This window comes from Pseudorasbora parva, chromosome 13 (assembly GCF_024679245.1).
Source record: "Pseudorasbora parva isolate DD20220531a chromosome 13, ASM2467924v1, whole genome shotgun sequence".
Taxonomy (NCBI): domain Eukaryota; kingdom Metazoa; phylum Chordata; class Actinopteri; order Cypriniformes; family Gobionidae; genus Pseudorasbora; species Pseudorasbora parva.
In genome coordinates this window covers 32,238,287-32,382,465 of record NC_090184.1, presented here as the reverse complement: position 1 = coordinate 32,382,465, position 144,179 = coordinate 32,238,287, and the positions used below count along the sequence as shown (strand labels likewise).

At 38.3% G+C, this 144,179-nt stretch overlaps 1 protein-coding gene and 1 long non-coding RNA gene across 2 annotated transcripts; one reads left to right on the top strand and one right to left on the bottom strand.

Moving 5' to 3' along the window:
• Positions 1–64,042: 64,042 nt before the first annotated feature.
• LOC137038243 (uncharacterized) lies at positions 64,043–85,540 on the top strand. Its single transcript, XR_010897434.1, has 3 exons — positions 64,043–64,273; positions 84,729–84,773; positions 84,906–85,540. It is a non-coding gene; the product is annotated as an uncharacterized lncRNA (long non-coding RNA).
• trabd2b (TraB domain containing 2B) lies at positions 81,409–143,876 on the bottom strand. Its single transcript, XM_067412710.1, has 7 exons — positions 143,405–143,876; positions 140,030–140,599; positions 100,027–100,173; positions 95,186–95,360; positions 85,889–85,979; positions 82,376–82,624; positions 81,409–82,272 (listed from the first exon to the last, which is right to left on the bottom strand). Exons 1-7 carry the CDS (start codon positions 143,513–143,515, stop codon positions 82,047–82,049), a joined length of 1,569 nt encoding a protein of 522 aa, XP_067268811.1. The 5' UTR covers positions 143,516–143,876; the 3' UTR covers positions 81,409–82,046.
• Between the last annotated feature and the right edge of the window lie 303 nt (positions 143,877–144,179).

Sequence of the window (144,179 nt, the reverse complement as noted above, 5' to 3'; positions counted from 1 at the left end):
CTTCCTTCTCTAATATAACCCTTCCCTTATTTTTCTTCCATCTCACGTTCGTTTATTTCTGGGCCATGTTTTGGAGTAGGGCAGGAAGTTTTTCCTGGGTATTTATGTACAGAGAGGATGTGCCGTGGAGCACGAGGGAGGCCGACAGGGTGGCAGACCCCTGTGTGAGTAGCATGATGGGAGGGAAGAGGAAGTGAGCTGTGTGTCCACCACTGTTTGTCTTCCCCTGCGGTTCTGCCCGGCTCTGTCACAGACCATTGTGGCCTGGGTAGATTGATGGGCAGCAGTGGCAGGAAGCTGAGAGCTGGGAAAGAAAAACTCTGAAGCAGGTAAAAAGCATGCTTCTCCATCCTCATGACATTTTCTTTCACGTCTTTCTCTTGTCATACATTTCTGATTTCCTGTACCGCTCTCAAGATTCAAGGTTTATTAGTTAATAAGCAGCTTTATGTTGCCAAATTGAAATTTACATAAACTGTAAAACTTTCGACTCAAAAAAAAAAAAAAAAAAAAAAAAAGAAGTTTAGTTGCTGGCTTGAAATTGAACTTTAATTATATTTAACTGACTTATAAAAAAGTTGAAATTGCTTAAATCATTTTGATGAGTTAATGTGAAAACACAAGTTGCCATGTCTTGATCATATCATTTATACTGTGTAAAATCACATTGACTAAATATACACAGATATAAAAAGGTATGCAAATGGAAATAGTGAGCATTTTATGCATGTTGATCATGTTTCAGCAATTCTCTTGTTGTGGCCTTGATCTCCTGGTTTGTCATTTTGTTGCAGGACTTAATTTACCTCGCATGAGTTGCTGGGCTTTTTCCAGGTTATGTCTTTTTTGCCTTAATCTTTGTGGTGGTGAACTGGAGACTGCTATATTTATCTCATAAATACAGTACAGTTCAAAAGATAGGGGTTGGTAAAATTCCTTAAAATGTTTTTGAAAGAGGTCGCTTATGTTCACGAAGGCTACATTTATTTGATCAAAAATACAATAAAAAATAGAACAAAAATAGTAAAATTGTGAAATATTGTAACTTCAAATAAAAGATACGATACAAATAAAATAATTGTGAAACATGACAACTTCATTATTTTAGTATTTTTCAAATGTAATGTATTCCTTTGATAGCAAATTATTATCACTCCAGTCTTCAGTGTCACATGATCATTCAGAAATCTTTCTAATATGCTGATTTGTTACTCAAATTATTATAATCATAAATTAATCATAAAATATTATAAAAAATGTTGGAAAAATTCCTGTTGCTTAATATATTTGTAGAGACTATCATACAAATATTTTGTGACATTATAAATGTCTTTACTGTCCCATTTGATCAATTTAACGCATCCTTGCAGAATAAAAGTATAGTAAAGAAAAATTATTTTTTAAAGAAAATGATCCGTAGTGTATGTGCACCTTGGTGGTTTTACAATGAAATGTCATTATAAATATAAATGTATTTACTGAATGAAAATGAATTGAAACGGTATGCAGACCACATAAGGTTCCATATTCAATAAGAATTGATCAGTTCCTGCTTACTGCCAGCCATGATGCCCAACCTCAAAGTAAAAGCAGCATGAATGACTCGCTTATATTTCACAAGACTCTGACAGCACAAATTTAAAAGTGAATTTGCACTTATTCCGTGTTGTTTTCAAGCTGCATGAATTTAAATGTGGTTCTGGCTGACAAGAGAGGAGAAAACGCATTTCAATTTAAAAGGAAATAGTTGGGTTGTCCCGACTGCTCTTATTTCCTATATTGTTTCCATATTTCCTCATTGTTTTACTTCTCAACCTCACTCTCAGAAAAAAAGGTACAGTGCTGTCACTGGGGCGGTATCCCAAGGTACAAAAGTTAAAAGGTACATCTTTGTAACTTACTCACCCTTAAAAGGTACATATCAATACTTTAAGAGTGTGTATTAGTACCTTTTCGGTTTTGTACTGTACCCTTTTTTTCTAAAAGTGTTTCATGCTCATTCTTTTTTTTAAACCTTCAGAACTGACTGTAGTTTTCCCGTTTAACCTGTGTTGGAGTTTCACAGGTCAGGAGCGCTGAACTGGAATCAGCTTTGAGAACCAGGAGCAGCGTAGGATGAAAATGAATCTGATCCCAGACGAGTCCTTCTGTTCTGAGCTGCGTTATGAACACCGGTCCATATGGCAGGGAATGGGTATGTGCTCATACCAAGCCAACTCTCTCACCCTCTGCTGTTCTTCTTCCTGTGCTCTGTCAATCTTATTGTCCTAATTCATTTCAACATGCTTTTCTTGGCATTGACGTGTCAGGCCCATGCCGTTCTCTCTCTCGTTTTCCACCTTGTTTTAGTGAGTCACCATATTCTAGCTCATAATACTTATGGTTTAATTTTTGTAGATACCTTCCCTTGCTCCTTTTCTTTCTCAGTCATTCTGTTTATACTCTCTATATAAAAAAGAGCTTGAGACGAGAGAAAGCAAGAGGGAGAAAGGTCACTCTCGGGTGAGTGATATCACCCCTCCCAAGGTCTATACCATATGCTCACAGTACAGGCACTCTTTTGCCATGCATACTTGCAAATTAGTAGATATAGTATTATTTTTTTAAAGATAACAAAAGAAGTAGAAATTTATTTTCACAGCACATTTATGTAAAAATACGTATGATTGGTTATATTCCTATGTCTGGCATCTACTGTACATGTGTACCTGCATATACTGTAGCATATGTGGGAGTGTATGTGAGTGTCAGCTCTTTGTGTTGACACAGCAGTAATTTAAAGAACCAGTCTGGCGAATGAATGAATGAGAGTGTGTGTGTGTGTGTACGTGTGAAGGGGATCCTGTTGAGAGTATTTGTGTACACAGATGCAGATCGAGGAGAAAGAGGGGAGCGTAAGAGAGAGAAAGAGAAAGAAAAAGAGAGAGAGGAGATTGGCCAATGTGTTAGTGTGGAGAGGGCAATCGAGGGGATCGTCTTCCCCGCTGGCCCTTGCCTGGCCCCAGCCGTGGTTCTCCAGGGGTCCCTCAGTTCCTTAGGAAAAACATTTCAGCCCCTCTCACCTCTGAACCCAGCCCTCGGCCTGTTTATCTTGGCTGTGCTGCCTGACAGCTTTACTGATGTTACATATAGCCACACAGGGATTGAAGGAAAGGGAGATAGATAGATAGATAGATAGAGAGAGAGAGAGAGAGAGAGAGAGAGAGAGAGAGAGAGAGAGAGAGAGAGAGAGAGAGAGAGAGAGAGAGAGAGAGAGAGAGAGAGAGAGAGAGAGAGAGAGAGAGAGAAGAAGAAGAAGAAGGGAGGAAAGTAGGAGGCAGAGTATACCCAGATCCTAATCGCCACATTTTGGATCCTTTTTGGAGGTCTCGTTCAGCGTAATTCATTAGTGATACTGGAGTACAATTGGGGAAAAAAGTGGGAAGAGGAGGGGGGAGTTGAGAATAAAAGTGGGATTCACCCTTTGCTAAATGCTATGCAAATGCAAAATTGCATAGAATTAAGATCAAACGATACCATGTTTAGTAATACGTTTATAAGCAATACAAATTCTTGATATTTGTATCATCAATGATTTTCTGTCACTAGGGTTAAAGACATTGATCACAGGTTAGAGAAGGAGGTATCTGGTCATTTAGACTGTTCCATTTTCATCTGCTGTTCTGGGGCCTGCGCAAGCATGAAATGGAAACTCACCATTGTATCTATTATCTAAACACATTTTAATGATCTTATTGTGAACAATTCAGCCATGCTGTCACTTTATAAAAAAAATGTACCATGTCATTTTTAATCAAAATGCCTTCTCGAGACTTCAGCTCTGATGACATATGCAGGACTTCTCCAATCACTTCTCTACAGTCTACTTAAACACCACTTTTTTAAACAATCAACTGCTGCCGGTACATTGTGACTTTAATACTTTTAAACACTGACTGTGTTTGTAGCAGGTAGTAGGTGTAGCATTTAAAATAAAACATTTTTTTAAAAGATAAATGGTCCCACTTTATATTAGGTGGCCTTAACTACTATGTACTTACATTAAATATGTGTTCATATTGTACTATATTGACAGTTGTGATAATAACCCCCCCAAAAAGTAGGTGCCCCCCTTTTAAAATAAATTCATTTTTGAAAGTGTGTAACTCAGGCCCTGTGTGCTCTAGGTTCATGCAGACAGTTTGGGCTGTTTCCACTAAATTCCAGAAAATAGTGGAAAAAAGATGTTTGTCTGTGTTGTGTTGTATGCAAGATCTTCAAATGGATAACCCCCTAACACCCCCCCCCCCCCCCCGCTGCAAACATCCCAAACTGTCTGCAGAGTCCCAGAGTCCTAGAGTTACGCACTAAAAAGTGTATTTATAAAAATAAAATCAAAAAGCGCCTACGTTTTGGGGGGGTTATGACAGCTTAGACAACATTATATACTTTACTATACTTTATGTTTGTCATGTTTTATGTAACTTCAAAGGGTTTCCTGTAAAATGACACCAACATTTTGAACCTAGACCACTGTATGTGTGTATGGGAGGCTTTTCGATTTGGGTAGGCCAAATGCAGGCGGAAATGGCACCAGAGTAATTTAGTGTAAATACATTACTTTGTGTAAAACAAATGTCAAAGTGATGCATATCTCCAGAAAGTAGAGACTCTAAGCTTTCAAATGGTACCACATATGACATCATAGCTCCTCCACAGACATTTCAATTTGAAAGTATATACATGAGGATGTCATTCTGGAGTCCACGGGGTCCACAGAGTTTAAGTGGTTAATATAAGTACAATGTGAAAACATGTATGTACACAATAAGTGCATTGTATCAAATGATTCATTTAAATATTAGTACACAGTAGTTAAAGCTATCTAATATAAAGTGGGACCAGATAAACTTTTAATGTTGGTGTAACAAGTCCTTGTTTGAAAGTTTTGGATAGATACGTTTTTGCAGTCATTCAACGTAATTCAACTTCCTGTGGAGTGTGGCCAAAGCAAATACTTAAATTCAGAATTTTGCTTAACCCAAATTTGCAGCCTGGATTTGAGAACTTTTGACTCAATCAAAAGGAAAGCATTTAGAATATTTCCATTTTTTGTTCCAAAATACAAAATAGATGTGTTTTCATAGAGAAAGACCTTGTTCTTGTGCCAAGAACTGAATATTTCCTAAACAATCTGTAATTTGTCTACCCAGCAAAATATTTTTTTGGTTTGCTTGTGTTTGAAATGGGTATTTCGAGTGGATTTAATGGTAGTTTTGATGTGGTTTGGTATGATAATGTTTATGATAATGTTTGATTATACTCTCATTTGTTTGGTATGATTATGTTATGTTTGAAGGTGCTTAGATCAGTCTGGTATGGTGGTGTTTAATTTGGCGGTTTATGGTGGTTTGATGGTGTAACGTGATGTTGTGCGGCTTGGATTTGTCTCAGGGTGTGTTCAGTTCTTAAGGCATTGTTGCTTATGCAGCTGGACAAGCTGTAATAACACAAACACAACTTAGCACAGCACTGCAGGTTGTATTATCCCAGATCATGTTTCCCACATGCAGCACACAACCTGACTTGTTGGTGGGGAGACTACACCACAATTACTACGGTGATTAATCACCTGAGACAGTGCCTTAACAGATGTGTTTGTTTGTAAAAATGTTTGCTTGTCTTATTAGCCCCGGTGGTCACCCATGCAAATCTCACCCCAGTGTGTCTCTTGTCTAAATGATTGTAGCTCTTGCATGCTTGTGATAATACCATGTGGCATTATTGTTTGGGCTGTTGCTCAGTGAATGTTAAAATCCTGTGGGTTAGCAGATTAGAGCAGCCATAAGGGACGGTAAGGGTGTAAAAACATCCAGTGCACATATGTGACAAAATCCAGACCGTATTTTCATCCCCTGCGCAAAAAATTCCCAACCAGAAAAACATGCTGGTATTTCTACCACAGAGTATATTAGCACTGACATAAGCAGTTTTCTCAGTTCAGTCGAACTTTAAGACATTATCCATGCTACTATAAAACATTCTGTATTATTCTTTATGACATCAACTATTTTTCTCAGTAAATTTTATAGCATACTTTCTGACATCATTCACACGTTTCCATTCTTTTCAACAACATTCTGCAGCAAATCTGTGCAACTCTGGCCCTCAATGTTAACTGTCCTGCAGAGTTTAGCTCCAACCCTCTATCTATCTATCTATCTATCTATCTATCTATCTATCTATCTATCTATCTATCTATCTATCTATCTATCTATCTATCTATCTATCTATCTATCTATCTATCTATCTGTCTGTCTGTCTGTCTGTCTGTCTGTCTGTCTGTCTGTCTGTCTGTCTGTCTGTCTGTCTGTCTGTCTGTCTGTCTGTCTGTCTGTCTGTCTGCCTGCCTGCCTGCCTGCCTGCCTGCCTGCCTGCCTGCCTGCCTGCCTGCCTGCCTGTCTGTCTGTCTGTCTGTCTGTCTGTCTCTCTGTCTATCTGTCTCTGTCATGTAGTTACTTAAATCCTAACCCATAACCCTAGGTACACATAGTTAATTATAATTACTCAGCGCTTATTACAATGAAACAAGGACACCTTCAAATGAAGTGTAAACCTTTTGTCTTTAGGTTTAGTAACTTGCCATTTTGGGACATTTGCAGTTAATTGTTATCTTAAAATGTGTTCCACCTAATGCTACCGTCACTGTGTATTGTGAACCAAGCATTGAGGTCTCTGTGTTACTATTCTATGTAAAATACTATTACATAGATATGATGTACACAAAGTGTATTACGTAATTGTATTGTCAGAGTATTTCAAAGGAAACTTCAACCAAGAAGAAATTACTCAACCTTTTACTGGTCAAGTTAAAATTACTTATTTTCTCTGTTAATTTTACCTTAGATAAGTAGAGTTTACTTCATTCCACATTTGAAATGTACTTAAAGGGTTAGTTCACCCAAAAATGAAATTGATGTCATTAATGACGCATACACTTTACTCATATAATCTACACTGATGCAACAGTTATTTTTGCAAATCATAAATTGTTACACTAAAAAAATATTAACACATGAGATGATGGAAAGCATTGTGGTGTGCCACGAAGATGTGAAAAAATAGGCATAAATCTAGCTTACAAATTATTCAGGCTAATAGTAATTAAGGATCAGACCTGTTTGCCCAATAGTGGCAAGACATATATGTATATAAGGACATCTGACAAATTGGTTTGTCCATCAAGAACCAGGAAAAAAAATCGACTGAAAAACTGAAAAAACTGTTTAACCGACGCTATTTTGGGTGGGTTTCTCCCATCCCCATACTGCTCTTACAAGAACATCAGTCTCCTCGGCTGTGAACCGCTCCTGGCGTGCGCCTGGTAAATACGCCATAATAATAGCAATCCATAATGGAACTTGCGCACCTGCTTTTAAAGGGAATGTTGGATGACGCTCTGATTGGTTTATTCACGTTGTGCCCAAACCACACCTATGAATAATGAAGCTACTTCAGACCAACCCATTTTAGATTTGCGCTGAGAAAATAGCAACAGCGTCGAGACCCGCCCACAAAGTTACTTGCGCTTCGCGCTTTGACACTTGCGTTTCAGATCGTTAAAATAGGGCCCCATATGTGACATCAATTAGTTAATATTGGTCCAAAAATAACGAAAACTACATCTTTATTCAGCATTGTCTTCTCTTCCGCGTTTGTTTTCAATCCTCAAAAAAAGATTCAAATGGTTATGAATCAGCGGATTGATTCATGATTCGGATCGCTTATCAAACTGCCAAACTGCAGAAATCACGTGACATTGACTCGATCCTTCTAGCTAACGTCACCTTCTCCACCATTTAAGTTGACATGGTAGTAATTTGACAAGGCATCTAAAGTTAGTCAATTTGTAAAAAAAAAAAAAAAAAAAAAAAAAAAAACTTTACTGTACTATACAAACAACATATTTATGCACTAAATTATGTCACCCAGTTTGCTGTTTAGAGTTTGTGACTCAAAGTGAAGAAACTATCATTGTCAAATCATACGGTGGTGCATTACAATGATGGAAAAGTTTTTATGCTAAAAAAACAAAGTTGTGACTGTTGACGTAACATGTAAAGTTAATATTATATGCTACTTCACATGTACTAGTACTTGTATACTAGTACACATAGTACTTGCAAGTCTTACTGAAAATAAAGACTAAACTTAAAAGTGTCCATTTCACATCTTAAAACAATTGGTTGTTCCTTAAAATATTTATCTTTGTCAGAAACAGGATCAAACATAAGGATGGATGCATAATCTCTCCATTGCTATGGACAGTATAACATAGGCTAGATGTGTTTGCTGTCACTGCACAGTGAAACAGCCAATCAGAGCCAAACTCTACATTAATATTCATAACTCTTTCAAATAAGGCAAAAACAGACCATTTAATCAGGGACAATTTCTGGGGTTGTACCCGTAAAACCATATCTGGACAATGTTTTCCCTTAAATAAGTCACACCCTTTTTGTAGATATCAGAGAACAATTTCAAATATTGTTTCAACTCTTTCTAGGGCACCTTTAAATACAAAAAATATTACCTTTTTTAATGTAGTCTATTGTTTTATATATTATAAGTTTACTTTTCTGTTCTTTCCCTCTTTCTTTCAGTTTATGACAAGTTTAGTCTTACAATCATTAAGGGATAGATCATTTCTAACATTTCTCTCTTATTTTATAAGTTATGGGTACTCAGAAACCGTTTGTAGAAATGCATACTTTAAGGTACTGCTATGAACCTTTAAGAGTTAAAAAAGATATAAAGATGTCCTTTTAAGGGTACTGCCAGAGTGACAAGTCGTTGTACTTGTTAAGGGGTAGGGACGGGTTTAAGATTACATTTTCGGACAGTAAAATGTTGTTCCACAATCAGGCATTCCAAAATCCCGGTGACCCTTTCTCACATAAAATTACGTATATTTTCCATGACCATGAGTTCATCATCCTCTCAGGAAAATTCCAGGCATACCTTAGCACAGCACTTTTTACATTCATTGTGCAAAATCTTACACAATACATTGTATTTTTTATTACATAATCCGTTTCATCTCCCCTTTAAACGCATGCATACAAATTATGTACCCTTTTTTGACACCACTCACATAATTATCACACAGTGTAGTGGATTTAGTGAAAGCATCAACCCCGTAACACAACATTCGGCATAAATTATAGCATCATCCATCCTCTCCTTCTGTTCTGTCTGCCATCTCTGTGGAAACAGTGCTCTACAGTACGACAGCTGTGAGAACAGAGGTTGTAAGGGTCAGTCACAGGCTGAGAGAAAGATCTGTGTAGGCCTGTCAGTAGTTACATAGATTTTAACATCTGGCATGGCCCTAGAGAGAGAGAGAGGGCAGAGAGAGAGAGTTAAAGCGCTCTATGTCATGCATTGACAGCCTAACCCTGACTGACCTTTGACTACTGCTGTCCTTCACTCTCTACCAAACCAGGACATTAGTCAGCCGTGGAATCTCCCTTTCACCTTTACTCTCTCTAGATCTGTTCTCAGAAGAAGTGTTAGTTATTTTAAAGCTATGCTTAAATATTATGGGGAATCTGAGTGTAAATTATATGTTTAGTTTAGCCGCCACTGCCATATATACCTTATTTGTTTTAGACTTTGGACACATGATGAATTATTTAGCTTTGTTGGGCACGGTTTTGGAACATTAGTAATGACTTTGAGGGTTTTAATAATGTCATAGAAGAAAGTGCTCAGCTCACAAAACATAACAAAGAATATTACCAGGGTGTAGGAACCGATTCCATTAAAAAATACCAGAGCCGAATGATGTTCAATTTTTATAACGGTTTTCGCATGTGTATTCTTCTGTTGATGCAGACGTAATAACTTTTTTTAAACTGTTTGTTTTAGTGAATCACTTTTACAACGCGGCCAGTTTAATCAGATTGCCGAATGAATGACTCTTGTGAGCGATTCTATTTAGTCAAGCGCACAGCGTGACCAATGTTGTCCAGTTCCTGATCAAATTACTTTCTTGATCCGGTTCTCTTTACTAAATCAAAAACATATAGCGCAGTAGTCTGATTCTTGAACATTATTGTGTCATTCCTTGTAGTAAATTAGTGAAATATGAGACATTTTTGTAATAGTCTTTTATAAAGATGATTTGTTTTTGTTCTCTACTATATAATTCCAATTACGGTAGGTCAATTATTGGATTGCATTTTTCATTAAAATGTCTTTGTAAACACATTATTTTAAATGTATTTAAAATTGAAACTATCTAATAATTTGACAAATAAATTGCATTTGTTTTCCTTGTTTTTATTCCTTTCAGGCAGGGCCGTTTCTAACCATTTTGACGCCCTTAGCTAAATACATATTGGTGCCCCCTGTCAAATTTTAAAAAGCAACATTGGTATTACTGTTATTAATTAATAAACACATAGCCCTATATTCCAAACTATATTTGTATATATTTGTTATATACAATAAGGATTCAAATTAATACCATTAATACCACCCATTGTGTAGCCAGAAGCCCGTGTAGCCTATCTATCTATCTATCTATCTATCTATCTATCTATCTATCTATCTATCTATCTATCTATCTATCTATCTATCTATCTATCTATCTATCTATCTATCTATCTATCTATCTATCCATCTATCTATCTATCTATCTATCTATCTATCTATCTATCTATCTATCTATCTATCTATCTATCTATCTATCTATCTATCTATATATATATATATATATATATATATATATATATATATATATATATATATATACACACACACTTCCCCTTTAAATAACACAACTTGCAATGAATCGTTTCAGCATACAACACCATCCGTAAAAATGCATTAAATTCGACAAAGTGATTTAATAAAGGATGTATTAATGTTGTGAATTAGCAAATTTTATTAAAACATTTTAAAATGTGCCATTAAAGTTTTATATGGGACAATTACACTGAATCTTTTAACATTGCATTGGTGGTGCAAGTAAGAGAAGAAAGCTTTATAGAGTCAAAATATAACACGCTAACTTTATAATGAAATGCTGAAGTGAGTGTGTAGTTATATTTTGCCTCTAACATACACACCGAGCAATGCTATCTGCCCATTTCACAGCGTGCTCTAACAAAACACAGATTTGTGCAGTTTTTTCTGTACCTGTTTTTTTTTTTTAAACTGGATTTTAGTTAGTTAATTTAGCTTTACTGTATGGTTAAAAAAGAGTTACCGTTGACCAAGCTCTTTGATCTAATGGTTTTGTTGCGGGCGATTGTGCCTCTGCTTACAGGTTGGCCTATTAAAAGAATTGTTAATGCCACCGTTAAGGAACTGCAACTGTTATGATAGTAAAAAGCTGAACCATTACATTCAAAATCCTACAAAAGATGCAAATTCTTCTGTACATTCTTCAAGAAATCAGTTGTTAGCTACCGAAGCTTCATGTCATCACCCTAACTTGGTTTGGTTGTACTAGATATTCATTTAAGTGATTTATTTATTTGCTGTCTCCAAAACAGTGCTATGCTAATACGGATTCCCACAGGCCTTCATACGCACACAAATAGACTATAGTTAAATAAATATGAGCTTTTTTCTAATTTGCCATTTAGCTGATGCTTTACAGAACACAGCATCACTGGAGCAGTAGGCGACATGGGGGATCCCTTGCATGGTTTGAACCTACAATATTTTGGTTTCCCTCAGTTCTTTACCATAGACTGAGCCACTCCATTTATTAGATGAGATGAGCTGTCTTGTGGTGTTCTGCATTGGTGTTTTGTCTCAGGGGTGTTAGAGTGACAGCAGGCAAACCCGCCCTGGACCAACCTGTCTCGATACCTCCTATCCCATGAGCACCAATGCTGTTTGTTTGGTTTATGTCAAGTTTAAACTAAACTGCATCCGATCTGGCATAATAACGCGTGTTCCACATTAGGCATGGGAGTTGGGACTCCACAGAGAGAAAAGGAGGATGGAAAGAGCTAGTGTGAACAAGGCAGGAACCTTAGGAAAATGTGGGGGAAAACAGAGGTAAAATAATCTGATCAGAAAACTGATTACGAGTTAAATAAAGAATATGAGATAATGGTGAGGAATCTTTTTCCTGAAGCATGCTGAGCATGGACACCCTGCTTAGAAACGCCAACTGGCCTAGAAGTGATAGATGAGCTGAAGGAATTGAAGGGAAGTGAGGAGGGTGGTAGGGCACAAGAAAGGGTATAGTAGCTACAAGCGAAGAGAGGGAGCCCAAGAAAGTGTGAGAGAGCATTCATGACTAGACAGAGAGATAGAGAGGGGGATGAAAAAAGCGCAAAATTAAAAATTTGATAAAGGATTTCTCAATAGGGGCCATATTGAGAAAAGGACTATCTGGACCGGCACATCTGCAGAATCCATTACAGGGTGTGCAGTGCATTCGTGTGTTTTTTCTGCCTGGCTGGCCCAAGACCGTGCAGCAAAGCTGAGCTCAGGTTTCGCCTGTGTGCGGCGGGGGGCCGTCTCCTGTTGACGCGTGATGATTTAGTCAGGTGTGAGCGTGCACTTTCCAATTTGGGGGGAAATAAATTAGAAGTGATTTTTTATGAGGACTGTGTCCCAGTTCCCTGCCTTGCAGTCCACCCCTACTGTGCACTGTCAACCCAACTGATGTGTTTATAAAGAGCGTTGAGGCCGGACCTCCGGGCCATTGCTAGCGCGCGCGCACATGCACGCACGCACACACACACACAAACAAACTCACAGGCTCCGTGCAAACATGTACACAAACACACATTTAATGTTAAATACATTTGTATAAAAATAGCAGGGTCCAAAAGTGTGAGATCACATTGAAACGTTTTAAAATCTAAGTAAAATCTGGAAAGAAACTATTTAAAAATGTTACACGTGTACACTATTTATAGGTCATTAATTAAATATGCAAATTTGTGAAGTTTTAACTATTTAGTGCAAATTATTAATGCCAAAGGGGGGCATGGGCAAATATTAGAGATTGTCAAATGAATGTACATTTTTTTAATCAGCCTTTCATATGCCGATTATGCTGATTACATTTTTTAAAAATATTTTTTTTTAAAGTTGCATTAGTGGTCTCAAATTTCCACTGTATACAGGTGAATCTCTCAAAGCCTGTGAAGAAAATGTCTGGAACAGATTTTACCCTGAAATCATAAGACAAATATTATAAACAAAATTCTACATAAATAAAATAAAAATCAAGCCTAAGACATTTAAAATGTTCCCCACATTGTTATAATACATTAATAATGATTAAGCATATTTCCTCCTAAAATTGTAATCACAATATGGAGAAAAATATAATTGTCATTATCTTAATGTTAAAAAATTATAATAAAATTTAAGTGTTTCTATTCATATATAGTGGTGGTATTTGTTTGTTGTTTTGACTTTTTATTTATTTATTTATGCTGATTTTAAAAACTACAAAACAAATTGACTTGACATGGAAACTAACTGATTTGAAATCTCAGACACAATGGTTGAATGTGTTGATATATGTGTGTGTGTATATATGTGTGTGTGTGTGTGTGTGTGTGTGTGTGTGTGTTTGTGTGTATATATATATATATATATATATATATATATATATATATATATATATATATATATATATATATATATATATATATATATATATATATATATATATATTGTGTATATGCTTGTGTGAGATTTTTTTTTGAGTTGAAGCCATGAATGTACCATCAAAGCTGGCAAAGAAAAAGAATATTTTCCCTCGCTCTTCTTTTTCCCCTGTGCTGCTTGAAGACTAATATTTTTGCAGAGGAGGCTGCAGTGAGTGGGCTGTGCTGAAGGAAGCGCCCTGACTGAGCTCTACAGGAGGCTGTGCTCAGGAAACCCAAACCCTCAGTGACCTCTGACCTTTGCTACCGCTGCAACATCTGCACCAGAGAGAGAAAGAGAGCGGAAAGGAGGAAGGGACAAAGAAAGAGAGGAACAGACACTGAGGATGGAGAGGGAAAATTAGAAAAAAGCAAGTCCCACCAGAGATGCTAAGGTTTGGTTTGTGTGGTTAGATTGTGAGAAATGGTAATCTGTGTTATTACTGTAATCCTCTGACAGCAGTGGTGTTAATGACAAAGCCAGATCACAACAGCAGCGGCTGGAAACAAGCTCTCCTAACCATCAAGAGAACAGCAGTCTCACCCTTCTCAGGGTTTGCAGGACTTCAAGACGTGTGGCTGGTAAGGGTGGAAACACTGAATAGCCTTTCATAAAAGACTGCATACAAAAAATATATTCCCTTTCTCCTCAAATCCTGAATGAATACATCTTCTACCTGAGGTTTAATAGACATGTAATAGGCACCCCATAGCGTTCATCAGGGGAGGGGATAGAGAGCAGGGTTCAAAGTCTCACCTTTACGAGCTGATACAGCATGACTGGGAGTGGCAGATAAAGTGGGAGGAATAGATTGAGTGGAAGAAGAGGAAGTGGGCAGTGTAGGTTTCTAGTTCATGCTCAGGGTTAAGGGCAGTAGATGTGGTGGGCTGTTTGGTCAAAAGAACTGTGTGTAACTGTAGAAAATCTCATAGGCGTAATCACAGGACTCTCAGATTTCTCTTACTCCAGCTTTATCTTTATTTCGATCACTTTTCCTCGTATTTATACACGCCTCCATGTTTACATTTACGCAACCTAAGGTGGTGGTCTCTGTTTGGGTTTTTACTTTGTGAGGTCCCAAGAGAACAGTAGTCTGAGGGAAATGTTTCAGAAATCATGTGCTTTAACACGTCCCAAAATACCCAACAGCCCTTTGAGCCAATTTCAGTGTGATATTTACTAAGCACACATAATGTTGTTTTTCTTGTCCAGTGCTCAATTTAAGCCCAATTCAATTTGACAATATCAAGCCTAGAGATGCACAGCACTGTTTTGGAACTGTGCGGGTGTTGAAATCTGCTGAGTGGTATTGTTAACAGAGCTCACAGGTCAGTCTGTTGCTCGGCCTGACTCTGGGGCCCACTTGAAATGTCAAATCTGATTGGCATGATTGGCTATGGCGCTGTGGGAAGCGTCCTGCCTCGATCCAACGGAGAAAGCTGTCAGCAGATAGGGAGAAACCCAAACACAGCCGGCCACAAAGCTCGGCCGTACCTCCAAACCCAACACTCACCGTAAAAAAGGTTTAGATGGGTTCTCTTTAGCTTGCTCCTGTGGCTTTCGCTCCATTTTCTTTCTGCTTCTTTCTGTCCAGCGCTCTTGCTCTTTCCTGAACACTTACTATTCTTGATTTCTAAAAACAAATCCATACAGCACGTTTGAATTAGCAACATCTATTCAATAACAATGATGTAATCCATTTATACTCAGGAATCCGGCTTTAATGCGGCAATGGAACGCTGGAATGCTGCAGAAAAACAAACGCGGCGTAGGAAAATAGACAAACCGGGATAATGGTAGGCAGAGAGGAAGAAAGCACATGAGAGAAAAAGAGACCCTCAGAGAACATTCATCTTAGATGGAATGGTGAGAGAATGAAAGAATTGCTAATGCGTGTTGTTTTCTATCACTGCCAGATCTCATGAGGTTTTTTGGTCTGTTTTGGCACTTTTATCCATGAGAGAGAAGACAGAAAGGATAGGAAATTATGGGGAAGATGGGTGGAATCCAGAACAGGACCATATCCTGAACCGAATTTGACCTCAAGTGTCCTGTATTAGACTCCATCTTAATGTGTCTGAAACCAGTAGGCCATAAAAGATTTGTTTAATGGGGGCTATGAAGGTTAAGGGGGTTTGGCAGAGGGTAGTCTCACACTGTAAACCTGAATAAGTTGGGCTAACTCAAACCCTTTAAGGTAATCAGTTACATATATTTTGTCAGTTATGATTTTCCCAATTTTAAATAAGCAGAATTATCAAGTGTTGAGTTTATATACTTGTGTGTCTTAATTTCTCCACTGAGGCACTGAGTTAGCTAACTCATACTTTTATAGCAATTAACATAAAATTACCTTTTTATTTTGAGTTTTTGCTAATCAAATTAATTATTTACTTTACTATATCCACTTAAACTCTGTGGACCCTGTACAAGGTCCAGAATGACATTGTCATGTATATGCTTTCCATTTTAAATGTCTGTGGAGGAGCTATGATGTCGTACCATTTGAAAGCTTAGAGTCTCTTTACTTTCTGGAGATATGCATCACTTTGACATTTGTTTTACACAAAGTAATGTATTTACACTAAATTACTCTGGTAACATTTCAGCATGGATTTGGCCTACCCAAATTGAAAAGCCTCCCATACACACATACAGTGGTCTAGGTTCAAAATGTTGGTGTCATTTTACAGGAAACCCTTTAAAGTTACATGAAACAAAAGGCAACCTTCCACCAACCACCAAAAAATGGTCCTGGAGTTTAAACGGTTAAACCCTAATAAGTTGTCAGAACAGAATGTTCAACTTTTAGTCAATCTCATGTCAATCTTGAGTACCTATAGAGTAGTATTGCATCCTTCATATCTTACGAAAAGTCTTTAGTTGTATTATATTTATAAAAGAAATATGGGCTGTACCGAGTCTTTCCGGAAAAAAACGAGTGCCTGGAGGCGTATCGTGTGGGCGGAGCTAAAGAATGATGAGCGCGCAAAGCGGTGACGTCCTCAAGCGTGGAGAAACTCATGGCTATCACAGATAATGATCCAGAATCATTCGGAGGCTGAAATAAATTGAACAGGAGAAACGGCAACAGCAGGACGTCCGTCTCTGTGGTATGTACTGTATTTAGTGGCCTGTCAACATTTGTGTGTGTTTACTCGCAGTTTATGAGGACATGATTCGGTTTATGGACTGTTGTATGCGACTAAACCTTAGCAGTAGCAAGCAAAACGGTTTTGCACGTCAGACTAGTGTAACGTTATACATAGAACAACAATAGAGTCCGTTAGCGCATTTGAATGACGAAGCACGCGATCGTGTCGTTTACTAATGTTTACTCACGTGACGATAGCCAACAGCACAGACATTTGAAGCAGTTTTACTCACCGGCTGCTTCCAAAGCAGGACCGAACCTTTATCGCTGGGACCGCTCCGTCAAAAACACACTTCTTTGGTATGATTTGGTGAAGTCCTGACAACAGTGACTTGCTGTGCTGAAGCGTTGAAGTCGCTTGATGTCTTCCATAGGAATAAAGTAGAGCGTGGCGGGAGTGTTTATGGGCGTGTATTTCCTCTCTCGCTCTAGTTAAACGCGCGCGCACCCTACCGGGAGAAGAGCCCGTACGGCCCATACAAGGACCTTCCGCTCTTATTAACGTCAAGCCGAGCCATACTCGAAAAAAACTCTACAAAACTTGTGAGAAACCGGAAGGAGTATTTTTGACACAGAAATACTCCATCAAACGACCAACATTAGTTTTTGAAACTTTGTCTGTTTAGGATGGGAATCCAAGTCTTTAACAGTGTAAACCCCCCCCCCCCTTAAGTAAGATTTATATTTTGTTCTTAATTTGAAATTTTGGAGTACACTAATTTATACATTTGACTTAAAATGATCAGGTTATCTCAACATACTCTTCTAAATTAGCATAACAAAACATTAATTAATACTAAATCTCCCTTACCATTAATATTGCACAAAAAACGTAATTTTTAGCATTTGCTCTCCCTTTCGAGTGCCGTGTGCCATACTATAGGAAATAAAAGACCCCAGCCCAGTTTCAGTTAAACCTATGTCTAATTTAATTTAGTTCCAACATCTCAAAACAATGAAACATTTCAGTAATTGACATATGCCAGTGTTGTGAACTCAAAAGAAAAATAAAGTTCTAAATACCCATAACAGTTAATAACTCAACTAATTTGTTTTATACTACTCAAACCAATTAAATATTTTGAGCATTAGGGTTTACAATGCACTCAACTCCTGATCCTCCCTTCAGAGAGAAAAAAAGAAAAGCAAAAGTGTTGACAATGCTGATTTATGTAACATAATGCTAATACTGAATACATAATTTTTCCATGCCCACAGTCATTTCTCTGTTCCCTGACTTAGTCCAGCTGCTGCTTCTCATTGTCCATGGGACTGGCTCACTCGCAAAACCTTAAAGGCAAGAAGTCAAAGCTCAAATCATAAATGAGCATAAGATAATATTTTCATTCTTTGGGAGGAGGTTTGAGAGGAAAATTCAGGCTCCTGTTATCTTCTCTTTGCTGTGCCGTAGTATGTTTGCCTTATTAATGGGATGGAAAGGACAGAGGTGACAAAATCATTCATGATGCCAAAGAAGGGAAATATAAACGGTTGCTATGGAGAGTGTACACTTCCATGGCCAAAAAATTGACATTCTACTCATGATCTACGATAATCCCTAAAAATATAATCAGAGGAATAATAACAGACCCGACAATCTGATTAATCTGCATTTAATCCAGGCAAAATATCTTCAGTGGATCCAGTTCCAATGATAAACAGATGTTTTTATTCTAGTAGTTGTGAAAGTTGCATGTAGTGATGAATGGTTGTTGTATTATACTGTTACAAGAATGTGTTTGAGGAGTTTTGATGGTGTCAGCGGTCAGGGTTATCTATTGTCAAATTGCACATACATCACATGTACGTATTGAGCCACCTGGTGGACCTCATTACTAAAGCTTTACACAGAGAGGTGGGGAAGAGAATATGAGCAGGTATTTACAACCTCCAGAGTGACGTGCTAGCATTTTAACAAGAGAACAGGAGTTAATGTTTAATTCCAAGTTGGTCAAATGGATGCTCAATTTTCTGTATTCTGATGTGATGACATTGTCATGAAACTCACGCTAGCCAAGCAAACACAATAAACGAGAAAAAACAATCAGCTTATTCTATAGATATAACAGATTTAATTTCAGGATTTAATCAGAAATCTAAGGTTTATCAGTTGAAACCTATTTTGATATTTCTCTCTCTCTCTCTCTCTCTCTCTCTCTCTCTCTCTCTCTCTCTCTCTCTCTCTCTCTCTTTATATATATATATATATATATATATATATATATATATATATATATATATATATATATATATATATATATATATATATATATATACTGTAAAAAATGTGGTTGTTTTTTGTTGGTTTAACTTAAAAAAGTAAGTAACCTGGTTGCCTTAAAATTTTGAGTTTATTGAAATTAAAAATTTGAGTTGATACAATGAAGGAAATTTGTTTAATAAATAGAAACTCAAAATATTTTTGTATCTGAACCACATAAATAGCACTATTTGGCATGTCTCACTGCATCATCAGAAATAAAACACACACAATTACCCAATATGCTTAGAAAATCTTTTAATAATATTTTAATAAAGGTTGTCGATTTCTCAAAAAAATTTCATTGTATTAACTCAAAATTTCAATTTCAATGAACTCAAAATTTTAAGGCAACCAGGTAACTTTTTTTCTAAATGACGCAGTCTTATTTAAATTTTATGTTAAAAAAACCTTTGTCAAGAAAAAAGAGGCAAAGTAATAATAATAACAATAATAATAATAATAATAATAATACATTTTATTTGTAATACACATTCATATTGCTTAATTAATATTAATCAGCATTAATATTGCTTCATCCCATTGGAAATGGAAGTTTAAGTGTGCTGCATTATGGTATATGGTATTCCTCTATATGCTTTATATTGCACATTTTGGCAAATGTAGTAAAGGTATCCATTTATACTGAAAGTAGTTATTAAACTATGTTTATACGGCAACATAGTTTTGTGTTGTATGCTAGTTACTCCGAACATAGCCATAGCTCTGAGCAGCCTCTCTGGAGAGTTCCTCATATTCAAGTCAGCTATACACTTCTAATGAGCAGATCGTTGTCCTCTAACGAGCCTGTAGAAGAGAAAAATGACAGCCCTGAAGATGCCTCTTCACAATGCTATCAGGATCACTCAGCTCATCTCATAAGTTAGCGCTTTGATTAGCTAATGAGGCAGCAATAATATTAGCTGACTTGACACAGCACTCAAGAACACAGTGATGTTAAACGTCTGGACAGTCGCAGTGGAGTTTCTACAGATAAAACTGATGGAGAGACTGTTGAAGAGCCACCATGAGATATGTTGTTTGACTTTGGGTTTCTCTACATTTGCCTCTTCAGTGATGAAACATGGGTGTATACTCTCTTTAAATTGACCTCTTTCTACCTCTTATTCTACACTTGTTCATTCTGTACGACTTCTTCTCACACTTCATTTACAGCTTGTCTTTTCGTTACCACCACATAAGCAGTAACATTTCAGGCCTGGAAAAACATGGTGTGTGCGTGCATTCATGTGCCAGGCCAAGGGAAGTTAAAGCACATATTACACACTCTCGCAATCTCAAGTAGCCTTGACCTTCTGCCCAGAGTGTGGCTTCCCCGCAGCTCAGCTCATACATCTTCAGACACACATACATGATCACACACCACAGTACAGTTACAGAACAAGGTAATTGCCCATAGCCGGGTAGGTCTGAGGGCAAGAACAAGGTTTTACAGCACAGATGAAAATAAAATATAAGGACTTTGTGGTTCACAGTACAGTTGGAAAGACAAATATTATTTTTTACGAGGGAGCGAGAAGGCCGAGGCTAGATGTATAAAACACCTTAATGATTGAATAGCTTAAGTATTAAATCTTCCGACCTGAGCTCTGTCAGGGAGCCTATAACATTAAATCGGACAGGATGAGGTTGAAGTGAGAGACCAACCACGTGAGTGTGACAATGTGGCCAGAGGGAGAATAAACCCTCCCAACACTTTACCTTCTGGCAGGGACACCCTCTCCGTAAATCTTTGTGTTGGACAGCTTTTGGTGGTTTAATAATTACCTGCGAATGAATAAGCTTCACTTTTTGAAGTGAACTCCGAGACTAGGGTGAAGGATGCATTTTTGAATGGTGCGCTGTGTTGCTCCTTCCTTGAAATTGAACACTTTTTAAGATTTAAAAAATGAAAATATTCTACATGCTACTACATTCTACTATATTCTTTTAAACCACATAACCACTAGAAAGTCAATTATAAAATAAAATAATTAGTTATGCCTCCGTAATCTTCACAAGGATAAAAATCTTCAGTAACCATTTAAGTCCATCATATTACGTATCAGTTCTTTTATTATGTAATAACTCCTTTATATATATATATATATATATACTGACAATTTCTCCCATGATTTTTTAACATGTGGCACGTTACATATGGGGCTACATTTCTTTTTTCTAATGCTTAACATATGGTTTAAGTTAAATAAAATTTATATTCTGTTGTTCTTTTTTAAATTTTTTAATTCATAGTACATTAAGGTTAAATAATGGAACTTGAAATATATTTGTATATTGTAATTTTGTGCGTATATATATATATATATATATATATATATATATATATATATATATATATATATATATATATATATATATATATATATATATATATATATATATATTTGTTGGTTTAGTTCATAAGATAAAATCCATTAATAATATTAGCATTATTGTATGTGGTTTTAACAGATTTAAAAAAAAAATGTTTTAATTTATTTTTTATAAATTTCATACCTTCGGCAACCCTGCTGGACAGAATGAGAAAGTGTGTGAGCGTGACGAATTCTAAATAGCATACTTTGACAATGTATGCCAAATAAAGATATTTTTTCACATCAAGATATTTTTCATATAAATAGTTTTTCAGCCAGCATAGTCAAAGGCTTGACTTAGACCGGATCCACCCTTGTCTGTTATATTTGGATGAGGTAACAGAGTCTATGGTAACAAATGAGCCCCGCCCAAACATCTACCGTCTTTCTCATCTCTAACTTGACCTTGAGAACAAATTTCCGCCCTCACCTTGGCTATACTTTTCTTCCATGACTCCCGCCGAGGAATCACGTTATTTAGTCAAACATTCTTGTGGTTTGAAGACAGCGACGGTGCGCATGTTTGGACGGTACAATATACAAGTCAGATGGAGAAGATCAAAGACAATTGAAGAAAGGATCTCAGAAGTCCGAGCCAAGGCTCATTACCGGTATACACATCCTGCTCTGGAATGTTAACACGCAGGGTGGCTGTGTCAAATTCTCCACATATGCTTGTCGCGGTTCAGTTACTTTTGAAAGCAAGATACCGTTATTAAAAACTTTGGTTACGTTACCTAAGGCGATGGTGATGAATATGCTAATATACCGGCATACCAGAGAAATGATTCGTCTCGAATATGTATTTTACCCCTCGGGTGGCAGACGATAACCGTCAGAAAACAGGCGGGAGGGTCGATTCACTGAGGCGCGCGTGCGCATTTCTCGAAGCGCTCAGATTCCGCGCGTATTTTCTCCGGCGCGGCTTGTGGTGCAAGCACGCGAGCTATTTCAACCTGCGTCTCCTCAGCAACAGTGTGTGCAAAACCAAGATTGGCAAAGGCAGTAGGGGAAGGCTTGATTTGACTGCGACGGAGAGCGAAAAAAGAAAGAAAATCAAAGAAGAGCCATGTTCACAAGTGGCAAAACCTCAGCGGTTCGCCTCTTTAATTCTTTTATCTATCCCTCTTTCTCCGTCTGCCTCATCCACATTCTCTTTCAGTCTCAGTCTCTTTTCTCTCCAGCTGCAGCCCTGATGGCAGGACTTCCTCCTGGTAGCCATTATAATATGCGTGTCTCTGGGTGGTCCGGCCTCAGTTCCACAGCTCTAATAGTTTTCTACTGGTGTAGCCCTTGCAAGGCCCAAGGGCGGAGAGAGAGAGAGAGAGAGAGAGAGAGAGAGAGAGAGAGAGAGAGAGAGAGAGAGAGAGAGAGAGAGAGAGAGAGAGAGAGAGAGAGAGGGCAGTTTGTCTAATAAAACCCTTGTCCAGACCGCTGTATGTCCCTCTTAGCACTTCCTGGACACTGCCCCCTGCCAACCCCAACCACCTCCTGTGCTCCACCTCTAATGGGACACAGCTGGAATGCCCTATTACTTTCTTTCTTTGTATCCATTTTGCTCTACCCATCCTTCCTCCATCACTCCTTTCCTCTTTTTATCTGGCATGCTGCCGTGCGGCCGCTGCGTCTGCTTCTCTCTTATGCTCTCCACTCTGTTTGTCTTTTTCAGTCCCCTCAGTGCTCGGGGACAGATGTGTATGGCTGGATGAGCGTGGACTGGCTGGGTCTGGTTCTGTGATGTGGCGTGAGTCAGGATGTGAGGGGCTGCAGAGAGGATAATGCTCATTTACACACACCCCACGGCCCTCGGGCCCTGCCTTACTGTGTGTGTGTGTGTGTGTGTGTGTGTGTGTGTGTGTGTGTGTGTGTGTGTGTGTGTGTGTGTGTGTGTGTGTGTGTGCAACCCGATCACACATCAGTCCGTTTCAGCACCACACAAGCACACACTCTCTCCCTCGTTCTCCTCCTCCACCGTGTGGTCAGTAACAGCTCCAGTGTGGGGAACATTTGTTCTGCAGAAGTTCTGCAGATACCACTCAATGGAAGAGGGCGGTGCTGAGAATCGCTTTTGGATTTTACAGTACGAAGGCTGCAAAACAAACAAAGCCGTGAGTTTTATGCAGCCTGGCTGCCTATTAAAACCCACACCCCAACATGTGATCCCAGGACGGCTCTGTCGGCCAGATCTCAGGGTCACGCGGTGACGTTCTTACATGCTTTTGGCAGAACGCGATGTCTTTACATCTTCGACAGCTTGTTCTGTGTGATGTGCAGCACGTGGGTGGGCAGATACACAGTTTCTAATCACAGATGTCACTGTTAACGGGAAGATCGTGACTCTCAGAAGATCAAACTGTTGGAGTGGGGAGGGGGCGAATGGCAATTGAGAGATTCTGTGAAAATGGCGGTCTAGGGTTTAACTCTAGTGTTTGACTTTTTAGAGGGTGGCAGACATCAGTTGAAAGAGCAGAAGAATTTAAAAGGGGAGTAAATTAAAGAGCAAAGACAGAAAGCAAGAGTTAGAAATACCGATTTGGTCCAAAACAAGTCAAGAAAAGAGGATGAGGTAGAAATATCACAGAGCTGTTTTTTTCTGTTTTATTTTTGGATTTACATTCACCATGTATATATCCATTTTTTTTTATTTTTTTTTTATTATACATTCACCATGTATACTTAAATGCAAACATCAAACATCAGTGACTTAGCAGTTCAGTTTATTCAATAATAATACTTTATATATAGTTATTCAATTAACTATGTAAGTTATTGTTAATATGTATTATTTACCCTTTTCTTCGTCTTCTTCTTCATAATAAAAACCATTGATTATTATTTCAGAGTAACAAAAATGTTAAAACATTAATTTTTTTGAACATTTTACATTCAATTGGCTTTTTGCTTGGCTTATAGGTTTTGCTGATATATTTAAAGAATGAAATGAGTTTGCAGAGAGTGAATATACAGGAAAGGTTGTGTGTCGATAGTCCTTATATAGTTTGTTGGTGTGTTATGTTAATGATTTTCTCCCTCATTTGAAATAATTAGAATGTTTACATTACTTTTTTTACATTTTAAAGATACAATTCAGGACTATTTTAAATATTAATAATTAATAATTGTATCAGAGTAAGACTTCATTTAAGGTCATGGTGAGTTTTTTAGTGGAAGTGTCTGATTAGCCTTGTGTTTTCTACCAAAATGAAAACCATCCCGCATCTCTCTAAGCGTGCCAGAGTGGTTACGCAGCCCTCTTTTGTTTACTGCCCACAGACGCCCAGCAGACGCCCAGGCTAAACAGGAAAGGACAAAATGTAGAAAGGGGACACACAAAATACAAATGGCAATTGTTGAAGCAGTGTCACATTTACCATTTGATCCAGACCTGATGTGACCGTGTATGAGAATGTGCTTTCAGGGCTTCAGTGCGATTGTACTGAGGTGGATATGTTGAGTATGTTAGTGTGTGCCTTATGTTTGTGGGATGTTTTCTTTTGTAATCTAGTTGACTTATAATCCTGGCATTGTATATTACAATTGATTTTGTTCCTTTTTTTGTAAGTCGCTTTGGACTAAATGTATGTAATAGTGTGGGCTACTCCATACATAGAGTAGAATAAACACTGAGAGAAAGAAGGAATGTTTTCTTTGCATGAGAGACCGTGTAAATCATTGTGTGTGTTTTGAGTGGTTGGCAGTGGCGCTTTTCATGAACAAAGTACTTTTTTTATTTACGGACAACAATCACACTTTTTTTAAATTGTGCGATCTGATATGTCAAGTAAAACATTATCATCATAAAATTAAATTAGCATTCGTTTTGTTAGTTAACAATTAGTTAAATACATAAAATGTTTTATTGCCCTTAACAACAGTGATTTCACATTAAAACATGTTGAATTGATATTTAATTTAGTCCCCAAATAGGTACTAATGAATCTTACAAATGGTCTATTTTTATAAATATTTATTGCTTGAAAATTACAAAATGCGACAAATTAGGATTTTTAATTGCATCCGATATGCTCAAAAAATGCTAAAAATTGTAGTCTTAATATAAAATGAATAGAAAATAAAATCATTCTGAGGTTGATGATTAGCATTTTCTTCCACTGACCATTTCATGAAAAAGAAAAATATTGTTATTCTAAAGTTTCAGATGCTATTTTGTACCCTATTCGTGGAAAATGCCTGGTAGACACTATGTTTGTGTATTTAAAGAATAAGACGGTGCCCACACACACACTACTTATGATGTCAGATTAACATTAAATTTCAGCTCTACTTGTGTGTATGTTCATTTGCATGACCTCTGGCATTGACTTTGTTTTCCAGCCGGTAACCATCGGATATGAGTGTGTGCGTGAAAGAGAAAGTCCTCTTAGGACAGCCTGAACTTCAATAGCAAGGCTGTGAGGGGTGACGTGACGAGCGCTGGTCGGGGTGAGGGCTGGTGTTTGTCAGGACAGCTCCATGACTGTGGCTCCAGTGACAGGACAGGCGGAGACTGGCGGGGCTCGAGTCAGTGCAGTCTGGGTGCAGGAAGCTTAGTAAGTTTACCTAAGAGGCTCGGTTTACGTTCTGGGTCACCAAAGTTAGACCCGTACACTGTTTAGCTTTAGACCACAACATGGCGAGGTTGTTTGTCAGGAGGGTGAGTAAATGATTCATTGTATATGACGTTACAGGACAGGTTTAACTAACCTGTGTTGCAGGCTTAATGTTTAAAGCTCATTATTGGTGAGACAATCTCACAGACTTTTACAGTATTCACTTTCTGGTAAATGCAAAGATGACACCTATAAACACCTTGGATTGTTGTTACACTAAAAAGGTTTATAAGCATACTTCAGTGTTTTTTATAGCAAGTTAATTTGATTATCTGATTTGAATTACTCTGTCCTGGACGATGTACCGTGACTCTGCTGAAGGATCTGGCATTATGCCAGGGGAAAGGCACAGTGTCAGCTGCTGTCTGCAGAGGTGCGGAAATGCCCAGCTGTTGCTGTCCCCCAAGAGAAATCAGTAAAGACACTGTAGTGATGACCGCCCTGTTTCATGCATATTTGTCTCCATTCCATAGATAGATAGATGGATGGATGGATGGATGGACGGATGGATGGATGGATGGATGGATGGATGGATGGACGGACGGACGGACTGATAGATAGATAGATAGATAGATAGATAGATAGATAGATAGATAGATAGATAGATAGATATATAGATAGATAGATAGATAGATAGATAGATAGATAGATAGATAGATAGATAGATAGATAGATAGATAGATAGATAGAATTGTCAGGAATTCGCAGCTCCTTCAAACTAGTCCAAATGAGGTGCAAAACATACAAAAACATTCCAAATAGTAAAACCTTTCAAAAGAGTCTGCACACCCTACCAAAGAAGAAGTCTTCAAATGCGTGATAAAACAATCCTTTACTGAAAAAAGGGTGCATTTTTCGGTCACATGTAAGCTCGGAGAGAAACATTTGGCCATTTTTTTTCAGTACAGGATTGATTTGATCTCGCGTTTGAAGACTTCTTCTTTGGCAGAGTGTGCAGACTCTCTTGAAAGGTTTTACATATCCCAGGATGACAATGTAACATCACAACATTTATTTCGATCAAGAGGTGCATCAATTGTTGGTCAAGATCTTGTATTGATAGTGTAAGAGTTGAGCACTCTGTAAAGTCTCTTCCAGCACATCTCAAAGACTTTCAGTGAATTTAAGGTCAGGGCTCAGAGTTGCCAGTTCATGTGTGAAAATGATTCTTCATGCCTCCCAACCATTCTTTCACGGTTTGAGTCTGATAAATCTTGAGACCTACTCCATCAATTATGGTTAGAAGAACTGTTGCCAAATAACATACTAGAAGCATAATAATCCAATTATAGACTCGTTTAAATCCAAACAGCAACTTTTGTTTTCTGCCGGCAGTGTGTGTGTGTGTGTGTGTGTGTGTGTGTGTATATATATATATATATATATATATATACAGTGCCTTCGGCCCCCTTGAACTTTGCGACCTTTTGTCACATTTCCGGCTTCAAACATAAAGATATAAAACTGTATTTTTTTGTGAAGAATCAACAACAAGTGGGACACAATCATGGAGTGGAATGAAATTTATTGGATATTTCAAACTTTTTTAACAAATCAAAAACTGAAAATTTGGGTGTGCAAAATTATTCGGCCCCTTTACTTTCAGTGCAGCAAACTCTCTCCAGAAGTTCAGTGAGGATCTCTGAATGATCCAATGTTGCCCTAAATGACTAATGATGATAAAGAGAATCCACCTGTGTGTTATCAAGTCTCCATATAAATGCACCTGCACTGTGATAGTCTCAGAGGTCTGTTTAAAGTGCAGAGAGCATCATGAAGAACAAGGAACATACCAGGCAGGTCCGAGATACTGTTGTGGAGAAGTTTAAAGCCGGATTTGGATACAAACAGATTTCCCAAGCTTTAAACATCCCAAGGAGCACTGTGCAAGTGATAATATTGAAATGGAAGGAGTATCAGACCACTGCAAATCTAGCAAGACCTGGCCGTCCCTCTAAACTTTCAGCTCATACAAGGAGAAGACTGATCAGAGATGCAGCCAAGAGGCCCACGATCACTCCGGATGAACTGCAGAGATCTACAGCTGAGGTGGGAGACTCTGTCCATAGAACAACAATCAGTCGTATACTGCACAAATCTGGCCTTTATGGAAGAGTGGCAAGAAGAAAAAAGTGTTGTTTAAAGTTTGACACAAACCACCTGGGAGACACACCAAACATGAGGAAGAAGGTGCTCTGGTCAGATGAAACCAAAATTGAACTTTTTGGCAACAATGCAAAACGTTATGTTTGGCGTAAAAGCAACACAGCTCATCACCCTGAACACACCATCCCCACTGTCAAACATGGGGGTGGCAGCATCATGGTTTGGGCCTGCTTTTCTTCAGCAGGGACAGGGGAGATGGTTAAAATTGATGGGAAGATGGATGGAGCCAAATACAGGACCATTCTGGAAGAAAACCTGATTGAGTCTGCAAAAGACCTGAGACTGGGATGGAGATTTGTCTTCCAACAAGACAATGATCCAAAACATAAAGCAAAATCTACAATGGAATGGTTCAAAATAAACATATCCAGGTGTTAGAATGGCCAAGTCAAAGTCCAGACCTGAATCCAATCGATAATCTGTGGAAAGAACTGAAAACTGCTGTTCACAAACGCTCTCCATCAAACCTCACTGAGCTCGAGCTGTTCTGCAAGGAGGAATGGGCAAAAATTTCAGTCTCTCGATGTGCAAAACTGATAGAGACATACCCCAAGCGACCTACAGCTGTAATCGCAGCAAAAGGTGGCGCTACAAAGTATTAACCTAAGGGGGCCAAATAATTTTGCACTTATATATATATATATATATATATATATATATATATATATATATATATATATATATATATATATATATATATATATATATATATATATATATTATATAACCATTACAAATTTGTATGTCGTTAAGATTTTGAAATAGGTATCTTATGCTCTATCTAGGCAGCATTTATTTGATCTGAAATACAGTAAAATTAGTGTTTCTATAATATATTTAAAAAGTTTTAAAAATGTATTCCTCTGATGGCAAAGCTGAATTTTTAGCATCATTACTCCAGTCTTCAATGTCACATGATCTTCAGAAAGGATCCTAATGATTTGGTGCTCAAGAAAACAGAAAACCGCGATACATTTTCTTTTAGAATTCTTTGATGAATAGAAAGTTCAAAAGAACAGTATTTATTTGAAATTTCTATATAGTCCACGTTTCACCTTCTGTGTGTAGACATTCATTGCACACACTTGAATTATTTGAGTGTTGTCAGATTGTTCTCTCAATACTGCAGGACATTATTCACCTCCTTTGCTGCAGCATTAGATCCCTCAGGTATGGTTGGGCATCCAGGCCTCTCTTTTTCTCTTTCTATCTATGATTCATCTATCTCAAAGCTACAAAAGCCCCATAACAAATGAACCCGCAGTCACAGACCTTTCATGAGGCCAAGCGTCAGCGTATGTCAGACCGACTGTGTTTTCACCCTCCACGGAGGTCCAGGATGCTCTGTGTTGTGGTCCTCACCCCCAGATAGACCCATTCAGCCGCGGGACCTAATGAACACTCCTGGCCTCATTCACTCCTACAATGGGCTTCTCCACTACCATTGAGTGTGAGCACAATAGGGAACATCGCTCCAATTAAACCCCAGGAGACAATGCATGTGCAAGGGGGCCAGCGCTTGGGTGTTGGGGGTAGAAGATGTTGGAGGTCCCTCTCCGGGTGCTAGAGTGGGGGGTCACAGGGGTAACGAACGTCTCCGACCGGGTGCTTCTGAACGGAGGGCGGCTGAAGTGGCGGTGTCTGTGATGTGCTATTAGGATCAGCAAGGAGTAATTATGTGACCAGAGGCCCTCAGTGGCCCAGTGGAGGGGGCTGTTGGCTTCACAAGAGGGGTGAGGTGAAGAGAGGGGAGGAGTAAGAGGAATGATATACGTGACATATTATCATATTGCTTTTGCTGCTGTTTTATAAATGCAGTAAGCCACTTCAGACCGTGTCCGTGTGTTACAGGGGTTTTTACAGTTAAGGGGGTTTTAGGCACTCAGACTTTCTGGCATGCCTTGGTCTATAAAAAAAGCACAACAATTGCTTTAGTTTCAAATTTTTTAGCTTGTTCTTTTACATTTATTTATTTGGCAGGCAATTTTATCCAAAGTGACTTGAAAGAAGTCTCACCAAGGCTGCCTTTATTTATTAAAAATTACAGTAAAAACAATAATATTGTGAAATACTTTTACTATTTAAAATTACTGTTTTCTATTTTAAGTATATTTAAAAATGTAATATTCTTTTGATGCAAAGCTGATTTTTTAGCAGCCTAACTCCTAAATTACTAAATAATTCTAATTTTGTACAAAAGAAACTGTGTAATTTTTATAATCAAGAAGGTTAAAAGCTATATATATATATATATATATATATATATATATATATATATATATATATATATATATATATATATATATATATATATATATATATATATATATAGCCAAAAGTTTGGACACATTACTATTTGAAATGTTTTTGAAAGAAGTTTCTTCTGCTCATCAAGCCTGCATTTATTTCATCAAAAATACAGAAAAAAAAATTATATTGTGATATATTATTAAATACAAAATAATTGGTTTTCAATTTATTATACTTTAAATGACCATTTATTTCTGTGATCTAAAGCTGAATTTTCAGTATTATTCCTCCAGTCTTCAGCGTCACATGATCCTTCAGAAATTCTGATGACGCAGTGAAACATGCCTAATAGTGCTATTTTCATGATTTATCAATTTTTTTTATGTGGTTCAGATACAAAAATATTTTGAGTTTCTATTTATTAAACAAATTTCCTTCATTGTATCAACTCAAATTTTTTATTTCAATAAACTCAAAATTTTAAGGCAACCAGGTTACTTACTTTTTTAAGTTAAATTAACAAAAAACAACAAAATTTTTTTACAGTGTAGTAGTCCATTATAACGATCCTCAACCCCCCCCCCCTAGATTGTTACATTTTATTAGGATGTAACCTATAGAATTATTCATAAATGGCTGAATAAACACCAATGTCCGTAAATATAAATATAAATCCCAATGTCCAGACCAAAACATCTTCATTCAAGTGTTTGAGGTGCAGGCCACTGTGCCTGTGAGTGCAGACGGTCTGAGTTTTCTTTGTGGCCAAGGTATGTAATTGAAACGGGCAGTACTCTGGACAGCTTTGTTCCTCTCCTGTCCCTAGCGGTCCTGGCAGCCACACAGGAAGACGCGTGTCAAACACTGAGACAAGGGAGCTCTCTCTGCATAGCCCACACAGAGAGAGAGAGAGAGAGAGAGAGGGAGAGAGGGAGAGAGGGAGAGAGAGAGAGGGAGAGAGGGAGAGAGAGGGAGAGAGAGAGAGAGAGAGAGAGGGAGAGCGGGAGAGAGTGGAATTAATGCTGTAAGAATAAACACAGAAAAGAAACACAGGAGAAGCGGTTAGTTAAATAACAGAGGGGGGAAAAGCTGCTCTGGGGGAACATTGAAGACATACCCGAATTTTTTAAAGTAAAGTCGCAGCATTGAAAAAAGGTTACAAAACCCCTGTGCAAAGAATCCTCTGCCATATTGTGGTTGTATAACTCATTATTGACATTTATACACAAAATAGATGGAGGCCTTTGGAGAGGTGACATTTCACTGGGCACGACAGCCAAGAATACCAACAAACTGAAGGCGCAAGATGATAGAAGCACCTGAATTTGACCTTTCCTCGATGCTCAGGCAGAGGCTAAATCAGGGTAACTGCTGACCAAATGGGTGTCCCACACATAATTGGATTGCATTGCCCCCATCCCCACCAATAATAATAGTAAGTTTCAGGATATGTGATTATATTATATAGATAAATATTTATAGTTAATATATACACCGATCAGGCATAACATTATGACCTACACTCACCTAAAGGATTATTAGGAACACCATACTAATACTGTTTGACCCCCTTTCGCCTTCAGAACTGCCTGCAGAACAATTCTACGTGGCATTGATTCAACAAGATGCTGAAAGCATTCTTTATAAATGTTGGCCATTATTGATAGGATAGCATCTTGCAGTTGATGGAGATTTGTGGGATGCACATCCAGGGCACGAAGCTCCTGTTCCACCACATCCCAAAGATGCTCTATTGGGTTGAGATCTGGGGACTGTGGGGGCCATTTTAGTACAGTGAACTCATTGTCATGTTCAAGAAACCAATTTGAAATGATTTCAGCTTTGTGACATGGTGCATTATCCTGCTGGAAGTAGCAACCAGAGGATAAGTACATGGTGGTCATAAAGGGATGGACTGGAAAATTGCTTAAATCGCCTTTCTTTGCCCTTCTGACATTGAGTTTGGAGTTCAGGAGATTGTCTTGACCAGGACCACACCCCTAAATGCATTGAAGCAACTGCCATGTGATTGGTTGATTAGATAATTGCATTAATGAGAAATTGAACAGGTGTTCCTAATAATCCTTTAGGTGAGTTTATAATTCCTAATATTGTGTTGGTCCCCCTTTTACTGCCAAAGCAGCCCTGACCTGTCAAGGCATGGACTCCACTAGACCCCTGAAGGTGTTCTGTGGTATCTGGCACCAAGATGTAACAGGAGATCCTTTAATTCCTGTAAGTTGCGAGTTGGGTCCTACATGGATGGGACTTGTTTATGCTTAGGTAGGTGGTAAAGTAACAGCCACATGGATGGCAGGACCCAAGGTTTCCCAGCAGAACATTGCTCAAAGCATCACACTGCCTCGGATGCTTGCCTTCATCCCATAGTGCATGCTGGTGCCATGTATTCCCCAAGTAAATTATGCACCTGGCCATCCACGTGATGTGAAAGAAAACGTGATTCATCAGACCAGTTCACCTTCTTCCATTACTCTGTGGCCCAATTCTGATGCTCATGTGCCCACTTTTGGCACATTCGATGGTGGACAGGGGTCAGCATGGGCACCCTGACTGGTCTGTGGCTATGCAGCCCTGTACACAGCAAACTGCGATGCACTGTGTGTTCTGACAACTTTCTATCAGAACCAGCATTAACTTCTTGAGCAATCTGAACAATAGTAGCTTGTCTGTTTAATCGGTCCACATGGGCCAGCCTTTGCTCCCCACATGCATCAATGAGCCTTGGCCGCCCATGACCCTGTTGCCGGTTCACCACTGTTCCTTCCTTGGACCATTTTTTGATAGATACTGACCACTGCAGACCAGAAACACCCCACAAGAGCTGCAGTTTTGGAGATGCTCTGACGTCTAAGCCATCACAATTTGGCCCTTGTCAAACACTCAAATCCGTACGCTTGCCCATTTTTCCTGCTTCTAACACATAAACTTTGAGGACAAAATGTTCACTTGCTACCTAATATATCCCACCCACTAACAGGTGCTGTGAAGAAGAGATAATCGGTGTCATTTCACCTGTCAGTGGTCATAATGGATAATACTATTATTTATTTATATGATTGTATGATTATTATAATAATAATTATTATTATCATTATTATATATTATCTCTTGTATTAGGAGGATATTTGAACCCACAGATCATTACATTTTATTAGGATATGACCAATATAATTATTTATAAACGGCTGAACCAGGCATAAAAGCCATATAAAATCTAACCTATATATACCTGTATATTTATTTGTGTATATTATTTTAAAATAAATGAATGTTAGGCAGTTTTAACACATTTGTATAAATATTTAAAAATAATAAATACTGGGCAATTTTCATGGTCCCCCTACCTAAGGAACTTTGTGATCTGAGTGGTAGCACAGCCCTGGGTTAGAGTGTTAGGGTTGATGTCTGAATGGGATGAGGTGGCTCTCTATCCCAGCAGGCTGCCAGAAGAATGCCGTAGGTGATCCGGTTGTCTGTCAGGGCTGGAGGTTGTTGTGTTCTGTCCATGGGATCAATCTTCCTGTCTGCCCCGGCACACTGAGATCTCTTAAGGATGAGGAAAGAGAGAGAGAGAGACAGCATAATCCCTACTTGTTCCCTGTCAGCCAAACAGCTGAGGACTGTCCTGTGTGTGTGTGTGTGTGTGTGTGTGTGTGTGTCTGTAAGAACGAAGTGGATGATGAGAGTCTGTATATGAGAATGTGTGACCGTGTGTGTGTGTGTTATCAATGCACTGGTAAATAGTTTCTCAGGTACAATAGGCATGCTCTCATTGAAGTGGTCAGCCATAAGATGGATAAACTGATGTCATTTAGCTCAGCGATGCTAAGAGCCCTCCAGCTCTTACGACTGGTTCCTTATTCTGCACTCAGGGCAAGCCAAACATCTCTGCATCTTGTCTGCTCTCCTCCGCACGGCTCCATTCACAAACAATACTCTCTTTTAGGCCTCATCTGCCCTCAATTTACTCCTAACGTGACCTCTGACCTGTCAGTACAGCATTCCTTTCTTTATTACACAAAACACCATATTGTTTTCCAATGAAAGGGGGAATAAATAGTCTAGAATATTTGCCAGTCTACTCGAGTGGAACTAAGCCTTGTTATTGTAAATCAAAGGCATGCAGAGCGGAAAGTTGCTGGATTGCAAGTGTGTGTATTGTGTTTAGGGGATTGCATTTGCGTTAGTATGTGAGCCGTAGCAGTGATTTAAAGCGGTAGTTATGGATTTTTAGTGTGTTTGTGTCTCAGCATACGTCTTCTGTGTATTTAACATACATGTGTATATTAAAAGGTAGGGGGCACTATATACTTCTCTACCTAATTTAAGACTCCCCGTGCACCTTTCAACTTGGGCACAGCTTATTCAGATTCCTTCTGTCTTCCTCTGCTTCCTCTGGCTGATGGAGGTGAGGAGAGTGCTGGGATGGGGAGCTAGGTGTGTGTGTGTGTGTTAGGGGTATATCGTGTTCTCCCCGCTCGCTCCCACAACAGATTTATGGGGGCTTGGGCCTTCTCTAAATATTTGGCTTTCCCTCTGTACTGGGAGAGATTGATGGCCTTTGATGTGGGGGTTGGTGGGGGTTAAGGGAAAGCTGGCAGACCCAATTCAAGAACATGGCTCATGGTGTTTGTATGTGTGTGTTTGCACAGACTCATGTAAACACTATACACTCTCAACTTTGATTAAAAGATCATTCCGAATCCTTTAAGAATCCTTCTCAGTATTATAAGACTGAAGAGATAGAAGAGAGAGAGAGAGAAAATTCTGTCATTAATTACTCATGTTGTTCCAAACCTGTATGACTTTTTGGTTACACAAGGGATGTAGTTATATTGTAATTATACTTACTCAAATAAGTACTGAGTTATTATATTAATTGACTGCTTAGGGTTAGGATTAGGGTTTGGTTTAGGGTTAGTTATGTTATGTATGATTAAATATTATTACAGTAGTAATGTGTAACTGTCAACTTTTTTAACCTTTTACCATATGTTTTGTGAGTAGCGCAATAATATTGTAACGTGTGTTTAGTATCGTGATATGTATCGAATCGTGACATGAGGGAATTGTTAAACCCCTATTTAACACACAATACTGGTGCAAGGAATTAATTGATCTACATTATTATTATTATTTAAAAAATATTATTTTTACTAACTTCCACTGCATGGATAAAAATACCAGTTTTTGTTCCACAGAATAATAATAATAATAATATATATTTTAAAATTTGTATTGTTTTCCATATATAATGTTGGATATAAATGTATAATAATTGAATAAAGAAATATTTGTGGGTCCTGATAATGACGAATGCCTTGTGTTACCAGTAAAAAATGGCGTTTAATTATTTTAATTATATCTAGTCAGTGACAGAGTCCCATACCATATGTTTTTTGAGTATTGCAATAATATCGTACACTGTAAAAAAAAAGGCAAATTTTTAACTATTGCAGTACAATCGACTTGGACGTTTAAGTTATTTCAACTTAAATTATGTTAAACTGACTTTAAAAAATAAGTTACATCTTGTATAACTAATAAAAAAAGTTTAACATGTCTTAACTTATTTTGATAAGTTAAAACAATGTAAAAAAACATGTTGTCATAACTTATTGAACATATAATTTTTTACAGTGTATAATTTTCTACTGACAAAAATCTGTAAACTTTATTTTTTCTCATTTAGCAATTTTCATTTTGGGTTTATTATACACAATATATATTGTCAATGTCCACAATACATATTGTCGCATATTTTTATTGCAATATATTGTGACACTATATATTGTTACACCCCTGTGTCAGATTGATGCAAGCTGTAAACAAAGCGTTTAGGTCTAGAAGTAGACTTTTCTTTCAAAAATCAATTTTAATCACAACTCATAATTATTTTAAATAAATACATAAAATGTTGTATCTTCTAATCTTGTTAGAAAATACTATTATTATTTTAATTAAATAATTATCTTTTTTTGCCAATTGAACATTTTGTGGAAAGGGGTATTTTTAATGCTTTTGCTGTGGACACAGGGCCTTGTTTTCAGTAAAATGATCATCGAAGAAAGGCGAGCGTTGGTTAATGTTATAGGTGTTGTCTACAAAATATTCAGGCACAGATTCTGTTGATTCTGTTGAGAGAAAGTTGATTCTGGCCTTCCTTTCTTTACAGATGTGGGTCAGTTTGCAGTGTAATACTGAGTCTGGGTAGCACATGATAAAGCAATGGGAGGCTGCTGAGGAAATGCACTCCAGAGTTACAACACTATGTTTTGAAATGCTGTCTGTGAAAAATCAGGGGCATATCTCCAAAAGCTTTTCCAGTGGCAATAAATATTGCATAATTCAGGGTTTGGATTTGAGCCTTTGTTCTGTGCTTTTCTGTTTTGATCTGTAGCTTCTTGCTTCGGAGATGACAAAGAATGTCATGACACGCGAAATAAGGAAAAACATCTCTTGTTTTCATGTTCAATTTCTCTCCCACACACTCAATTTGTCTCACTCAAACAAGTTGAAGCAGTGAACTGTGTAAGTAACTGTATTGTCCAAGCAAATAATTACAGTGGTTATTTAAACATAAACATGAATCCAGCAACTCTGATGATAATGTAAACTAACTCTCTCTCTATCTCTCTCTCTCTCTCTCTCTGTTTAACTGTGGGGTGTAAGGGAGTAATTGTGAAGGCTCTACCCTTTAGCTATTGTGAGCGGAAACACGCTGTCATATTACTACGCTTTTCTCTGTCTCTCAACTTGTGGTGCGGAGGGAGTGCGTCCTCAAAAATAAGGATCGTTCAAATCGCTAATGATAGGAAAACCCTCACTACTACTTCATTATATCAAACTACTTGTTTTAAATGGGCTCGAAGGGAGAGAAGGAAAAGCTCATCCCATTTTTTTTGGCACATTTAGTCTTATTCTTTGTCCTAATTACTTGTTCAATTTCTTTATTTTTTAAATGCACGTTCTTAGTTCATGCTGCATATTACACTTAAACATTTTTGGCCTTAATATTACATGTTTATTTGCGGTTGTTATTTTGCAGTGCATCATTTATCCTTGTACACAGCCAGTTGTGTGTGTGGGAGAGCAGTACTAAACCCACAGCAGCAAAGAGAGAAAGGAACTTGTAGCAGTTTGGACTCCTGTTCTCCTGCTGGAATGCACAGCAGTGGCATTTACACGTTCATGGCGATTTATGGATGCTGGCTTCCTCCTTCATTCTCTCTCTGCAATGTCTAAGCCAGTGGAGACAAGGGATTGCAATAGTATTCTCTCCCCCCTTGCCCTTCCACACCTGTTGTGTCAATATGGCATTGAAAGCGAATGTGTGTGAGAGAAAGAGACTGAACGTTTGTATGCGTGACAGTGACAGTGACAATCTGTTAATGTATGTGGGTCTTAATGTGCATTAAGGCAGCTGTAGTGATGGTCCTCCTGTTATTTAATATGAAAGAAAGAGAGACCATGAAGATTTACCTCCCTTTCCTGCCTCCCTTCTGCCCCACTATTGCCTGGGTGAGTAATGGAACCAATTTATTACACAATAATTTAGCCATAACGTGATATCAAACCATCCAAATTGGTATTATAACTCAATGTGGCTATGACAGTGTATTCCCTACAGCTCAATGAAAGTCTGCTGGAATCTCAGTGCTTGGCAGTTCAATCAGGAGTATGAGAAGAAGAGAAAGACTCCGATGTAGATGAGACTTACTGCAAGCTCGTCTGAGGTACATGGGGATCGAGCGGAATGGAGCGAGGGATTGTATTCTTTCACTCAGCTGTGATATAAGAGGGCAGAGGATGAGAGGAAAGAAAGAAAGAGCGGGAGTTATTCATGTTCTCTGTCACTGATGGGTCGGAAGGCTGTAACCGCCAGTGTTCATTTTATTATAGTATTTATAATTGTTTTGTCATTTTTATTATTATTTTTGTTTTGTTTTTACGATTGTTTTTATTTTATTTTTTTATTTTATTGTTTTTATTTTATTTCAGTTTTAGTTTTATTCATTTAAGTTCTGTAATGAAAAGCAATATATATGTTATTTTAAATTAGGTTTTGAATTATTTTGATTTCATAATAATAGCAAACAACAGGTGTAACAGTTTTATGAACCGTACAGAAAAAATATTGATCTAAATCTGAGTTTTTCCAAATGAGGATTCACAAACATTCGATTATGATTAAAATATTATGCTAAATTATATAAACAATATATTTTAAAAATGTATTATGTAATAGTGTTATGTAATTATTCATGATAAAATATAATAAGAATAGATTTTATTTTAGATGCAAAGTAGCTATACTCAAAAATTGCATTAAGCCTTTTGTTAAGCTATTAAATTAATAGTTAAATTACATCAAATTCAATTGAGTAATTCTTTCATAATTTAATTGAATAAATTGAACAATTAATTTAACCTTGAACAATCGATTAAATTTTACCACAATCAATAATTCAATTAAACAACCAAAGCTGTAGTTCGTAGTTTGTCCTCTTTGTCGCCATCTCTTTTCGAAATCTGCAATTGCAGTTATTCGCGGAATTATCAACTTTACGTGAGCTGTGCCTCGGCACGGCACACTGCGGAGGAATCTAATGTTTTGAGGAGAATATTCGCCGATGTGGATATTTGAAATCACAGACTCTACTGTTTGAAAGTATGAACGACATAAGAATGCCATCTGAAAAAGTAAGTTGCTAACATCCACTTTTGTTCTCACGGTTCCATTTCTGTGCAGTTTAATTTCTAATTGTCTTATACCAACAAATTAATGTGGAGTAGATGTGAATTGCTCCCTCACATAGCTAACGTTAGCACATTGATGTTTACCATAATGCACATAGCAAAATGAGAAAGGCACAGCAAAGAAAACTACGTAACTGTGTGTATTAAGCGAACAAGAGTCTGTTACATAGCCTATTCAACTACTGAAATGTCTTACCTGTCCAGCTGAAAAAAAACCTTCAAAGCACGGAGTTCACGCCACCTTTAAAAGCTCTCTTTAGCCTAGTTTTTCTTCACATTGGCCCGCTTGAAGTAGGCCTATATTTTCTGTAGCCAATCCGAAATCCGAAGACTTTTGCATTTTACAATGGCTGAATCTCCAGTTGTCACTGGTGATTGTCGTTTGAACCTTTTAGGATCCGCCCTCAAATTAATAACTTTTATCATATCAAGTGATTTGGAAAAAAAAGAGAGACATAGAGAGACAAGAGAAATTTGAGGGAAAAAAAACATCCACTTCTCTGCTAACCGGGACACCTTCTTTATATGTACAGATATGACGGAATGACGCAAAGATATGCTCGAATTTCCCGCGGAAATCCACCAGTACCACTGTAATAAAAAACATTATTACCTTTGTAAATCGAGCTACAGCAGATAGTTTTGAACACTGGCTGGTTATGTAGGCCTACTTGCTCAAATATATTAATAATTTTGAACCCCAAATAGTTACGGATAGCAGCTTTAAATTATGTAAGGATTATTCAATTCAATTTGATGATGCAAAGAGAAAAAAAAAAATATAACATCAACCTTAATATATTCGAGTATTTTTACTTTGCATGTGTGAGTGCAGTATCAGTGATTCAGGCAGAACTTCTGCAAAACCAAGTTTATAAATTGAGAGGCTTATAAAATGTTTGTGAACCTCTGATCTATTAAATTAAAGCAGTTGTTTTTCCTCTCAGTGCCCTTTCCTGATGGCAAACTGATTCAGGACCTTTGTAAATCTGTGCATCTAACTGTGCCCTCTCGACCATCAGTGGACACAGAATTAGCCTGTTTCTACACTTGTTTACATGTTTAAAATTAAAACCCACAATTAAACAAAATAATGTGTTGTTTTTGATGTTCTTTTTGTGTTGCGGTTATGTTTGACTGGGGTTAATGAGCAGGAGACGGGGCACTCATCACTGTAAACCCCCTCCCTGAACCCAGCGTGTTCTCACCCACCCCGAACACAGATCTAATTGGGGGCAATCACTCAGATAAAAAGGCTCAGGAACAGCACGGATAGGCTCTGCACACACACTCTCTCTATCACTCTCCCTCTCTCTTACTCTCCCTTCTCCTCTTGTCTGTTAGCCCTCCCATTAAAATGCCATGTCCTTCTTTCATTTCTCCACTGAGTGATCCAACCAGCTGGCTTTTGTGTGGGAGAAGGAGAAGAGGCAGAGAGAAAGAGGAAGAGATGGAGAGAGAGAGGGCAGCCCCGTTGTTGACTGGTGCCATTGTCTCGGACCCCTATGAATTCCCCTCCTTGAAAGTGCAGACCCCACAGGTTTTCAATAGATGTTCTCTGTCTCTTTTTCTTTCTAGTTTTTATTTTATTATTATGGTTGAAATGTGTAATTTTTGTATGTTAAAATACTTTGTGAAACTATAAGCAAGTCATAAGTGTAAACACGTGAGTGCTTTCTAAACATTACTATGCTTGTTTAAAGGAACACTCCACTTAAAATAAAAGATAAAAAAATAAAATAGGCTTGTTTTCCTAAAATAGGCTTGTTTAAACAATTAAGTTTTACCGTTCTCAAATCCATTTATCCAATCTTCGGGTCTGGCGGTTGCACTTTTAGCATAACTTAGCATAGATTATTGAATCTAATAGACATTAGTATCTCGCTCAAAAATAACTAAAGACTTTCAATATTTTTCATATTTAAAACTGGACTTGTCTGTAGTTACATTGTGTACTAAGACCGACAAAATATGAAAAGTTGCAGTTTTCTAGACCAATATGGCTATGGACTATACTCTCATTCCTGTGTAATAATTTACTGTTGTACCATGTGTGCAGCGGCGCAACGATATTACACAGCGCCTGAAAATAGGCTAACTTCCGTCAACATAACCAACGTGACAACCTGCTATACTTGGCTTACACTGGGAGCGTGGGAGTGTGTGTATGTATGTATATATATATATTGGGTTGAGATCTGGTGACTGTGGGGCCCATTTTAGTACAATGAACTCATTGTCATGTGCAAGAAATCAATTTGAAATTATTCAAGCTTTGTGACATGGAGCATTATCCTGCTATATATAGTAGCCATCAGAGGATGGGTACATGGTGGTCATAAAGGGTGGACATGGTCAGAAACAATGCTCAGGTGGGCCGTGGCATTTAAACAATGCCCAATTGGCACTAAGGGGCCTAGAGTGTGCCAAGAAAACATCCCCCACACCATTACACCACCACCACCAGCCTGCACAGTGGTAACAAGGCAATGTCGATCCATGTTCTCATTCTGTTTACGCCAAATTCTGACTCTACTATCTGAATGTCTCAACAGAAATTGAGACTCATCAGACCAGGCAACATTTTTCCAGTCTTCAACTGTCCAATTTTGGTGAGGTCGTGCAAATTGTAGCCTCTTTTTCCTATCTGTAGTGGAGATGAGTGGTACCCGGTGGGGTCTTCTGCTGTTGTATCCCATCCGCCTCAAGGTACTGCATGTTGTTGCTCATCTATCAGCTTGAATCTGATAGATGAACTTCGGCCTATTCTCCTCTGACCTCTAGCATCAACAAGGCGTTTTATATATATCCCTTATACTGCACCTGGCAATATATAACCTGTACATTATGCAATATGTAAATTTAGCACCATCAGTAGCCCCTTATGGAATTCCAATGTGTTGTTTTAACACTGATCTGCAATGGTAGACAGATGGTTTGATGTCGCTATAGGGTCTTAAAAAAATGCACGCCGTATTTTAAACACAGCAATTTTTACAAAAATAAGAACACAGCAGACGTGTAGAACTGGTGCATGTTGTTCCAGTGGAAGTAGACTGCAGTGAAGAGGACTGCTCGTGATTGCCACATGGGCTTCAGAACAGAGAGAAACTGTTGATTTGGAAATGGTGCAAAATGAAATATGCACAATGATTGCAAAGCTCTTTAACTGAAGAGCCAGAGCCCCCCGCTTTTTCTCTCTGCATCTTTCAGAGGGTGATAGTGGTTGGAGTCAGCGTTGAGTTGCGGATGGTGCTGTTGGATGAAGAGGATGGTTGGAGGCTAATAGGGTGGAGCAGGCTGACTATTGAGAGAGCCAACCCCACTTAGCTCCTTCACTCCTCTTTTTCTCTCTCTCTCTCCCCCTCTCTTTGAATCCTCTTCTGTTTCTATGTTCTCTTGCCACTCTCAGGCTTGGGTAGTCTTTTAAAAGTTGTTAAACTGAGCATTTGATAAATGTTAGATTCCATTCTAAAAAATCTTTTGCCAGTGTTTTTTTTTTACCTTTAAAAAATGTAATCATATAAAAGGGTATTAATATTGTTAAATTGTATTATTTCTTTTAGCTATATTTTATTTTATTAATAATAATAATAATATTTAGTTTGTATTACTTAAAAATACTAATCAGTGTCAATTAAGTACTATATTGTATTTATTGATATTTTGAATGTGCTTTATTTTTATAGTTTGTTTAGTAGTAATAGTAAGTTTAATTTGTTTAATTTCAATAATTTCACAGTATTTAAAAAATAATTATGTATATATATATATATATATATATATATATATATATATATATATATATATATATATATATAGGTTTTTATTAATTAAAAAAATGTTATACCATTTTTATTTTAGTTTTAGTTGCCAAAGCAGAATTTTGCTTCTCATTTTTTAAGTTGTTAAAAAATATTTATATTTTATTTCAGCTTTAATTAAGTTTTTAATAGTTTTATTTAACAATAACTACAACAACACTGATAATAATGTACAATTTAAAAATCTGATTTTTTTTTCCTGCCTTCTTAGTGTGCATGGACAACTGTATTAATTAGCCAGCTATTGAGAAACCTGTTTGAAAGCAGTAATTATTATTATTATTTTACATACACACAGACAGAAAAAACGCAAATACTGGAAAGAAAATGCGGAAAACCACTAAATACTGCAGAGATTTTTCCTTGCTCAGCCACCGTTCAATAAAAACAGCTGATCAAATATTGCAGGGAGGTTATGAATCCAAGTCAAAGTGTTCTGTATTATCACATTACATTAAACATGAGAGCTGTACCCACAGCACTCAGTTTGAGTACGTGTGTGTGTGTGTGCGCGCGTTAGTGAGCGCAGTGGCGCTCCAGTGTCCTCTACAGAGCAATCATGTTGCACCTCTCCAGTATCAATTAAAACCAACAGTCCACTCTGTACTCATCTTCTGCTTCTGTTTATCCATAACTCTCTCTCCCTTTCTCTCTCTCTCTCCCACAGCCAGTGAAAACATTAACATAAGTAAGCTCTCTCCACGTCAGGCCTCTCTATAGCCATGTGTGGCTGCAGAGACACAAGGGAAAACATCCTAGTCCAGGAGAGCAGCTAATGAGGGAGCGTCGGTGAGCCAGGGGCTGATGGGTAAAGCCACACGGCGCTGCCGATGGGAGAGGACTAGTGTAATTGTTCAGGCCCTTGTCTCTGTTGATACAGGCTCTTCAGAAAGCATGTGATTTAGCTAAAAGCCATCTCTAGGCCAAGTAATTAGAGACACCATTTAGGACTGGCATTAGCCAGATCCACAGTTATTGACTCGCACAAAGGACACACATGCGCGCACACACTTTACTACCAATTTAACACCACGCGGTGGGTGTTATTCAAGCTATTTGTGGTGAGATTAGTCACCCGGTGTGACAGAGAGAGTAAGTGAGTGGACAAGTGTGAGTATATGTGTGTGTGCTCATGGGTATGTGTTTCTTAATATGTTTTCTCTCTCTGAGCAGGGTGTGCATTGATGTGTTTAAATACTGAGATCACTGTATGTCCTCAGACAGAAGCAGTACACTTGATGGGCTGAAGTATTTAGTGTGTGAGTAAGAGCTGTTTGTCTGTGTGTTTCTCTGGGTTCACTCTCTAACAGTGGTGGGTCAGTGTGGCAATTAAACCCATCCAAAGTGTTACTCAACTGCCAAGAGGACACACACACACACACACACACACACACACACACACACACACACACACACACACACACACACACACACACACACACACACACACACACACACACACACACACACACACACACACACACACATTTACACAAACACATAGAAATGTGTTTCCAGTCACTCAGAATGACTTTTCTTTTAATATTTATTTGATGTATGTGTGTGTGTGTGTATGTATAGATGTATACATACATACAGTATTCAGTACCTGTCAAAAGTTTGGACTTTTTTTAATGTTTGCTTTTTATCTTCGAAAAGATCTTTCTTCCTCCCCGTATTGCATGAGAACTGTGACTTAATTAATAATGTAGTTCACTTCAGAATTAAAATTTCCTGATAATTTACTCACCCCCACGGCATCCAAGACATTTATGTCTTTCTTTCTAGAGTCGAAAAGAAATTTAAGGTTTTTTAGGAAAACATTCCAGGATTTTTCTCCATATAGTGGACTTCAATGGGAACCAACTGGTTGAAGGTCCAAATTGCAGGGCTCTACACAATCCCAGCTGAGGAGTAAGGGTTTTATCTAGAGAAATGATTGGGCATTTTCTTTAAAAAAAAATGATATACATTTTAACCGCTAATGCTTGTCTAGCACTTTCTCTGCGATGTAATAATCACATTGGAAAGGTCACGCGTGAACTAGGCGGGTAGAGCAAAAAAAACTCCATCTCATTTTGTCCTACAACTTTCAAACTGTCTGACATCATTGTTTTACCTTTTTTTTTGTAAATGGTGTTTGACTTAATCTTTGCACGTTCTCTTTGTGAACACTTCTGCACGGTCTGCACTTCTGTCTACACACACGCGTGACCTTTCCAATGTGATTATGTAATGCGTTGCTCATCGCAGAGCCTGTGCAAGACACACAAGAGCATTTGTAGTTAAAAAGTATATAATTTTTTATATTTTTTATAAAATGGCCGATTGTTTCGCTAGATAAGACCCATATTCCTCAGCTGGAATCGTGTTGAGCCCTTTGAAGCCGCATTGAAACTGCAACTTGGACCTTCAACCCATTGAAGTCCACTATATGGAGAAAAATCCTGGAATGTTTTCCTCAAAAACTTTAATTTATTTTTGACTGATGAAATATAAAGACATAAACATCCTAGATGACATGAGGGTGAGTAAATTATCAGGACATTTTTATTCTGCAGTGAACTAATTCTTTAAGTAGGCTTTCCATTTACCTAAGAAGACCTGGCAAACTACTTAAACCTAAGATTGATACCAGTTATCTAAAAAGATATGAGGAACAAAACAAAAATCTGAAATATTTATTACTGAAATCCTAAAGTGTCACTTGCACTTTAATAATCAGGAACAAAGTGTATAAATACATTCTAAGAAAAATAGGGCACAATGTGCTGTCTAAATATGAGGACATTTTCCATATTGATTTTTCATAGGTATTTTATCTGTATTTTAAATTACACATAGCACTGTTATGTTTTAGGTTTAAAAAAAATATTTGTATTTAACAGATGGGCAGAAAATTGCCAGTACCATTTCTGTTTTTTATTAATTCTTTCGTAGTGTATAATATATATTACCCATTTAAAAGGTTGGGGGTCAGTAGGAATTTCTTTTATTAATACTTTATTTAGCAAGAATGTATTAAATGGATCAAAAGTGACACTACAGACATTTATTATGTAAGAAAATCTTACGTTATGTAAGATTTCTCTTGGATATAAATAAGGTTCTTTTGAACTGTTTAATCATCAACAAATCCTGAAAAATGCATCCAAAAACGGTTTCCACAAAGTTAAGGATGGTTCTTTCCTTCCACGTCAAGTATTAAAATCATTTTATGCACAGCCAGCCATGGATTATCCAGTATATGGCTGATAAATGATCTAACAGTTAGTGAGCATTTCATCAACAAAGGTAATGTAAATGTAAGTGTCTAAAAGTTGCTAAAAGTACAGCCAGATTTGAACTCTCACATAAGCACCACAACTCATTGTGTCAGGCAAGCATTCTAACCTCTAGGTCACATTTCCGACAGAACGAGTCTTAATGCGTTTGTCATTCCCAGAAGTCCATCTGAACGTGTACCTGTGACACAAAACAGGAAAGTCTGACGGCTACCTTGAGGGAAAAGTCAAAATCTAACGCTTAGCGGGTCTTTAACGGTTAATAAAATCAACCTCCAAGAATAGCGTTCCCTGGGTGGGCTCTGGCGAGATGAAAAAGCGAAATGTGATAGAATTTACTGGAATGGAGTGATAGGCTGAAGAAGGAACAAACAGAAAGAAACGGAGAGAGGAGCGTCTGTGGAGAGGTGAAGTTAAAAAGATCAGGGAGCCCCTCGTGGCACCTCGCTCCCTCTCTGCCGTTCTCTTTATGGGTTACCCGATTCCCTGACAGTTTGTTTTAAATTTGACCATGCAGATGTTTCTTTGGGTGACTGACTTTTATAGTTTAGAAAAGATTATATCAGTTTCCCGCAGATTGTGTTACTGTATTTAAAAAAGAACCGACCGTAGAGGGAGAAAGCAAGCGAGAGGGAGGAAGGAGAGAGAGGCCAAGGGGCCTGGGGGAGCAGGGGTGCGGGACTGTAAGGAGAACGCTGTAGGTCTTTAAATCCTGGGGTCTCAGTGGCACAAAGAAAGCATAAGAGTGTGAGGGAGCGAGAGAGAGAGAGTCAGCGAGACTGTGCTGGAAGTGGAGCGAAGTTCAGGGGAGCCAGGTTTGGCTTATAGCATTAGACACAGATTCTTTCTAATTTCAAAGGACAACATAAGCGTCAAATTTGAGGATATTAGTTTTTGATAGGCAGCTGGGGCAAAGAACTTGGAGGGGGAAAACACACTGTTCCCATTACTGACTTCAACTTCCACTCTAGCCTGCCAGAGAACAACACACACACACACACACACACACACACACACACACACAGAGAGAGAGACAGCGATCTCCCTTTGCACTCGCTCTCTTTCATAACAGTATCTTTAGATCTCAAACTTTGTTTCTTAGACTTTCTATCTCCTAATCTCTGTCCTGTTAATTCATTATTTCTATCTTTATCTGTCTTTAATGCGAGACTGTGTTTTTGTGTGTAATCTTTACATGGTGTGTGTACTGTTGCACTTAAGCCGCCTACCCTGATAGTGGAACGATTACACAGTCCATAGGCACGGGCCTCTGAAATTTCATAAACATTTTGAGCGTTCACATTCTATTTCCTCAATAACGTCTGATGCCATTTGGCAGGGGCATTAAGGGCTCTAAAGGACACAGGATTAAGGAAGTGGGTCGAGTGGGCTAAACAACGTATGATAGGTGGATGGTAATGGAGAATTGAAAGGGGTAGTTAGGGAAAATGAAGAAAAACTTCACTGCTGCCCGTGTCGGAAAGCATTTACCGCTGCTACTCTGTCAGGATGAATTTAAAAGGTCATCCGTCCTCGGCCTGGAACTTAATCAAACCCCATCAACACCAAATCTTACTTTTCCTTACAAAAACATGTAAAAACCGACAGAACACAACTGACAAGATTAAAGAAATGGATAGCACTAACTTCAGGGATGAAGCCAGAGTATCAGCTATATGTAGATGTCTAAATAAAATAAAAAAGTACTTTTTGGAATCTGGGACTGATGTTGAACTTTTCACATTGGTGTGTAAAATTCAGAATTTATCAGAGATCAGTGTTCTGCCATGCACCGTACAGTCAGACTAAACCGTCTGGGAATGACTCAGGAGTTTTCCCAGACCACTGAGGGTGACTAACCCATCCTGTACTGTATGTCTCAGACCACTAACAGCCTGAACCTGCTTCACACTGATGAAGATGCTTGTGCCACAATGAAAACCGTGTAATCTGACCTCGTGTCTGACAGTCAGCTCAAATAAACTCCTCGAAAGTGAGCCACACCTTGTAACGGTCAAGGACAGCATGCTGCCTTTGTCAGGCTTTTAGCCTTTCAGTTTGGGGTGACTTTGTAAACATTATTCCAAGATATCTCGCCCTCTGAATTTTCTGAACAAATTGAGTTTCACTCTGTTGCAGATTTGGTGCAGATACATGAAAATTGAGTTAAAGAAAATTAGATTACGTTCAGTTACATCATACGTTAAGTTAATGTTTTAAAGAGCTTAGTTACAGACTTTCTTTTCCATGTCTTACCCTTGTCTTGCCGTGAAATATAACAACTGCTAAGAGCTTTACTTAACCGGAGAGGCTGCAGATATCTGATCTGTTTCTAACACTATGGATCTGCACAACCCACTGATATTACTCTAGGAACCACTTTCCCACAGTTAGTATTATACCTAGAACTGGGCAGAATAAGACTATCAATAGAGAGATTCTCCATTTAGATTTCAGTTTGAAAAGCAATCAGTGTTGTAAACTCTCACAACAGGGTTGGGCAAAATTCTCTCTTTAAATAATCTTGAATTAGCCACCAGTGGTGTGGGTAACGCATTACAAGTAACTTGAGTTACATAATCAGATTACAGATATCAAATAGATTTTTTTCAGGTAACTAGAGTGATGCATTACTTTGTCCATTTATTGACTGACAGCTCTCCTGTCCCTATGTTAGGAGAATCATAAGTGTAGAGGTGTTGTGTGTGCTGTGAAGTGTGAACATGATGTTTATTGTAGTTTTAGAATAAATCACTTGCAAAGCCTGATTCAGTTTTACTCAAAATTAATAAAAACAGTGAAACGCAATGTCAGAATATTAAAGAAACCTGTAATAATTATTAAATTACACAAATATACTTTATGTATTTAATCTCACTTTATCAACTAATGTCTTTGCTACTGACCTTAGATGATCAACTTCAACCTTAAGCAAATATGACTTTAGATCTGCTTACCCCCAGTGCATCCAACATGTAGGTGTCTTTGTTTCTTCAGTAGAACACACATTTTTAACTCTAAATGTTGCCGTACAATGCATGTCATGTTTTTTTTAATATGAGAGCCACTGTGAGAGTAAAAAACACGTACATACGAATCCAAACTAAACCCTGTGGCTCGTCTTAAAACACGAAATGATCATTTTCTGCGAGAAACCAAATTTTTTATCTCATAGCAGACAAATAATATCTAGTGTTACCATTCGTCAGTACTTCCGACGAAGGTCGAAACCCGGCGTGATCATATATATATATATATATATATATATATATATATATATATATATATATATATATATATATATATATATATATATGATCACGCCGGGTTTCGACCTTCGGCATATATATATATGCCTCATTAGTGCATGCGCAGATCGGTCGAATGAGGAATCTATATACACATTTCAATGATTGCACCGGGTTTTGATCTTCTTTGACACTAGATAACACTAGGTAATGTTTGTCTTCAATGAGGTAAAAAAAATAACAAATACTGTTCATTTTCTCACAGAAACCGATCGTTTCGTGATTTAAGACATCAATGTATCATCACGAGCCACAGGGTTTAATATGGATTTGTATGTCTGTGTTTTTTACTCTCATAGTGGCTCTAATATAAAAAAAACCTATGACATGTATTATACGGCAACGGTTGGAGTTAAAAATCTTAATTTGTGTTCTACTGAAGAAACAAAGACATCTACATGTTGGATGCACTGGGGTAAGCAGATAAGCATCACATTTTCATTGTTGGGTGAACTATCCCTTTAAATTTGTAGTGCTGAAGTAAGAGCATTGAACTTTCTTCTGCTTCCTATTCTTCTTCAATCCAGAACAGCTGAATTTATTTATTTATTTTTTACTGCGCCCTCTACTGTATGGGCATATATTTGCCTGAGGCTTATTCATTTCACTTTTGGTGTGAAAGGGCCTTTAAATTAGCCACAAATTAGCTTTTTTTGTCGTCATTAAAAAACAAGCAATGCAAAAGTAATGTTACACATTACTTTGCATTAAGAAAGTAACTAGCACAATTATTATGCAATATTGTACTGCATTACTTTTAAAAGTAACTTTTCCCAACACTGTTAGCCACAATTTGTTGATAATGCATTCTAAGTTAAATTCTGAATGGCTCAAACTTGCCTCACAATGGTTTATTCTGCATCTTCTTTGAAGTTAGACTATATTAATTTGTAATTTCAGTTTACCTCAATCAAAATCACTCCACTGGCCCTCCCTCTCTCTGCTTACAGCTTGCTCAAATAACGTCTTGTACTTTAATGTTTGTGTCCCCTGGCCTGAAATTTAGGGGCTTGTTGGTTTGAAGCGAGGCAGTTGTTGACTTGATTTTCTTGAATCAAGATGAAAGACCAATCTTGCTTTCTATTGCATTTGATCAGTGAGTTCCAGTGACTTCTTCGTGTTCAGGTTCATCATGGTCAACCTCTGATCCACTTATGACAACATGATAGAGGTGACAGCAGAAGTGTCTGAGAGCCCCTGACTCTGGCCCCTCTCTCTCAGTGTCATCAATGACTTTGATTATTATGGGCTCAGTGATAGAATGGAAGTGCTGTGATTTGCCTGTAATAGCAGCACAATCAGGCTCTAACACTCAGTCTGCTGCGGAGGGGCCAAACATTTACCTCAGTGTGCGCCAGCACATTTCTGCTTTACATGCTGTTTACACTAAGTGACGTCCCTGATGCCGTGTGCACTGCTCGCTTCCATCTCTTTCCCTATGATTGGCTTTTTAACTGTACATTAGATAGTATAGAGAAAATATACGTACTTAAGGTTTCAATTGTAAAGCTCTTGGGTTGATAAGCTCTTATGTAGGTGTTCCTTTAATCTGCCTCTTCATTATAGCAATGTTAAGAAGGGATGGGGGGAGGTGATCAAAGAGAGAAAAAAGGAAAACAGAGCAAGTAGAGAAATGTAGAGGAGGGAGAACTGAGCTAGTTAGGGGCATCTGTGCCTCTCCCTCAAGTGTTTTTACCTCACCTTTACTCTATGGAAATGTGTGTATCAGATGAGAAGTAATTGTAAAGTGGAGTTTGACCATTAAAATGTCTGGAGAGCATGCTTGATCAGCCGTCCAATGATAGAGCTGAGATAATCGCAGTCACCTCGCAGGACACTGATGATGGGGACGGAATTAATTTGTGGCAGAGGAAAACAAATTAAGGCACTCGCCGCAGAGCTCTCCATTAGACAATAGCATATATAAATATTTGATCTTGTGCGATACGGGTTTGCAAAGGTTTAGCACATGATGAGAGCTCACACTTCAAACGCTCGGCTCTCCTTAACCTGCAGCCACCTCTCTTCCTTCCATTGCTCTCCTTTTTTCCTTTCTATCCTTCTCATCCCAGTCCCCCTCTCTCTATTCTCTATTCTATTCTACAACTTTTTTTTTTGCTCAAACGAATGATTCTCCATCCCTAAAACTAAAGCAGCAGCATCCACACTGTTTAATGTGAATGGTTAAAAAAGCATTAACCCCTCATAAAGAATATAGTATGAAACGTGCTTAATAAGATTCAGCTGGCACTATTCTAGATGTCACAATGGTTTATGAATATTGCTATACATTTTAATGGACTCTATAATTGAGCGTTAGAGTTACAGCCTGACTGACTCCTACATGTTAGTTTCTGGATGGATTGCATTTACACTATTATAGGATTAAAATAAATTGCCTTGATTTATTTACAGCTTCACAATGCCATTTTCATCTTCTATGAATCTAAGAAAAATGGTTCTAAAAAGTACCAAATTACGGGTTCTTTGGCCTGTTGAGCGGAATCCTTTTTAAAAGGTTCCATAAAGAACCATGATTTGAAAGGGTTATAGGACCTCAACCACCTGGTCTCACAGAATTCCGTGAAATGAACACGGACACTTAACTCAAAAATCTGTGGTAGTTTCACGGAATCGCCGAAAATTCCGTGATGGGTCCACGGAAGTGATGCCTATGTAAGTCAATGACAGGCAGCATCCGTGGTCCACACACGGATTCCCAACACACATTTATTTGCATTTGTAAAAGTAGACATGATTTTATGAATATTTATAGCCTACTTTTATATTTCAGAGCAACTAACTCCACTCCTACCCTAAACCTACGCACTCAACAATATAAAACACATAACAGGCAGATAAATTTAGACTACAGTCACAGACAGTTATTTATTGCAAAAACGGACCAAAAACAGTATAGAAGTATTAACTCATGTTACATTCCAAGTCTTCTGAAGTCATACTTCATGTGAAGAACAGAGGTTGATCTTAATGTTTTAATCCTTGAAATGATGATCGCGCTCCAATGATACAAACGACTCTTCAGCATGACGCGATCGGTCACGAGACACACGAGAGCCAATGGCGTTTTACAATCAAAGCTGACGTAATGACGCAATTGGTCACGCGACATACAACAGCCAATGCTGTCAAACCTGATATTATGTTTCTTCTGGCAGCAATATTTGAAATGTTTTAATATTCAGCGGATGGACTCGACGTTACTGATCGCTTTTGGGGATTTTCTTCAGAAAAATCTATCATTTGGCCTCAGAACACTTGGAATATTTGTAGTTTCTTAATAAATTCTGCCTGCTGTATCTGCCTGTTATATCCTGTTTTTTATAATACACAAATGGGTAGGTTTAGGGAAGGGATTGAGTTAAGTGTTCAAAACGTGTCTGAATAAAAAGAAAATAAAAGTAAATAAAATGATACTGACTGAATCAAACTGACGAATATAAGGTGTTGGAACAGGGAATCCGTGACAGGGAATCCTGTCATTGACATAACATAGGCATCACTTCCATGAACCCATCACGGAATTTTCGGCGAATCCGTGAAACTACCACAGATTTCGAGTTAAGGGTCCGTGTTCATTTACGGAATTCTGTGAGATCAGATTGACCTCAGTGGTGTTATAATTTTTTATAGGCCTGTCTGGCTGGTCTTATATCTTGTTGCCTCTATTTAGGCTTTATGTCAAAAAACACAATGTTGTGTCAATTAGATATTTTTTATTGTCATGGCAAATTGTATAAAAAAATAGTGTTCTAAAAAGAGTGCTCTAACAACAGTTGTTAGCTGAATACATTAACAAACAACAATTTACATTGAACATGATGCAATGAAGACCAAGTTCTAGTGAAATATCTTCTCAATCTTCTATGATGTCTTTATGTCCATCATTAGGCTATGTGTATTCTGGGTAGCAGTTTCTCTCTGCAAATCTATCTATCTATCTATCAATCAATCATTTCTATCATTTTCCATTTCCATCATATTCTAGTGCTTTTCCTAGTGCCCCCAATAGGGTCCAAAGTTTAAAAATATCTTCTCAATCATGAAGGTTTCCATTGGCCCTTTAACAATGCTCGGTGAATCATGACTGATGAACAGGCTACGTCTAAATCCTGTCTATATTCGTGTTTTTCTTGAGAAAGTTGTAATGATTGGCGGATATAAATCGCCGTGTATATTGTTCAGTTTAGTCGCCACAGTAGCGTAACCAAAGAGCGTCGGTGGGGCTGATTAGCTAACAACAGGCAGCGGTAATTATCTCAGCTTGCTTTAATGACTGTGCCGGTGCGCATGCAGAGACTTACTCACGCGCTGCTCCTCCCTCTCTCGCTCGGACTTAATGAGCCTAGTGCTCTAATGAGCGGGATTTAATGGATTTATTGCCGTTTAGGGCTCCGGGGTACGAGCCTCGCTGATGTCATTTGGCTTTAATTGGCGTATGGAGTTCGCCCAAAACTCCATTCTATTGTCTATCTAGTAGTCGCTCACCTGACGCGAATGTGCAGTCAAGAAGCTTAACCGGACCTCTTTTCTATAGGTACATTGCCTATAGAATATATTATCGGTAGGGCCTACCCTATTGTGTTTTTTATTTTAGATACTATTTGTAAAATATTACAATATGTAGACTACACAAGACACTATAGGCCAAAAGAAACTATTCAAAAATTCAAGGTTGTTTTAATATTACCTTCCAATCCTTTAAACAGAGTTTGACATTTGGGTTTATATCTGGATCTTCAGTTAATTCAGCTTCTTCTTTGTTCAATCTATCACACATGTTGTCTGTATCCCACATCAGTTGAAAGTCATTTGGGTACTTTCGGTGTTTGCTCTGGCCAGCTGTCAGAGGAGCTTCGTCCTCCAGCTTGGTGATCAATACTAATTTAGTGTTAATAGATGTCAATTGATCAGATATCCTCAGGGTGTGTGGCATGACCACACGCAGAGTTTGACATCTAGCCTGTAAAGAAGCTGTTAATCCAGGGAATTGGAAGCCACACAATTTGCTGCTGAGACGCATTGCAACACTATCTTCATAAGATAAGACTAATGCTCAGCGTTGAAGAAAAACAAAATGGCACGAGATATTTGCTAAAGATATGGAGTGTTTTGATTATCAAGATTATTGTTTACATTAATTTATTTGTTCTAAGGTACAATGTCTCAGAAGGCACTATTCAAAATTGAACTTAGAATAGAGAAATTTGAATTGAGGTAGCAAACAAGATCCAAAATTGCTTAAATGTAAGTAAATGTATTTCAAATGAATTGACATACTGTATTTTTAACTTTAAAAAAAGTTAATTTTGTCAAGACAATCCTATTTGAAAGCTTTGGAAATTGAAGGTTTATGAAAAATAGACAGACAGATAAACCAGAGTGCAAGAACACTTTTGTTTCCCAAAATGCCTTACTTGTTGCATTTTTATTTTATTTTTAAATTTGTTCAGTTTAGTAAATTATAGTTATTATCATGTCAATCCACCTTCCTGTGTATTGTGTGTCAATTCAAATTCACACTCATTGAAATGGAGCCAGTTGTTCACTTCTGATTTTTGATAGACCCTGATGCTGAGGAGCAGAAACGGGTAACATTTAATTTCTTAGTTTATTTCAGATAAAGCCCCACATGCATGTATTGCCCCGTTACTTCTCTGGTCCTCATAAAATGCCTATGATGCTAAGCTCGCCCTAGAGACAATTTGTATTGGCTGATGCGTAACATTCAACAAGCCCTTCTCTTCAAGGAAGGAATTTACCATTTATAAACATAATCACATAAAACAACTTTTGCGAAATAGGAAACAGAAAATTTATAGTTGAGCTAAAACATGTTTAATCCCCTGTTTGTCCCACCCCTGTGGATCTGGCTCACAGTTAGAGAGGATCTGGAGCATGCGGATTTGGAGAAGAAAGGAAGAGGAACTTCGAAAGTCTCCTTGTTTATTCCTGTCTTCTACCCATATTTACTTCTTAACTGTCACTCATCTTTTTTTCCCTCCCTTGTTCGCTCTGCCCTGCGGCTTTTCTCTCACACACAGGCTGTGTGACGGCGCTGTTGCAAGCGGAGAAATCTGGGGAACCATCTGAAACCAATTAGGGTGGTGCAACAGCCACCCAAAGACTCGGTGACGGATGGGGCTCTTGTATTTATAGCCAGGGTAATTGGCAACACACACACACACACACACACACACACACTCTCATACACACAGATTGTGGTGCATGAATGCACTTTTCTCAAGACGTGTGAGGGAGAGCCAGGCCAAGTCCCTCCAAGTTATGAATTATGTTACATCACAGTTTGATAGCACAGATGTGTATGAGATTACACGATCCTCCCTCTCTAAGAGCGAAGATGCTTTGAAGTTGTTTAGGCTGCGTACGCTCGCCATGCCTGCCAAAGAAAATCTTTCCAGTGTCCACGGACCCAATGGTCTGGAATGAACATATTAATACGATCATCAGTCATTGTGGAGGGGACGAGGTGGAAATCACGGTGGCTATGTGCAGCTGATACGGAAGTCAGGGCCGAGGCCGTACATCTCAGCTATCTGTCCGGGGCTGTCAGCGCGTCAAACCTGCATGTGAAAATATACACACGGCACATCTGCCTCTCATTAGCCGCCATAAATGGCTGCCATGTGGTCTGCTGATAAATAGGCCAGTCTATTTATTGGAACACAACAAATTGGCTACAAACACTGACATGGAATCGAAGCACTATAAATACTAGACGCGATGAAAGTTTTAAAACGTGCTGCAGGTATTTTATGAGGGTCCTCGTTTTTCCTCCTTTCTTTTTATGTACTTTCAGCCATTCCTCTCCCTCCTTTCTTCTTGCTCTGCCAAACAGGAGTGGACTCTCTCTCTCGCGCTCACTCTCTCCTTGGCTGTAAGTGTTCAAGCATAGAATGTAGATCAGGCAGCGACTCCATCACGCAGCAGAGTCTCTGTACACTAAAAGCCATAAGATTCCTGAATGAATTGTCAACAGACAAGCCCTAAACCCCGTGTAATTACATATTTGGAGTTTATCTGGGTTTATGCGAAAATGCACAAGTTTCCCTTCCTTGGTGGTCCTTAAACACATCCATATGTCTTGAGTGTTTCCCTTTTCACTCCTCCCTGTCTCTCGCTCTCTTTCTCTCTCTTCCCTCCCTAGTCTTTGGAAACATTATCCTTTTGCATGAGTAGATTAGTAGACCTGTTGGTGTGGTGTTTTTCTATTGTTAAGTTTGTTGTGGCATTAGACACTTTCACTGGTCCAGATGAGGTTTCGGAGTGTGGAAGATCTGGGTGGGACGGTTTGCAAACAGAATCAAGCCGCAAAGCACATCCCTGCAGAACCAAACAGGAACACAGTTAATGTGGGGAGGCCTGGGATCGTGTGTGGGCCTGTTTTTCCTTTTTTTTCCTCCCTGCTTGAGAAAACCGATCTGTTTTAGAACACGTGCTAAATATTACCATATTTACATTTTCCTGTTTGAAAAAGGCCAAGCCAGGAGGGAGGGTGGTGGGGTTTGCAGTGGAAAGGTCTCGAGCCGGGTTAGGCTCTGTTTGAAACTCTAAACCCTTTTCATGCTTATTTGTTTTATGATTCTGCAGGGTACTGTGTTTACACTCAAAGTGCAACATCTGGATTAGATAATTTGTTGAGAATTAACCGAGGCTGGATGCTTATCGACCTCTTCTGATTAAATCTGTTTGATGTTTTGCTATTTCGCTTCACAAAGATTTTTTTTGTCGGTCTGTCAGCTTGTATCTCGCATGATATATTTTGTTCTAATAACTTTGTGGGGAAAAAAACAGGTGAAGGCGAGGATTATTGTACAGGAATGGCCCTTTAAACATACAGACAGAGGGAGAGACAGAGAAAGAGAGTGTCCATGCTCTAATCACATTCATGGCCTTTGATCTATAATGGCTTATTTGAAAGTTAAGCATGTGGTGACTGTTTGTCTAAAGGCCACTCCTGCAGACTACACAGTGGAGGACCAGAGAATGATTAAATCCCGCTTACTTCAGTAATATTTCTGTTGTCATTCACCAGCTTTTGTGGAAACTGTGTATTACAAACGTGGTTGTGTTTACTTTGACAGGAGCAGAATCAATGGATTATCAAGTGAAAGCACATATGCACATCAGAGGCGATTTATGAATAAAGGAATTCAAGAATGAATCAATCCATTTGATTTATGTTTCACACTGAATAAGAACACACCTAGTGTATGTTTGCAGGTGGATCTGCTACACTGTAAAAAATTTTTGTTGGTTTAACTTAAAAACAGTAAGGAACCTGGTTGCCTTAAAATTTTGAGTTTATTGAAATTAAAAATTGAGTTGATAAGATGAAGAAAATTGGTTTAATAATTAGACAATCAAAACTGTCCCGATCAAAATATAATTGTATTTAGCAATTTTCACAAGTTTTACTGCGTCTTCACAAATAAAAAAATTACCCAATATGCTTAAAAAATCTTTGAATAATATTTGAATAAAGGTTGTCGAAGTTTTAAAAATGTTAATTGTATCAACTCAAATTTTTAATTTAAATGAACTCAAAATTTTAAGGCAACCAGTTAACTTATTTTTAAAATATGTTTTACAGTGTATAAATGCAATCTGCAATAAAATAAATATAAAGTACAGATAAAATATATTACAATATTAGATAATAATATGAATATAATTAAATATATAAAATAAAAAGGATACACTATAAACTAAAGTTAACCAAGCTTAATATTTTAAGTCAAGCACAAACACGTACTTTTTTTTAAAGTTGAAACAGCACATTATTTCTTATTCCAATGTGGAATTTTAAGTTGTGATAAATAATTACAGCAATATTTTTTACAGTGTAGAAATACAGTATAAAGTACTTAATAGTTTTTATAATTAAAAAAATATATATTAATGCTTTAGTATGTTTTTTATTTTAGTTTATATTTATATTAATATTACATTATATTTTATTATAGTATTTTTATTTTATTTTTATTAACTTAGCAGATACACCTACACACCTGCACCGACACTATATGATCAATAAGTTATGACAACGTACGATAACAACTCATCAAAATACGTTTAAAAAAAAAGTTATATAAGATTCAACATTTTTTGTCATTTAGTTTAATGTAATTTAAGTTGAAATTACTTAAAATATCCAAGTTAATTTTACTTTTTTTTGTGAACAGTGAAGTGTTTTCTTTTTGTATCTGCATATTCTGGACTTGAACATCCAGAATAACACTCTCCTATATTGTTATAAATATTATAGGACATTTGGGCAAAATAGTGAAATTTTGCTAGTTCTTGGTCAAAACAATGGGGTGTACAAATTCAGCTTGTTTGTTTTGCGCCTTTTCCAAAGACAGCATGAACTTTTACCAGCATGGTACCACCAGTGCTTTGAGATCATGTCCCGATGAGGTTTATTAATATACATTTAATAGCACAAAGGTTTTCAGTAGAAAAGCCAGTAATGACTCACAGGACCAAAGAGAGCTGCAGTAATTTGATGGGAGCGTTTGAATCATGGGAAATTCCTTGCTTTGAGCCGCTCTTCCATGCAGGGTTCCAGTATGGATTGTAAGCTAACTGTGTTGCTGAGGTCAGCCATAGTTCCAGTTCAGCTGCTGGTGTGGGGTCTGTGTCACATTAATGTCTTTACTGTCAGAGTGAGTGTAGTGTAAGAGAACAATACGTGTTTTACGGAGTTTGTGTCTTGTGTTACTTATTGTGTTGTTTTAGCTTAAAATGGACACAAAGCATCTGGGGTGACATGCTATGAAATAGGACCTTAATTAATAAAACAAAGCCCTGTGCCAAATGTGTCATAAAAAAATGACGAAGGAGACTTTCTATGTGTCCAGAACAACCCCCTTCAACAATGGAGGGCCGGTTGTGATCATGCAAATGATGCCCGTTCATCAAGAACGTCCAAGGGGGATTAGTCAAGTTACTTACTCCCACTGAAAGATGAGAGGTCTCAGGGGCGAGCCCAAAGCCCCCCCCCCCCCCCTCCTCCATTCCATCACTGCTGTCCCAGGTCTCCTCAGCGAGGAAATTACTCTAATGCTGGGGAACAGATGTGTCGGAGACACAATTTTTGTGTTTTATTGACTCTACCCATCTGTTAATACAGTTGCTTGTTTCTTGCAGGATTTTTTTCTGATTCAGAGAAAAGCATATGAGACTTCCATGAAGAAACATATAGGAAAGACTGATGATGAGTTGAAGGAAGGGAATATGGGTAATGTCTTGAAATTGTACAGTAATATTTATTTTATAGATAACATTTAATTTGAATTACCTATCAGTATGTGTTCCTTGTTTGATGCATTCCAGTAAAGCGGTTTATGCTAGCAATTTAAAAAAAAACATATAGTGAAGAGGAAAAAACTTCACATCTGTTGTAATGATTAATAACCTCACAAAATGACCGCACACAGTGAGGAATATTGCATATCTGTCAATGGAACAACACAAATTAGCCCTGTAGAATATTATTTTATTTTAGACATGATCATCCAATGCTAAGTCTTGGATATTTGGGCATTAGTGTAATATAGAGAAGGTTCAGGTGACATACCTGCTCTCAGAATCATGTGACCAATGAGCTACAGGTCCTTCTCAAAAAATTACCATATGTGATAGAAGTTCATTATTTTCCATAATGTAATTTTAAAAATTAAACTTTCACATATTTTAGATTCATTGCACACCAACTGAAATATTTCAGGTCTTTTATTGTTTTAATACTGATGATTTAGGCATATAGCTTATGAAAACTAAAAAAAAAATCTCAAAATCTCAAAAAATTAGCCTATCATGAAAAGGTTCTCTAAACGAGCTATTAACCTAATCATCTGAATCAACTAATTAACTCTAAACACCTGCAAAAGATTCCTGAGGCTTTTAAAAACTCCCAGCCTGGTTCATTACTCAAAACCGCAATCATGGGTAAGACTGCCGACCCGACCCTGTCCAGAAGGCCATCATTGACACCCTCAAGTGAGAGGGTAAGACACAGAAACAAATTTCTGAACGAATAGGCTGTTCCCAGAGTGCTGTATCAAGGCACCTCAGTGGGAAGTCTGTGGGAAGGAAAAAGTGTGGCAAAAAAACACTGCACAACGAGAAGAGGTGACCGGACCCTGAGGAAGATTGTGGAGAAGGACCGATTCCAGACCTTGGGGGACCTGCGGAAGCAGTGGACTGAGTCTGGAGTAGAAACAACCAAAACCACCGTGCACAGGCGTGTGCAGGAAATGGGCTACAGGTGCCGCATTCCCCAGGTCAAGCCACTTTTGGACTACAGAGAAGCAGCACTGGACTGTTGCTCAGTGATCCAAAGTAATTTTTTGGATGAAAGCAAATTTTGCATGTCATTCGGAAATCAAGGTGCCAGAGTCTGGAGGAAGACTGGGGAGAAGGAAATGCCAAAATGCCTGAAGTCCAGTGTCAAGTACCCGCAGTCAGTGATGGTCTGGGGTGCCATGTCAGCTGCTGGTGTTGGTCCACTGTGTTTTATCAAGGGCAGGGTCAATGCAGCTAGCTATCAGGAGATTTTGGAGCACTTCATGCTTCCATCTGTTTAAAAGCTTTATGGAGATGAAGATTTTGTTTTTCAGCACGACCTGGCACCTGCTCACAGTGCCAAAACCACTGGTAAATGGTTTACTGACCATGGTATTACTGTGCTCAATTGGCCTGCCAACTCTCCTGAGCTGAACCCCATAGAGAATCTCTGGGATGTTGTGAAGAGAAAGTTGAGAGACGCAAGACCCAACACTCTGGATGAGCTTAAGGCCGCTATCGAAGCATTCTGGGCCTCTATAACACCTCAGCAGTGCCACAGGCTGATCGCCTCCATGCCACGCCGCATTGAAGCAGTCATTTCTGCAAAAGGATTCCTGACCAAGTATTGAGTACATAACTGAACATAATTATTTGAAGGTTGACTTTTTTTGTATTAAAAACACTTTTCTTTTATTGGTCGGATGAAATATGCAAATTTTTGAGATTTTTTGGGTTTCATGAGCTGTATGCCAAAATCATCAGTATTAAAACAATATAAGACCTGAAATATTTCAGTTGGTGTGCAATGAATCTAAAATATATGAAAGTTTAATTTGTATCATTACATTATGGAAAATAATGAACTTTTATCACATATGCTAATTATTTTAGAAGGACCTGTATTTTATGATTGGCCTCTGTGAGTCAGTGTAGGCCCTGCTAGCAAACATTTTCTGTGCTCTTTTTAGCTACTTTGTGAACACACAGATTGTGAAAAACGAACATTTCTTTGAGCCACTAATATTTGGTTTGCACTTTCTTATAATAATGTTAATTTTGAGCTTAATTGGCTTAACTAAAAGCTATTTATTTTATTGGAGTTCACTGTGTTTAAAAATGCTTAAACATTGTATCAGATAATCACAATATACTTCAAATATTGTTCTCCTTGCTGTGATAGAATTTCAGATTATTTTATCTTCTATACTGTTCGATTCCAAGCTGTTTCATCAGCACAGTAGAATGTGCGGTAAATGCCATTGGACTGTGTCGGTGTGTGTGTGTCTGTGTGTGTTTATGTGGAGAGATAGTTTAGAACATCTGATATATCTACCCATGAGATATGTTAGTAAATTTATAGATGCTGTTACCATTCCCTGTGCTCGGGGAAAGCGCATTACATTCTTCCGCGTCACAGGCCTCGCATTTCATCTCCCACTTTCCATCTTTTTCCATCTCCACGTTTTTTTATCCATCTCCCTTTCTCCCATTAGCAGTATATCTCACAGTTTTACACTGTTTTACTGATGTATTTGCTGTGAACTGACTGTCCCGATGCTGTCTGCTCGATTTACAGGACTCAGAGGTTGTAGATGTCATGTGATCCAGTCCAAACGCGGCTTCTGGTCTCCTATCAGCCGTGAAGCTTTTTGAGTGCTGACTGTATTACAGCTTTTGAATACCTTGAAATCACATCACTGCATAACATTCAGCCAGCGTGGCTATGCTCCACAGTACTTTGTTTTGTTATCTGTAATGTCTCTCTCAACACTTAAATCAGGAGACAGACTTAATGAGACAATGACGGGGTGTGTGGTCATAACCATTGTTAGGGAGAAGCTACTTTGAAATTGTAGCTTGTCAAGCTACAAACTAACCATCCTTTATTCATGCAATATCTCTTCAGTCAGTACAGTAGCCTTCACTATAGTAATGTTTCTGTTTAACGTTAAATAAAATGAGGCATGGTATGCTAACTGTATCTTACATAGCTTGCATACAACTTTATCTCACGGCTCAACAATTTTACCTACTACAGACCAAAATCCAAAGTACTTCCAGACATGGCTTTAGATTTTGGAGGGTTAAAATCGCTTTCTCTGCTGCGGTCCAGTTGGGCTCTGCACTTTCTGCCATCTTCCATGCAAGACGCATCAACTTTCAGCATTGACTACTGTGCCTGACAGTGCAACTCCTGTGACCTGTCCCTGAACCCCCTCAGGCGCGCTAGCGTGCCTCTATTAACGCAGGCGTTTTTAAAATAAAAAACTTTTTTCATTCGAATATTAAATTTCACCTGCGAAATTAGTTTTTTTTTAAACTATCCGAAAATATATTCGAATTTAGAATTTTCGTTGACAGCCCTAACACATACACACACGTGCGCGCCCAGATCAAGAAAAAATTTCTGCCGACGAGCATACATTTTGGTAGCCCGTCTGGTACAGCCCCGGGACTAGTACTATTACATATAAAAAATATGTTTTACTCGCATAAGTTTGTTGCACCATTCGGCACAACATTGTGTCTGCATATCCAGCACTTGGGACTTGTTTACAAATGATTCCGCAGTTAAATGAAGCGAACACACGTACACAGTCTTCCCCACGTCAGCTGGAACTTCTTTAAAAATAAATGTATCACACATTCCTAATATTAAGATCCGAAGGAAGCTTAATGTTCCACATGTTTATTGCTACTGGCTAGCGAGCCGATCAGCTCCATGAGTCGGTGGGCGGAGCTAATTAGACCTGCTGTAGATGTGTTTCATAGCTATGATGTAAGAATGAAGCAAGCTCATGATTGTTTTCTGGGCCTTGTGTCTAAAAAAGCTTTTCTTTGACTAAAAAGGAAGTTTTTAGATCTGAAACTTACAGGATAATCTTATATTATCATGACCTTTTATATATCAAAAGTGGGAAATTTGATTTCTCAGTTCATCACCCCTTTAAAGGAAATGTATGTAAGATTGTGGCCAAAACTGGTGCTGCAATCACTATCCCCTCTCCCCCTACAGTTAAACTCCCCCTGACTCGAGGTTGCCAGATTGGCTGCAGGATCCAGCAGGAACGTTTGAAGCTGCAGCTGTGGTAACTAAAGCAGATCTGGCAACCCGGATACTGAAACACTACTGACTTCGTGATTGTCGATAGGTGGAGGGTGGAGCTTAAGGCCAAAACATCAACATCAGTTGAGGGCTGCAACAACAACTTTTAAATGACAATATCCTGGCCGGACTACTGTTGTCAGTGATGTAAGTATTTGAAATTAACATGATTTCTTAATGTCTAGTGACATATCAGAGCCATTTTATGATTAATTAAAATACATTTCTTACATACACTTTCTTTTAAGTAAACAGAACTTGCAGATTTTTATTTTGTAATCATATTTTTTTAATTGCGCTGAACTTGAAATATTTGAGTAAGCTTATTCATATATTTAACTTAAAAAGAATAATGTAATCTCAAATTTATATGGAAACTTGACTATCTTTCTCATTCAGTAAATGCCACCTTGCTAATCGGTTACACAATGCTTTGGTAGCTTTAGCATAGCACTTGCAGAATGAGGACAGCAGTAATCTGTTCTCAAACCAAGCTCGTGCTCCACTCGTCACCGAGATGGTAACCCTACAAAAAGGCCAACATAACAGAAACTCTTCTAAACTAGCATAACAAAACATTAAGTACTACTAAATCTCCCACTTAACGTTAATCTTGCACAATTTTCTTTTCTTTTTTAAGTTAGTGTAAATTAAAAGAAACAAGTTCATAAAACTCAAAACAATGAAACAATTCAGATTACTTCAACTGTGTCAGTTTCAGGACCTCAAAAGAAAAAAGAAAGTTCCAAATAATAATGAATGTTAATTAGTTTGAACTAATTTGTCTAATTTAAGTTGGCTCTAATCAAACCAATTAATTATTTTGAGCATTATGGTTTATGTTGCCTGTGAAAATAGTTTTACTACTATCCCACTATTAAAAACATGTTGCTACTTTTAGTTAGTTACCCAACACTAGCCAGTTTAGCTCCAACTTGCCTCAACACACCTGCAAAGAAGTTTCTAGTATCCCTAATTAGACTATTAGCTGATTCAGGAGTGTTTCGGGTGGATTGGACACTCATTGGACACCATCCATTCAGGTGGATTGGACACCCCTGTAATGGAGTCATTTTTGCTTTGTATTTCTACTTTTACTTCAGTATGATTTTCAGGTACCTTTGAACCTATAGGTTAGTTTTAAAAGTACAGCATTACAATATTGTGTTACTTCCTAAAAATAGTAATAATTGCATTACTTTTTCTCACCTGGGCTGGGCTTGCTTGTTTTGTTTTTCAATAACCAAAAAATATATTTTTGGCAAATATAAAGCTCATTTCACACCAAAAGTGCAAATGCAAAAGGAATTCACATTTGTGAAGTAGAAGGTGCAGCTCAAACAAACCTTTGAGCTGTGCTGCTGTTCTGGATTGAAGAAGAATAAATCAAAAGAAAGTTCATTGTTAAAAAAGAATTACACAAATGTGATGTTTGTCTAAAGTAATTTTTGCTTATTTGTATGGTTGAATTGGATCGTTAAATGTGAGAAATTCTCTCAACTTGGGGATAGGAGAGCTATCAGTCAACAAAAGGGACAACAAAGCAACTTGCATTACTAATTTGAAAAAGTCAATCAGATATTTTATTGATAAATGAAACGTAATGTGTTATTTTACTAATAATTTACTCTGATTAACTCACATTACTTGTAATGCGTTACCCCCCCAACACCGCTCTTTACACCTCAATATGAACTTGTTGAAACGGAGGTGGAAACTGACCTGAGCAAAAGCCAAACACGCAGCAATTGTGGTGGCTATATTCACTGAACTACAGTCAAACCTTAGCCTAGAAATCTAGACGCACCCTAGCGGCAGCAAATCTACTCTGCCTGCGAGTGTCATCTAGCAACTCTCAATAGCCTTCTGAGCTGTATTCGCCTAACTCTTGCTGGGCCAATCACATCGTGTATAGAGTCGGTGGGCGGGGCCATAATGACGATGGCCGAGTTGCGTTTGGGTGCTTCTAGTAAACACAGAAACTGGCGAACGGCGGTCTTTAGAAACAGCGTTGACCGCGACTCTGGAAGACTTGGAGTTAAGATTTTCTCTGAGAAAAGGGAAGAAGTGTTCGGAGTTTTGCTGACCGGATACGGCGAATGTTTAATCTATCAACAAGCTCTGTTTCACCTTCGTTGCTCTGGTTGGTTGTAGCGCTATCCTATCGCGTGCAGAGGGAGTTTGAAAGACAGCCGTTTATCCCGCCCCTCGGATTGAGCCCTGTCTATGGTGAGTTTCCAGACCAAACATCTTGATGTGGGTCTGGCTTGTCAGGCTAGTCAAGCTTAACTTTATTCAGACATTATCACAATTTATTTGTTATTGTTTAGAAAAAGGGAATAAAATATGACAAGTACTTAAACAGTTTCAGAACAAATTTATCTTGATAATGTCAGATACCTTTGATAGAAAAGTATGATTACAATCAACCAATCAGCTGTCAGCTATTCAATTTAAGTGCACAATTATATAATACCAAATTAGGTCAGACAATCACCAAGCAATGCTTGATTTAGTTAAATCTGTGGTGTAAAAGGGCGCATTAGCAATTAAAGAAATAACACTTAAGCAAAACATGGTCAGGTCAAAGTGTCGGAATAATTTAGGTCCCAAATTCATTATCAATTTTACTGGTAGTCTACTGTATGAATATTTTTTGGGTATATAATATGTCACAATTTACTTTATTTTGCTATCCTCACTTACATAAATGAACTTGTCCTGTACCCACCCACTAGTGAAAAAATTATAATTTTTAGTTTGACTGTATCACACTTTATTTCCTACTAATTGTGGAGCAGAAAAAAAAAACTTGCTACAGATGCTATATTGTGTGGTAATTAACAAATAAATACAATTGATGTGGTTTTATTTATAGTATCATCAGACATTACAAAATGAGGAGCATTTCAATATAGTAGCAAAATAGCAAAAAGCTGAATAAAATATCTTAGAATTTGTTTAGCTTCTTTTCCTCTTCCATCCCTCTCATATAAACACATGGCCACACAAACACACTCATTCTCAGAACAGCTGAATAGTTTTTGGCCTCTCCACAGGTTGAACCAAAAATAAGAGGCTGTTTAACAGCACTGGCAGGAGCTTACATAAACAGGCAGGGGGATTAGAGTTTCATGAGTTTCTGTCTCTCTGTCTGGTATCAGCACTTGAAGAGAGTCAGGAGAACCAGATGAAACATTTGGAAGGAATGAGCAACCAGCTAACATCACATCATGCATTATGGATGAATACGCTTTCCATCTTCGTGGAAAAGGCTCACATTGTAGGCTACTGTGTGTTATTGTTTATATGCAAATGCTTGGTAGTGAATTAAAATAACACGCTTTGCACGTTTTATTACCTTGACTATGGTCTAAGAATAGAAAGGTGGTTAGGTAAACCCTCTGTGTCAGATTTATTGATGTGCAATAATTTTGTAAGTGCTATTAACAGTGCTTATTAGTTTTGCCGTAGTTTAGACGGGATTTAAGACCCTGTGATTGTTCAACATTTTGCTTTAAATGGAAAGAAAAATGTTGATTATTTTATTTGTAAAAGAGGCAAAACAGCTGAAGGCTATTTCGTGTGAGTCTTGTTTCATTGAAAACATCTGAGAGGCACAAAGATGATGCCTAAAAACCAACACAGCCAGTTTTGTGGAATTCTTCTATCCTGCGCAACTACTATTGTGGCAAAACACATGGCGTTTGTGGAAATCAGGCCTGTGTGAGGAATCTCATTGGAATACGGCATGTTGTATATTGGAGAGGGTGCAGACATGACTGACCATGTGTCATTCCTCTCTCGTCTTTTTCTCTGATGATTGTCTTTCAGCTTTGTCTGCCCCTGGGCAGTTTTCTGGATGCCCTGCTTTGATCTCAACCATAAGTGAGCTGTGACAACAACCTTAAGATGTAAAGAAAATAGCCATGTTTTTATGACAGGCTCAGGATTTTTTTGTTGTATACTGTATGGACCACTGATGCTTTTTCATGGCTGTTTGAATCATAATGTATCATTATTATCGTGTCCAACTTTTTATTCCATTATTTTTGTCTTTTCTGTTTTTTACATAATTTATCTCAGCGAGCCTCTAATATCCAAGAGTTGAAATCACAGAAATCCTCTAAATTGAATAAAACGTTAGACATGATAATTATAGAATGTGAGACCTATGGGAACTATTTCATGATATAATTTGATGATATAGTTGATATATAACATGATATAGTTTCTACAGGCTGAGGAGAGAAAAATGCTTCAGAAAGGCTATAAGAATTTTAAAGGAATATTATTAATAATTTTATTAAATTAAAGGAAATATTATTATAATATTTTATTTATTCATTGAATATAAAAAGCATTATAACAATTATAACAAACAGTATATTTTAATGTATACGCTGAATGTTAAGATTTTTTTGCCATGTGTCTTTAAAACCTATTGAAGTTAGCAATTATCATTCTTCCAACAAGCATGCTTAATGTAGCAGTGAAACAGTTACAATGTCAGTTCAAGTGAAATACCAGTGCCGATCCAGAACAATAAGCACACACAGGTGTCACCATGTCTATACATTTCACATATGTTTACTGACAGCGAGTTTGTAGGCTTTCATTTGTGGTCTTGTCTGTTTGTGTGTAAAAAAGGTCTGCCTAAACATCTGAAAGTCTGTGTGCTTAATCATGTACACAAAACAACAGTAAACTCTCTCTCCCTCAGAGTCTCTCTCTCTCTCTCTCTCTCTCTCTCTCTCTCTCTCTCTCTCTCTCTCTCTCTCTCTCTCTCTCTCTCTCTCTTTCTCCCTCTCCCTCCCTCTCTTTCATAAGGACTCCTTTGCTTTCAGTCTGTTGTTGCTACCAGCACTAACACACTCTTGCACACACAAGCTCTTTGGCGATCTCTCTCTCTCTCTTTCAATCCATTGCACCCTACTGCACAAACACAGCTATCCCACCCAGAGGACTCTCTGGGGGTGATCTGAGGAGTTTTGGGGGGAGTGAGGCAGAAGCTCACACATGGGCAGCTGTGTGTGTGTGGGAGGGCTTTGATCAAAGACAGGGGGAACAGCCAAGTGGAGGTGGCTGCAGAATGCGGGCTGTGATCATTGAGGAAGGGGTGGGATTGGGGGCCTCACTACTGAGACACACACTAGCACTGCAAAGAACAAACACCTGCTTATCTCCTCACCACCTCCTCCACATCCAAACCACTGCCTGCTGCCTCTATATGGACTCACCAAGACAACCAGGAATAGAGGCTATAGGAATATGGGAATAGTGTTCACTGCAGTAGATGAAAAAAAGGCCTTTTATTTAGCCCTTTTTTTCTGTGATTGCATGCATTAGCATGTTTGCAGAGCTCTTTATTGAATGAAGTCAAGGTGCAAATTATGGCGGAACCGGGAAGTGTGACCTCCCTAATTAAGGCTTGAACCCATCCAAAGGAGGTCAAAACAAGGTTGCTGGGGTCTTATATATATCTTTTCACACAAAGTTTTAGCAATCATAAATATTTGTGCATTATCACTTTATTATAGATTTACAAGTGTCAAAATAAGATGCAATACAACAATCATTAGCTTTGTGTTTGGTCTATTTAAAATAGTCTATTTAAAATTTAAAAACGGGGCTCAAGAGACTGAACATTTAGGCTGCAGAAACCACTTTAAAATTCGACCTAAAGTCATTGAATAGCACGAATAAATCGAGATAGAACAAATGATAGCTCATAATTTCGAATTAAATCATTTGACTCGGGCCAGTGGCTTGCTTATTGGGTTCATACTGTTAGGCTGAGTGTGTGGAAAGACTGATCAAAAAGGCCCAAACGAAGTGCATGTGTGCGCGTGGCGGTCAAAATGCATTTATTCTGATGCAGGTTTATATTTGAGCTCAGAGCTGCACATTCTCCCTCTAATGTGAGCGAGGAACATATTCCTAATCTGACAATAGAATTTAACCCAACCCAGCTGTTCACAGGACGTTTTTAAAAAAATGTCTGAAAGTGTGGGATTTTAATGTGTGTTTGGCTAACAACCAAACGTATTGGAATATAATCGGGACTGGTGAGTTTTTTTCTTTCTTTCTTCGTTTTCAGGATTTCCTTCAGTTTCTGACACGCGTGAAACGTTATGTCTTAACTCAAAACACACCCAGAACAGCTTTCTTCAAAGAGTCTGTGTTTTCTGTGTCCCCAAACCTGATTTATTTTCAATAAAGCAGCTGTGAGTTGTCCGTTTGGACAGAAACATAATAGTTCTCAGCTAGACTTTTTTTGCAGACTGTCTGTGGAAGAAAAATTAATTATGGATAAAATAAATGGACAAATAAAGCCTTTGAAACTAAAGAAAGTCAGATCGTGAAAAGCTCCACAATCCTTTGCCAAGCACAACTAACAAACACGCTCCTGAAAACCCAAGGTTTATTAGAGTTGACGCATAAAGACGAAAAATTAAATTTGACAAAGATAAATTAATAACAGAAGGCAGTATGGGCAGATTTTAGTTAGGTTTTAAAGACAAATTTCCTATATCTGCGCTGGTTAGGCTTTTGCATGTTACTTTCACATAATAATAATAATGATAATGTAATTCAAAATTATTGTATTGAAAAGGTTTTAATGTGTAACTATAAATCATATCTATATATAGAAACCAATTGTTAAATAATTAAAGTAAATGTAAATTGATGGACCATTATTATTATTATTATTGGCTGTAGTGATTTGCATATAAGGCCACACATCAGGTTGGTTCCTTCTCTTTACATTAAATTTGCTCTTGTATCTTTGTATGTCGAGTTTGCTGACTGGGAATTTAATGAGTATTTTAGGCTACATTTAATTTTTTCATCAGCTGTGCTTTTCTATAATCCTAGCCTATAGCCTATTTTTAATAGCACATATCCTATACATAGCCTGCTATAGGCTGCACTTTCCAAGTCCAGAAATTAATTTAATAAACTTAAGTCAACCATCATTTTGCTGCTCACAGTCCGTTTAAAAACGTCAGAACGATCCATAAGTGCTCTGATGAAGAAACCCCACAAACGAACATATGTTTTAACTTTAGTTCCAAGCCGACTAACACACCGAGCTGAGCTGGAGATGCCGCCGACGTTTCATCGGTTCCCTGCTCCCTAAATGATGTCATGTAATGAAATCACTACAGAAAATGACATTTCAGTGTGAGGAAGGAAACGCACAATTAAAATCAGAGTGAATCGGCATTACACAAATCCTGCTGCTCAGTCTGTATAGCCCCCGTGTGCGGTGTGTCTTATTTCAGAAGCAGCAGAGTTGCGTGCGTTTGAGAGTCTGTAGTTATTCACTAACATCTAAATAATAATTCAGGCTTTCCGTTTAGCAGCAGTACAGAAGACCGTTTAACCGAGGTTTGGCAGTGAGACAGCGTTTGAACGAAATCTGATCCTTGCCATTTATATTACAGTCCTGACGCTTCATTAGTTTATACTGTAATATCCACATAATTGCTGCTTCCTTGCCAAAATAAGACGTAACCTTATTGAGATTAAAGTGGGATTTCGCTATTGGAAATAATCAAATAATTCCATTAGGCGGATGCCAGGCTATTTGTATTATTTAGCCTATAGCTACTGGTTATGTTTATACTGGTTATTTTTGCCTATAAATCATGAAGGCCTATTTATTGTGGATAGGCCTATAGAACAGGCCTGTTGTTGTTGTTTTTATTTTATTTGCAGTCTGTTTGTCTTTGTACAAAGGACCGAGTATAGGCTAATGCCCCATTTTACCTGGAAAAGGGAACATGGAAAACGCGAGAATTAAATCAATGTGTGTTTCCAAACAAAACGAATGGAATCAAAGCCGTGTTTGGTTGTTCTGTGGTTCTCTCCGCGGGCGATCTCTCTCTTCTTCAGATGACCCCTCAATGGAGTCTTGGATTGTGCGACACAAAGGCGAGCAGATGGGCTCTAGTCTCCTCTTTTCTCTTTCTCTCTCTGCACTAACAGCCTTGCACGCAAAACTAACACAAGTCTCAGCGCCGTTTCTTGAGGACGTGCTCTTGCCAATGCCACCATTACCGGTTTAAATACACAGGTCAATTTGTCTGAACAGTAATGCGTTTCCTTACCAATAAACAACTTTGCTGGCTTGATGTCAATGTCTGTCTAATCTGTTCCAAATGGCTAATATAAATATTAAATAATTTTTAAAAGTAGGCTAATTAAATATTTCAGCTCGCGCATTCTCCACAGAAGTGCAGCCAGGCCTGAGAATCCGCAGAATCCATTGCCCTACCAGCCCACCTCGAGAAGTGGTTTAGTCCTCAGAAGTGTATTTGGCATGAATAGCTCGGGGTCTCAACAAAGCGGCTGAGCTCTGGGCTCCTCATCGGTGTTTGGAAACCACTGGTTCGTGTGATGAGACCGAGGGGAGAGCTGGTTCTGGAGGCTCTCTCTCGCTGCATTAGGCCGTAATAGGTTTGGGATGACCTAAACGATTTGTTGACTGGGACAATAAATCTGTTGTGTGTTTCTTGGCATGCTGAGGGGAGGATTACAAGTTGTCGTACAAAGGAATGCAAATTGCTGGCCAAACTGTTGAAGAGGGCTTGGAGGAGGCGAGCAATTCGCACCATTTGTGCGGATCCCTTCTTCTTTTCTTCCCTTTATTTTATGTTTTTCTATTAGGCCTAATAACTGTGAAGGGGTTGAAAGTAGTCACTGTATTCATCCCAAATCAATGGATCACCCATAGCAAGCCCTGTAGACCCCGAGATTTGCATTCCATTGAAATATCGACGCTGAGAGGTGACCAGGACAATGTCCTTCACTGGTGTTTCTATAGGGAACCGCATTAAAAGTCTTGAATCACTTGGATTTCTTCACACTCTTCGATCTCCTCTTACCCTCCCCGTAATTATTTCACACGAGTCTGAGTTATGGATTTTGGTCAACCGTCACACTAAGTCCAAAATATTGACTTAAACTTGTTCACCTGCTATTGTTTCCACAACATTTGATTGCACTTGCTAAAAGCTAGTAGGCTAAATGGAATAGAATAATCGACGTAGCGTAGGCTACGCTATTTTTTCTTTTTTTAAAATAACGTTATTTTATTAGCCTACTTTCAGTTTTAACTTAGGCTATTTTAAGTGTATAGGCTATTCTTAATTTGTGGTCCAGGTCATAACATCTTACGTTTGGTTCTCATGTCTGTGATGAACTGTAAAAACAGCTTAGTTCAGAACTAAACTGGTTTAAATAACTAATTTCAACACTTTCAGCAAAGTGCACTGGAGCTAGTAGGCCTATCAATCACGTAGGTCTGTGTGTAGGCTATTATAAGCACAAATTAATGTCTCTCTGTAAATAATTTTTCAGGTTTAGAGTACGTTGGGTGTCTAATTTGTAATATTTTATTCAAGCCACTGTAAAGCATTTCATCCATCTTGGCTGCTCTCTAATCGCCGTGGATAAATTGCCTGTCCTGCAGACGATTTCAGTTTCGGTGTTGAAGACTGAGAGGGACTAAGCCGTGTTCAACAGCGCCTCCTAGTGACCAGTGGATACAGTGCAACGACCGGCTAGTTTCCCGGACACACCTCGAATCCTTGTAAAGTTAATTAGAACATAAGAAAATAAGACCTGTGACTATGCGCCACAGATTAAGGCCTGTAGTCCTTAGATTCGTTATAGGCCTAGCCTATATTTAGTGTCATCGATCAATGTCAGTGGTGCTAAAAGTTAAATAAGCACATTTTCATATTCTATCTATCTATCTATCTATCTATCTATCTATCTATCTATCTATCTATCTATCTATCTATCTATCTATCTATCTATCTATCTATCTATCTATCTATCTATCTATCTATTGTAGGCTAAGCCTATTTGTCAATAGCTGATAGTTGATATTTAATTGGCATGATCATTCCACCACATTTTAAATGTAGGTTATCTTTACTGTCATCCAATGATCACACATGTCTTATAAAACATTATTCATTTAATTTAAAATCGTTGTGTATTCAGCCTACGTGTGCGTGCTTGGAGGGGTTGCTGGAAAATATTAGCTGACTCCAGCACATTGTCAAATCGCTAAACCTTCTTGAATTCTCTCTCCTTTACTCCCTATCTCTTGGTCAATGGGGAGGGATCCGTCGTTTTAATTAAAACACAACAACAACAACGTTCTAGTTCTAAACTCTCAGGAGACTTCAGACTCCTCCCCGTTAACAGGTTTAATGGCGCTGCGCTAAAGCACCTGTCATAGGCCATCATGTGAGAGTAGGCAAAGTTGCAATGATATTTTACGATCGCCAGCTTCTAGGGACGAGCCATAATTGCGATCCTCATAACTTTTTAACGGACTTTTTGTTAGTACGATGTTGCATAACAGTAAAACCAAAGACAATCTTTTTTTTTTTTTAAAGACAACTTGTGGGAGCGCGAGTCTGCGTACGTATCTTGATTTACCTCATAAAACTACACTTTGCACAAGGACGCCGAAATTATGGCAAGATTTTTACGTGTGTTCATTAAAATTAACTAGTATCTAAACTAACAGAAAATTTCGTTAAAAGGTTTGCCGATTGAGTGAAACAGGTGAATTCGAGGCGAATCCTGGGGTGTCGGAGACCGTCACCGGGAGTCTGCTCATCCTAACGACTCACGCGCATCTCTTTATGCAAACCTAGGCTCGCCCCTCAATTAATCTCATTGTCTTTGATCAGCACTCATCGCTACATTTAGACCCATTGGCACTCGGCTACCCATATGTGGTGCACCGCGTGAGTGGCCGTGCGACCACGATTGGTTTGATAAATACAATAATGACACGGCACAAAAGACCTGAATATCCATTTCTAAGGAGTGGCGCGAGTGGTTTTCCCGCCACATACAGTACGTCGCCCTGGTAACGGCGCCTCTAGAATGCAGATCAGGCGCTCGGCTCTTGTGTTCTTCTCAGCAATCGAGTTTGATAGCTGTCACTTTTGTTCACAGGAAAAGGGGGCAGGTGGAAATTACAATGTGCTCCGAAACCATCGCCCAGATCTTTTTCCTCTCTCCAGTTCTGAATTGATCAATTTGCCTCTTTTTTTTCTTTTTTGCCCTTCCACTTACGAGCGCCAGAGTCCTATAAAACCGCTCACTTAGGCGCGCGCGGCGGCAGCGGGAGAGAGGTCAGTGTTATCCAAACAGTGCCATCGGGCCATTTGCTATAGCACCCTCCAGCCAGCAAGCCGGAGGAATCAGAGCCCGTCACTTCAATCAAGCTTACAAGCACAAGCTGTGCACAATGAATTTATAATGCCAAGAGCAGAGGAGCAAAATCACACCAGAAGAGCAAGAGAGAGGGAGATGGAGAGGAGTGTGTGGGAGGCGAAAAGCATTGCACACACACAGACAGAGAAAAAGAGTATTATGCTATCGGTGTCAATGGCTCCTATTTTGCTTGTGCGTTTGCTTGTTTACAGATGGAAATAAACAAGTGATTGTCGAAGGTGAGAAAATAGACTGTGAGCAAAGCCAGCAGTAAACAGGGACCTGTTGTCATTGTGTGTGTAGCCTGCATGTATGTGCCAACAGTGTTAATGTGCTATTCTCAGGTAGCTAGCTGCTTTGTGGTTGTTTGATGGAGGTTCATTTCAAGAAGCGGCTGTTTTCTCAACACTTTACGCAGCAATACGGACTTGAATATGGTGTGTGTCAGAGGCAGAGCTGTTTGCTCATTTTATGCCTGGCAGGTGGCCTTTGACCACATTAAGTTCTTAGTTATTATGGCTGCTCTTATCATGTCAAATCTAACATTTTTTTAAAGAGAAACATGTACTCCTGAAATCAAAGTGGGAAACAAATGCCACTGATTTAGAATGAAAGAGCAGATTGATAAAGAGGTGATGGAGGGAAAATGTTGAGAAAAGGGATAGCTCAAGCTTATATGGTGCAGTTTCTCATCTGTCCTCTAGTTTTAAAAGGAGGAGGCTGATGAGCCTTTGGCAAACAGGATGTTTTTACGAGACAGCACTGCAGTTAGCTGTTACCTTGACTGTCTCGGGTTTAAGAGCTCGTCGGCCTTGGGGTTACCTGGATACACCTGGGGGAGGTGATAAAGATCTTATGTTAATGGAGCCAGTGAGATCAGATTAAACCCATTCTAAGTTAGTCTCCATCAGAGTGCGTCTGAGGCCTATTACCTTGTTTGTCTCCATGGTCTCAGTTAAGGACTGTGCCTTTGATTTATGTACATCTGCATCTTCAAATAAAGCTAACGGCTGTTTCCATGGTGTCGACTGCAACACTTTCTCTGACATTTCAAACAGGTGTTTGGATTCTGACTGACGGGAAAACATTTGATCTCTTACCTGTGCATGCTTCTCATCATTTAAACTTAAATTTGCATATGTGTGTGGATATCTATGTGCCTGTGTGTGTGCATGCATGCGCAGTATGTTTGCATAGTGAGCATTTAGCATCAGTTAGCGGACAGGCCTCACAAACACACATACTATTAGCAATGTTTGATCAAATTTAATCCGAGGCCATTTGACCTCCACCTTCCCTATGACCTCTAGCAAACTCTCCGGGGAGATGAAGGCTAAGGTGTGTGTTTGTATGCCTTGATGTCTGACTAAGGAGTGATGGTCAAACACACATCCCCTTTTTCTTTCACTCTCTGTCTCACTTCCAAATCCACCCATTCCCCTCCTCTTTCTAACATCCACCTAGGGGAAAAAAATGTAATGTCTGAAGTTACAAAGTGTGAATTTATGAGCTTGAAAATTACATAGATATAAATAATTACCACATCACTCCTTTAAAAGGTCTGGACACAGATGATAAAATAAAGGCAAAATGTGACATAAATCTTCCAACTAAATTCAGATCTTTATGGTTTTTAATTGATGTAGCCTATATGTGAAAAAATGTAGTCGATTAATCGCTGTTAATTGCATCTAAAAATAAAAGTGTGTTTACATATGTGCTATGTATAATTATCATGTATATATAAATGCATACATGCATGTAGTCTATATGTTTATGAAAAATGTTATATTTATAGGCTATAATATTTATATTTTAAGATACATTATATAATTTTATTAGCCTGTATATACAATCAGTTATTTCTTAAATCACATGAAGGAGTGTGTATTTATATATAGATAATAATTATACGCATGACGCACACATAGGGCCTATATTATGTAAACACAAACTTTAATTTTGGAATCTATTAGCCTAATCTCGATTTATCGATTGCGCAGCACTAGTTTTTTTTTTTTTTTTTTTTTTTTCAAAACTACAACCTCGGTTGTGGGACATTTTTTTGGGTGTGAACATTGCTTGTTGATCTGGGGTCAAATAGTGGCTTATTTTGCTTTAGTCGATAAAAAAGGAATGCAAAAAATAGAATTAACCTATTAGCCTATCCATTACGAGGAAACAATCTTTGGATAAAATCATATTTGTTTCACTCTTTTTCGCTGCCTTGGACAAGCTTCATGTGTAGCCTGTGTAATTACCAAACATCATTATGTGCATGATGTGGTGATTGTCATCACTGGAGCAGCATCAAAGCTTGGGATCCCCGCGTGCGTGTCAGTGAAGCTTACCACTACTTTCCTCTCTCTCTCTCTCTCTCTCTCTCTCTCTCTCTCTCTCTCTCTCTCTCTCTCTCTCTCTCTCTCTCTCTCTCTCTCTCTCTCTCTCGATAGTTCCAATTATTTATTTATTTATTTTGAATACATTTGTTAGCGTCTGTTTTTGATAGCACTCTCTCAAGCTTCAGTCCGTATCAAAGAGAGCGCGTGAAGTGAAGTGCCCCCTTGTACACGAATAAATGAATCGGCACAACGTCGAAAAAACCTGTGAACTACACTCACTCTTTTCTTACCTCTCTCGTATTCTGTTTGCTTATTGAAACACGCAAAATATGTGCTATTCCATAGCGCGACAATACGATGTGATATCATATAGACCAGAATTGTTCTTTATAGCCTAAATATTCTTGTAGCCGTTGCTGTGTAGGGAGACCGCGTAATGGCGTAACATTTTGTTTAAACGTTTGTAACTTTTTTGTTTGCATATTTTAGTTTTTTCAGAATTTTAAAGTCTGTCATATTTGTGTTATAAGAATTATAACACTTTAGTCTATACTTGCCTAAAAATTGGGCAGGGTTAAAACACTAACCGAAAACATGCATGTTAAATGTTGTCCACTAATTTACCGTGGTTATCAAGGCTACTTGATAACAATTGTTCAAATAATTATTATGCTGTCTTCCATCATCACCAACTCAGTTTCATTTAAATGTTTTTAACTGAACACGATAGTCTAAATATTTAATTTGAAACAAAAGCAAATTCAATTAAAAAAAATACGTATAGCTTAAAACATATGCTAGCAGTTCTATAAAAACATTAACGTGTGTATAAAGCAAACCTAGGCCTATATATACACTGTCCTATTTTATGCAATCTTTGTCGATGTTATTTCAAATTGTCAATGTTATATCAAATCAGTTTTTGGTGTAATCTACAATTACAATTATTGGCGAAATGTGAAACTTTCTTATTCCTTTAAATATATACATGTATTTGTTGTCTAGTAAATATTTCATATTACATGGTTCTGTCACTCAGAAGAAGGGAGGTTATGTAGTGACCTCTAGTTAATTTCTAATTGGTTAAACTTCCTTATTATGCACATTCTATATCTACAGATAATGTGCAATGATATAATGTTTATTATAAGGTATTACTCCAGAGGCCATTTAAAGCTTTAAAAAACTCTTTTAAGATAGCAGTTATATTATATATTTTGTAATAAAACAATATTTGTACAATGGAGAGAGTTGTATTTTTTCAAGGTGAACATTGATGCACTAATGTGTTTATCGCAGACTTTCCCTTTGAAAGAACTGAAATAATAGCTTTTATTTGAAATAATGAATTGTCCTTTATTACTGATGATCTCTTAAGAAGTCCTTCCAATGGCAGTCCCCCGTGTAAGGAAACAAATCCCTCCTCTTGTTTTGTGTGTTTTAGGAACATGTCCCTGAATTTTTTTATTGATCAAATGGAACATAATATGTAGCCTGAATCAGTAGTGTTATATTTGAAAGACCTTGGGTTGATAACCATTGTGTGCATGCTTTATCTTTCACATACTCGATTAAAAGTGCTAGATATATTTCCAGAAAGCATTTGAGTGCCCCACACAAAACTATACACATGCAGACAAAATAATAAGTTATATAAATACATTTATTTTGACTGTTCTCTGCATCTTCTAGTGCGTAGCCGTAGCCTAAGATGCTGAAACCGCACCATCTTTGTCTGGCCCTGGTGGGCCTTAACCTTGGACCATATGACCCTGCAAAGGGAGGCTTTAAAGCTGAGGGGGTCCTGGAGGTGTGTGGGCCAAGTCATGCCTTCCACATTATATGCTTTAACATGGATGGCAAATCCAGCTCGGTTAAACAAACTTAACCTTCATTTGTGAAACGGTGCAACTCAAAGGGCAGAAAACGACTTGTGAAAGTAATTACCGCTGGGGAAAAGCAACAGGGGGAGAGAGAGAGAGAGAGAGAGAGAGAGAGAGAGAGAGAGAGAGAGAGAGAGAGAGAGAGAGAGAGAGAGAGAGAGAGAGAGAGAGAGAGAGAGAGAGAAGGGTAAAGAACAGAAATCATTTACGATAAAGAGGCATTTTTAATGAGTTTGCTCAGACATTGATTTTTCCCAGTAATCTTTTATTAATATGCAGTGGGTGTTCTGTCCCCAAGCCCAGGGAGGGGTCACAGCCTGTCAGGACCCCTACTCCCTCAAATAACACCCCAAAGCCCAGGCAAAATGGTATTTTAGCAAGGGCAAACATTGTCCTGTCTTGGCTTAAGGGGCGAAATAGCTGTTTATTTTAAAACTTGTTTCTCTCTGTCTAAAAGAGGTACTTTGAGGAAGAGCGAAATGGGGTGCATATAAAAGATATGCATAGAATTGATAAGCCTATAGGTTTTATTTTAAATTTCATTTAATGCTTAAGAATTGAAGTGTTTAAACATCACCCAGTTGCAGTATTAATACAGTTTAATCACCTTTGGTTAAAAGAAGGCAAACATACATACAATTTTGCAAGATAAATAATAGTATAAAAATACATTGGTAAGATAAGACAGTGGAATCTATTCATTTGTTAATTTGTTCCCAATTAGGCTATATTTAAGCAATTGCTAATTGTTTTGTCAGTGCTTTTAGTTTCTTTGAAGTGTAAGTGTAAAAAGAATTTCCACAGATGAAGATACAGATACAGATGAAAGGCATGAACATTTATAGTCATTTATTTTTCTTAAAAGATATTGTAGCTGGTGTAAAAAATAAAAAATCAATATAGCAACTTTAAAAAGTTTTTTATATTATTAGATAATAGTTTTTTTAAACCCTGGATTATTCAATTTAGGCAAACCATCTTTTGCGAAGGATTTCTGGAATTTGAAGATTAATGCAACGTTTTTTCAAAGGTGTCGTCTGCCACCTAGTGGATAGGTTTATTGCACTAAATCCTTTATATACATTCCAATGCATTAGTCTACCTATTTTTTTCCCCTTCCTTGAAACATAAAGGAGATAGGCCTACAAGGAAGAATTAAAAAAAAAAAAACATAAATACAATGAAAGCTATTACTCTAAATGCCAAGACACTACAAGAAAGTTAAAGTAGGCAAGCATGAAAATAATCCTAAAACAAGTCTTATAAACATATACAGTAGTTTTGTGTGAGGAACGTATAATTCAGTATTGGCTGGCTTTTCCCCCTTGTGCACCGGCTCGCGGTCGCGTTTTAAAACACGTCTGTTGCGATCAGCCCGATCAAGAATGACTTTTATTACTAACCTGTCATATGGTAGTTTTTTAATGGCACTCAAAACTTATCATTTGACATAGTCATTTAACATAGCCATTAGCTTTTATAGTATGGAAAAGCTGCCTGAGAATATTCTGCCTTCTCGTGTTTCAGGGAAGAAAGAAAATTATTGCTTTTGAACTACATGATGGTAGTGATAATAACAAAATGATAACGTTTACATTTTGGGTGGAATGTTCATTTAATTACATGCTGGAATAAACTGGACATCTTTTCAAATGTGTATAATAATAAAATGTCGACCATATTTTCTCCCTCCATTTAATAAATTATTCATTTAAAAACGGAATGCTTTTAGTGCCAGTAGAGGGCAGTATGCGTTCAAGTTTTAGCAACGTTGAAAACGTTCAATTAAGGGACAGGCGTCAAGTTAGTTTACATAACTTTAATACTTGAGAAATGCATGAAAATATACTCTTCATGAAATAATAAATATAAAACTTCTGTATGAACAAATGCACAATTTACAAAATATAAGTGTCATCTCTGTGAACTATTTAAGTTACCACATCACATAATAACAGTCTCTATTACATAATTTAGGTTTTTAACCTTTTATATGATGCTGATAATTTGGTATAATTTATTCTGCCCCATTTAATTTATTATAAGAAAAAAAGCACATTCATGTTTTGCTGTCTGCTCTGATGGGGCAGGAGGGAACAGTCATATGGGTATTCACATCAAGGTACAATCTTGGCTAATTCTTATGAATCAACTCAGGGCAGAGTCATTGCATAAGTATAACAAAATGTTCTTGTTTTTCTCTCATTGTTATTCTTACAGACTACCATTCTGCCAGAATTAACAATTAGAAATGTCTCACATATGTCTACTGTTACATACTGCGGCAACTTATTTATTGTAGGCACTAGGCAGACTTTCAAAATTGATCTAAGCATTACCTAAATGTACTTTACTTCCATTTATTTTTTACCACAGGCAAAGTCACTCAGATACAATTTTGATTGAGTTGGTTTGTAAGCTTCCAAGAGAGCATTCCCATTTTCAGGAAGTGAAAAGCAGTTGTGAAATGAGACAGGCCAAAAGGCAAGTCAGCGCATATGTTGGGTTTGGAGCAGCTGACTCAAGTAGGCTGGGGTTTGTGGGCAGGCTGGGGGGCTTCAGTTCGTCTCTGAGCAGCGCTCGTCTTTGCTGTTGTTCTTGTTGCGTTTGAGGCGGTTCCACTGTCACATAGCCATTGGTTATCCTTATATTCAGGTGTGGAGTCGTGCTATGGTCAATATGAAAACAGAAATGTGGGTTTTATTAGTAAAAAATCAGCTTTGAATTTCCAGCTTTGGAAATGTGGTTTCTGGCATGTGTTGTGTCCTCACCTGTCTCCTATGCGCACCCACAGGTCACTGAACAGCCGCGGTCGACTGTGTGTATGATGGGTTTTACGAGGGCGCTTGTAGCGGCCAAACTCCTCTAGCTGGCTGAGACTGTCTGGCAGCAGCATGTGTGAGAGTTCTTCCTGGCTGACCTCCTCTAGCTCAGAAGGTTCCGATGTCCATTCCATCATTGACTCAGAGCTGCCCTCAGTGGGATTCACAGTAGTCCCCTCAACCTCAGACCAGCTCCTTCTGTGAAAACATGTGGAAGTTAACAAATTTATGGGATGCAGAATTTTAAAGGAAACTATCTATCTATCTATCTATCTATCTATCTATCTATCTATCTATCTATCTATCTATCTATCTATCTATCTATCTATCTATCTATCTATCTATCTATCTATCTATCTATCTATCTATCTATCTATCTATCTATCTATCTCTCTATAATTTTTAATTGTATTTGTCAATATTGCACATTAGCTGATCATTGATACTTTATTGATACACATTTTAAATTTAGATGATCTGTTATACAATGCAACACATAACTTTTAAAAAATTAATAATGTAAATAATTTAGGAAATCTCAAAATGAATATCCATTTTTTAATTCTGTAGCCTACATTATAACTTTGTGATGTTTAAATTCAATTGCAGCATTTACAATGATTCATTTTCAGTTTTAGTTGTCAATTCACTTAAAGGGTTAGTTCACCTAAAAATGAAATTTCTTTCATTAATGACTCACCCCATCGACTCCAACGCGCTGTCCACATCCAGAAAGGTAAAGAAAACATCATCAAAGTAGTCCATATGTGACATCAGTTGGTTAGTTAGACTCTTTTGAAGCATCGAAAATACATTTTGGTCCAAAAATAACAAAAACGAAGACTTTATTCAGCATTGTCTTCTGTCCCGTGTTCCTCAAATAAAGATTCAAACGGTCATGAATCAGCTGATTCGGATCGCCAATGTCACGTGAATTCAGCAGTTTGCCAGTTTGACACGCGATCCAAATCATGAATCAATACACGGATTCATGACCGTTTGAATCTTTATTTGAGGATCCAAAACAAAACCGGGAGAGAAAACCATGCTGAATAAAGTCTGAGTTTTTGTTGTTTTTGGACCAAAATGTATTTTCGATGCTTCAAGAGAGTCTAACTAAACAACTGATGTCACATATGGACTACTTTGATGATGTTTTCATTACCTTCTGGACATGGACAGCAAAGTGTGCATACACTTACATTCAAAAGACAGAAAGCTCTCAAACTAAATATAAAATATCTTAAACTGTGTTCTGAGGATGAACAGAGGTCTTACGGGTGTGGAACGACATGAGTCATTCATTACATCAAATTCATTTTTGCATGAACTAACCCTTTAATGTTTTTTAAATTCAAATTTACGAATAAAGATTTTATCATTAGCCATTTATATGAAAAAATATATATTCTTGGGCTATTAGAATTGTAGCATTTAAAATGATTATTTTAGCTCTTATTATTGTACTTTTTTTATTTACCTAGATAACTATAATGAATATTTTAATATCAGCCATTTAAACATAAAAGCAATTTTCTGATTATTGATATAGGTCAGAATTTTAGTATCGATGCATCCCTGTTTTCTTTTTAAAATAGGGGATTATTATATATGAAGGTTCAATGAAAACTGGGCAGTGTCAGGAGACACCTTTGAAGTACTGGAGATAGTGTTTCAGAAAAGCTCTGGCTTAGGGTGTGTGTGCGTGTGTTTTGGAGATACTTTGGACTTCAAACAGTTTCATATCAACCTTTCGGCTTGCTAAGAATTTACGAAGAGCCAGTGAGGTCAAAACTACAACCTCAAAGTCTTCAGCTTCCTTCCTGATATCCAAATTCAGGCTTACATAACAGTCCATACTGCTATTAAATTCTAGTATTACACAGTCATAACTAATTTCATAAAGAAGTATTTGAGAGGTTAGACATTTGGACATAGACTTTAACAGAGTTAACCAGTAGGGTGTAGCATCGCTTAAGATTATACCACTCTATACTTAACACCTCCTGCTGTTGAGTGCCCACTAAGGCATTTCATTGGGTAACCATGACGACATTTGGCATACCGTACTTCATTCTAAACTGCCTCATTGTGGTTAGGCCAACCCACTATTTAGTACATCCATGAAGTGTTTTGTTTGGTTTGAATCTCGTAATCACCCATATGTGAACCACAAACACACTTCAGAACTGGTTTTGGGTCTCAAGTTTGTGGTTCATGAGCTTTTAGTAAACACATGTCCAGCTGCCATTGCACATTGTTTTACGTGCCCATCATATCACCTAATTTTTTCGCTTTACAGAGAAGAGAAAAGTGAGCTGGAGGGAGCAGGCCTGAAAGCTGGAAGGTTCGTGTTTCTAAACCACAGTTAGTCCATCATTCAGCCAGTCCATCCAGCTGTCAGCTTGTTACCACAGCCACTGTCATCATCTCCAGCAATCTGAGACCCCAATGCTCTTTCTACCTCTTCTACTTCCAGTGCCGCAAAGTGCCAAAGGAAAACATTTGCACTGAAATTTTCAACAGAAGATTTTTCAAAGGACACCGGCTGGATGTTGTGGCAGTGGTTGGTGCTTTTTTGAGTTCTAACTGCCTTTTTGAGACTGTTCGCTTGCTCGCCGTTCTCATTTTTCCATTTGTGCCTTTGTTAGGTGTTGGAGCCATTTCAACAGCTATTTAACGAGTAAAACCTACACAGCCTTTGGATCACCTGCTTCCAGCTCCCCTAAAGGCCTGTTGAGTAATGGTACGAGTATGCCAACAATAGAGGTGGGTTTTGGTTTGAGCAGGCATAGCACCCGTCTCAAAAACTAAACGGGTGAGGCCTGTGTTTGGCAGAGTGCTGGTCTGGCCCACCTCGTCATGGTTAGCGAGCGGAGATAAAAGGCATAGTTTAGCACTGTTTGCAGTTTAGCACAGTAAGTGGAATATCCTCCTGGTGATTTAAAATGTGCTTGGGGTTTCTATGTGGTGAAATTCAATGCATTACTGAGTCTGTATATAGTATACATCATTATATTCTGCGCCACAGAATATTCAGGAAAGTTTGTTGTTTAAATAACTTCATAATTATTGTGTGTGTGCATGGCGTTACCATGGAAGAAAGGGAATTAATTAAAAAACTGAATCTCAATGTGGAGGAAAATGCCTTAGATAGCAAACAGAATGCAAAAGTGCAGTGGAAATTGGAATGCAAAGAACTAGAATTACAATGAATTATGGAGAAATTTTCTGTACAAATGTTTTCAAACATGGCTTTGTCAATCTAACATTAAAGTTTGGTTTTACAAAGCCACTTTTGAAAGTTCTTTAGAAAAAGCCGGATGGATGGATGGATGGATGGATGGATGGATGGATGGATGGATGGATGGGTAGATTATTTTGATTATTTTAAAATTGTGGCCCTGGGTGATAGAACACTTAAATTGCCAAATTGAAGTGTTTGTATGTGTCTGTACTCACTGTGTGATGGGCTCTTGCGCTGGTGTATGCTCCACCTTATAGCCCTCCTGCCGCAGAATGTCCAGTACACTATGATTTCCCAGGAAATGACCTGTAGCACACAGGAAACAATGATGATGGGGATAGGTTTCAGGTGGGCATGTGCAAATATTAAGAGAAAGCAGATAAGTATATATAGTCATGGGCGGACACTGTCTCAAGAACCCTCAGTCTCTCTTGTTCTTGATCTTGAGATGCACTTGTTCCTTCAAGAACGAGGCCATATAAAATGCCCCCAGTGCTACTGTCTCTCCGCCTCGACTCTCACATATAATACACTCATAATTCCTTCACTCTTGAGACATCAAACGCACGCGCTCCAGCGCCACGCTGATGAAAGCTGTTTCACTTGTCCGCGTAGCCGATAATACCGTGTGTCACTCAACCCAGCAATAAGCGCTAATACAGCCTGACCTCACCGCCTCAGCATGCTCCGTGAGCTTATTACCGGCACGCTGAAAATCTTCAAGGCTGTCTCTTTTCATGCTTCTTTATCATCATTATTTTGCTGATCACTCGTGAAGACGGGGAGGGGGAGCGATGGGGTCCGCGGCGCTTTCTTGGCCGCCTAGTTCAAAGGCTGCTGGGGCGACTGGCACGGAGCGTGAAGAGGCTACCGCTGAGCGTCGGTCAGATCAGACGGCCAGATTATGCCTCTACACCCTTCGGCATGGTGGGAAGGAACAGGCGGCCCATTGAGGCTGGTCCCGTTGTCTTCCTCACCTCGTCTCCCTTCCCAGTGCTAACTCAGGGAGGTTCAATGACTCGGCAGCATGGTCAGCAAGCTATCGCACTCACATACTCTGATTAATGTCCACATTAAACTCATATAGAATGATCTTTTATGGGAAATTTCGAGCAAAACAGCCATGCCTCTATTTATATACTGCATGTAAAGTCGAGCGGTTCATTTCATGTGCTGTATTTATTTCCAGGGGTTTCAGCCACATAAATAACCCAGCTGGACAGAGCGTTCTTACAGACGTTTGGCTACTGGAGGAAGTAGTTACTCGAGAAGTGTTTGGTTACTAGAGGAAGTAGTTAGATTAAGTTTCAGGCTGTGGTGAGGTGCGGGTGGTCACCTGGCTACCAAATTGGTGAGGTTTTTCTTTGTTGGGAACTTATGTAGGCCGCATACGGAGGTCTTTTAGAAATGCTCTCCTTTAATTAATGCAAGGAGGCAGATGCATGCTACAAAACAAATCAGCCTGAACTAATCTCTTGCTTTCTCCGTAGGCACCCACACCCAAAACACTGGCACACGATAAATAAATATACACACCCAGAAACAAACAAACAAACTCGTGCGCCATACACACAGACTTGAACTGCTACAGGAGCTTCAGCTCTCCAAAGGCCGATACAATTCATTATGTATATTTGTGGTGTTTATTTTGTGACCGCAGTTAGTATATTCTGATTACCAAAAGCAAACTGCTGTTAAGAAATCCTGAAAACACGTGCAGGCCTTAAACAAATCCATTTGAGCTTCAGCAAAAGCTCTTGGCTTTCCGCAGCAGTTATGCTCAAAGCCTTCGTCCAAATCATCCCTTTCTCAGAGAAGGAGACAGGTGCAGTGACTGTCAGTTTATTCCCTCTTATTCAGTCAGAATAGAGCACATGTGGTGTTTAGAGTTTGTTTTTTAACCCATAGTTTAGTTGGTAAAGCATGGCGGGAGCAATTTTGTGGCTATGGGTTTGATTCCTAGGGAGCATGAATGCATTGAATTCACTGCTTTACAGTTTCTGGCATATTAATAAATGTAAATGTTTAACTAATGTCCTTACGGCCTGGCTTTTACTGTAATGCTTAAGCTCTGAGCTTTCTCTCTCTCTGACTTTCATCAGACTTGTTCTCATTTTTCTCTCTGGGTAATTAGGGTTCTCAATCACGTTTTAGCTGGAATTCTTTGGTGCATTTATACATTTTATGAACCCCCTCTCCTCTCACCCCTTCTTCGTACTCTAAAGATGTACTGTGAATGGTTCAGGGGTTGGTTTGAGTATTTTGGGTGGTGTCCAGGCATGTCAGCACCTTTATGATACATTATACATTACACACACACACACACACACACACAAACACACACACACACACACACACACACACACACACACACACACACACACACACACACACACACACACACACACACACACACACACACACACACACACACACACACACACACACACACACACACACACACACAGAGCCATTCAGCCAATATTTTAGACTTGTGAGCAGTGTTTTACACAGCAGGATTTTTTGTTTAATCATAGCTATTGTCCATTTAAATGTATTTAATATAGTTTTTGTCATTTTTGTCAATTTTTTTTATAATTAAAGCTGCAGTCCATACGTTTCTGTGCCTCTGTGTCACCATCTCTGTTTGAAACCTGCAATTCCAGTCATTTGTGGAGTTATCATTTGTAAGTTGTGGATCGGTGGCACCTCAGCGTGGATGAATCTAATGTTTTTAAGCTTGCTGTCAGTCACTACATCGGTGTGTAGAACTGTACTTCATAATCACAGATTCTATGTCTTTGCAGTAACCTAAATAAGAATTTTCATCGGAAAATGTCATCTGAACAAGCAAGCAACATGTCTGCCCCAACCATGTCTGCACCAACCAAGCAACATGTCTGCCCCCTTTGTGAACAAACATTACAATAAATTGCTCTAACTGTGATTAAATCTACCGATTGTTCATATATAATTTCAAACTGTTCACGTTAACAGCCTTAGCATTGTGTGACTATGCGTATTAAGTGTTTATTAGTATTACCTGTAGATTTCAATGTCTGTACAGTCTATTCTTTTGCTATTGAGCCTGGGTGAAACTCCAGTTGTCATTGATGTCATTTTGGCCTTTCTGGATTACAATCCGCCATCGAAATAATACGTTTAATTATTCCAGCTGCTGTGAGAAACGGCTATAAATGATCTGCTGCAGAACATAAGATCTGCTCCTCAAATGCGATAGCCTACTAGCTGGACTCCTTTCTTATGTATACAGACATGACATAATGACGCAAGACATGCTAGAATTTCCTGTAGAAATCTACCATACCACTGAAATGATAACACATTAATATAATAATACTGTTGTGGATGGGGCTAAGATAAGGAGATCGTTTAGAAAACTGGCTTGTTGTGTACTTAACCAAAACAAGTTACGGACTGCAGCTTTAATTTTACTCCCTCTAAAATAGCAAATTATTTTATATGTCATTAATATGTTAAAGCAAACCAGTTGAGTTACAATTCAGGCATTCAATTTATGATTGAACATACTTTTAAATATTTACATAATTTTTTTTATTTTTTATTTTTTAATTTTACTTCATATTTCTTCTAAAAGCATTGTTAGTGCATTAACACGTACATTGCAGTGTTACTTTTATTGACATATTCCTCAACAGTATGAATAATTGTTTTAAATAATAATCATAATAATATGAATTATAAACACTTATTATAATTATCATTTCAACTTTTTCATCAAATGTTTTATTTTTATCTGTTATTTGTTATCCTGTTATCTGCTGTAACATCTTCACTAGTAATCAAACACTATTGGTATATGTTTGTCTGTTTAACTTTCTTGGAGAGAGAGGAACAGTAGAAAGAGAGAATAAAGCATGTATTGAGACCTGTGATGAGATTGAAAGGCATTATCGGCCTCCAGGCTGCTGTTGTCTTTGATCATAGTACTACTTTTGTCCTGTTTTTTCTCTCTACTTGCTGTCCATTATTATGAGCATGTGTGTATCTGTGGCTGTGTATGTGTCAGAGGATGCTCATGGGAAGTCTCCAACTCTGAGTCATTCGTTTTTTCTATTATGCGGTCAATCCCCTGTGATTACCCTGCAAACTACTGACCTGTAAAGCAGCACAGCTCTGTCTAATCCATACACACATACACTCTGCTAGTTTTTACAGCAGCAGGAAATCTATAAATCTCAACATGGTCTCTGAGTCAACAAAACCTCTGCGCCGCCCTGAGTGTGCACGAGAGTATATGACCACAGATCAGCGAGGAGAGCAGCTCTCACACCTCCTATAAATCTCTAAAGATCAGGAAATTCCAGCCTTCGGGCCATCCCTGGGATCTAAACAGCGAGATTAGTCAGAATTAAGGGGGTGCTTCTCTCTTTTACCTGTCCAAAGGGACTCCTCTGGTGGACTCAGTAATGAGGAGACTCTCTCTGTGGCGCTGCCGTTGGGCCTGTAGGGGTTTGGGGACTGGACTGAACTGCTTTAAGGTCTGTTTGGGGTTCAAGGGTTTGATGCAGAAACATTGAAACGGTTTCCTTTATGGCTTTAAATATTTACATTTCTCTTACAGTGACTGTGGGGTGGCGGGCAGGCATATTTACCAAAGAAAGAGAGAAAGTCAGTCCAATGGATGTGTACATTTTCACAGTTGGGGAAATGTGAAAAAGTAAGAAAGAGACAAAAACAGGGAGAGCAAGAGCACATTAACAGTCAAAGCTCACAGGGGTTAAAGCATTTAGGGGAAATTGCCCCTACAGTTTGTTTTAGTTTCTGACAGCTGGGGTCTCTACACTTTTCTTGGAATGCTGAAGTTGGTTTGTGAAGCATGGGGCATGATTAAAGAGAAAAGCTTTTCTTGCACATAAATACACATGTAACATATGTACTGACAAGGTAGTGCACAAATGTGTGTGTGTGTGTGTGTGTGTGTGTGTGTGTGTGTGTGTGTGTGTGTGCGTGTGTGTGTGTGTGTGTGTGTGTGTGTGTGTGTGTGTGTGTGTGTGTGTGTGTGTGTGTGTGTGTGTGTGTGTGTGTGTGTGTGTGTGTGTGTGTGTGTGTGTGTGTGTGAAACAAATGAATACAGCTGATGTAGCGCATATTATATACTATATCTTTCACACACTACATTTTCTTTTTTCTGTTGTAAAGGGACACAAAGCAGCTTTTTTAATTTGCATAATAAATCACAGACATAGTCTTTGAGTGCATCCGTGTGTGTGTGTGTGTGTGTGTGTCTGTGTGTGTGTGTGTGTGTGTGTTGGATCAAATCACGTGTAGGCAGAAGCATCTGTGTAAGTGCGTCACAGTAAACCAGTGTGTGGGTGAAGAGAGATCATCTGTAATGTGAGCTTTAATTCCATTAACGCCCAGATCAGTTGTTTTAGTAGCTAATGAAGCATGTAACGGCCGGGTCTGATAATGAGCTCTGCAGATCAAATTAGCACTGAGAATCACTTTAGCACAAATGTCCTCAGCGATGCGGTCCAACACGACACCGCAGCTCAAGACAAACAGACTGTTTTGTCCAGGGTCCCAAAAGCTATTCGTTTTGATTGCCATTTAATAGTTGAGCTTTTTTATTGTGTAACCATTTAATGACTTAGACAAAACATTTCCCGCTTGCCTTTTGAGCGCCCATAAGATTCATCTTCTATTATATAAAATTTCTTAACAATGAGAAGACCAATTGCAGTAATTATTGTGATGCCATATGGTGGAAGACATTTTTAAAAATCCCTTTTATAAGCTATTAATTTAAAGTAATTTAGTTACTGTCAGGATGCTTTTTTGCTTCTCAGTTCAGCTCAAAAGAAACCACGAAAGTTCTTAATTTAAACAAACCATCAGAATGAACTTTTACTAAAATGAACTGGGCTTTTAAATGCTACATATTGCTTTATCAAACAACTGTGACGATGCCTGTTGTATTCCATTCACAAAGTTTGCATGGAATAAGGTCCTTTAACATCCTCTTCTCAAACCACTGAGCATGTTACTTTTTTTCACTGACTAATGCCACAATAAAATGTTCGTGTCGAAGGGCCCTTTGAAGCAATCATTTTTGAGCACTTCTGTAAGGAATGACAATACACTGACCACCACAAACAACTGAAAAACACATGTGCTGAGAGCTCCTCAGCACACAAACACACGGATGAGTGATCACATTCATACAAACACAGTAAGACATAAACAGTGTCCTGTGTGCTTACTGGAACTGACTGCATTAGTGCTTTAGCGCCTATGATATGAAGTCATTTATTAGTGTCGTATGCATATAAAATCAACAGCAAAGCATATCTTAGGCCATTAATGCGTAGGCAAATGCTCCCTATCACATGTAGCGTGTGTATTAAAGAAGAAAGTGGTGCCTGGGCTGTGGCCATTGCAGGAAATTCCTAGGGATGTTTTCAATAAGAGCACGAAACTCCACACAGCACTGAGGAACCAGGCAAATGAGAACCTGCTGAAACGCCACACACACACACACTCTACTTGTTCAGCAAATGGCTAATTAGCATGTAAGTGAATATATTTGAGGGAAGCAAAATTATTTTTATTAGTATATACAATGTTTATCATCGTATAGCATTGCCTTGACATAAGGCTTATATCAAGGTTTGTCAACGGTTTGTTAATAGATTTCTAGTGGATGTGAAATACTAAGATATTTGAGTCTGTGATCTGTACCATAAACAGATGTGCCATGGTGGCGTGTTCCCGCTTATCATATGACCTGTTATGTAACTTTGCTGCCCTTCTCACAAGGTCACACTCACAAAAGAAGAAAGCAAAACTGATGAAAGAGAATAACTTTTCTAATGAAAAACTGAATTTTAGAAAAGCCTTGGTTTAAATCTATGTGTTCTACTACTCCAACCCAGTAGGGAGCAGTAACTTCTACCACAGGAATTTAAAATAATAGTTCACCCCAAAAAGGCATGAAATAGAAATTCACCCTTGTCTATTTTCAACACGTTTTTAAACTTAAATATAATCTGCTTTACCTGTATGTACAGTATGTCACAAAGTGTACGAAAAGATGTGACGCTACTTCTGTTACATCGCAACTGTAAGAATGTGCTGTTTGTTTTTCATGCAGTTACAATGAATGGTGACTAAAGCTTTTAATCTTCAAAAAGAGTACAAAACCACTATAAGAGTATTATGAAAGTCATTCTTCACACAAGTCGTTATATATTAGTTGTTAATAATCTTCCCCTCCAATGAGCTGCTAATCACCGTGACTGTATCACAATGTTTTAAAGGAGTACTTCAGCGCTGGGAAGATGAATCTGTATTTAAACTGGGTCATTAATGTAGTAGAAATGTGAAATTATTTTTTAATTTAGTGCTTTCTAGACTGAGAAAAGACAGAAAACGTATTTTTGTCTCATGGGGATGAAAGACAGCAATTCCCAGAATGCTTTGCTGCCCTACGAGGCCACTCGCAAAGCCACCTACTAGATGAATCACTGATCACTTTCCCACCGCGACCGCATTCATTTACATAAAATCAGTTCAGTTAGAGAACAGACACTACAATTAAAAACTGAACGTGTGTGTTCAATATGTGATTTAGCCGCTGAGGGAGTCTCACAGCCCAAAACGCTGCAGGAGTCACATTGACAGTGACTGAAAAACTGAACTGAGTCCTATCATAAACAAACCATTTCGTTTTGTAAATTGTGCCAGTTGATTCTTTGAACATATGCAATTCTAATGAATGATTCCTTCATGAAACGGAATGTGTCCGGTAGAGCTAAGGTTGATTTTTCGGATTTTCATCTGAAAAATGCTTTGGCGTCCTTTTTTAAGAGTCAGGGTTTGGAGTTTGTGTGAGTGCACATGTGTGTGATTTTCCAAAAGAGCCTTCTAGCATGTGCAATAGGGGCTTCCTGTTGAATCAAAGCATGCTATTGGAAAGTCTACAAAGCAAGGGTGGCAGGTTTGCTGTGGAGCAAAGATGGATGGCCTGTTTAACCACTTTTTACCAGTACAATGTGTAGTTTAATCACCCGTATAGAAACTTGTGGAGCACTGTAACTGTAGAACCCTCCAAGCCCAGGTTTACAGCTGCTATTTTTGCTTTCTGTCAGTACTTCTGACTAGGTTCTGTGTGAAATGGAGCTCTGAGTAAAGACAGTTCAAGAAAGGACGTGCACACCAGGGACAGACAGACAGACAAACTAACATCGCAGTTGCCCAACTATTAATGTGTTTGTACACAAAGTACGGACAAGATATATTTATCACAGTCCTTCTACTGATTTTGAGCTTACTGTAAAAAACAACGACAGGGCATCATGTTATATTCTACTTACAAATTGACACAGGTTCTCACACACACGCTTGTCCAGTAGAAAACCCCATCAGTGCTAATGAACATCACACAAGCATAAACGTGTGCTCATACACACACCACAGTTATCGCTCAGAACTTGATGCAGAGCATTAGATTGGAATGCAAATTAAAACAAAACGCTCTCACTCTCGCTCTCACAGATGAGAGTAGCTGTCAGTCCTCTCACCGGGTCTCATTCACTGTTAAATGCATTCAAGTGTTCTTAGTTACGTGTGTACAAAACGTTATTGCTCAATTTTTTTTACTAGATTAAGAACAGGTGTGTACACGCATGCCTTTCTATTCTCATTCTAATGAATCCAGATTATTCTAAAGCATGTCGAGAGTTAGTAATTAGCATAATGCACACCCAAACGTTCACTATATACTCTTTGATGATTCCAAATTTCATAATTCATAATTTGCATGGAAAGAATGCATTTTGTTAGGTAAGCATTTGTCAAACTGACAAAGAATCACACACAGGTGCACACAGAATAGGAATGTAAGTGATGTGTTCTCAGTTGTGGGAAAAGTTCAGAAGGCCGTTTAGTTTTATTGCCATCTGGGGGAGTGTGTGTGTGTGTGTGTGTGTGTGTGTGTGTGTGTGTGTGTGTGTGTGTGTGTGTGTGTGTGTGTGTGTGTGTCTGTGTGTGTGTGTGTGTGTGTGTGTGTGACCTGGTAATCCCCACGTTGGCAATAACCAAAGATGGCAATATCCGAAATCCTTATCCTTGTGGGGACATTTTTAGGTCCCCATGAGGAAACCATCTTATAAATCGCACAGAAGGAGTTTTTTTGAGAAAGTAAAAATGCAGAATGTCTCCTGTGATGGGTAGGTTTAGGGGTAGGGGCAGTGTAAGGGGATAGGATGTACAGTTTGTACTGTATGAAATCCATTATGCCTATGGAAAGTCCCCATAAAACATGGAAACACGACGTGTGTGTGTGTGTGTGTGTGTGTGTGTGTGTGTGTGTGTGTGTGTGTGTGTGTGTGTGTGTGTTTGTGTGGATGTGTGCGTTTGTTTTGTATGTGGAGCTGGACCTATTCCTAGTCAGTGTCAACTGACCTCATCTTCATGCTGTTAGGAGTGTGTATGTGTGTGATGGTTATACGTTTTGCATGACTCACCAGCTCCAAAAGCAAAAAAGAAGCTTTGGGTGGGGCTTCTCTGAAGGAGGGTGGAGACACGACGGGCCATTCGCTCGTTGCGTTTGTAAATGAGCTCCTGCCGCAGGTAACTGTCAATCTGCTGCGCTGTCAAGCGCTCGTGAGCTGGCAGGGAACTGTTGATGAAATGCGGAAGCTGAGAGAGAAAGAGAGAGAGTGAGGTGTTACTAAAGACCTGGCATGAATCTTAGTCTGTGTATGAGTGAGAAACTGGGCAGCTAAGAAGATTATGCCACTTTGTGGAACGTGACTGTCACACACTTACAAATGCTGTTTTACTGTCTTGGACTCCATATGCACTGATTGATTTGCTGCAGGGTAAAGTGTAAAGCTTTCAACTGCTGGCCGGATCTCTCTACACAGTCTGCTATTAAGAGGGATGGACTGAAGAGATGCAAGGTGAAAAGGGAAAGTAGACTTCAAAGAAGGAAGAGAAAAGAAAAAGAAAAAGAAAAGGCGGATTGGGGAAAGACAATGAAGACGCCTTTTTCCAAGTCACCATAAATTAGTTTTCCCCAATGGCGTGACGTATTTCTGATTTAAAATGATATTTTGTCCATTTTTTTTATGGAATAAAAAATCTAATGGATTCCCACTTTTAGATTTAGAATGAAACTATAACATTTCTGTCATAAACTAAGGTAAATCAAAATCATAATAAATGATAACAATAGTAGTTTGAAAAGCTTAGCTTTTATGGTAAAAAGTAGTCTCCTATTTTTTCTCTTCAATGCTGTTTGTAAATGAGGTTTTCTAAGTGAGATTTTTAAACTCCATAGCGCTTTAAAGTCGCAATTAATATTTTTCTGTATAATTTCTTAAGAGTCTTTAAGGCCTGTTTACATCAAATGCATTATGACCATGTTAGAAAAACGTGTGGAAAATTGTCTAGACCATCACTTTTTGTGTACATACTATAAAAAACATACTACACCACAGCAAATGTTTTTGCTGAGTCTATGTCTCGATTTTATGGTTTGTGATAGCAAAAAAAAATGATATCTTCCTTGGTAGTAGTCTATACAAACGATTTTATGGCAGCCAGTTGCTGCCTCAGAGTTAAAAATAAATAAAGATAATTGTGAGACAGTTTAAATTAGGCTAAATGTTATACTTTTTGTACATCGTATGAGTTAGAAAGTCACAATTATGAGATAAAGAGGCTTAATTATGTGAATGTCACAAATGTCATACATAGTCACAATTTTAACTTTCTATCTTTCTATAGCACTATTAACAACAACCAAAGCACTGCGAGGAGGTTTTGGTTTTCTGAACAAAATGTTCTTTTAGGATTATATGGAAGCAGTACATTTTCAAGATATGATGGGGCCTTGTTATGTAAAGATTTATAATTGAATAATACAATTTTAAACCTTATTATAAGCTGAAATGGTAGCCATTGTATAAAGGATAATATTGGGTAGCATTATCATATTTCTTTGCCCTTTTTAAAAGCCTTGCCACAGCATTTTGTACTTATTTTAAGTCACAATTGCATTTCTATATGTTTGGAACCCATCTTTAGATCTTTGGAAAAGAACATTAGGGAAATATATATGGTTATGCAGCTTAATTCTGGACCTTTCACTCTAATTGATGGTCGGAAACACAACGTTTCCCATGTCTTGACTGGCTATACATACACCAGAAATGGGGGGGTTAATGGATAATGGTTCAGGGATGAAGGAAGCGAGAGAGACTTAAAAGGGAAACCGTGAGGTGGCCTCTTGTTAGAATCCAGAGCTCTGGAACGTCTAAATACTATGTATGTGTGTGTGTGTATTTATCCATTCGCCCCTCTAATGAGAGAACAGATTGGAAATTGGGAGGCTGAGATGGTAAATATGGCTGTGCATGTGTGTTTATCTGAGAGATTCCTGCCTGAGCTCTGCACTAAAGGACTGAAGTGCGGCAGTGTAGAAAGAAATACGTTTAGCTCCACTGTGTGTGTGTGTGTCTGTGTTTGTATTCAGACACTGATAGATGAACTGCTGTACCACTGTAAGGATCCAAACCACTTTTACTGAAGACTTTCCCGTAATGCCCTCTTACTCTCCCCTCCTCCTCTCCTATAAGACGCAGTTTAGAAAACCTTCAATGTCTCCTAATATAGGTCCCCCTTTTGCTGCCAAAACAGCCCTCACCCATCAAGGGGACTCCACTAGATCCCTGAAGGTGTGCAGGAAAAAGTCAGTATATGTAGGCCCTATGTATGTAATGCATATATATATATATATATATATATATATATATATATATATATATATATATATATATATATATATATATATATGTTGCCTGGTCTGATGAGTCTCGATTTCTGTTGAGACATTCAGATGGTAGAGAGTCAGATTTTGGCATAAACAGAATGGGACCACTGTGCAGGCTGGTGGTGGTGGTGTAATGGTGTGGAGGATGTTTATTTGGCACACTTTAGGCCCCTTAGTGCCAATTGGGCATCATTTAAATGCCACGGCCTACCTGAGCATTGTTTCTGACCATGTCCATCCCTTTATGACCACCATGTACCCATCCTCTGATGGCTACTTCCAGCAGGATAATGCTCCATGTCACAAAGCTCGAATAATTTCAAATTGGTTTCTTGAACATGACAATGAGTTCACTGTACTAAAATGGCCCCCACAGTCACCAGATCTAAACCCAACAGAGCATTTTTGGGATGTAGTGGAACGGGAGCTTCGTGCCCTGGATGTGCAGCCCACAAATCTCCATCAACTGCAAGATGCTATCCTATCAATAATGGCCAACATTTCTAAAGAATGCTTTCAGCACCTTGTTGAATCAATGCCACGTAGAAGGCAGTTCTGAAGGCAAAGGGGGTCAAACATAGTATTAGTATGGTGTTATCAATAATCCTTTAGGTGAGTGTGTGAGAGACAGGATTAGGAAAAAAATCCAGAAAATCACAATGTCTGATTTTTAAAGAATTTACCTGCAAATTATGGTGGAAAATACATATTTGGTCACCTACAAAAAAAAGCAAGATTTTTGGCTCTCACAGACCTGTAACTTCTTCTTTAAGAGGCTTCTCTGTCCTCCACTCGTTGCATGTATAAATGGCACCTGTTTGAACTCGTTATCAGTATAAAAGACACCTGTCCACAACCTCAAACAATCAGACTCCAATTTCCACTACGGCCGAGACCAAAGCGCTGTCAAAGAACACCAGAAACAAAATTGTGGACCTGCACCAGGCTGGGAAGACTGAATCTGATAAGCAGCTTGGTGTGAAGAAATCAACTGTGGATGCAATTATTAGAAAATGGAAGACATACAAGACGACTGATAATCTCCCTCGATCTGGGGCTCCAGGCAAGATCTCACCCCATGTGGTCAAAATGATCACACGAGCGGTGAGCAAAAATCCCAGAACCACACGGGAGGACCTAGTGAATGAATCATACAAGTCAGATAAAACCAAAATATAACTTTTTGGTAAAAACTCAACTTGTCGTGTTTGGAGGAGAACGAATGCTGAGTTGCACTATACCTACTATGAAGCATGGGGGTGGAAACATCATGCTTTGGGGCTTTTTTTCTGCAAAGGGACCAGGACGACTGATCCGTATAAAGGAAAGAATGAATGGGGCAATTTATCGTGAGATATTGAGTAAAAACCTCCTTCAATCAGCAAGGGCATTGAAGATGAAGCTGGGTCTTTCAGCATGACAATGATCCCAATACCCTGACCGGGCAACAAAGAAGTGGCTTGGTAAGAAGCATTTCCAGATCTCAACCCCGCAGAAAATCTTTGGAGGGAGTTTAAAATCTGTGTTGCCCAACGACAGCCTCAAAACATCACTCCTCTAGAGGATATATGCATGGAGGAATGGGCCAAAGTACCAGCAACAGTGTGTAAAAGCCTTGTGGAGACTTACAGAAAATGTTTGACCTCTGTCATTGCCAACAAAGGGTATATAAAAAAGTATTGAGATTAACTTTTTGTTATTGACCAAATACTTATTTTCCACCATAATTTGCAAATAAATTCTTTAAAAATCAGACAATGTGATTTTCTGGATTTTTTTTCTCATTCTGTCTCTCATAGTCTCTCAAGTGACACCTATGATGAAAATTACAGGCCTCTCTCATCTTTTTAAGTGGGAGAACTTGCACAATTGGTGGCTGACTAAATATAGTCAAATATTTAATTTGTGAGTGAACTGTTCTTTTGAATTTTTTGTTTCAATGAATCATTCAATCAAAATACTATTAAAAATTACAGGAAATGTTACGGAAAAGTCATTGAAATTCAGTAAAAAGGGGGAACCTGATATTTAATAAGTTTATACACATTATCCTTGAACGCAGTTTGGCTTTCTGTCTGTAATGAAGAGACTCAAGAAGAAAACACAACTCAATCTCTAAGTCGTATTGCACAATTTCCGCATAGAGAAACCGAAATAGAGAGAGAGAATGAAGCTGAGAGACATAAAGCAGTGAAAGGGAGAGCACAGATACCTTATCAGATAGTAAAGCCATTAGCTGCTCTGCGTCTGATCTTTGCAGGAAATATGGAACAACAGAGAGAAATTCCCTCCCTCCTTCCTCCAACTGCTCCTTCACATTTTTCCTGAAATGTTCGTTCTCTCTCACTATGTGTGTGTGGCGTTGCTTTAATCTCTTAGTGTGCAGTGTGAAGTGGAGAATTATAGCCCATCCATCAGAAAGAACCTGTTGCTGCTGAAACTTTAAGCTCATGATGACTTCAATACATCACATACATGCTGTTACACATACTCACATGATATAGAACAGGTGTGTGTGTGTGTGTGTACCTGTGATGTGTCATGATTGAAAATTATAGAGTTGAGGTCTCCACAGTTGTAGTGTGTGATGAGGTCCTCAGTAGTGAAGGAGCCCTGCAAAATGCCTGCACGCAAACTTTCATGCTGTAGTAAAGTCTGGTTCAAAGCAAACAACACCTGCAGACACACACACAGAGAGAGGGTCAGTTTGTCATTTTGAACACATAAAATACACAAGTTTAGTCATTTTCACTCCCTCACACACAATATAAAGTCACAAAGCACTCTTAATATATTTTCGCACACTATAAATATAGCCATATGAATTCCTTTTGGAGGTTCCCCAAATATTACGCCAACATACTGCCATATACAAATATGTTGTACAAAGCAGGCAGTTTCTAGAGAAACAGGTATGTTAGAAAAACAAAAAAGACAGGGAGTGCTCCTTTAAAAATTGCTCTATCTCCAGGGTCCAAGGGTCGTAAATTTACAGCCCCCATTAAAATAAAAAGTAAACTCTCTTTAGAGAGAATTTATGGTGTGCAACAGCCACAGACCACAGTGACACTACAGCTGTCCCAGGCTCCTGGGGTTAAACTTTACACTCCCGCCCTCTCCACTCTCACACCATGCCTGATTGGCTGACTCACTCAACCTCTGGCTGTCAATCAAAGTTAAGTGTTTTGACAGCACAGCCCGTTAGAGATGGGAGGGGGTAGTTTTTCTGTTATTTTGAATAGAACGGTAGATCGAATTTCACACTGCCGTGCATTCTGCTGGCTAACACGTTCATACCCAATCATGTGTGGTCAGTTGATTTGTGTACTTGATTACACCTCTCTATTCTGGCTGGATCCCGTCACACTAATTGCCTTGGAGATTTACAGAGAGGGTGTGTTTGTGAGCTTTTGTGACAGAAATACAGTAATGAAAATGGTCAATGAAAGCAGTGATGCTGATTGATTTATGTACTAGCTTAAAGGCTACAGAAGATTTAGTTCCTGCCTCATGCAGAAAGGTTAGAAATGAGTCTATGCTGTTCTATTTAGCACGGGAAATGCTGTTCGGCTCACTAGTCCTCTCTCTCTGCCACATTATGATTTTTTTAACAACATATGGCCATGTTTTCTTACCTATTTTTAAGTTTTTTTGTTTTTTTTTTGGGTGATTGCACACAAAAATTAAAATGATACTTATGGGGAAAAAACATTCATGAGTATCAGATACTTTTAAGATACTTAAAAGATAAGAGATACTTAAGATACTTTTCCCCATAGTGTAAAATCTACATTCTCTGCTTAATTGTTTTTTGTATAAAGTAAGGCCAGACAAGTTTATTTATATAGCACATTTCATACACGATTGTAATTTAAAGTGCTTTACATAGAAAATGTATTAAAATATAGATACTAATTTCAGAGCTCCCCTGTCTGAACAAAACAGTCAAAGATTTTTGGTTTGTGGGACACTAGTAGCAACCAGACTTCATAGTGACCTCCTGACCTTCCACACTCATGTCTGGGTGTGCACCGTCTCACTTCCCAACACTCCCAACCAGACAGCACTAACCAAAAATTAATACAATTGTAACCAAAAATAAAAACTGTTGGAGCACATCTGATCTGTTTAGGAAGCTGGTTCTAATTGAGGCTGGCATAATAGCTAAAACCCTTGGTAATAGGTATTTCTAAATGACTTGATCCTGGTGATCTGAGATCTTATATTTATTCAGCATATCTGCAATGTATTGAGGTCCTAGGCCATTGAGTGATTTAAAAACAAGTAACAGTACTTTAAAATCAAATTCTAAATGTAACTGGAAGACAGTGTAACTGGTGTGTTCATGGTCTTTTTGGGAAGGCTGGTGAGAAGACCACCACAATAGTCCACCCTGCTGGTGATGAAAGCATGAATGAGTTTCATGAAGTCTCGTCTGGACACAAAGCATCTAATTCTTGTGATATTTTTGATAGTATGCTGATATATTTATTGCTTTGACATAACTGAAACTCAGGTCTGACTCCAAAATCACACCAAGATTCCTCACTTGATTTTTTTGGGCTACAAGGAACTGTCCATGTCCAGAAAGGGAATAAAAACATCATCAAAGTAGTCCATATGTGACATAAGTTGGTTAGTTAGAATTTTTTGAAGCAATGAAAATAAATTTTGGTTCAAAAATAACAAAAACTATGACTTTATTCAGCATTATCTTCTCTTCCGGGTCTGTTGTGTTCACGCAGTGAGGCTGCTGACGCGTTACCTTGTGCGCCTGTGTATTTGGGTTCAAATAAATATGGCTGAGCAAAAAATGCAAGTCTTCCTCTGTGTCGAAATCCTAATTTCATTTTTGGGTGAACTAACCATTTAACTAGCTATATCTTTTTTAAGCATTGTTATTTAAGTATTATTATTTATTTATAAATATTTATTTACTTCAGATTTTCATTTTAGTTTGTTTTAGTAATTCCACAAATTACTATAATATTTCTATATATATATTCACATTTTTTATTTCTATATATTTCTATATTTCTTTTTTTCATCTAATATATATTTATATTCTATTTAAGCTTTATTTCAAATAAAGTTTATTTAACTATAAAGACGCTGTTGTTTGAGTATCTTTCCCAACCTGGGCACGATGTCAGTATGGGGTTATGGATACTATTTAATCTATTAAACATTTTTTAAACAATTCTATTTTCAGCCTAGTGCTGTGCAGATCTTTGTCACGCCGCCAGTGCGGTAATCCCAAAATGGACCACGATCAAACCAGCACCAGAACAGCACGAATGCACTCCATCTATCGCACTTCACATCCAGCCAGCGCTCTGTGCTTTGAGCCGACCCCCTGCCGGCCTTGTAATCGCCGACCATTTATTTCAGTATATAGCGTGTGTTGTTTTATTGTCTTCATTTTTTACGTTGCCATGTCATGTCGGGTGTTGCCCTCCTGTGCAGATGTGCTCTGGCTCCGTGTGCCAGGGTATGTGCCCACACATGGGAGCTTTATAGTGATGCCAGCTGCTGCAGCGGCCATGGCACGTTCAGATTAGGAGAGGGGTGTCTGACCCATCTGCCTCGCTTTTGTGCTGGTGCCAAAAAATGAGGAGTTTCCCTTAACCTTAAGCATATTCCATGTGAGAAATTGAGAGATGAAAGGACAACTGGGATGTGATAGATAGAGGGATTAAAGGATGGGACGGCGTGGACGAAAGCGAGCCAGGAAAGAGAATTGGATCATTCTGCGCTCCTCTGCTGTTCATTTGATGGACGGAGTGTAAGAGAGCGCCGACATTAAGGCCTGATGTTTTGTGTGTGTGCGTATGTGGGATGAAGGATGGCTAAAGTGTGTGAGAATGTTCCATTTGTTGAAGTGTGAACACCCTTTAGCATTTCTTGTGCTAAACAAAAGCATATTTTCACAGCACTTTCTCTCTGGTAATGGAGATTTCACAGGGTGGTAGGTGTTCGATCTACCCAGATGGAGTCTTCTGTGTAATTCGTCACATGCGAGAGGCCACGTTTACATCTGATTATTACATCCGTTTTGAAGGTCAGTTTAAAACCAGATGATGCTGAATACAAGTGTTAAGATGTAGATATAAATGAATCTAAAAGGTATATTTGAAAGAAAAAGTGGTGATAACGTCACTCTAAACAGATAATAGGTGTAAACGGAGCTAGAGTCTCATGGAATGATTAAACACAGAAAAAAGTTTGGAGAACCCAGCCTGCTTCTGGAACGTCTTACCTTCTCCCAAGCATTGCATTCCAAAATTTCATTAGCGGTTTGGAGAGAATAAATAAATAAAAAGACCAAGTGAGGGAGGGAAACAAAAGAAAAGAATGTTAATTCCCATGTAATGTTCCCAAATGAGAGGAGGAAAAAGAAACATGCTATTTCATTGACACGGGTGATTATGGAAGCGGTTGACTTCTTGTTCACGTTAGTGGTCCAGCGGACTTCTTTTTTAGTTCAGCTGGTTAGATCTTCTACACGACAACATACACCTCATGACATTATCGCTCTGACGCCTTCATTTTTGGGGGTCTCTTTCTTCATTCAATTGTTCGACTCGCTTGTCTTCATTGTTGTTTATGGAAATTCTGAGGTAGAAATGAGGGATGGAGGAAGAGAGGATGGCAAAATAAATAATAGCTGGCTACAAGCACATGTGCACCACAGCTGGAAGTGATTTCATCTTTTTTTTAGAGATTGGTCAGAGGCATTATGGGAAAAGAGCAGATGGGCACAGGTGCATATGGTAGGCAGTGCGAGCCAAAATCAGCTCAGAGTATCCAAACAGAAAAGGAAAAACAGCAGTCAGCCACAGCTGACCATTTCAAATCAACATCTTGTGGATGACACTTGCTCTTTATTGCTCATTAATTAGAGGTCTTCTCTTTCTTGCCATATTTATCCCTGCACTTTTGTTCTCACGCTTGACTGCCCCTTATATGTCACAAAGATGTAGTGCATTTAGCTTGAAATAACTCAAAGCATAATGTTTGGTATTACGTTTAGTTTCTAATCTTTCAGCAGAACATGTTTTTCACAGCAGGGTTGTGAAAATTCAGATGTAAGAATTGGTCGCTTTCAATACTTGACTGTGAATTTGAACTAAAAAAAACTATTTCCACCACATTGTTTTAATTCACTTTATTAAAAAAATCAAAATTGTAATCCATTTATTTTGTAATATTTAATTAACTTTTATAATCTCAATTAGTCCATTAAAAATTACACAGTTATATTAATTTCTTTGCATATATTTAATTTTACTTCCTAAAATTCTAAGTTGAATTCAATAAGAACTTTAATTCTGCTTACATTTTAATTTGAAGTTTAAAAGGCATAATGGAAGCTTGTTTCAGCCACATAATAATAATAAAAAAAGGTAAGTGTTTCTTATCATCTCACAATTCATACTTTTTTTCTCAGATTTGCGTGGTATAAAGTCAAAATTGCATGTTATAAAGTCAGAATAGTGAGATATAAACTTGAAATTCAGGCTTTTTTTTACAATTCCAAGTTTATATCTTGCACTTCTGACTTTATTAAACGCAGTTGTGAGATTTGTGAGATATCACCAGACCAAGCTCAATTTAAAACTGAACATTGGTCTGAGGAGCCTGCTCTGTATTTTCTACTGCACAAGAGGCGTGATCAGCTGGCATTATTTGAATAACTGTATGCAATTGCATAGTCCTTCACCACAAGAGACGTGATCAGTAGGCAAAGACTGAATGTTTCTCTATCCGTCATCGTGTTAAACCCACTAATAGTGCGCCAGGTTGATAAACCAGTCTGTGATTGGTTCTCGCAAAAGTGTAACAGAAGCAGTGGAAATGAATGTAAAGGTTTCCAGACTGAGCTGTCGGGCGAAATGAAATCGCAGAAGATCAGGCTGGGTTTACCCCGTCTAACTTTGTCCCTCAATTCTGAGAAAAAAAGCCAGAATTGAGAGATGTAAACTCATATTTGTGAGATAAAAAGTTGCAATTGTCTTTTAAATTTTTTTATTTTCCGGCAGAAACAAGCTTCCATACACTCAATTTCCAATGACACAATCCTGAATCAAAGAAGGTGAGATTTTAATGTCGTTTTCACATTCAGATGCAAAAAAACATCAACAAGTTATGATTTCCGTCTCCATTTGACTGAAAAATATTTAGTTTGTGTGAGTATTTAGAGAGGTAAACGGTTCATGCATTGCCTTAAAGACACAGAGCAGACTCTTTGCAGCATATGCTTTGAATAACTTTCTGGACCAGGGTTTCTTTGTTACTACCTTGCATACCAATTTGACATGCTTCCCTTCCCTTGTCTTGTCTTTTCTGTAGTCCAGGAGTCTATAAATTACTGCCAACAGAAGTTTGGTAGGACATTGGTGTAGTTTGGTTTTCCTCTCCTTCCTGGCTTGCCAGACAAATCTCTTCATCTCTCTGTCTAATCTCTCCATGCAGTCGTCTCCATCCTGTCAGTCTCAGTCTTGAACCCGCTGTCATCCTGCATTGGCCATCTGTGTCTGCTTAATAAGATCATGGAGAGAGTTTCTCTTTTCCTCTCTTTTATTTTCTCTCTCACACCCTCTCTCTCTCTCTCTCTCTCTCTCTCTCATTTTGCACTTGTCCAAAAACAAACTCTGCCATTTGACTTGGCAGCACCAGTAGCAGAGTCTTCAGCCATTCTTTCCCTTCAAAAAAAGAGAAACAAGACGAAAGAGCAGGAAAATAATCAACTGTTGCTCAGCGCTCCAGCTGCTTCTGTGCTGTGAGGAGAAAAAAAGTGGAACAAGAGAGTATGAAACGTATAAAGAAACTGAAAGGGTACACCACTGAGAAACAGGAAAACGCTCAGGCCCGTCTCTAGGAGCTGAGGGAAAGATGGAATGGAGGGATGGATAAACAGTGAAGGAGAGGAGCATTGTTGAGAGAGGTCAGAGGTCAAATAAAACTCAGTCTCCTGAAAGCCCACCGCTCTGTATAAACATGCCAGTAGAGATGAGCTGAGCTACATGGGGCTTTAGGACATTTATTAACCCGTGTGTGTGTGTGTGTGAGAGAGAGGGGGGGTGGGGGGCAGGTTTTGCTTGACTTGTCGAGGGGGAGCACTGTTAGGACAGGATTGGTTTTCTAAATGACATTGCAGTTTAACATACAAATCTTGTGTTTTCTTACTGACTGGGGCGAGATTGGGATCTGTGTATCTCTGGATGTGGGTGTTATGGAAGGTCAAGTGCCATGGATGTGCATGCATCATAAAACCCTTTGAAATAAACAGAGACGTATGACACACTACACCATTCAAAAGTTTGTGGTCTCTTATGTTCACCAAAGCTGCATTTATTTGATCAAAAATACAGTAAAAACAGGAATATTGTGAAATAATATTACAAATTCAAATACACATTTGAATGTTTTTTAAATGTAGTAATTATTGTAATTTGTTGTATTTTATTTTTTTGATGGCAAATCAGAATTTTGAGCAGCCATTACTCCAGTCTTCAGTGTCACATGATCCTGCAAAATTTCTTATTTTAAAGTCTGAAAACATTTGTGTTGCTTATAGGCATGTAACAATACATATTTTCTTACTGAACCGGTGCATGTGTGTACCAAACGGTACCGAATGCAGTCATTAACAGTAAAGAGTAGGCTTGTTTTAAGCGCAGAACATAATTCAATCCGAGTTCCCAAACTAACATATTAAGTATTTTGTCCATTTTATCATAAAATTCAAACGATAAATGCTGTTTTGACGGTCTTTAATGTGACATGACAGATCACTGTATATGCGCGTCAGTTCAAGCGGCAGGGCAAGAGTGAATGTGATCATCATAAACATGAATCAACATCTAAAGGTTTGTTGATGTATTACAACTTACTGTAACGTATCATGGTGTAATCGTTCAATCAGTGTTTCAACGGTGGAAAGACATCAATAAAACAGCTTGTAAGCAATGTCACAGTGCATCACATTTACCTCAAAAGTCCTTCAGAGTTCATAGCTGGTTTGTTTGCTAGAGAAATGAACCTTATTCGCTAAATATATGCAATATATTAGCCTATATATTCATATATTCTACTTAACCTTTTAGAGTCTTGATCCTTTAATGTATGTTTGAAATAAATTTGTTATGAAAACGACAGACACTGTGTATAAATGATTATATTGCAACAACAAAAAACAACATAATTTTATAATTAGATTTAGTAGTCAATGCAAAAACTGCCTTGAGTGAAGTTTACATGTTTGCATACAATGCGTTATTTGAATGTTGATAATATTCTAAAAAATTAAAGTAGCAAATTAATTTAGGCTCATAGTTTGGGTTGTGTTGCTAACCTTTAATATTATCCCTATATAGTTTACAGCATTATTTTTAAGAAACTTTTAGTTATACTTCAATTAATTTAAGCATAGACACAAATTGTTCAGTAAACCACTGTTTAATAAAAATAAATAAAAGGCAATTTTGTAAAGCTGCTGTACTGAACCATGACTTCAAAACCGAGGTACATACTGAACCACCAGTTTTGTGTACACATAATGAGAAATGGGGTAAAAAAATAAGTTTAGATCAAATTTGTGCTAGAACAATACACATGACTGATTTGAAGGGTATTAAAATCACCAAGTAATCACCAAGCACAAATTCCTCATGATTGATAAACAAAGTGTGTGTGCATGCCCTGCACTCTTGCATTGATCCTTGCACATTCTGAAGATAGTGACCCCTCCCACTGAGGGAGATAACTGACTCCCACTGCTCTTTATCAGACCCTGGGGCGTCTGATAGCATCTAAACCATATGATGCTCATTCCTGAGCACAGCGAGAGAGAAAGACAAAGAAAGCAACTGAGAGAGTCCTTCCAACTTCTCTCTTATCTACAGGACAGGCTTTTGTCCGTTTAATGCCCTCAAACAGCGTAATTCTCCTTGAGAGATTTGCAGCTTTTGCAAACTCTTGCTGGAGGGTGTGCTGAAACATGAGTGTAACCCATAAGTTTTAATATGAAGATAAATGTGCTAAGGAAACTGAGGGGAAAAAGCCTCCTACTGCTGCTGTTCATTCATAGACAGACCTGTGTGTGTTTGAGAGAGACTAAATGAAAAGCAGACAGTGACAGTGTGTCATGTTCTTCTGCTCAGAGTCAGTCACAGATGAGATCTGGAGTGCAGATGGGCCGCTCGGCCGGCTCTCCACCCAAACCTGCAGTCTTATCAACATCACATCCTCTTTCTCCCTCTCCTTCTCTCTACGATTCATCCTCATCATAATGTTTATTCTCCTTTCATCTACTCTATGCCCTTCCTGTGCCATTTTCCTTTCATGTGCATATGTGTGTGTGAGAGTGAGTGTATCCACTAATGTTGGCTGAATCTGAGTGTGAGTGTGATTGTATAGTCAGCATGTGCTCCAGTTGGTTTTTACTGTAGAATGCACTGATGATTTTCCTTTTTCAGCCAAAAATGCCATAAAATGCCACTTTAGTTTTGGCTGAAAGAGAAAATAGACCAAGTAGTTAAAGAAGAGAAAGGATTTCTCACAGCTTTATCCAATAACAGGATCATTAAAGACCCGAAAATGAAAGTTCTGTCATCAATTACTCACCCTAATGTTGTTCCAAACTCTTTCATTCATCTTTAAAACAAATATATTTTTAATGAAACCTATATGACATTTCTGTCCCTCCAATGAAAGTCCATTCACCCAAAACTTTGACTTTTTAAAACATTCATAAAAACTTTGTAAATGAATCCACAAGTGAGTGATTTAATCCAATTATTAATTCATTTGGATTTATTTTACAGTGTTATAAACGTTTTGGACTTTCAATTGAAGGAAAACAAACAAAAACACATTTTTTAAATGGATTTTAAAACTGAAAAAATAAATAATAAATCATTAATCACTAAATGCCCATGGTGGATAAATAATGACCTTTTTATTTTTTTCTAACCCAACATAGAGCAAAACAGCGTTCACAAGTAAAAAAAAAAATCTCCAGATGCTGCTAGTGGTATTTCAGTGATACTAACTGACGGATGAAAATGGTTATATTTTATCCCTCCTAGTTCTTATACTTTTTTTGTTACAATAAATATAATTACCCAGCAAGCAATTTTGCATTTAAAAGACATCTAATAGCCGTCCAAACACAGCCCTTCGTCTAGGCTAAACATGGCAATATTTGGGCTGTCACTGAAAATATAGACGTCTAACCATAGACCAAGAATAGATAGCCATCTAGATCTTGGACATGTCAAAGAAATGAAACCAAACACCACTGTTGATTTTGCTTACATGATGGAATATCATATGTTATTTTAGCGAAAACGACATGTAACCAAATCCAAGACTATTTTGGTTTACTCATAGCCGGACTATATCATGTCTATAGTGTCCGAGATGGTAAAATGATGGCTATTGCTTGCTGGGTAATATTATAAAAGTAATAAGATAATAATATTTCAGTATTTATATAGATTTATTAGCAGACCTGCTAGAAGGAAGATACCTTGTAAAAAAAAAAAAAATACATATATATGATCCTCAGTGAAAATTAAATTCTGCATAAATACTGAAAAAAACCCACCCGATATCTGATCTTTATTGTACATTTACTTGGAGCAGGATTGTGGTCCAATAAGATTTGGCGGTGAGGAGCTCCACAGCATTACAAAAAATAGAAACCAGGCGACCAACAAAAGCTTTTGTTGCATGTCACGGATACAGCTGTTAAGGATAAACTCAGACCGAGATTGAAGACAGAGGGTTTGACACTTAAGACAGCGTAAGACTGTCTGGATGTGACTTTGTGTCATACCATGCACACTAATGCAGCCTAAGCCCAAACAAACACAGCATTTCACGGCAAATCTTTGCAGAAAAGTCCAATTTCACACATAGACTGTGCCAGCACGGCCTGCAGGCCACTGTCTCTCAGACTAGAGGAGAGCCAGAGAAAATGTGTGCATGTTGTGCTAATGGCAGGCATATGTTGTCCTACAGTACGTGACCTGATGACAGAAAACATGGAAGTGTGTGTGCTGTCATATAAGCAACATGAACATGTGTGTTGAATGCATATGAGTGTGTGTCTGTACAAAGGCAACTGCATTCATCCAAAGGGGTCAGCCTCCTCTGTCAATTTCAATGTATTCCATTACAACACGAAAGGTTCCTGTCAACATGTGCGTACACACTGCAACAAGAACAAGCTGTCTGAGCCCGAGCAGATATTGATGGAGCTTTCACAGACTGGCGCACAGACGCACCGTGTGATTCTGTGAAGGAGCCAGCGCTCTCTCAGTGCTGGCTAGAGTGCAGTCAGAGTCTGAAACCAGAATGAAGTGACACTTTTTTTCCTGTTGGAAAATATGTACAGAGTGCTTGAGCAGTCTTATGTCATACATTTCTCGTGCTTTCGCTCTGTTGGCTCAGGGTTGGCTCTCACCATCCCAAGGCCCACTGTGTAACATACACTCAGGTGTATTTATACAGATGCTTACAGATAAAACACTTTCGGGTGTCGCATTCTGTCATTGGATTAAAAAAGAAAGAACATGTATTTTATTATTTATTTTCTTTGGTGTGTGTGTGTGTTTCTAATTTATTTGGGTCCTCACATGCCCGCATCCTGTTCACGTTATTGGGCTTTAAGGTAAAGTAAATTAAATAAAAACAAAGTAATTTGATTTCTGAGAAAACAATTTATTTTAAAATTGGATTTATATATATATATATATATATATATATATATATATATATATATATATATATATATATATATATGATGCCACAATTCTCAATAATATTATATCAATAATAATAATAATTAAATAATATTGAACCATTCGGTAAGGCATTCATGGTTCAATATGTGCTTTGTGAATTACATTGTTTGTTTGTTTGTTTGTTTTGGGGGAAGGGTCCATTTTATTAATCATTTATATTTCTCTCCATTTGAAACATTTCTCTCCGTTTATTTCGCCTCTGTTTGAGTGTGCCTGAGTCTACGTGCTGATATGAGCAAATATACAATCATATGCCGGTGTTTAGCCGCGGTGTTTAGCCTCAGCGCATGTAAATTCGCGTTTTACATGCGCTGAGCGTGTGCACCTGTTAAACATATGTGATTACTGGACTAAGTAGTCTTACTGCACTAATATTGTCAAATACACAGAAGGTTAACATATTAACACATTTGGTTATGTCTAAAGTGAAAGTAAAATCATGTGTGTCTGTATATGAGATATGAGCAGGTCTTGGCAGCGCAGCCTAGTGATTGTGAACACTTGTCCTTAAAGGGACAGTTCACCTCTGAAATTATGTTAATAAAACAACAAAAGACAAAGAGAAAATCACTCAGTGCTTTTGAATAAAGTAATAATACAGTAACTTTTAATCATTGTATATTGAAGACTATGTAGTTTTAATTTTAACCTACCTTTATTTATTCAACTTCATACTTAAATGCTACTGTAGAGCTCTGAGCTGCCACTGTAAATCTTTATATATATTTATTTTATATTATACAATACACTAGATATGTGTACAAGGGTTTTTTAAAGTAAAGTTAAGTTTAAGTAAGGTTTTTCAAGTCTTTTAAGTAAAATAAAGAGTATTACAATAAAAAACATTTTCTCCTTAACCTCTTTCTGTTCTTGTTGCCTAAGCATAGAATAGCAAATGTTAAAAACCGAAGTATGTATTGAACTAATTATATAGTTATTTCAATACATATAGGTATTATTTATAATATATATAAAATAATTTTTATTTTATTTAAAAATAATTTGTTTTCCCAGAAATAAAAACAAATAAAAATAACTTAATTTTACTTGTCCGAAAAAGCCCTTAAAAAAATATGCTGTCACTGATATATTAAAACCAGTAGAACAACAGGTTTGAGATTTCTGTAAGACTTAGTAGGTGTATAGTAAATAATTTTTCATGAAAACGTTTCATCTATGAGACGTCGTCACTAAAACGGCTTCAAAGGTTTTGTGTGTGAGGTGCATGCCGGCTCGAGCCACCTACTCAAACAAAGCCCAGCTCTCTTTCAGATCATCAGAATACATCATGTCAGCTCTTTCCCTCTCCTCCACACCCATCACTACACAGAGTGAGGGAGCGGGTAGCTTGGCAGAGGAGAGTGTGAATTAGAAGCAGATGAAGACGGAGTCACAGCCAGTGTTTCGGCAGGAACAAGAGCATTTTTACTCTCTCAGAGACCCACATCCAAGAACACATCCACTTCGCACACACATACAGACATAGGGACACGCACACGCACATAGACAGACAGTGCTTCCGTTTCTACAGCTGGCTGGATCCTTATCTTACCCTATGCATGAAACAGAGAGAAAGGGAAATGGAAAGAGGGATAAGACCGACATAGACAGACAGACAGACGACAGGATGAACTCAAGGAAAAGAGAGAGAGAGCCAAGCAGAGATTGAGCCAGGCAGACAGACCCACACACACAAACAGAGCGCCTCTTTGACTATGTGCTGGTCTTAATTAGAAAGTGGGATCCAATGTTTCTACCTCTTTCTCCCTCTTTTTCTCCTTCTCTATCCCCTTTTTTTCTTAGTGTCTCTCTCTCTCTATTGTACTTTCTCTTGGCCATGCCCAAGTCTCCAAACCAAAGGGACGTTTATTACTTTACAAGAATGTTCCACAGGTGAGGGCAAGGCCAATTTGGATATAAGCCACTGGGCAACTTGCCAAACTGCAGAGATCATAGCTATATTTGCATTAATTTAAGTCTTGTTCAATTTTAGTCTTCATTAGCCTGTCACACCATTGTTTATTTATATATTTATGTGTTTTGTGATGTTTGAATCACATTGAATATGATGCAAGGTTATAGGAAAACTCCATTTAAATTATATTTATAATATAGTGCTTTTAGGAGCTTAAGAATTATGTTATTTACTAGCCTTCATGCAAATTCAATAACTTTTTTGGAACTATGGAACACAAAAGAAGTGCTGAATTAATACACTGACCAACAACATGAGGATAAATACATTTATGTGACATACACTACCATTCAAAAGTTTCTTTTTGCAGAATTTTTTAAAGACGTTAATTATTTTATTCAGCAGGGTTGCTTTAAAAAATACTATAAAAACATAGTTGCAAAACTTTTATTTCAAATGAATAAAAATGCTGTTCTTTTAAACGTTCTATTCATCATAGAATTCATAAAAGAATCCTGAAAAAAAAATTCTATACAAAAATGTTAAGCTGCACAAACTGTGAACAAACTTGAACTCTAAATCAGCATGTTTAAGGGTTAGTTCACCCAAAAAATAAAATTATGTAATTAATTACTTATTAATGTCGTTCGACACCTGTAAGACCGCCGTTCATCTTCAGAACACAAATGAAGATATTCTTATTGAAATCCGATGGCTCAGAAATCGATTCATGATTCAGATCGCCAATGCCACGTGATTTCAGCAGTTTGACACGCAATCCAAATCATGAATCAAAACACTTATTCATAACCGTTCTAAGCTTTGTTTTGAAATCGGCCCATTACTATACAAGTCATTATTTCATTTTTTTGCGCACAAAAACTATTCTCTTTGCTTCATAAAATTATTGTAGAACCACTGTAGTGAGATGGGCTTTGTAACGACGTCTTTAGTGCCTTTTATGGGTCTTGAGAGAGGAAATGACATTGGTGTCAATGAAGGCCGGTCTGAGCCAACGGATTTCAACAAAAATATCTTCATTTGTGTTCTGAAGATGAACGGAGGTCTTACGGGTGTTGAACGACATTAGGGTAAGTTATTAATGAGAGAATTTTCATTTTTTGGTGAACTATCCCTTTAAGGATCATGTGACACTGAAGACTAAAGTAATACTGAAAATGCAGCTTTGCCATCACAGGAATAAATTACATTTTAAAATAATAAAATAGAAAACATGTATTTAAAATGGTAACATTTCACAATATTTTCACTGTATTTTTTATCAAATAAATGCAGCATTGGTAAGCATAAGATACTCTTTTTTTTTCATTGCCTCCCAGAGACTTTTAGAAAGTAGTATATGTGACATATTTTTTAAAAGTATTAGTTGTGGTGGTCCTGTAAATTGCACATTGTTTCGTGTGTGTCTGTAATTCAAGTTGAACTTTATAGGTGTTTTCCAGCGTAATTAGCAGCTTTCATATCATTCATATGATGTGTTTAGTTCTGGGCAGTCCAACAGCTCAGAGCTGATTTCATTTCTCTTGTATATTTACAGCTGTAGTTGTTTTCTCTGAATGTTTTATTGTTGTGTGTTTGTAGCTGTGTGTGTGTTTATGTTTTTATGGCAGTTTGTGTGTACGTGTGTCTGTTTGTTTGCCTTCCAGTTGCATGCATTTGGCAACATTAAGTCTTGGTTTACTACATTCTGTGTGTGTGTGTGTGTGTGTGTGTGTGTGTGTGTGTGTGTGTGTGTGTGTGTGTGTGTGTGTGTGTGTGTGTGTGTGTGTGTATGTGTGTGTGTGTGTGTGTGTGTGTGTGTGTGTGTGTGTGTGTGTGTGTGTATGTGTGTTTCCTTTGTGGCTCTTTGCTTTGAAAAACAAACATTTTATTATTTCATTATATCATTTAATAATGTGCAGCGTTAGGAAAAACAGAGATCTGAACAGAGATCTTGGTTTCCTAGTAGAACTAACTAAAAATAAGGTTTGTTTTTTGTCTCATGGACAACCAATCACAAAAAATCCTGTCTTCCAGCTTCTGCCAGCGACCAATCTCTGCCTCAGAATCCTTGGAAACCAAACAATTATTTTTGTGAGCATACATACACAAAGATAAGTTGTGTCATATAAACTTTTTTATCCTGATAAATCTAAGTTAACATTGATTGATGGTCATATGTACTACACAGAGAATACAAAAACACTACACACACCTGTGCTCACACACTTTCGTGGCATAGATTTGGATGGCAAAACTCTGGGGGGAAAAGTGCTGATGTTAATGGAACTGCAAGGAGAAGGAAAGTTTTGCACCATATTTTAACCAATAAAACCAAAGAATTACTGCTCAAACAGACTCCATGGCAATGCACACGTACACACTCACGACTACAGCAGTAACACACACACACACACACACACACATATATAAAAATATGTGTATATATATATATATATATATATATATATATATATATTTTTTTTTTTTTTTTTTTTTTTTTTTTTTTTGAATTTTGTACTTTTTGTACTTTTTGTACTTTTTTATATTTTTGTGTTTTTACTAGTGCATTTTACTAGTGAGTGTTCTGTGTTGGCAATTGGTTACTGCACTCTCAGAAAAAAAGGTACAGTTCTGTCACTGGGGAGGTACCCTAAGGTACAAAAGTGAAAAGGTACATCTTTGTACTTTACTCACCCCTAAATGGTACATATTAGTACCTTAAAAGGTACATACCAGTAATTTAAGAGGGCAAATTAGTACCTTAAAGGTACATAGTAGTACCTTTTCTGTTTTGTACCTTAGGGTACCACCCCAGTGACAGCACTGTACCTTTTTTTCTAACAGTGTGGCCTAAGTCTAAAGAGTTCACCCCTAACTCTCTATGATATAATGGACCCTAAATACAGCTTGGGTCCTACCAATAAGTAAATCTTGGGGGGTTTTCTGTTTTCGTTTAATTGTCCATCAGGCAAAATTGTAAATCCGATTGCTTAGAAAAGTAATCGCACACCTCGTTTCAACAAACCACATGATTTGAGGTGTCATTCATGTCTCTATTTGCCAAAGATTAGTCCAAATTCCAAACCTTAAGTATGAGCAGTAGTACTAATGATGATCGTCTTAGCAAGCACCATTAATTCTAAGCTTGATCGAAAGCATTTCCGACTACTGTCACAGATTAATTCATCCTTGTGGGACATGGTGTCATTAATTTGAATCAATCCTTTTAATAAAGTTTGATAAGTTGTGATGGAGCAGGTGAGGAAGAGGGTAATTTTGTGGTAGCCTTAAACGTTACTTCTGCTGGACCAGCTGTAAGCAGTAAATCCAGTGGTGCCGCCAGGCTGATCTCAGCTGGTTTAATTCAATGAGTCGTCCCTTTCCTGCTCTGGACAACACGGCCTCCCATCACATTAGGGCCGTACTAAGGCCTCATGGGAATGCATACAATGGAGCTCTTTTATTGCACTCTCAACTACTATTCTTTCTCACTCACTCTCACTTTCTCTTACTTTACCTTTCTAATTTTGTTCATAAATTTGAATGGGGCCACTCTGTTTGGGAGCAGAGGACTTTGTGCTGGGTAAAGCTGGTTTAAAGTCTCCAGTTTCTGTAATAGATGGTGCTGATTAAGTCTTTAGAGGACCATGAGTCTTTTGCAGCTGTGGTAGGTGTGGAAGAGACAGCAAATATGTGTGAGGGGATATGCAGTGGTATTATGTAGCAGATTATGGATACAAGGCATCATGGGGGCACAGTTAAGGATTTGGGAAATGGTATAACTTCATGGGGGAATAGAAGGTATAGTTTCAGGCAGTAATGATATGTTTCAGTGCCATGAAAAGTACTGAATGAAAAGTCACCTAATTAATATCCATTGGTCAGGCTGATGATAAGTTTTCTAATATGAGCCTGGAGCAATTTTTTTTTTTCCAGTGATTTATTGTAGTCCAGTTTTAAAGGCCATATCTGACAGTCACACTCACACACTGCCTCAGATTGGCCGTTCTGTGACCCTACATTTATCTGTTGTTCAGATCTCTCTGTGGGTCTCAAGCTACTGTCTGGTTTGGCTATGCCCCAGGTCATTTAACCTTTCCTCTCCCACGCTTTCTCTATCTCTATCAGTCTTATATTTAAATATAGTGAATTTCATTAACTCACTAACAGTGTGTACAGATGTATGCAAGAATAAAACTGTGCAAACATTTTCACACAGGAATGTATATATATAAAAATGTATATGTATATGTACTATATGTGCTTTGTTACATTTAAATATGAAACTAAGTTTCAATTTTAAAATTCAGTCTATTTTATTATGAAATAAAACAATATATGTAATTTTTGTGCTATTTAATATGCCACGAAAAATCACTGTTGTTGCCTTATTTCAAGTGGCTTCTCGGATCAACTGATCATCTCATCTTATTTCACCTATATAGCATAAAATGAACACCATGGTATGTTAACATTACAACTTACCAAAATGAATCGTGTAATCACTCAATCAGTGTTTCAATTGAGAAAAGACGTCAATAAAACAGCTTTGAGGCAATACAATGCCACTTAAAGTTACATTTACTTCAAAAAAGCTATTGAATGCACATAAACTCTTTAGTTAGCCAGAATTAAATAACTCTAGAGAGGAGCATTTTGCTAAATATATGCACTATATTATATATCGGTTATATTTTTACTTAAAGGAGTAGTTAACTTTAAAATAAAAATTACCCCATGATTTAGTCGCCCACAAGCCATCTAGGTGTATATGACTTTCTTCTTTATGATGAACAGAGTTATATTAATAAATATCCTAGCTCTTCCAAGCTTTATAATGGCAATGATGGGGTCCATTGAGTTTAAAGCTCAAAAAGCACGATACATTTATAATAAACACTCCACACAGCATCGAGCTCCGGGGGGTTAATAAAGGCCTTCTGAAGTGAATCAATGGGGTTTGGAAGAAAAATTTATAAAGTTAAACATTTATAAAGTAAAATATCTATCTTCCGCCAGACCTCTTTCCGTATTTAACTTACGCAGAAATGTTCCTGACAGAAAGATAGATAGACTGATTGATTGATTGATTTATGGTATGACTACAGAAAATGCATCTTTAGCATTGTGGAGAAATTACTGTGTGTATGCACTTGCAGAAATTTTATTAGATATTAGAATTAAAATAGACATTGGACTTGGACTCAGACAGTTAAGGTCTTGATTCCTGTGTTCGGCCTATTTCTGTGAAAATGTTTGACAGACATCTCACATTAAACTCTGTCAGAAGCGCTTAAGTTACGAGGAATGTGTTTTTTGTTTATGTGTTTGAGAAGAGAGTGATAGCAGCTCTCATCTTTCAGTAGAGCCACTGCTCTTGTTTCATTTAGTAACAGATGCTCTGGGTGAGTGGTTGTGGTTTTGGTATCTTTTGGCGTGTGTGTGGTGTGCTGTGCCTCCTAGACACAAACTAACCACATTTTTATCGCTGTGTGCGCATACGTCGGTGCCTTTATTCATAACAGGAATGGCAGAACGAGAAGAACTATTTCAGCAAAAATAAGCACTCTGTTCACCGCAAACACAGACACACTCAAACTTTTGGCTGTGTGAGGAAATTCTTAATTTTCAAGGCCTTTCCAAATAGATTACAGGCAGTGAATTGCTCACCTCATAAACAGTGTGAAACCAGAATCCTTGTGAAGGGAAGATGAGCTCTTTAGGTTATTTCAGGTCGCACCAGCACACACTTGCAAACACTGCTGACGGCTGCAGAGGACTTTTAAATGTGTTAATTAGACAGACCACAACACACACATAATGTTACTTAATATAATAACATAAAGTCCGGTCTGGGCAGTCCAGCGGTGCCCATGAGTCAAAGCTTCACAGCTTCAAAGGTAGCCTTGAACACCATTTTTAGAGAACATTTAGACATTACTTCTCTGTCTGTAAATTTTTTAAAAACTCAAACCAGCTTTCCACACTGTAGTAACCAAACTCACGCACCTAGAACATAATGCTCGATGGCCTAAACAGTAAAGCTGATATATGGTGCTGCTTTGGCTGATGGGGTTTAGGCTTGGGTTTTTATAAATTATAACATTAGATTTGAATTCTACTAAGATTTTAGTGTCTCACCTATTTAGAGGACATTTCATGATTCACGCTGTATTTTGGAGTGATGTCAAGTGGGGTAAATATATAAATTGTCCAATTTTTATTGACCTAACACAAATTGTCCAAACTGTTTTATTGATACATTTCATAAAATGGGCGCTGACAACACGATTCTGTGCAAGATTTTGCGCAAGAATTATGTAATTTACATACATAATTTAACGTAATTTTGTGGAAGAAAATATTTAGTATTTATTTGCTTGGTCAGTGTCACGGTTTTAGTTCTTGTCGGCTGTAAGGACCTTTGAAAAAAATGAAATCTTTTGGCGAACTGATATGGAACTGTAATGCGGTCAAGACCTGCCTGGAACTACTTTAGCCTTGCATTTCTCTGAAAATAATTGCACACTTTAGAACGTTTGTCAGCCAATTCGATTCCAGCATTCAACAGCCCAGTATAAGACACATTATGGATAAATCCCGGATTTATCTATTTTATTGATAAGTTTTGCTTGTATAGCAACAATTATGACTACAAATGCTGTCTAGTAGTCAGCTCACTTGGTTTTGGTTTTGGTCAGCATTGATGTGTTTCTTCCTCCGACCAGAGCAGGGACGGGGACACATGGTTATCATTGAAAAGGATTGTGGATTCCTTTTATCCGGGGGTGACTGTCTGTTTCCTAAACCCCGCTCTGACCTCCCTACCTTTATCTCTCTCTGTCTCTCTCTCTTCCTTTCTTTCTCCATTTTCACCCGCTCTCATCTGCTTCTCATCCGTGAGTGAAAGTGAATCGGGAAGTTTGGAATCAGAGCATGTGTAATGTATGTCATTGCTGGACTCTAAACCGTTTTCCCATGTAGAAATGGAGGTTATCTATTCCCATAATACGACAGCGCTGAGTATCTGCTGCAGATAATAAGCCAATAGATACACATGGATCACCAGTCCAAACAGTGGTTTGTCAGAGTAAATGTGTGGGCTGCTTGCCTTTGTGGGGGGGAAAAAACAAATGGAGATTTGACAGGGCAGCCTGCCATTTCAAAACACACATATACAGACATTCTGTAAGGCTGTCAGTGCCTGTTAGGCTTGGCATCCTGATTAGCAGGCGGTTTGGATCCACTTTCAGAAGACCTTTTCCCCTCCACTACTCTCCCATACACAGACAGAGAGTGAGAGAGAAGGATTATGGGAAAGTCTAAAAGGCTCTCTTTGTTAATTTTATTTTTATTTAATGTATATTTTTTAACTATTTTAGCAGTTCACAATACTATTCGTTATCAGACATTATTATAGATTCTTTTATTTATTGATATTTAAAGGGTTTTCTACACTTTAAACTGCGTAGGATACTGGCACAGGCTGAAACCAAATTGTTGAATAAAATCGTTATTTTTGTTTGTTTTTGCGCATGAGGGTGAGTAATTAATGAGACAATTTTAATTTTTGGTTGAATAACCCTTTAAGTGTGCATGGTCATTTCTCCTATTTTTACATTTAGATTAGCCTACCTTTGCCATTATCTAACAATCACTTTAAGTGCCCCTATTGTTAATTTAAAGTTTCTTAATTTTGTTTTGGATGTCTCCACCAACAGGTTTACATGCATCAAAGGTAAAAAAAAAAAATATATCAAAGGTGAATTTTTTTTTTAATTTTCTCATAATAATCACCACAATGTTCAATTATCAAACGACTTGCTAGATTAATCAGTCTCTGTAAGTCTCTCCTTTGTGCGAGCCTACTCTGATTGGTCAGATGGCCCAGTCTGTTTTCAGAAACAAACCTCTATTACCATAACTGAACTTAAGCTTAGGCTTCCTAAAGCTCAGCGATAGTACACACTTTAAAGACATTAACGATGATGTTGATTTTACACCAATCTCAGCATGAGTCTGAATCAATGAAACATTGGAAGAATTACTTTGAGCAGGACGTGTACATCCATCAATAAACCTGTGTGTGTGTGTGTGTGTGTGTGTGTGTGTGTGTGTGTGTGTGTGTGTGTGTGTGTGTGTGTGTGTGTGTGTGTGTGTGTGTGTGTGTGTGTGTGTGTGTGTGTGTGTGTGTGTGTGTGTGTGTGTTTTTAAATTATATCGATGCACATGCGGGAATTGTATACACAAATCCGCCGCGAACTTTATGGGCGCCGCCATCTTGCCTGCCGCCATTACTGCGTGCCTGCGAAGTGCGTGACGGTGTGACACTTGCCGGTGTCCTCTAATGACATTTCAATGAAAGCGGATCCTGCACATTAAATAAAATGTCTGGTGAAAGGGAACATTGGGTAGATGATGTCAGGCATTGGCCAAAACTTACAGAAAGGTAATTTATTGACAACAGGATGTATTAATGTATAAATGCGTCTGCCAAATGTAATGTAATTAAGACAGCAATAAAACTGAACACTGTGTGAGCTGTGTTGCTAATATTAGGGCCCTGCTTTCCGTGATCACGGAATTGTTTTACACAAACACGTTTTAAGAACATGAAATAACGAACAGTTATGAGGACTTAACGTTATGCTGCACTTAGAGCAGCGCGCGGCAGTAATGCACAACGCGCTGTAAATGATAACAGAAAATAAATAAAACATACGTGCCCGTTACAAAGGGACTTTAAATCACAATTACACAAATGTAACTTCGTAGTTTTCTCTATTGTTACTGACATATTATGGTACGAGTCCACTGCCTGAAAACCTCACGACACTGTGATTCATACGCAGCGGCTGATCTGTGATGTAGGATGCAGTATCTGGCCAATCTATCCCGAACTCATGCCCTGTAGTTTAGGTTCTGATGCTCATCGCATGCCGGATGATTAATAAAATAATCTTATACCCGTAGGAAGATGTATTCTATTGCTACAACTGGTCGTGGCTATTTATTGCAGCTTGTAAACATATGCATGAGCACATCGGTAGGTCACGCAAGTTTACGTGCTGATTTAATAAGGCCATATTTTTTGTAACTGATCATTTCATATATGTCTAACGTTAATTGTGACTAGGTCCGTTTGTAATGGACACGTATGCTTTAATTATTCTCTGTCTTTAAGTGGTTTTCTTTACGTTCACCACAGCGCGCCGTGCATTACTGCCGCGCGCTGCTATTTATTTATATATTAATCAATTAATTGTATTAATATTGAAAGTATCAAGATTTACAAACAAATATCGCTGCATAAAATCAACTTCTTCGAATTCGAAATAGGAAACAGAAAAGATATAGCCTGAGCGAGCAGCTCTTAATATCCTGAATTCAAACAGGGAGAAAAAAAATAATAGTATGCATTCGTAACAAAAATAAAAATAATTTATAAGGGGAAAAAGGTAGGCTATTATAACATGACATGAGGGGAGAATCAGTCATTGTTAAGCTATTAACCTCATTTGAGAAGTGTTTTCGTGTACGCACTGCTCTAAGTCCTTAGCGGCAAGGCACGCAGTAATGGCGGCGATGCTTTACTTCCGTGTTTCGCCGGATTTGTGTATAGCCTATCAATAACTGCGCATAGGTTAGCCGAGCACTAACGTGAAAGACTGATGTAACATTAAAGTTTGCAAAACAAATCTTGCTCCATCCTTTATCTTTACTCAAAGTAGTAAGAATGATAGACAGTCTGGATTAAGAGACAGCTGATTTACAGTAGTATTTCAGTAAGACAGTGATAACTCTTAGCCAGATACCTACACACACTATAAACACATTGTAGAGCACAGCGTCTTCTCGACATGATGCTATCCAGTATCCGGTGCAGTGTTTGAGGTGGTTTGTGCGCAATAAGTGGACGGGCAATATATGGTAATGTTTCGTGTTGACGTCCCAATGAAACGGTACAATGAAAATGTATTTATTTAGACAAATAGTATATAATTGTAATATTGGCTGTATCTGTTGTCAGCCATATAACATGGACATAATTATAGCCTTATTTTTTCAACCAGACATAGTATCTGGCCATCACTACTTTAGTTTTCACTCTTTGAAACAAAATCCTAAGCGAATGGAGCTGATAATGAGTATTTATTTCTGTTTAGGAGTTCTGAGAATTAAGATTAAACCAAAAGTACTGTGAGTCATTAAATCCACAGTAACATCAGCCTTAAAACTGACCCCGATCACACACTCAGCCAATAATGAAAGAAACTCAAAGCAGAATCAGAATGTCCTGATGATGTCTATCACCACATTAAACGTTTTATCACCATAATAAACAAAAAGGCAAGACCGTTTTCATTGGATGTCCTACAGAGACCAGTCTGCTAAAGGTGATCCTTTTCTCTTGCTCTTACCATCTCCTGTTCACTCTCAGAGGAAAATCATTAGCTCCTACTTTTCCTCTATGGATAATGTGTTTCAAATGACTCCTTGCATCTCTTTCATCCCTCTTTGTCTCTCTCTTTTGGGGCAGGGTGCCTCTTGAAAGGCTTGTTTGGAAAGGGATGTTTCCTTCTGAGTTTGGCCAGGGCCCATGGCAGGTTTGAGTGGGGCCCCTGCAGGCCTCTATTCTACAGGTTGATGGATGACTGTTTCACCTTGGACAGCTCTAAGGGTGGGGGGAAACGTTGAAGCTTTGTAACGGCGTAACAGGGCTCGTTCACCCCCCGAGACGGATGGCACTCCAAATAGAGTGAGCGGCATGGGGCCATGTGGCTTGGTAAGTTAACAAGCTCCTGTGTGCTTTTCTCGCAATATACGGAGCGCTGTCACACTCAACCTCTACACTGAGGGGTCACGGCTTCTGCAGAACGTAAGGTGGGAGGGGGTCCGCATTTGGCCGGTAAAGACATTATAGGAGAGAATGCTCACACATGCACAGAAACCCCCTGGTATATAGATCTCTTTTTAAACCTTTCGTACGCGTTAACCCCTTTCTTAGTTACTTGAACATACTGAGAAAGGTTGTGCTTTAACGACTACAACTAAACTAGAAACACCATGAGTGAACCTGATCAAGTGCACAGCTTGAGTGTAACAGAAGTTATTTTTGGTTAAAAGCATCTGCCAATGCAAAAATGTAGAATAGAATGGAATATTTTTTCTTTTATATAATGGCAGCAACACCAATATGATAAAAAGGCGTGTATGTTCTATAAATGTATATTTTTTCTGTTTGTTGATTTATTGTAATAATTACATTGATCAATGCAGTTCATTAGCTTAACTGTAGGCTGATTTAAAAGCAACTTGTTGCATTAAAATATAATAACATTTTTAAAGAGACATGTTGGGTTCTAAATACTCTATAGCAGAAAAAAAAAACATTTCAGTTTATTAACTGTAATGTGTACAGTAATTTTTATAGAATGGAAGTATTTTTCTGGTGTAGTATCCAAAAACAATTTGCAACACTTTTACCTTTTAAGGGTACAACAGTTTGTCATTGGGGCAGCACCCTCAAAAGGTACACCGTAATATCTTATTTAAACTTTAAGGGATTAACCCTAGCTCAAAATCTTGCAAGGTAGTCTTCTATTTGTGAGTACTTTAAAATGATTTTTAGAAACTGAGGGACGAGATCATTTTTTCTAATCATTTTTTGATTTAGTCAGCATGACAGAGATGCTGTTGATAGAGCTTAGCTCATTTTGAACCTAGAACATTCCTTTAACTTCTTCTCTTCAAAGTGTATTCAATCTTATACTGTATCTTCTTCGTGGTGACCTGTTTCACCCTCCTCTGACCTGGTTTTAGGAATTTGTTGGGGGAATTTACAGCAGTCGTGGCTGTGTACAGACCAGCTGACACAGAGAGCGTCTTAAGCACACAGATATACAAACACAGTAAACATTTGTGCATGCTGAGCGGTATAACCGCCATTCAAAGCTGTAGAGACACAGAGGTCATCTCAGGGCTGAAGTCAAAGGTGCTGAAATATGTAAAACTTGGCCTGAAAAGCCTGAAAATCTGTAATTGCTTCAGCTGATAGGCCAAAAGTGGCGCTGTAATGACAAACTGCCAGGAATCACAATGTCCCAATACTTCTCCACACTTGTGTTTAACTCTCAGCTAATTTCTCTCAGCATTATTCCAGCAAAAACACATTAAACCATTAATTGAACCTCTCCAAAATGTTTCTTTAAACCTTTCAAGTCATTTTTGGCTGCCTTTATGTGTAGATCTGAATCCAACAAGCATTGATGGTGGTAAGATTCAGGATTAGTGGACACCAATGAAAGATGACGTGTTCGGCTCAGTCATGGATGGTTGGAAAGACCCATCCCCGCTCTGTCGACACTCTCTTCCCATCTACAATTCTCCACCGTGCTAAATACTACGCCTGTTAGCAGGCATTAAAAAGCCATTCACACCGCAGCCATGTGCTTGAGTTGGCCGGCATAATAGCTGAGCTACGTCTGGAAGGTGTCCGTTATTCTCTCACTCATTTATTTTCTCCATCTCCCTTAGCTTTTGGCACACCAACAGCTTTCGTTCTCTCTAGACGGGTGCTTTGAACACTGTTGCCGCTCTTTCATGCAGCTTTTTTTGCTTAAAACTTCGAGAAATGGCTGTTATGTCTGTTACCTGTGAGAGCCGGAACAGAAAAACGTGATTTATGCATTTGAAAACGAAAGGATTTGCTAATGCATGTCGATCGAATATCACGGCTAGCCACGGAAAAGCGCTCTCTGGCACGGACGAGTGCCTGAAGCCATATTTTTCACATTAGAGGTTCTGTAAAGTTGCCTTGTGGTGCACATATCCGCTGGCACCCTGCTTGAGGGACGATCAAGCCTCGCAGGAGCTGTTTTCCCACGGCGTTGCCCATCTGACCATCATCATAATCAGATATACTGCGCATGAGCCTCGTGAATGATCCACTGTAGCAATGGGGGCTCAATCGGGGGTATTTTGGCAAGTCAGGGAGGGGTTAAGAGCTCGATGGGTGGGATAGAGATGCTGTAGTGCAAGTCTCTTTTTCTCTCTCCCTCTCAACCTCCTCCCTTGGGCAGGTGGTCTGGCCGAAAACTGACAGGGGCATCAGAAACCAATTACCCAGACTGCTTACACACAGGCTTTTCGCTGCCAAACCAAACTATGCTATCTGAATAGGCCTGCGTGTTCACTCCCACCCGAACCCCCCTTTCTCTCTCTTTCTCTGTGTCCAGCACTCAGAAGAAAGAATGTGAGATGGTACCGTATTATTCCCCTGTTGCCAATCGTTATGTTTTTTCTCGTTTTTTATTCGTCGGTGACGTTGCTTCAAATGTCCATTTAAAAGTTAAAACACAATTAAGCTGGATTTATAAAATCATGCTGTTTTTAAGGAGTTTTCCTTTACTTCTTTCTTTCTTTCTTTCTTTCTTTCTTTCTTTCTTTGATTTTATTTTTTAAATGTTTAAGTGTTTTTTTTTAAGTCAAAGTAGTAGTATTATTTTTAAAAATCTTTTTTATTTTACTGTATTAAATTTAGTACCTCAACTCAATTTTAAATTAGTTAGTTTCAAAGGTAAAAATTTGTAAATTTCCCAGTTTTATTTTTCCATTTAATATTCAAAAAAAAAAAATCTTTTTTTTTGTTTTTCAGTTGACTGAAATAATTGGAAGTTGTTTTAAAGTCTCGCCACAAGTCTGTAGTACACATCAGCCCCCCCCCCCCCCCCCCCCCAAAAAAAAAGTTGTCCTCTCTAACTTTGAACCGGAAAACCTGAGATTTCTCTCACTCGTTTTTTCTCTCTCTCCTCCTGTCTTTCTGTCTGGAGGGTGTAATTTCAGATGCCCATCATCATCTCCCATGGTAACTGGTTCCTGAGGAACCAGAGCTGGAATCGTTAAGCAAATTTGATTTCTCAACTCATTTGCCTTCTATAAACGTTGCCATGTGTTTGATATTACATTTAAGCTGTTCCAGTGGGTGCAGAGGGAAAGCTGAGAAAGGAGAGAGGTGGAGAACAGGAATCGGAACATTAAATGGCAGGTGAAATTGAGCGAGATCTGAGGCAGAGGAAAAACAGGAAGATGAGAAGAACGATACGACAAAACATCTCTTTTTTTGGCCACAAACAGGGAAAAAGACAAAACATAGTTTCGTTCAATCCGTCTGCTTTTACATGAGTAAAACAAGAACATCCAAATGTTGAAAGTTCAAACGGCAGACCATTTCAACCGTGGTAGAAGACAACGCCATGTCCCAACTCCACAATGAGACTTAAGCAATGTTACATTGAGTGGCTAACCATAATTTCTCTGTAGGCTGAATCAAAAGTATTTTGTTTCTGGGGAAAAAGATTGTAAAACCATGCAAGTATTTAACTCAAGGACAGTCTGAAGGTTGGACAGTTTAGTGCATTTTAAGGAATGTAAGCAAAGAAAAACTAACAAGCACAGGCATACCTAACCTAAAAACTTCCAGTAAGTACATTAAGGGGATAGTTCACCCAAAAACTTTTAATTCTGGTATCTTTTAATCACTTCATGTACTTCCATATAACTTTCATCCAAGATTGTTACTACAAACTGCTTTATGTCCAAACAAAGAAAATGGAAAGGGATTAGGGACAGAGAACCAGGAGTGCTTAACAATATAATTGTTATTCATTAAAAGTGACTAAGTTATAGATAAATGTCAATGACTAAATCAATGTCCAAAATGCAATTGACATGATTTCATTACAGGAAAAAATTGCTTTTTAAAATATATTCAAATTCAGTACTTTTATAGCCTGGATGCCAGCCAAACTTAGCCCCGCCCCCACAAAATGTGTAGGTCGGGCGGTACGGTCTGGCCTCACTCCATAGAGGAGTAATTATCTCCGAACAGAAATTGTTCAGACCAATGAAATCATCAGGGCGGGCTTTAGACGATGACGGACAGATGATCAACAGTAACGTAATCATGCACGTCATCAAAGGGGCTTGGATTATACGGAGAGCTTGTTTGTATATGCATTCACCTTCACAATTTCTCTCAAAAATGATGATCATGTTGGGTAAGTACTCTGTGTATCATTAAATTCTTTAATTTTTTTACAACACCGGCAAAGATTGTTTATTTCAGCGTGCGTGCAGACAGGGTTGCCAAGTTTTTACAACAAAACCCGCCAACAACTAGCCCTAAACAATAGTTTCTCGGGGGGTTGTCCGGGGAAAAAAAATGGTGTTTGGGGGGTAAACTGTGTGTTATTTTGGCAAGGTTGTCTGCTAAGATTTGCACTCATGGGTCTATATATCACATAATAGTCGCTTCAACCCGCGGACATAGAAAACAACCCGCGGGAAAAAAACGCGGACCTGGCAACACAGTGCAGTTGAGCTCTGTTGATGTCGCTTCGTTCGTTGCTCTGATTGGTTGTAGGTCTATCCAATTGAGGTCTTTCCTGGTTCGGTTGAAACATAATCACAGCCCAATGGAGCAGTTTCAGACTCATATTCTGACTATAATTGAGTATGACCACGTCAGGCTAGTACTTTTACCTTGTAATAATATGTTGTAATATTATACTTTTTACTGTATATTTGATTCAATAAACGCAGACTTGTTGAGCATAAGAGATTTCTGGACTTTTGGCAAGTATTTTAAATGAAGACATAATTGATATGTTTATGCTTTGTATGGAGCATTTTCGCTAAATGAGGTTATGGGGGGAGAGAGTGAGAGCAGAGATGTGGTTATAATATTTAAGAATAAATGAGAAAGCATAAAACGAGACTGGGTGATGAGCTGTTTGTAATAGATATGTGTCACTATTTCCCCTGTGAAGTCACTGGCTCTAAACCAGTATTAGCGCAGTGCAGAAACCTAATAGTGTGCTAATCTGGACCTATCTGCTGTCGTCTTAGATGGACTGGGGGGGAAAGTCCTCCAAATGCCATAAACAAGTACTGTAGATGTACTTGCTTCCCCATGTAGCTATATATAATCCACTCTCGAACAGCCACGAACAGTGAGCACTGCATTACATATCTGTTTTATTGATGAACTGGGACTGAATTTGCCTGATCTTATTCTGATCCCATTAAAAAAATGGATGGAATTATAGGCAATCTTTCCCATCATGCCTCTCTCAAGAGCAGAATGGCCATAACTGTGCATTTGAGTATGAAACCTTGTTAATATCACTGAAGCCTGTCTACACCCCTCAGGCGCTGATGATCAGGGGTTGTTCAGACTCCGAGCCTGCAGAGGTTACAGTGACAAAGTGAGGGGAAACAGGGGGAAGAGGTTGACAGGGAATCAGAGGATTTATGTGGACGCCAGTTAAACTTTACGAGAGGAGCCGCATTTCAAGCGATCCAGCGGGCGTTCACATCAGTCCCGACCCGGTGGGGGCGAGCTATGAAAACTTTGTCTGAGGCGGAGGTAGAAATGATAAAAGAAGAAGAAAGATGTGTTTTAGTCCGTGGCAAGCAGCATCTGTTCAAACAATAGCAGTCTGACAGAAGGTTTATGGTGCAAAACTGTCTGTAAGGATCATGAATATTGTGATTGTGATCATAGGCAATGATTCTTACTCTGCATGCACGTGCCTGCTTGTCCAAGGGTCACAGAAGTATCCGTATTCCCATCTTTACTCATCTCGTGGGGTTTGTGCAGACATGTGTGGGCAGGACCCAGAGGAGTGTTTAGGGAGAGTATGGATCATGTTAGAGCAGAGGTCACTGAGAGACTGCCCATGTGTGCTGTGGACCTGATTCAGAAAAAGATCCTACACACTCAGAAAAAAAAGATACAAGTGTTCACTAGGATGGTATATTTAAAAAAGGTTCTAATATGTACCATTTAGGTAATAAAAAGGTACCGACATGTACCTTTGAGGTAGTATTTTGCACTCTTTAGGTACAAATGTGTACTTTTTTTCTGAGTGTAGAACCAAGGGCCTCAGGATTATCATGAAACACATTTACCTCCTGTAATGACCGATTCCTGAAACTGAATATTCGGTGTGAGGTGGGACTTGAGATTTTATTGGATGAAGTTAAAATGTAATAACACACAGCCATTCAATGTTTTTAAAAGAAGTCTCCTGTGTTCACCAAGCCTGATGAAAAACAGTATATTTTAAAATGTAATTTATACCTGTGATGGCAAAGCTGAATTTTCAGCATCATTACTCCAGTCTTCAATGTCACATGATCCTTCAGAAATCGCTAACCTCATAATATGCAGATTTTGGCTCAATAAACATTTCTTATTCAAAAATGTCTGTGCTGTTTAATATTTTGGTGGAAACCATGATAATTTTCCTTCATGATTCTTTGATGAATAGAACCACATTTATTGGAAATAGCAAGTCTTTACTGTCAATTTTGATATTTTTAATAAATACATCCTTGCTGAATAAAAAGTATTCATTTCTTTTCTTTTTTTTATCATACTGACCCCAAATATATAAAGTAATGTTCAATTTCTCATAAAGGCAGTGTTTTTCAGTTCATGTACTTTCAAATGTGACGAAGTCGACCACACAAGTAGAGTTCCTCTAGTTTTTTGTCTGTGTGTGTACATGACAAAAATATTTCAGTCTCATTTCAATCTTCTTTGTTCCACTAACAAAAGCACTGCTGGAAAGTCTCCTCATATTTCTGAAAGGGTGCCATGTTTGTGGTCAGTCACTTCAGAATCTTTCCTATGAAGAGGGAACACTCTCCAAACCTCTTTATCTGTTGACTGTTTGAAGGGTGTTTGTAGTATGTTATCTTATTTAACTCTGTTAGACCCATTGGTTGTATTTGTTTTTTTATTTTTTTGTGAAATAGACCTTGATAGGCCACTGATTGGTAAGACAGCCGGTGGGCGACCTCTCGCGTGACGTGAGGCCATTAAAGCAAAGGTGAAATGACTGTTCCATTCTCAAGGAGGAATGCAGTGAAGAAGATGAAGAGAAAGGAAAAGAAAGGTGGATCTTGGCGCTGGGATCACAGCTGTGTGGAATAGCACTCTGTCTTGTGCATTCCCAGCTGTTGGGAGCTCATAGCACGATCTATCCCCAATGTGCAGAATTCATTAGCGCTGGGATACTGTAGCACAACAGACTTAGCAAGACAGGCCATTCGTTCAGTCATTGATTTTTTTCATGAATCACTAACAATAGGGAGCGCCAGGGATCATTCACTGTTAATGGCAACTTGAATGATAAAAATCTAACTCGAATTCTATGTTAAGAGCATCTAATCCTGTCAACCATGATAAACTTGCCACTTGACTTTTTTTTTGATCTTGAATTTTTTGTTGTTGTGCCAAATCAACATATTAAAATTATCATGTGACACTGAAGACTTTAAAGACTTAAAACAGTTATTTTAAATGTGTAAAAATAGTTCACAATATTACTGTTTGGATCAAATACTGTAAATGCAGTCTTTGTGAGCTTACAGGAGGTCATGAACTACATTTTTTGTTTCCAAAGGTGCACTTATAATGTTAGTATGATTTTTACATAAAAATGTCACAATTTAGAAATAAAAGGCCATTTTTTACCCTAATTTTAGCCCTCTGATTTGAATGCATCTCTGCTGTGAGACTTAAAACGCCCACTGCTGTGATTGGCTTACATTTACATATAAACATTAGGGCTGTGCAATTTATCAAAATATCGCAAATGTACACATCGCAATATGCATATCGCAACAGCATGCAATATCTGAATGATTTTAATAGGCTACTCCAACATTGTGAAAAGTGTAAGTTTTAGGTTGACGCATATAGCAGAGAAAAAAGAGTTTAAAAGAGTTATTAAATGCAATAATTTGTGGCATAAAAGTTAACTAAAACACTGCTGGTCACTTTCAGAAGTTGTGGCGATGCTTTTTTTTCCAGAAAGAATGTGAAACACAAATGGTTTCATTCTCAGTTTTAAAAAAATATATATTTCTCACTAAAATATTTTTCACACTAATTGCAATATCGCATCGCATATCGAATATCGCATTATTTAACAAGATATTGCATATCGCATTTTTCTTCAATATCGCACAGCCTGATGCCAATGACTGATGTCTCTTGAGTGCATGAATGCAGTGATCTTGTTACTGCAACTTGATTTCTACACATTCACGAATGCTTTCATCATAACTAACGGTGCAAATATGATGTAAATAAGATTCATTGTGCAGTGTAGACAGCGCCATTGATTATAACGGGAGATTTGGCGAGAGTCCAGAACTCCATCACCGATAAACATGCACTGTGTGATTGACAACTCCAGCAATTATAAACTGAGCATTCTTTGATACCTTTCTGTAATGCATTCACAATTTCAATAACGTATTATTTGTATGCTTCTAAGAGAAACAATGTGAAGTTGACCGTATAGTCACTCGCTCAATTTCTTGACGCATAAACAAGAATAAAAGATTTTGAGACAAAGAACATCTGACTGCATGAAGCATTACATTTGAAAATGTGTTCTACTTCTACCAAACACATTATAGCAATTGTACCAGAACTAATCTTATGAATGTTAATGTACACTCGCAGACACATCTTTTGCTATTGAGTCAAAATAAATTTTGTGTATAACATTATGCATTTATTTTCTACTTGAAAGAAAGCTGAAAATGCCAAAGGACAGGATGTGTTTGGGGCACAACTCCTGTGTGTAATGCATGGATAATTACCTCTGCGAGGAAGGGCACACCCTCAGCACAGACACAGAGCTGGTCTTGCTGACCACTGCTTCCTCACTGTGTGTGTGCCACGCTTTAGGGAAAGATGGCACTTTGATGTAGGTCACTACCTCACATTTGATGAAAGTAAACATTCACGGTATCCATGGCTTGGCTTTTCCACTTCAGTAAATTCCAGAGCAAGCCTCCTTTTCAGGCCAATACATAATTGTCTAAGTGGTCCTGGACAGCAGGGGGCAATTTAGTCATTAGAAAGGCCAATTAAGTAATTAGGCTAGCGGTTTGACTGCCGCGTGTATGCTCACAGGCCCCGCAGATTGCCTGATTTGGCTCCGGTGCCACTTCTACGCACATTTGCTCTTGATATCATTGAAAGCTTAAGTCCCCTAGTGGACATCCTCCAAATGGAAATTGCATTTCGTTAAGAGCATGATGGGTAATTGAGAAAATGAAGTCGTGGATATACAAACCGAGGTCATTCCTGAGTCAGAAGCATTTATGAAATAGAGAGTGCCAGACTCTTGGGTAATATTTAAAGACATGCTTAACACATCAATCCAATCAGCCACACGAAAACACCAAGCTCCAATACCATCTTGAAACAATGAAGAAAGAATTTGATGATAACATCTTTGCTTCCACTAGACTGAACCTCATGTGTTCAGATTCTCATATTCTGAGATTTGTTATTCTCATTTTATTCTAATGGTACTGTGTCACAGAGGTGTGCAAAAAGCCTCCACGAAGAGGACGAGAGAGAAAAAAAGAGAAGACGGAGAGAGGCAAGGAGAATATTTTGGGCTAGGAGGTTATCCAGCAGGAGCAGAGAGGTGGCTGCTTTTTCCATCACGCCATTGCTCATGCCAGCAGATCATAGCGCCCAGTTCTTACACATGAGACCTGGAATGTAAATATTTAAATGCGGAAAAAGTCAGATTCTCCTTAATTCTATCATTTAAATGTGCATTATTTATCTGAAGTCCATCAGATGGTTACAGCATGGAATACTGAGTAAATATTTGTAGCAGAATGCTGATTATAAACTCTTTTGAATACAAGCCAGCTGACCATTTGCTAAATATATGATGGAAATTTTACACACTTTTTTCCATCAGATTCATTCCTAATAACATTTCTAATTAAACAACAAGCATGAAAGCAAGAGTGGAATTGTGCACTGAATGGCTGTGATTCGGGTGTTTGCTTGTGATGTTATTCCTTTTTAAGTTGCTAGTTAAAAAGAAGTCCATTCAAGGCTTTTTTTTAATAGATTACAAATGCTGGGGGGAAAAAACATTCATACATAGTGAAATATTTTTTCTTAACCCGTGCCTTGCTAATAAATGTAATTTTAGAGCTAATGGAGGCTTGAGCCATTAATAACAGACTAATGAAATTATTAATGCTGTTATTAGAGAGAGAGAGAGAGAGAGAGAGAGAGAGAGAGAGAGAGAGAGAGAGAGAGAGAGAGAGAGAGAGAGATAGAAAGATTAAGCATGTGTGAATTACCTTATTCTGTGCGTCTCTTAACAGTGTTTGGCAGCAGAGTCTCTACTAACAGCAAAACTAAGTAGATCTGCTTCGCGTGCACCCTTCACATATCAAGCCAAGTGAGCGAACAGCACAGATCAAGAAAGGAATATTATTTCACCGGCCTGCCGAGGGGTTTACGTTTTGGTAGCCCGTCTTGAAAACACATAGCCACATGACGTTGGGCTTTGCAAGTCCTGGCCCATACATGTCCGAGTCTGACCCCGAATCGCAAAGAACCAACAAATAAGTGATTCTCCAGCCTGTGACAGCGTGCTAAGGTATGTTCTTTTAGACAATCTGTAATAATGCAATACTATAATATACATGTTTTACTCACATAAGTTTTATGGACCATTGCTGTTGGATCCAATATAGAAGACACAACATTGTGTTTTAATCTCAATATGTCTGCAAATTGACCTGAGACTTGTTTACAAACAATTCCGCAGTGAAATGAAGTGAACATGTCTTCCCCATGAGAGCTAAACTTCATTAAAATAAAGTTCAACCACACATCCTAATATTAGGATCCAAAGGAATCCTAATTTCCTAATTGCTTGCTATCTTCTTTGGTATGTTTATTGCTGCTGGCTAGCGCTATCCGAAAGGCTCCATGAGTCAGTGGGCAGGGCTACTGTACTGAATGAGTCGTGCTTATTATTCTGTAGAGTCGGTGTTTCGCCACATGATGACGTCAAGATGGCACACGATCGTATTTTGGGCCTGGTGTCTATAAAAGTTTTTCTTTGACTAACAAGGAAGTTTTCGGCTCTGAAATTTACAGGATATTGTTATATTACCATAACCATTAATATATCAAAAGCTCAAGGGAAAGTTGATTTCTCAATCCATCACTCCTTTAATACATTATTTAGAAGTATGTTAAGTAATATGTTTACTAATGTTGACAAATGTAACCTTATTGTAAAGTGTCATCAACATTACTCATTATTAATAATCAATCAATTGTGCTACTTTAAGGTGCCCTAGAATGATTTGAAACAATATGTTAAATAGTTCTCTAATATCTAAATAGAGGGTATATGGCTTATTTAAGGTCAAAAATTGTCCAGATACAGTTTAACATGTCCATTTACAACCCTAGAAATTGTCCCTAGGATGTAATGCTCTGTTTTTCCTTATTTGGAAGAGTCATGAATATTAATGAAGAGTTCTGCTCTGATTGGCTGTTTCACTCCACTGCTGCTCAATGACAGCTAACACATCTACGTTAAACCATCCGTCATGGCAATGATTTTACAATGATAGCTTCTCAAATTTGAATCACGAACTGAACTGGGTAGCGTGTGAATATATACAGTAACGTTACAGTTTGACAGTAGAGTACTGATTTAAAAGTTTGTTGCAGTATCCAATTGTAAATAAACATCAACCATGACTGTTGACATTGTTTATCTGTGGGAAGGCTATGAAAAGTCCTCACATCCCCTGCACAGCCTGGAACATGACACTTGTGTCCATGATCTGCCATTTTCGCTATCGTCGCGTGATGCTTGTTTATCTGCTGAACTCCCGACGGCTGCGTAGTTCCGCCTGAAAATGAACATGTGCTGACATGCAAATGTTGGGGACGTACATATTAAGGATTATAGGACTCAACGATTGCGTCACAGTTGGCGTTATGTTGAAAATAGCCTGTTTTTCCGTGGTGTTTTTCACAAACAAGATAAACATATGAAGGAGGAGGCAATGATGTTTGAGACTCACTGTATGTGATGTCCATGTACTGAACTCTTGTAATTCAATTATGGCAAGGTTAATTCAATTTTTAATTCTAGGGCACCTTTAATATTTTTGTGGATTTTTTGTAACATTGCAAATGCCTATACTGTCACTTTTGATCAATTTCTATGCATAAAATAGTATTTATTTTAAGTTTTTGAATTTTTTTATAAAAGGTAACTTACATTTTATTCACAATATGGCTGGCCATGTTTATTTTTGTGCTGGCAAAAAATACTTTAGCTAATACAACTGGAATTCTCTGTAGCAAACAGAGATGCAGCAATACAAACAAATCAGTGGATATAACTAATTGCTTTATAATATGGCGAAAAGCTTGTGCCAACTTCACAGTGAGTGTACAAACATTTCTGCTGTATTTGACTTATATATTTCTGTTAATCCCATTTTAACAGACTATATCCCTCCAAGGTCGATCAACACTTTAGCACTTCTTCACGGCTGAAAACAGATGTGGCTTCTGCTAAAGTGTGAGATCCAACAACTTTATGCTGTTAGTCTAAGTTTGCAGTGGGGCTTTCACTCCTTGTGTAGAGCCTAAAATAGCCTTGCGACTTTCCCTCTCTGCAGGTCAGAATCACACAGAGTTTCTAGTATACACGGGGTTGTCTGCGTCGTCAGCAAGGCCATGACCTTTAACCTCGGCCCAGAAGAGGTTGTTTCTTGTACATTTTTTGCCATCACCCCGATTGTCAAATGCTATAAGTGACCTCAAAATGAATGCATAAATTCCTTTAGCAAAGGCATGAGACATTCAGTCCACTGATGCATTGTGGGAGCTTTTCTCACGAAACCAGAGATAAACAGCATGTCCTCTATTACCTCTAACCCTATAGACACCCTGTTCTGCTATTGGCAGTTGGTGTATTCTGCATGCTTTAAGCTTTAAGTAAGTGTGTGTTGCTTCCTGTCATCCCCAGCTGTCTGTGTTCATCCACGTTTGCAAAGCTAGAGATGAACCATGCGCTCCATGCGGCCTTTGAAACTCACCACTCCTGCTTCGAGGAGAAAGCCAAACCCTCCCCAATGCTCTTCAACTTCCCCCTGCACTCCATCCGAGAGCCAGACATGGATCTGTGCCAGGCCAGGCAAACCACTCTATTCTCCAGGCATCACACCCCATTATCCCCCAAGGAACCACATCAGCAATGAGATGGGACCTGTTTTTCTGTAGCACCTTCTGAGCTCAAAGTACTTCCTGAGCTCTTGGCGACGATTCCCAGCGAACCGTGAGGGAAAAGGTCAGGCTAACTGCTTTAACCTAAGGTGAAGGCCAAGGCGGGGGATGCCAGTGACAACTGATGACTCACACCACAAAGCCCAGAGAAAGAGAGCACTGCAAGATTGAGGATATCGTAGGCAGTTACTTTTATTGGGAGCGATTAATACGCCGGCTAGCGGCATTTGGAAGCATTCCCAACTCTGATCTCCCACAATCCCGAGGCTCATGTTTCAGATTAAGCCTCGCAGCGACACCACAGCCTACACATCATCCGACCCCTTCCTTCTTGCCTCCACGCATGATCTTGCCGTCTGACCTCACTCCAACTTGAGCGTTCCAGGCGAGCACAGCGCTCAAATTATCCCTCAGATTCTAATACAGCATAATCATTTGCCTGTCATTTTCATTTCATGCTCTTTACATCTTCTGGGACTATTTTGGGCGGAAAGCTGTAGGAAATTCAGACGTTCAAAAGCTTGCTGATTAGCCCTGTGATTAAAATGGATCGCTGGCTGAGCCTTGGCCAGAATCTAAAGCAGAGACTTCTACAATCATTAAGAGCACTTTGTAACAGTTCACATTGCAGTGCCTAAGTCCATCTGTTCTGCCCATTCTGATGGCATTTAGTGTATGAACGCAATTCGGTGAAAAATAAACTCATACTCAAAGAAATATTTGATGCAATAAATATCCAAACCCAAAACCCATTGTGTCTAAAAGCATTATTTATCGGCTACATTAAATAAAATATTTAGGCTCGCTCAGCCTGGGAAGGAAAGTGGTATTTTGACCTCTCCCAGATTAAAGACGAGAGAGAGCTGTCACCCTGTGCTGGGTCCACATTTCCCACGATTCCTTACAGGGGGTGCGCTGGATGGCGGGCCCTGAAGGCATGTTCTTTTTTGACAGCATAGTTAGGAGGTGCTGATGAAAGTGGAGAGGCTATGTTGCCCCTGTACCCTCTCAAATTAGCACAGGAGCCCTGTTGCCTGTCACACGGGGGCCCCGGCTCACAGATTCAGTTGCAGTGCGAGCGTTTATGACTGTGTTGCTGCCACTGATGCAGGATTTGTGGTGTTGAGGTTGTGGATGTATATTTTTTTGTATGTACATGTATGTACATGTGTCACACAAGGAACAAAAACTCAGCCTTTTTTGCGGTGTTGAGTTTGTGGATGTGTGTGGGTCCTGATAAACCCTATGTTATAATTCTTGTCCTTGTGTGAACATTTTTTGGTCCCCATGGGGAAAACAGCTTATAAATCCTAATTTCAGTTTTTTTTATTCACTTTGGTACTATTTTCACAAGCAAGGTGTACATTTTCAAAACTCATACAGTACTAATATCACAACAGATCAAGTTCATTTCCAAAGTTCAAAATCAAGTTCTAAAGTTCTTTTTTTTCAAACATTTCAGCATATTTTCAAATGTGTTAGTACAATACACAAAACCACAAAGTATCCTTTTCACTTCACAAAATAAGAGTTTCATCTACATAAATGTTTAATTCACTGTAACCATTATTTTTTACATTAAAAGCTATTTATTTTAGATTATAACCACTATGTTTAAAGTGTGTGTGTGTGTGTGTGTGTGTGTGTGTGTGTGTGTGTGTGTGTGTGTGTGTGTGTGTGTGTGTGTGTGTGTGTGTGTGTGTGTGTGTGTGTGTGTGTGTGTGTGTGTGTGTGTGTGTGTGTGTGTGAGACCTGGTAATCCCTACGTTATGGGGACAAAATGTCCCCACAAAGATGGCAATATCCGAAATCCTTGTCCTTTTGGGGACATTTTTAGGTCCCCATGAGGAAAACAGCTTATAAATCACACAGAAGGAGTTTTTTTTGAGAAAGTAAAAATGCAGAATGTTTCCTGTGATGGGTAGGTTTAGGGGCAGGGGCAGTGTAAGGGGATAGGATGTACAGTTTGTACAGTATGAAATCCATTACGCCTATGGAAAGTCCCCATAAAACATGGAAACACGACTGTGTGTGTGTGTGTGTGTGTGTGTGTGTGTGTGTGTGTGTGTGTGTGTGTGTGTGTGTGTGTGTGTGTGTGTGTGTGTGTGTGTGAGTGAGACACACAAACCAAAACTTTCTCTGCCTGTTTAATATAACAAGCTATACATATCTCTGACCCGCTCTTTTTTTCAGTGCAGAAATAAAAGCTGGATACCCTCCACATGCATATCATCAAGCAATTAGGTAAGTTTGTCCATCTCTCAGTCTAATGTTACATTCGACAGGCAGCAATAGGATAATCAAGACGTGTCAGATGACAGCGCGACCCCACAGGCAGACAGTCATTCTCTTTCCTCCCTCTATACCTCATAAATTTTATTCAGCATTGATTTCCACACAAATCTATCAACCTGACAGCTGCTCTCCCTCCCCCTCTGATTTAACTTAAGTGGCTTCAGAGTTTTTTTTGTCAGACTTTTATCTCATTTCCTCCCTGCTCTGGACTGTCGGTGGATATTCATAATCACTTAATCCATTACAACACCTTATTTTAACCACCGGATCTCCCTTGCGCACTAGCCAAAAAACACACACACACAGGCCTCTCTGTCTAGATGCCGGCTCACTGACCTGTGAGAAGTTCAGTCCATTCAGGGGATGACACTGTTCCTCCACCTTCTCCACGGCACCTGTCTGCTTCCCGAGACGTTCTGCCTCCTGCGCCAAGAACAAATCGAGCACCGGAGTTCCCCTCGACCGCACATCTGCTTCCGTCAGAGAGTTCACCATCAGCATCACCCACACAGGCCTCTTGCGTTCCCAGTTCCCCGCAATAGCATTGAAGAGGTAGTCAGCATAAAGTCCCCGGCCGCGCTGATCTGCTGTCATCCACAAGGGCATCATGTGTTTGACGTAGTCCAGGTGACGCTTGAGGCGGCGGTAGAGGTCGCGCGGCAGTAACGTCTGGAGGTTTTCTCCGTTGGGCAGCAGCTGGCAGCTGGTGAGTTTTGAGATGGTTAGAGGATCCGTGAGATCCAGTTCAAAGAATACATTGGTGCTGATCTGGAACGCCCGTTTCGAGCTCTCAGGGATGTAGTCCCAGACTCGAGTGTAGGGGACGTGGATTGTCCCAAACAAATAGGATGGAGGCAAAGGAGGAGGACGTTTCACAGTCCACAGGAAGGAGTTCATGTCTTTTTGCTTGATAAAGAGAAAAAGAAGAGGACGTTTTAGAGTAAAACTCAAATAGCTTTATATTTAAAAAAAAAATAGCCTATACATGTTGATACAACATTTATTGGACACTGATATAATAATCTTAACTAGATTCTGGATTGTCTAACTGGAGTCAGACATAACATGCATTTACTTTTTCCTTATTCACAGTCAAACTGAGGGAAAAAAGCACCGTGTAGTAGCTGTATCACAGAGGAGTCAGTTCATGCCAGTGCACTGATAGAGCTGGCGTATTAAATCTGTGGTGGAAATGTTTAACTGGGGTTCTTAGTTTACAGTGTGCCTCTCCTCGTAAAAAGGGCCTTTACACTCCGCAGAGCTGCAAACCTCTGCTGTTCTGCACCCTCTGAAACTCTTAAGTATTTACTAGTCGCTGAGGCTGTCAATAGCTGCGCCCTTGTAAAATCTAACCTTCAATGAACAACTCACTCTTAAACAGTCAACCTTTAAATGTAATGAATTGTTCATCCACCTCAGATCAGGAAAGAGTTTATTAACTACTGGTCAGAGCTGACGGTAATAAGAGCAGAAGTGACGTTTGACTATATTTTTGAAGGGTTCTTCCCCCGTATATGCTTGCACATAACACTTTTTTTTCCGGATCTACATTAAGATTAAGAAAATGCTATTATTTTATTATTGAATAAGTTATTTTTATATTTTTTATGAGGGTGTTACATGACTTGCATTTGCTGACATGTGATTTATGAAAATTGATCTCCGTTTCAAATGGAGTAAATGTAAGTAACTCTATGCTGGGGGGAAAAACAGGATACATGTATATAATGAAAGTTTTTGGAAAATAATGATGGTATAGCCTTCATAAAGTATTTTGGTACCGTTTACATGTGCCATTTTAGGTTAGTGAAATGGTATGAATGTGTTTCAGCATGAAACCAACATGAATACGAATGCAATTCTAAGAACTTGGCATGTTTTTATACTAGCTTTTTAAATGATTTCTTTGGTTACACTTTATTTTAAGGTGTCACCGTTACAGTGTAATTATATATTTAAGTACTGTGTAATAATAATTAACTACATGTAGGGTAGGATTCGGGTTTCTGTTCAGATTTAGTTGCATATGATTATGTATAATATACTGTTATAGTAAGTACATGCAACATATGTAGCCTAACAAGGACACTGTAAAATAAAGTGTTAACATTTCTTATTTTTATCGGACATCCTTATTGTTGTTAATGTGCCTCGGCTGTTTGCATTTATTTATATTCCTTTTTTCTCTGTCTCGACGCCTGAAATACGTAAATGGCCACGTGTACGCGACGGCTTTTGTCTTCAACACCTGTGAAAAAGACTCGAACACTGACCAGCTTTACTGGAGAGAAGCTTATGTACTAAAGTAATATTCTGTATTAGCAGGTCGCATTCACAGACCCTCTGCTCTGTTTTATAGAGTATTTTTTTAACCCAAAACAGGCCTCGCAGTACTCGCGCATTATGAATTACATAAAGAATGCACAGGTCATATCCTGGACAATGGGTCCATTAATGATTATATAAATCTCTAGGAAAAGATCAACATTAATTTTCAAAACAAATAGAAAGGTAAATTGCCATAACTTGTCCGTGCACAATGCATTTATTTTCCGATTATATTTAATAACATCGCCTGTTGCATTTTAAGACTTGGGTTAGTCGACATGTTTAAAGGATCTTTAATGCATCTTTCCTTATGATTTTCACCTCGACCGCCGATGAATTCTCTAGCTCCTCAACACACTGTATGGCTCAGGTGAAAAAGAGACATTAATTGCGTTAAACAGACTCGCGCACTTGCCAACTCATAATGAAGTAAATCTGCTCGATAACTACTTTAACAGTTCTCGTCTCACTGAAACTTGATCAGTTTATGGGGGTCAGTGATTTTTTTCCCATATAAATGCATTTGAAGTCTGTTCACCCGTGGGCTTCCCCCTTTTTCCTTTGACACATAAACTGGCATTGCACTGGCAAGAGTTTAACAGTATTTCACTTGGCACAAAAATTCATTTTTCAGGCCCAGATTTCTACGAGTATGACAAGAAGTGACAGGCGGTTGGCTGGAAGCCACTTAAATAATTGTTTCAAAACAATATATTGCGCTATGGCTCAATTATTGACTGGAATGCAATAAACAATAGCTAATATAAAAATAATGGCTTCTACTGCGATTATAATGCCACTAGAGATTTATATGATAGCTATCTTAATTTTGTAATATTAACCTATATAGGCTATATTTGGTGTTGTTAATAATAATCCGAATAGGAGCAATATCGTGTATAATAATAAAATAAACATTTTTAACTCTGAACTTTTTAATACTTTTAATAAAACTTTTTAATAAACTATTAACAATTTTGCAAAATGGATATTTATTTGAGTGAGACTGAATTTTAGGTTAAGGAAAAAGGTCGTATAGGCTACGGATAAAATGCATGTATCTATTTTTAATTCATTACATTTTCTTACCTAATTCCTTATCTAATTATAATCAAAACTAAATGCAAACTGAACTTTTATTAAATTTGCATGCCTATCCATTCTAATAATTTTGAATGAATGTCTTGAAAATCTGAAAAATATTTGTAACAATAGCTGTTGATAATAAAAGCACCTTTTTAAAGTAGCCCTCAGAAGATCAAACATAGGATCAGTATGTTTATAATATGCGAGGTCTTGTTAATGTGTCATTCACGAGGATCTCCAAAGGCGCGTGCAATGAGCGCGAAGCAACTGCTGTAAGTGCGTATGAGACAAACTCACCGAAACGGGCTTGTCACATTGCCGCGTGCTCTCGTGCGTGTCCCGGTGTGAGTCCACTTGAAAGAAAGCGCATAAAGTTACCAACCATCGTAGTCCCGAGTGACAGTTCATTTCGAGATGAGAGGGCACAGCACAGGACACCTCGCACTTCCCTCCGCTCCGTTACCTCTGTTGTTTACTAGTTTTTCCTGGTTTCTCAGCACAAATGAAGTGTTTTCCGCCGGTTATGATAATGAGCTCATATTTGCCGTCTCGAAAGGGAAGCATTCTGCCCCTCCGCCATTCTACTGCCCCAGACTATCAAACGGATTTGTGTTCTCTCTCTCTCTCTCTCTCTCTCTCTCTCTCTCTCTCTCTCTCTCTCTCTCTCTCTCTCTCTCTCTCTCTCTCTCTCTCTCTCTCTCCGGCTTCCCAGCTGTGGAGAGCACAAACTCTGCGCTGCGCCCCTCAAGTTTCCAGTGTAACTGCGCGAGAACGTGAAACGCCTTGAATGTTTCCCCCTCTGCTTGTTTTACAAGAGGAGGGGAGAGCAGGTTCTTTTGGAGGACGAGAGTGTGGAGCATTTCGACGGTCATTGAACAGAGCAGTGATGTTTAGCCTGTAGCTATATTGTAAATAGGCCTACTACATTTTTCATTAGATAGATGAAGACTTTAGACTATAAATCCCCTGTTAAATGTGTACAGGGGTACACAGGGGCACAGCTCACTCACTTGACGACGTACGGAAGACGTTTTGTGGTGTAGTAGCCCATGTTTAAAATTTCATATGCTAT

Excerpts from the sequence above, each read along its gene's own strand:
- trabd2b (XM_067412710.1), bottom strand. The coding sequence starts at position 143,515 with ATGAACTGTCACTCGGGACTACGATGGTTGGTAACTTTATGCGCTTTC. Across the intron at positions 140,600-143,404 it reads AATGTGACAAGCCCGTTTCG|CAAAAAGACATGAACTCCTT; the intron begins GTGAGTTTGTCT and ends CTCTTTATCAAG. Across the intron at positions 100,174-140,029 it reads ATGGACTGAACTTCTCACAG|GTGTTGTTTGCTTTGAACCA; the intron begins GTCAGTGAGCCG and ends GTGTGTCTGCAG.